The following is a 101,911-nucleotide window of genomic DNA, read 5'->3' as shown; positions in this document are numbered from 1 at the left end:
CAACCAGGGACAGGCTTTCTTCTGACTTACAAGAGTTTCTGGGTTTAAAAAAAATTATATAATGTTATATACCAGTGTTACTGCAATGAAAAACTTTTTTAATGTACTCAAGATCTTGGAGAATGGAGGCCTGACTTAGGAGAAAAGAAAGTTGGTGTTGCTTCTTATGCACATCCTCTTGAAATGATTTCAGATGCCCTTCACCTTGACCCCCACCTCCACCTTGACCCCCTGTCCCCCACCACCGCACCCCTCACAAACACTGGAGGCGGAGATGAAAGTGCCAGCTCTTGTGCAAGGGCCACTTGTGGTTTCCCTCCCCACTGGGGGCAGCATGTGGGAGGGTCTTTCAGTTACTCCTCAAAATGAAAATAACTTTGGCTTTGCTGCCACAGCATATGAGGAAAGAAGAGAGGTGTCATTCTTGTTCCCCAATCTGCCTTGGGATTATTCTGGTGCAATTCAGAAATCCGGGCCAGCTGGGCTGAGCAGGGGAGCAGCACAGCAGCAGAGCCAGCCCAGGGCGAAGCAGCAGTCTCCCTGGCTCCCCAGTCATGCCCCGGCAGATCTCTGCAGTGGTGATGGTCTTCATGTCCCTGGCTGGTGAGTGACACACATGAATTTGCATCGGGACCCTGCCATGTCTAGTCTCAACAAATTTAAATGCAGCTTGGTGCCACTGAGCAAGATGAGACAGGACAGACTGCAGACAGCTGTCGTCTCTCCAGCCACTCTGTGTGTGTGGTGTGAGAACAGCTCCATGTTACACAGGGGGAACTCCTTCAATTTCTCTAAGGGCTTTCGTAGTCTGGGCTCATTTTCTATGAGTTGGGCAGTGTAGGTGTTAACCCCAGAAGACAGTGACCCCATCCCTGCCTCCCTTATCAGGGAGGGTTTGGTAGACATCACTGTGATTTCACAGCTGGTGAAGGGAGGTAGCACCCAGACAAGGGACTCTGGCCACATGTGGGAAAAGCACATCATGTTTTACTTTTCTCAAGTGAAAGTGTTGTGTTTCTAGAAAGAGTAAATCATGATAATGCCTGAGATGTAGCCTGACAAACTGTGCCATTTCAGAAAGGGTTAAGCCTGGCCATCAAAGATTTTTCTAATTACCGTCATACTTAAAATAAAAGAGACTGGCTAGGATACTGTGATTTTAGTGATTATTTTATATCCTCACCTCCTGCTTTTTCCCTAAGACATTGAATCTTTTTATGTGCTGTTATCAATATTTTTGGTTAATTCACAATTCCTTCTAGAACCACTAAATCAAGCATGTGAGGGAATGGGTGCTGTCTTCCTTGTACCGCCAAGAGATGGTACAAGGGTGAGACGTGGGTGAGGGGGGTTGGCGGGGGTGGAAAACAGCAGTGCTGGAGCGGAACATGATTGTCCTGAAAGCTGGGCTAATAGGCCAGTGAGTTGCCCTAGTCCAGGTGGCTGTACCCCATGCCACACTTTCAGAATCTGAGTTTCATGTTCTTCTGTAGGAAAAGGGGAAGTCGTCGCTAGATTTAGCAGGGCAAGTTACTCAACAAGCAAAATCTCTCGGCCTTGCAGTGATCTCTAGTGAATGCGCAAGAGCTCTAATTCAATGGCCAGCAGATGACTGGTGATTCAGGAACACAGCTAGGACTCAATCACTACCAGGGCAGGTTGGGAGAAAATGCGTACCTTGCCCTTCCCTGTCTGAATTGCAACTTCTCAGAGGTGAACTGAATGAATAAAACCCCATTTTCAAGATAAGGGAAATGAGGCTGATTAAGGTATCATGCATGGCCACTCAGCCAGCAAGGGCTGCCCTGAGATTTGTATGCCCCAAGTCTTGCTTTGCACTCCCTGCTATGCTCTACTGCCCTTCACAGCCCTGCATGTGTAGGTTCAAGAAAGACATGTTGAATTAAAGATTAGCAAAAGCCAGTAGATGCTTTTCTAGAAGAGACAGAACTTCTAGGTAAACTAGTTAGGTAATCTTTATTCAATCATTTTGCTTTCCTTGTCTCAAATCCCTTCCCCATACAATGAGGAGGGGATTTAAGTTTCTATCAGTTAAGTTTCGGTTCGGCTGCACATGAAAGACAATCCCCAAATGGTAACAAATTAAACAAAATAAATGATTGCTTCTGTCATGTGCAAACAGATCCAGAGGGATGCAGATGACACCTGGCTTGGGGACTCATTATCAGGGACCCACCAGCCAAGGTGTGCCTTCTACTCTCAAGGTCACCTCATGGTTCAAAAGTCTGCAGGGTCTCCTGCTGTCACAAACCAGTGGGAGGAAGAAAACCAAAGGGCAATACAGAGGCACCCCCAGGTGACTGAGCTCATTGCAAGCAGCCTTCCCAGAAGGCCACGAACACAGTGCTTGTATTACTTTGGCTCAAACTCAGTCACCTGTCCCCTCTCAGCTGGAAAAGAGGCTTGGACATAGGATTCTTTATTCTGGGTAGCAAAAGCTAAGCTTAAACTCATGGTGCTATGATTAAGAAAAGAAAAAAGGACTGACTTTTAGGATAGTCAGCTGCAGTCTCTGTCACCAGGCTAGAGCCCCTGAGTTAGAAGGTTTGCTTGGACTCAAATCCCCCAGGGAGCTATCAAACGGAGGTAGGGTTCACATCTTTCTGCTGTAAGGTCTAAGATCAACACGTAAAACTGCGACCTGAACCCTACTAGGTGTCTGCCCAGGGCTCCCCACACATCTAGAAACCACCCTGCTGGGAATGCGTCTGTTGCCCAGGGAGGTATAGCAGAGAAGTACCCTGGGAAGGGGGAGGACAAACTAGTTCCTCTGCCCCTGGATGTACCATGGAGCCCCGTTGACACTTTTACTTCTGCAGACAAAGCATAGCATCCATGTCTGCTAGGCCTGCTCCCTGCTGGCCCCCTCATCACCCTCACTTCCCTATAATCTCTTGCTATGCCCATTAGGATGACCCCCTTGCTGTCTCCAAACATTCCAGTACCTGCAGCCTCCGTGTCTCTGTGTGTATGTAGGTATGTATGTACGTATGTATGTAACCTGCAGGGCAAGTCTCATTCACTTTCTCATATGGCTGAAGCATTTCTCTTTGTGTTGGATTCCCCACCCCATGGTCCTCAGAGTCTACTTGATAAATAATACTTGTCTCACTGTGTGCTCCATTCCTGTGTCTGTCTCACGATCAAAGTCCTACCCCCAGTGGCTGGTGTGGAACTCAGCTCAGAGGAGCCCCTACTATCTGTTGGACTAGGTGTGACAGGGAAACCAAACAGAGGCTGGCTGGTAGGGGCCGCTGTCCTGGAGAAAGCCTGTGTGTGATCACTGGCCACATACCTCTCACACTACTGCTAGTCATAGTCAGCTCCCCCAACCCCCCAACAGGCTGCAGGAGAAGCAAAGCCTTCTCATGCCTCTTGCTGTAGTTCACCATCTCAAGGAGGCTGAGCAATGGGTCCAGGTCCCAGAATCCTGTTTGCCGAGTCTCCTGGGGTGTGAGGGTCTTGGGGAGTCAGCATGTGGACTCCAGGGGTGTGTTTTGGAAAAGAGGGTGGGTAGAGAAAGATTCTGATCTATACCCTGCCCCTTATTCTGCCCACTGCCTTCTTTGTGGGTCTCCGAGAGACCTGAGAATTGACTAAACTATTTAGCCAAAAGTCCCTTTTGACAAAGATTTGTCATATGTGTTTTGTTATATACAGATTTTGTAAAACAGTATTTCGCAGAGTATTATTTTCATTGAATAAATAACATAAACTCTTCAGAACACAAGATATTCCTGGAAACCAGAGCTAGGTGATAGTAAATATCCAGTAATTAGAGTTCTTATTGTTATGACTATGAGAAAAATAACTATTTAGAAATGCATGAAATGTAAAAAAATGTAAAGGAGCTTATAGATAACTGACTGGATATGTACTTCAGGACTCTAAATACCAGCAGAGAGCAATCTCCTTTTCTTTCTCCCCAAGTTTCCCCAAGTTGTTCCCTAGCACCCAGGAGCTACAACTCAACTAGTGTCTGTGGATAAATAGAGCGAAACTACAGCTTTGAAGGGACAGGGTTGCCCTCAGTGTGCCTGGTTCCAAAGAACATCATTTGTCATTTGTCCACTTTCCAGGTTGTTATGCCTGGAAGGAGGAGGCAAGGATTTATAAACATATAATCAGGGTTGATAGTTTGCTGATACACACTGGCCAGATTACTGTTGGATATTTGATGCCATCCCTATATATAATTACCAGTTGTGATTAGCACAGTGGCAATGGATATAACACTGTGACAGCAAACTGGTGGTGGGGAGTTATTTTATATAAAATGGAGCCGGAAGACTGTCTGAGAAGCTGACATAAAGATAAAAATGGAAGAGAAATGGATCTCCCATCACTAGGAGTAATTAGGCACAGATGGAATGAACAGATGGCAAATAATCATGGGTTCACATTACATATTAGATTAGAGTTCGGACTGGATGATCTCTTTCAAATCAGGGATTATATAATTCCATGAGAAGTAAAAACTCTTAATCTTCATCACCATGATTCATGCTGCCCCAGATCCAGCAGGCCACCCCAGCAGTGCTCCACTCAGAAACACTACTAAGCAGTGTCTGCTTTCACATTTGAAAATGAGGAGTGAAGGGGTACAGGCAATTGGACAGCAAGCTCAGCATGATCACTTCATTGTGTTAGTACCACACCCCACAAAGACAAAGGGGATGGATTATCTACAGTGTGATCACAAGCGTGTAAAAACATGGGTGCTACAAAAGCATCACAATGGTGGGTTAGTGGTAGAAACTTGGGTGAGCCTCACTTCATAGCTCTATCCTTGTAAAGTCCCCCAAATCTAAGAATAGGCATTTTAATTTTTAATGAAGAAAGTCACAGTGGTGTGGAGGAGGGAGTCTGTGAAGTATTAATGTGTTAACACTTTGTTTCTAATTTGCAGTGATTTTGCAGTGTGGCAGTCCAATAAGAGCAACAGTTTTGACAGATGTCACAGACCACACTCCACCTACGACAGCAGCACAGGCCCCAGCAAAAGCTTCTGTCCTTCAAACAACTAACCAAGTGCCTCACAAAACTTTAGCAGCAAGATCAATGGATAATCACATCACCTCTCAGAGAGCTGCCACAGCCTCCAATTCTAAGAACACAAGAAAAGCTCAGGCAACAATATTCCTGGTAACTGCAAAGAGTACCCCATCCACCAGTTCAATAATGCACACCCTAGTCACAACCCAGGCTACACCCAACACCTCTCACACGGCTGCTCCAGTCAATGAAACTACAGTTGGCCCCAACACCTCAGACATGACTGCTCCAGTTGCTGAAAGTACAAGCAGCCCCAAAACCTCACATACGACTGTTCTAGTCACTGAAGCTACAATCAGCCCCAATACCTCACGCACCACCTCACACACAGCTGCTCCAATCACTGAAGCCACAATCGGCCACATTATCTCTCACACTACTGCTTCAGTCACTGATGCTACTACAGTCAACTTCAGCACAGCTCCTAGTTCATGGTCACCCACCGTCACCACACCAGACCATACAACCCAAACCAATCCATCAAATATCAGCCACACAACAGGGGAAACCACCCAGCCCAGTAACCGGACCATCCTTCCAGCAACTTTGTCTACATCATCACATAACAGCACAACCAGTAAGGAGCCTACCCAGCCCATCCACACCCTACAACCAGCCACAGCTGTACACAATGCCACCCAAACAGCCTCACCTACCACCAAGGCCCCTAGGCCCACCCTTTCACCTCAGCCATCATCAGCCAAGACTGGTATTTATCAAGTTTTTAATGGAAGCAGGCTCTGCATCAAAGCAGAGATGGGAATAGAGCTGATAGTTCAAGATACGGCATCGGTAAGTGGGGTTCACAAGGTTTTAACACTTTCTTCAAAAATTTTGAGTGAGTTTATGTTGCTAAGAATGGACATTCCCCTGCATCCTGTGTCTTTTAATGTAATAAAGAGCTGTGAGCTCCAAGCTCCATTAATAGGTAAATCTGTTTTTAAATAGATATAAAAATGGAGACTAATAGAGGCTGTTTAGAGAAACTACACACCCCAAATTTAAATATACATGCCCTTCACCTTCAGCCAAGACAGGCAGAGGGTTATGGGGATTTTCAGCCTGGCCCTAACTTTCTGGACAACTTCCAAGCCTCTGAACTTTCCTGTGAAGTGAGTGACTTCTAAGGTCCTAGTAAACTGTGACATTAATTAAAAACTCTAGATTAACTAAAAGAAAGGAAAGGGTGAGATAGAGTTAAGATAATTTGATTTAATAAAGAAATCACAGAGAAATAATACTTTCTTTTCTGTGGTTTTTATGAGCTCAAACAAAATTTCTACATTCAGATTTTCATTTGAAACAGAGGTTTATATTTAACAAAATAAATTTCACACAGCTTGGAAATCAGAGGTGTTGTCCGGAACCTTTGAGGTTTCCAATGAACACCCACTTGCCTTGAGTTTCAAGCTCACCGACTCCCCGTGCTTCCAGTTCCCGAGCTAGGGTTTTCCTCTACATCTCATTGAACTGATCTGTTTATTTGGTTTAGGTTTTTTCACCTAAGAGATACTTCAACATCGACCCTAATGCAACCCATGCCTCGGGGAATTGTGGCTCCCGAAAATCTGATCTTCTCTTGAATTTCCAGGGTGGATTTGTGAATTTCACATTTACCAAGGTGAGGTTTGAACTCCCTCATATTAACTAGTATTGACATTGCTTTCCTTTTCCCTCCCCTGGGGGCCCAATGGTGCAATCCCCCACTTCAGTTTAAGTTCTAGGGGAAATAGATCTTAGAGCCTTTTGAGATATTTTCTGATAAGAAAGAGGGCCCGGAGATGGAGAGGAGGGAAGTGTCAACATTTCATGTTTGCCTTCTTCCCCCTTCTGCCTTTTCTGTGTAGCCCAACAAGGGCTTTGATGCCTCTCAGGGAAGCCTTGGCCTTGGGGAACCTAGTCATAGTTGCCCTCTGCAAACCATGCAAAGGAGGAAGTTGTACAGAGGAACAGACCCATAGAAATTCCCAGGGGGCACCGGAGAAACTGGGTCACACTAAACCAAAATCAAATGTCAAAATGTGTTCTTTCCAGTCACGAGGGGTAAAATTCAGGGACTAACCAGGACCTGGGTTTTCCAAGCCTTATTTCTAGAAGGAGGAAAGCAATAGAGTGGAAAACACATGGGCATGGGGTCAGAACCCCTCGGCTGCAAATTTGACTTTGTTACTTGTTCTCCCTCTGACACCTGGCAGACAACTTAATTGGTCTGAGATTTATCATTTGAAAAATGAACAAAAGGAATTAGAGATCACTTCTATAAAGAGTGTTGTCCAATACATGGAAGGTAGATGCTCCTTAGCTGTCAGTTAGCATAGCAGTGACTGAAATCGTCAGTTGTCATGCCACCCTCAAAGGAGAGACTTGTTCCTGCCTGCCCAAAAGTGTCTTTCAAATAGGCTGAGTAAGAGCTGGGAAGGAGATATTCAAGGGACTCTTGCAGCTAAGATGTGGTATGTCTCCATACCTGTCAATGTTACCTGCCTGGACCCTGAGATTAGAGAGGTCTTGATGAGCAGATCTTGGAAAGGAATTTGGGGTCAGACAAATGAGGACTGACTCCCGGTCATAATATTTACTAGTTGTGTGATCTGTTTGTTGGGGCTTATCTCCTCATCTATAAAATGGAAATTACTATTACCCCTACCTAAGAGGGCCTTTGGGAGAATTAGAAGTGGTATCCAGAAACCATCTAGCATAATGCTTGGTACATAACAGTATTTTTTTTTTTATTTAGTTATTTTTAGGCACAGAAGCAAGGAGTTTATTGTCAGATAAGGAGAAGGACAGGAAAGCTCTCTGAGTAGAGAGGGGTCTAAGCAGGTAGCCCATAACAATATTTAATAAGGGAGGTTGTTATTGTTGCTACTGTTGTCATTAACTTGGTCTCAAAAACTTGATTCTCCTGGGGTGTATTTTTCCCCATAAGGAGATGTACTTGAGAAGTCAGTAGCTGACATTCAATACTGAATGGGAAATCCTCACACAAGAAGAATATTCAGGACAGAATTAAGTACTCTCTCCCTAGACAATTGAAATAACACTATAGAGCTGTCAACATCCCTTTGTCAGAGGGGCAGAGGGTGTAGGCATAGCATTTATGCTTTAGGTCAGAGCCCAGTTCTATCCACACGGTTACCATGTGAACAACTGCCTAAAAGAAGGCATCAGAAACCCACATGTTTGCCTGCAGCACAAGATGGCCACTGTTGCAGGAGAACCACAAGCAGGAGTTTCTTGGGGACCCTCAACTTCTCTTCTTGCCAGCTTTCTCTGTCTCCTGTTTCTCACGTCCCTGCCTGTCCAGTGCCTTCAGAGTGGACTCTGTTGACCAGCCCCATACAAGTGTTGAATCCCTGCCTTTTCAGAAGTTCTCTATTCTCTCACGTTGCCTCTACCTCCAGAGGCCAGGCAGGAAATGAGACCCAGGTAGAAAGACTAGCAGGGCCTCCCCAACTCCACCACTTTCAGGAAAGAGCAGGTAAGCCTCTCAATCCTGGGCCCAGAGTGTTACAGTAGATGCTTTATTTATTCATTGTTGCATTCCCTAGCACCAGCTTCCCAGTAGTTGACTTTAGCTTTGCAAAGAAGGTCACTGAATGTCCCCTCCAGCCTAGTCTTTCTGGGAAATTTCTGCATTTTAAAAGAGTACTTGGTTAAGCCACAATAACAACTACAAATTCAAAGAGTACAGGGCTAGGTATAGAACTTGAGTGGAGGCCTCCCTGGTGGCACAAGGGGGTAAGCACAGCGCTGTGAAGCTATCTGCAGCCTCCCCAGCTGGCCAGGGAGCTAACCACATGGTGCAGCAGACCTCTCCTGTCTTGCCTGCTGCTTCCCCTCAGCAGTGTATTTCAGTCACTCTGCCTATTCTGCTCCCCACTATGTCTCTGGTGAATCCTCTCACCCCCAACCCCACACCTCTGACCTACACCCCACTTCTTGTATGCATAAATAGGTAAAATAAATCTTTAAAAAAAAAAAGAATTGACTGAGCGTCTACTGTTTTCCCAATGCTAAGCTAGACATTACAGGAGAACATAAAAGACACAGACTATACTTCCATGTTTTAAATCATGTGTAATAATTTCAGTTAAAATTGAAATTATTTGAAATGCAGCCAGTGACAAAAAATGTAAAGAAAAATCTTTCTAAACCTCACTTGGCCTTGTGCTCAATAGAGATGTAAGTTATCTATATTTCAAGTTTGCTATTTCAGGCTGTTTCCCTCTTGCTTCTCTTGTGCCGGGAATGCCTCCCCGCCATCTCTCAGCCCTCTTTGCATAAGTGTATTTTTACCTCTGGCTCAATTATCATTACCTCTGAAGTCCCCTCACCACCCCCTCCCATCCTAGGTAAAAATGGGAGACTTTCTTATTTTGGTTCCTTGAGTCTGTATTTGCTGTTCCCCAAACTTCATAAATGTACTTAATTGCACATTTTGCCATCTTGAAAGTAAAATCTCTGACTTACTCACATTTCTGTCTCTAGTGTCCAGCCTTCACTTTATACATATGATATCTTTAGCAAACACTTGATGAACAAATATAGCAATAAAAGGGTGAGTCTAAATTTTAGAGAACTCAGAGTTCGGTTGCCCAAAAGGTAAGTGTGCAGCTCTAAAGAAGCCTCTCTGGCTTCTTCTTGTTATTTGTTGATTTAGTCACACAACACTGAATAAAAGAGGCCTGACTGATTTTAAGGATAAAACCACATCCTGAACATCTGTGACTCTGAAACACCAGTTATGTACTTTGCAGAAGTAAGGGCGACTTCAAGGACCATTGGCACACTACCTTCCTGAGTGAGCTTGACTGGCTTGCTCGGGACCTGTCCTCTGCTAGGGAGGATGTTAAGTTTCCTTGAGGAATTAAGATCTCTTTGAGGAGACATCCCAGGGCTCTCTTTAGATACCGTGTCCGCATATCATTGGTTAAACAGTGAGACGGGACTTTCATGAGTAGTTCTTTCACAGGGACATGCTGTAAATGCTAAGTGTCATATTGGGCTACTGAGTCCTCAGGTTGTTTTTGTCAGTGGTCACACACGCAGAATTTTCACTTCATCTTTGAGAAACCGGCATTGCAGATATTTGTCGTTCTCGGATGAATGAAAAACATCTGGTAGAGATAACACCACGGTTGTCAAAAGAGAAAGCAGATGCTAAGCTGGGTAATGTGTGACATGTAATTTCTTCTGGGCTTTGGTTAAATCTGACACCTGCCAGAGGCTCCCAACTGCCAGAACTTCCACTCCCTATCTGTCAGAACCCCGTCCTACAAAGCTGAGGTTTCAGGTTTGATCAGTAAATCTATCTAAGCTCACTCATGTACTTGTTTTCTCTTTGTATTTGTGGTGGATCTAAACTTTAGGATGTAGATCAAATTATTTTTTGAGCTCAATAGGGCAATTAACCATCGTTAACCAATGACCATTGTTAGTAACATCAGTTAAAACTTGAATGAAAATGCTGTTACAAGTTTTTCACAGGGATTCCTTCATTTAATCCTTACATCAACATAAAGGATATGTCATATTACTTTTCTCCCCATGCTTGCACTAAAGAAGTGAAAACTCAAATTTTTAAAATATGCACAAAAATTTGAACATTAGGTAGACTAACTTAGGAGTAAAGAGATGTTTTTTAAAGATAATATTAAAAAATCCTTAGTAGCACTTCATTATCTCAAATAGGAAGTTAACCACTCTCTAATATCTTTTCATGATTGACTGGTTAGTTCACCAACTGAGCTTCTCAATGATGATGGTATAGCACAGGAGTTAACAAATTTGGCTTCCTGAGCAGCTCACCACCAAACTTGCAGCGCAAGCTAAAATGGCTTTTACATTTTTAAGTGGCTGGGGGGAAAATGAAGAATATTCTGTAAAACATGAAAATTGCATGAAATTTCAATTCTGACATCCATAGTAGTTGTTTGGGAACATGGCCACACTCATTTGTTACGTTAGCTGTAGCTACTTTTGCCAGGGTTGAGTGGTTGCCACTGAGAACCACAAAACCTACATTATTTACCATTGGTTCATTACAGGAAAAAGTCGCCCATCCCTCAGAATAAACTTCAGCCCTATTCCTATTCAAATTATGCCAGATTCTGAATTGCCACATCTTAAACAAATACTTTGCTCTAGTTTACATAAAAGGCAACTTTATTTCCTTTAAGAGCATTCTATAACACCACAACTGTCAGAAAAGGTGGGTATAAGTCAGAATCATTGGATATCAGCAGCATCAATTATGTAGCACTTGGAATTTTAAGGAAACCAAACATCTTCTTGCCCTTTGGTTTGCTTTTCCTTTACCAGAAAGATAGACTTCAGCTTCAGCCCAGTCAACATTTGGCTAATTTTGACTCAGTCAAAACAGAAGGAAACTTGGAACTGGCTCTGGACCATGTCCTCTCGGGACACTGAGACAAGCTCTCTGCCACGGTCCTGTGGAAGCTTCGTCTTGGGCATTAGCCCTAGAAAGTGTGGTTTGTGTAGAGCACGATTGGCCCTTCCAAATGCGCCCGCTCTTGGGTGTGTGACCTGCTCAGTTGGAAGGGCCCAGGCATGGTTTAATAGTTTGTTGTCACATCTTGAAATTCTTGAGCAATTTTGAACAAGTGGTCCTGCATTTTCATTTTGTACCATAAATTTTGTTGCTAGTCCTGCTTCTAAATGATGGCTAGACATAGGCTACTGAATTTAAGGAAATGTTCAAGACAGTTCTTACACAGTGAGCTTTTATTTGTTCTCAGCGAGCCTCTCTGTTCTCAGCTGTAAAATGGGTTGATGATGTTTATTCTGTCTGGAGGATGCTGTGAGGAACAAAGGAGGCAGTGTAGGTGACAGCATGCACTTGTGAACTGTGACAGCCTTAGAGAAATTCAGAGCACCCTCTGTTCACTGTAAGGATAGAATAGGAGATACCACAGCAAAGGGAACATTGCCAGGAAGCCTCCCAGGAGCTCAGAGCTTGCCTCATCACTGCTAGCCAAGCAATTTCCAAAAACAAATCATGCCCCATGTAAAATACTTCATTGAATCATCTCTGCCTAAGGCTAAGGGAGGGCCTTGTAACACTGACTGTGGACCCTGAAGTACAGTCTCTCTTGTGCTAAAAAGGACACCAAATAAAGTAAAACTTGAATAAATGTTTTGTGAAAGCAACCAGCAAAGACCTGGACCACAGATGTTTCTATCTAAAATGAATGCAAGTCCAAATGCCTTGTTCAACATGCTGTGACACCTGAGATTCAGCTCCTGGAACGAGGCAGCCAGGTCTTATTCTTCTCCCAAGATCTGGAGTGGTCTGGAGTGGATAAAAATAGATGGGTTAAAGGTTAGGCTTGGATATGGGCAACCTGGGGTCATATCTTCCCTTGGCCCCTTATTAGAGCTATGACTTTGGGCCTTCACAAGTACTTGCTATGGTGTCCAGCACATGGTAGGATGCCAGCATGAGAAAGGTGTTAGTCAATAATTGGCAGTCAATGAATTACAGCATTTCAAGATTGGAGTGTGAATAGCAATGACTTTTAAAACAGTTTGCTATATTGTATAAGGATTGCTATATTGTGTAAGGATTGCTATATTGTGGAATGCTATATTGTGTAAGGATTCATCATCTGACCCCCATACAATGTACCAGTGAACAATAATGGGTCGAGGTTACTATTGTTAAATTTCTTCAATTACTAGATTAGAAACTACTAAAAGAAATTCAATTTCAGATTCTGATTTCAGTGATCTCTCATTTTTTTGCCCCTCTTACTGATGGATAGTTTTCTAATGAATGTTTAAAGTGATAACACTGTGAACCACGTACTCTAAGAAATAAAAACTCCCTTTTCAACTTATCCTATTGGATCTCAGTTCAATTCCCTTCAGTATGTGTATCCTCTGCTTTTCAAGAGGTTGCAGTTATTTTGTAATTTGTTTTGTTTCTCAAAAGGCCAATTTCTGAATAAAAGGTGGAGAATTGTTTTTTATTTCTGAACACAATCACCTAAAGTCCTCTTCGAGTGAACACCCAGTGATTTCAGAGTAAACCATTTCTTCCCAGAACCGCTCCTGGAGGCCCTGTTTAACCATTTTGGAGACATAAACGCATTAATCTGTTTAAAGTAATCAATACCTTATGCAGGAAAATGCAAGCACAATTTTACATACACTACTTTTCCCAGAGGTTTATGGATCCTACGTAGCCCATAAACCCATGTGTATGACCTCAGTTTGAATCTTTACCCTAAGATATATTTGCATTTTCATAGGAATAAATATGGTCCAATGAAGGGAATTAACTTGTTGGTGAAATCTGAATTTCAGGCTCTAGCTGCAAGTGTGCAACAGAGGAAATTTGAGCTGGGGAAGCTATTAGTTATTATTTATTGTGTGGTGTATTTAATCTTTTTGAAATTTTTAAACATAATTATGTTTGCTACTTAAACACCCCATATCAAGGATTTAAAGGTTGAAATCTTGACTAAGCTGTTTGGAAGCCAAGATCATAAACATAAAAACAGATTACCCGGGGCCTCCTTGGTGGCTCAGGCAGTTGAGTGCAGCGCTGTGAGGCTGTCTGAAGCCTCTGCGGTGCCGGTTCGATCCCCACCAGCCTCAGAACAACCCACGTGGTGAGCAGACCTCTCCTGTCTCACCCGGTGCTCCGCTCAGCAGTGTGTTTCGTCAGTCTGCCTGTTCCGTTCCCCACTCTGTCTCTGGTGAATCCTCTCATCCCCCCTGTGCATCTGGCCTGTACCCCAGTTCTTGTATAAATAAAACAAATCTTTAGGGAAAAAAAACTACAGAGATTACCCAATGGTTAACCCACTGTTGTTTTGCAGGATGAAAACTCATATTATATCAGTGAAGTGGAAGCCTATTTGATGGTCTCAAATCCAGGTGAGCACTTAGAAAAAGCTGTTCCACCTGTGACAACACTTTCTGATTAGCTTATTTTTCATCCCATTGAATCTGCTAATTTTTGATGTTGCCGTTGAGAAACAGACTGTGAGAGTAACTGACAGGATAACTTTGGAAGAACACATGACACTCTTTGTGTTGCTCATTTTGCTCATCTGCTCATGGAAGAGGTGGAACTAGAGGTGTCAGAGACCATTATCAACAATAGGTGTTTATTGTCTTTTTGGCAGATTTGCTGTTGAAATCACACCGCCATTCTAAAATATAGCCAGTGCTTGGTAAACACCAAGCTACTTTGTTAGGCACCAGGGATCTATAATTGTACAATTATAGAGTACCTGTCTCATGGAGCTTGTATTCTAGAAGTGGGGAGGGGACCATAAACAGACACATTAAATTGTAATGCAGAGTTAAATAGTGATAGATTCCATGTTCAAACATTAGTAGGGGGAGGCGGGTAGGAGTTGGAGGCTACTTCAGGTAGAGCCTTAGGGAAGCAGTTAGGGGAGGAAAGCTGCTCTGAGGTGGTGAGATTTGAGCAGAGAGATATTCCCATTTGGGAAATTCTGAGGCTGGAGAAGTTCTTTCAGGGCAGCAAGAAAATAGATGCACAAGCCCTGAGGAGTGAGCTCACTAGAGTATTCAGGGAGCAGTAGGGTCTAGTGTTTGCAAGAGAGCGAGCAAGGCCGCAGATGAAGTCTGAGGACAGCCAGGCCAGAGCATGTAGGGCCTGTGGGGAGGGCAAGGCCAGGACTTGGGATTTCACTCCAAAGTATAAAAGAATACCACTAGAATTTCAGTGTAAGGAAAGGAACATATCAGATTCGCATTCTAGAGTTTCACTTTGCTATAGGGAGACTTGCTAGTAGCAGGACAAGTTGAGAGAACTACTACAGCATTCACTTTTAGAGAGTAATGCTCCCGTTCAAGGGGCTGTTTCTCAAGGTCTCAGATGTTTCTCAAGGTCTCAGATGTTTCTCACAAAGTCAAGACTCGGATAACAAACTTTTCCTGGGTATCTCCTCTGTGTCAGATACTTAACTAAGGGATTTTTCATCTGTTTTTTCCTTTTCAAAAGTCTATCTTTCTGGCTTATTTTGCTGAGCATGATCCCTTCCAACTCCATCCATGTTGCTGCAAATTGCATGAGTTTATCTTTTTTGATTTCTGAGTAATATTCCATTGTGTATATGTCCACATCTTCTTGATCCAGTCAAAGAAAAACAATAATACCGGATAGTCTCACTCATAGCAGGAGTTTAGAAAACCTAAATAAGGGACTTTACTTTAAAAATCAAAATCAGGGCCTCCCCGGTGGCGCAGCGGTTGAGCGCTGGGTTGCGAAGCTGCCCGCAGCCTCTGCAGCGCCGGTTCGATCCCCGGCTGCTCCCCGGCCACCGGAGGAGGGTCCCACATGGCGCGCAGACCTCTCCTGCCGCCCGCTGCTCCCCTCAGCAGTGTACTTCGGTCCTTCTGCCTGCTCTGCTCCCTGCTTTGGCTCTGGTGAATTCTCTCACCCTCCCGCGCTTCTGACTGTACCCAGTGCATGTATAAACAAAACAAACAAATAAATAAATAAATAAAACATGCCTCTATTAAAAAAAAAAAAATCAAAATCAACAAGCAACTATAGACCAGAGACAAACTACAGTGGGGGGGCAGGGGGAGGAGAAGAGGGATTAGGGTCAGAAAAAGTGGGTGGGAATTGTATGGGGAATATAACCAAAATGAAAATGCATACATTATGCAAAAATGAAAAATTATGTAAGAATTATATAAAATAAAATAATTCAAAAAAAAGTCTATCTTTGGGCCTCCCTTAGTGGTGCAGCAGTTGAGCGCTGGGCTGTGAGGCTGCCCACAGCCTCTGCAGCACTGGTTTGTTCCCCGGCCAAGGGTCCCACAAAAAAAAAAGTCTATCTTTGACTTCAACTTGTTGTTTTATTGATTAAAGCACTTATACAAAAGAAACTTCTGGAAAAACATTAAAAAGTATTTTGATAGTCAAGAGGAAGTTGTTAATAATTGTTAGTTAAATGTAAGATGTCACAGATGACAACTCACTTTCACATACATTAAGTCATCTTGAAGAGTCTCTTCATATCGACTGGGGAGTAAATATTGTGGATGCTACCAGAAGTTACCTAATGTTATCACTAGGTATGGACCACATTTTAGCTAACAAGAGGGCACTAATCTCTTCAAGGGCAGGGAAAGGTCCCCATGATGACTCAGCGGTAGCTGTGGGAGCTATAGAAGTCACTGATGATTTTCATGTTGCTGACCTCTCCATTTCCTCCCCTGTAAAAGGAGTCTTAGTATCTTAGAACCTCAAAGGATTGTAATGAAGTTACAACCTTTCAGATGTGGCTCTCTGGAGCATGTAACATACTTGTACAAAGGGCCATCCTGGTGGCACGAGGGGTTAAGTCTCAGCACTGTGAAAGCATCCACAGCCTCTGCAGCAAGAGTTCCATCCCCTGCCAGGGAGCTGAACCACATGGCACAGCAGACCTCTCCTGTCTCGACTGCTGCTCCCCTCAGCAGTGTGCTTCAGTCAGTCTGCCTGTTCGCTTCTCACTCTGTCTCTGGTGAATCCTCTCATTCCACCCACACCTCTGGCCTACACCCCAGTTCTTGTATGCATAAATAAATAAATCTCAAAAAAAAATTTTGTACAATGCCCAGCAGACCCAGGTTGACATGCCCACAAAGGCAGGAAAGGAAGGAGACTTCTAGGTTTCTTCACTGACAACTTATGGACATTCCTCGGGGCCAGAACTTTGGTGAATTCCCTGAGATCCATAGTCTGGTCCTCAATCCATAAAATCAGAATGCCAGTTTTTTCATTTATAATGCAACTATTTCTTTTTTTTTTTAAGATTTATTTATTTATTTATTTTTAATTTATTTGTTTATTTATACAAGCACTGGGTACAGTCAGAAGCATGGGAGGGTGAGAGAATTCACCAGAGCCAGAGCAGGGAGCAGAGCAGGCAGAAGGACCGAAGTACACTGCTGAGGGGAGCAGCGGGCGGCAGGAGAGGTCTGCGCGCCATGTGGGACCCTCCTCCGGTGGCCGGGGAGCAGCCGGGGATCGAACCGGTGCTGCAGAGGCTGTAGGCAGCTTCTCAACCCAGTGCTCAACCGTTGCGCCACCAGGGGAGGCCCTCATGCAACTATTTCTTACTGCCAATGGGATCAGACAATTGGATCCTCGGGCTAGTGAATTTTCTCCTACTGAAGGAAAAAAAGTAGACTTAGAAGTATACTTAGAAGGGTACTAAGAAGGGCACTTAAAAGGGTGAACATGGAATTAGAACAAATGGCACTACCTATAAGACTAAATGTTTAACAGCACCTGCCTTGAAGCACCTGCTTCCTTGGTAAGGGTCTTCCTGTCAGAGCATAGGACCAGTCTTAGTGGTTCTCTCCACCCAGCACTCAGGCAAAGTTGGGCCCCCCACAACAGCAGGAGCACATGTAGATTTGCCAGGATTCTTTTATGTCTGTGTTTCATCTTTGGTTTGTAGAGAAAACTTATAAAGGAATGAAAAGTGCTGTGATGATGTTTGAGACGGTGGTCGGACATTCCTTCAAGTGTGTGAGTGAACAGAGCATCCAGCTGTCCGACCAGCTTCAACTGAAAACAGTGAACGTCCAACTTCAAGCCTTTGACTTTGAAGGAGTCACCTTCGGAAACGGTGAGTGGAGGGTTCATCCTGTTACAAGATAAACTTCAGAGACCCTGCTATAGTTTTCAAGTTCTTCTTTGTCTGAAGCCATCACAGGGACAAGAACATATGACTGCACAGAGATCTTAGGGCCAAGTGCTCTGGGTTTTCTCTCCCCAACCCACCTTCCTCTCAGTCAATATCAACCTCATAATCAGACAGCTCTGCCTGCTCAAGTCCACTGCCCTCCACAACTAATACAAAATCCTTGTCTTATCAAAACATATATTCTGACTCCTTTACACACACACACACACACACACACACACACACACACACACACACATTATCTTAGGTACATTTGGAGAATACTTTAAAGATCCAGAGTATTAGTGATGTCTAAAATTCAAGATTTCAAACTCAGTCTTTCCTACTTGGAGATGAAAAATAGAAAGTTGTAATAATTTGAGATAGAAATACACACTGTTGAATCCCTTCTCATATACAAGCTGTTCCACTCAAGTAATGCATCCTCATAATTAGTGTTGGTTCCCATCCAATTTTTGCTTTGGGTTTTTACCACCACAGAAGGAAGCAGGTCCTAGGAAGAGGGCCAGGTTGCCTTTCCAAGAAATCCCTAGAAACCCCTTGTTTTTCCTATCATAAAAACAGTATTATAAGGATTTCTATATATGACCAGAAATTGCACTTCAGTTTCTAAAACATTCTTCTCAAAGCAACAACAAAATCCTTCTCATAATTTCTCAATGACATAAATAACTCTCAGTGATCAAAAATTGATTTAGCTAATTTAGCCATTAGTTAAATGAAATCTTATTTCTCTTTAAGTTCCTTTATAAAATTAAAGAGGTGTCCAGTAGAAAAATTTTGATATGCTTGGTAGAAAGCACTTAGCATTAACAACTAAAGTGTTCCTGGCCTTGACTCCCCTGATTTCTGTAGGTTTTGTCTGAATCTTATGTTCTCAACCTTTAGTTGGCTCCTTACCACATTGCTAAAATTAAATATTAAAATTTTCTCATTGGGGAGGCCCCTAATTTGTCACTTGCTGCAAAACTTCCAATTTGAGGAAACTTGAAAAAATTCATTATAAAGGTTTGTAATTAGTTGTGTGATCTTAAAAATGAGACACTTGGTGTTTTTTTTTAAGAATTATTTATTTATACAAACAAGAACTGGGGTACAGGCCAGATGTGTAGGAGAGTGAGAGGATTCACTAGAGACAGAGTGGGGACAGAACAGGCAGATTGACCGAAATACACTGCTAAGGGGAGCAGCGGGCGAGTCAGGAGAGGTCTGCTGTGTCATGTGGGTTACTCCCTGGCCGGGGATCAAACTCGTGCTGCAGAGGCTGCCAACAGCTTCATGGGTTGTGTCTTAACCCCTTGTGCCACCAGGGAGGCCCCCACTTGGTTATTTTTAAAGGAGCTAACAAATAAGACACTTGCTGTTCTTCCTACTTGGAACATCTATGAAACAGAAAATGAGCCATTTAGTGACAGGGGTGAGAAATAAGGGATTGCAGGAGCACACAGCTGACCTATTAGCAGGGCCCAGAGAGAGATGCAGAAAAGTCAGCCTTCACTTTTCCTTCTCCTTCCCTCACCCTCTCAGACAAATAATAACGAAGTCCCAGCAACTTTACCTCCAGTTATTTCTCTTGTTCATTCCACTGCCATTGCTTCAACTTAACTCCAAACACCCCGTGTCTGTGCTTCCAATTTCACTAGAGACACTACAACATGGTATATGTATTCTGTAAATAACATTTCCTACCAGAGTAAGGGAAGAGGGGAAAAGGAGCAAGTTTAAAAAGCCACCATATAATATGGTATTCTAAAAGACATTTGGACAGATGCTTCGTGGCAGCACAGAGGAAGGTGTGACTAACACAGCGTGGCGCTGAGGTAGAGGGTGTCAGAGAAGCCCTCACCCATGGGTGACATTCTGACAGGGACCAAAAGAACTAGAAAAGGACCCAGCAAGTGTAAACTCTCAATCTGGTCAAAGAAAATGGTTGTCTCAAAGAGTAGGCTCTAGCTTCCCACATTCTCAACCCCTCCTCCCTAAAATCCCAGGATTCACCAAAGGGTGTCTCCAGTACCAGGTGTCCCAGTCATCAAAGAGCCTCTGTAAGAAGCACAGAGTTTGAATAGAGAAGTTTGACCATGTGATTTGGTGCAGGTTCCTGTTTCTGTGGTTCCTGGGCTTTCCCAGGAGAGTCAAGATACAATTCTGATCTTGACCTTCTAGACCAAAAACCAATATTTCTCAAAGTTGGATCTGCCTTCTAGATGCAACAGACTCCCCTGTGCTCCCCCTGCAGCCCACTGAATCATAATCTACTGGCTCTAACACAGCCCCACGCTGTGTTAGTCACACCTTCCTCACACCTGGAGATCTGCAATTTAATATATTTTGTTAGTGATCACTAACACTGCAAGTTTCAGATCACAGCAGTGACTCTTGTCCTCCTTGTGTTCACCTCTCTGTATATCTGAGGCGGCAGGCGGGAGGCCCAGCAGCTGCATCTCTCCCTTGGTTTCCTTCTCCGTGAAGCCAAGGCAGGCAGGAGTAGTGTCACGTCCCAGCATGTGGCCAGCCTATAACCTGTTGCTCTGACTTCAATTACAGCTGATGAATGCTTCAGTGACAGAAACAGGAGAGAAATCCCTGTGGCCGTGGGCCTGAGTATCGCAGGACTGCTTGTCGTTTTGCTAACAGCTTGCCTGGTGGCCAGAAAGAGGCCCAATAGAGGATATGAACGCATGTAAAGGCCCACCTTCTTCAAAATGTGCAAGGTTAAGGCTTTGGAAATTCTGACTTCACATTCAGCCTCAAGAGAAAGGATGGACTTTTCTAGTTGCCTGTCCTGTCTCCCCAAGCTAGGAAACCTACCTCTCCGCCTGAGGGCCATCCAAAAGCCAGCTAAAGGGTAGCCCCTACCGCACATCCTCCCATAGCTTAGGTACCCTGTGCCTGTGGGCTTGGATCCCATCTTCCTCATCTGATAATATGGCTGCAAGAATTAGGGGACAAGAAGGGAGACCTGAGCAGGGTACTTGTGAGGCGAAAGCAAATACCCAGAGAGAGAATTGTGGGGAAGATATTTTCAAATTGCATTGATCTTTATTGCACATTTAAAAATAGATTCTTATAAACACAGAGCCTGATTCTAATGGGGTTTTAGTCCTAGATTTTGCCCAAATCCTGATTTACTTAAAGATGGTCTTAATATACTATCATTTAAAAAAGATTTATTCTGTATTATTGTAATGTAGTATTAGTTTGTAAAAATCTAGAAAATATTTCACTTTTCAAATGTAAAACACAAACCAAAGATCTTTGCAACAAGAGACAACCAAAATGTCAGTTCTTCTATTCCTTTACCTTCTTTTATTTTCTGTCACCCTAGCCCTGTTTTTCTTCTTTGTCTCTAGTTTTCATTGATTCTAATCTATTCTGTAAATTTGTTAATGTGGATCATTCTGTGGAGGGGAGGAAGGCAAAACATCAAAACAATCAGAAATGGCATGGAGAAGAGGCAAAGGTACACAGATCATGATCCACTTCCCCTTTTTAGCAGACATTTACAAAAATAGATAAATCTGGAAATTCCTGATTGGCAATGTTTAAGATCTGGAAGTAAAAAAATTGTATAAAAATATGTCTTGGGATGTTATTCATGGTCTTCTATGACATTAATTATTTAAATATGGGAGAGTTTTTATTTCAGAGAAAGTGGAGAGTAATGGACTTAAGGGTGTTTTTAACTGCTTTTCCTCAGAGGAAGTTTTCTTGTTTTTCTACAATTTCCAGAAGTGCCATTCATGATTTTAACAGGAACTTTTTGAAAGTTGGCCACACTCTCCAACTACTGCTTATCACTTACTGGCTTTCCTCGAGGTGTTTATTGATAGCTCTTGACACTTCTCAGAAGTGAAGGGGTCGGGTGGGCACACAGAAGCTTGAGGCAAGCTTCAAGAGCCCCTGAAGATGTGGAGAGTGTCAGGAAATTACTGGGTCCTCCTCACAGTGGGAGCTGTGCTGGAAATCTGGGATTTGAGGACCCAGTGTTCTACTAAGTGACTCAGGTTACCAGCCTGGGCTTGGCTTTGGAGAGAAGTGACCTCTCTCCATGTCCTTCCACCTACACGCATCAAGTACTCAGTTTCCAGTTCTGCTTGAAGTGGGTTTGAAAATGTCTACACTGACAGAACACAGGTTTTTTAATTCACTGTGCCATGAATCTTCTTGTTAAAGGACTAAAGCAAGGTTAACCCTCCAGTATGTGGAAATATCTCCTACAGCAGATGGGGAAAGGGGTGAATTTAAAATCAAGAGGAGGACCTCCCAGTTGGGGTATGGGTTAAGTCTCACCGTGCTATCAACACGAAGGCCTCAGTTCCATCCCCAGCCAGGGAGCTAACCCACATAGTGCAGCAGACCTCTCCTGTCTTATCTGCTGCTCCCCTCAACAGTGTATTTCAGTCAGTCTGCCTGTTCTGTTCCTCACTCTGTCTCTGGTGAATTCTCTCACCCCGTCCTCCCCCCAGCTCTGGCCTAAACCACATTTCTTGTACGCATAAATAAATAAAAAAACTTTGAAAAAAAATAAAATAAAATCAAGAGGCAAGGAACAGGCAGCTCCTTTCCACCATCTTCAGTTCTTCAATGAGTTCTTTTGCTTTTTTTTTTTTAAGATTTATTTATTTACACAAGCACTGGGTACAGTCAGAAGCACGGGAGGGTGAGAGAATCCACCAGAGCCAGAGCGGGGAACAGAACAGGCAGACTGATGAAATACACTGCTGAGGGGAGCAGTGGGCGGCAGGAGAGGTCTGTTGCACCATGTGGGACCCTCGCCGGTGGCGGGAATCGAACCGGTGCTACAGAGGCAGCTTCGCAGCCCAGCTCTCAACCGCTGCGCCACTAGGGGAGGCCCTTCAATGAGTTCTTTAGGAGTGATGGCTGCTGTTTACACTCCTGTTATCTGCAACTTACTGCCCCACCCTTCCATCAATGCCATTTGGAATTAATTTGAATTAACATTCTACTCCAATTTTTAAAAAGCACAGGTTTCATTAGAGTGACTATTAAATAAATGCCTAGATGCATTATTAGGTCACAGTTCTATCCAATTTCTGGAGTGATGGCCTGGGAGGGTCTGCAATGGTAATGAGTTAGGATTGAGATGCATAATCCCCTCCACCTCTGGGGTTCTTGCTTTTGCTGGCTCTGCCCCTGTCTCCTCTGGCTGCAGCTGGGAGGCTTGTTACAGGAGCACCTCTTGTGCTGGGGATAGAGACACGAGGCTGCTGTGCATAACTCTGGACGTCTGCAAGAGCCTTGTCTGATTCTCTGGCATCTCTTACCCCCTTGCTGTCTGCCCATCCATCTGGACTCGACTCAGGTTTTTCCTTTCTGCCAGAGTAGAAAGTTCTGAATTTATCCCTCTCTCTGTCAACTCCCTTAGAGATTATAGAAATCCCAGTGGAGATAATAGAAGCCCTCCATAACACACACTTGGAGACACTGGTCATTGTTAAATTTGATGTATTTCCCTCTGATGAATATTATTTTACATATTTTGTGCTGGAAACACAAAATTTTGAACACAAATGATTAATCAAGGAGAGATTAAAAAACTATCATACCTCCCACAATGGAATACAGTCCCACAATTATTAAAAAAATTAGAATATCTGTTCTTATGTATGTATAAGGAAAGATAGCCATATAAAGAAACATATCGTTAGATGAAAAGAACATAATGCATAATAAGATAAAAAGGAGGAAATAAAAATATGTAATCATTTTTGTTGTACCTACATCAAAAAAACATTGGAAATTATCTAAGAAACTAAGCATTATCTAATGGGACCAAGGGGAATTAAGAAGATGGAGCAAGGATAGAAGTGGAACTTCTCAATATATCATGTTCTATATTATCTTGATTTTCTAAATCATAAGAATGTCATATATTTAAAAATCTTTAAACTGTAAGAATGGCACCTATCAAATAGAATTGAAAATGAGCAGTGTTAACAAATACCTATTCAAAATTTGGAGTTGGGGAGACAGAAGACAATCTATTAATGTTAATCTCTCAAAACAAAATCAAAATCTCATCTGGAAACACAGGTTTCAAAAACACAAAGTGAAACTAATTTATTTAGTAATTTCAAGGCATTGCAAAATCTTTAATGCATCTTTCTGAACTTTAAATAGATTTTTATGAAATACCATTTCCTGTGACAAAAATAGGAAATACAATCATTCCACCAATTTTATTTTAGTTTTTCCTTCTATTATATTCAAAATTAGAATGAACAATTTTGTTAATTTCATGATCTTATTTTAATAAAAATTCTTCTATTTATTTTTCTACACATTTATCATTATAGTTTCAAAGAAAAGCCTGAAATAATATTTGCCCATGGTAACAACGATAATTTCTGGATATGTGGTTACTTTTCATATTTTTATTTGTGCTTCTCTGAATCGTTTCAATTATTTATAATGAGCAAATATCAATAGGTATGTAATTAACATTTAAAAAAATTTTTTTCCAAATGATTTTAACTTTTTAACTGGTCAGTGTTCCTTTTTATTGAAGAAATATGCATATGTATATATTAAATGATATGTATAAATAACACAACTATCATATATTCAAAAAGGGTTTCTCATGAATAGCCACATTCTCCTGTCCTGCCTCCAAGAGACAAAGCACTTTCACCTACTTTTAACAATTTTTAAAGTAATTATCTTTGTAATTCTTTTAACAAGTAATTAAAAACATCCTACCATTCTTCATTGATTAGCTTTAAACTTCCTGCTATGGCAGATAAGGATTTAATACTCTTACACCATTCTTTTTATGGCTAGATTCCTATTTTTTTGTTGAGTCAGTAAGTTACACATTATTCTAATTGTATAAATATTGAACACTATAAACACAGTTCCTATCTTGTACAAAGTTTGTTTTTTACCAGGAGTCTTTATTTATTTATTTATTTTTTTGATGCTGCAGCAAGGCTATTTATTTTTAACACTTTTTGTATAGCTTCTGAAATTTTCTTTTTTTTTTTCCAGGGAATTTATATTTACATTTCAGAGTTGGGTAATTATGTGTATACACAGAGAGATATTCCATTGACTATAAATTCAAATGTGTACACTTTTCTACCATATTGTTTTTTTTTAATTAATAAATTTTATTTTTATATTCCCCATACAATTGCAATCCCCCCATTCTGACCCCAATCCCTCCCCTCCCGCCCCCCACCCCCCAAAAAGTGTCTCTGGTTCATAGTTTTTTGTTGATTTTGATTTTTCACTTTCTTATAGTTATTCATTTTGCTGGTCCCTTATTGAAGTTTTCTAGATTCCTGCTATGAGTGAGACCATCCGGTATTTTTCTTTTTCTTTTTGGCTTATTTCGCTGAGCATGATCCCTTCCAGCGTCATCCATGTTGCTGCAAATTGCATGTGTTTATCTTTTTTGAATGCTGAGTAATATTCCATGGTATATATGTACCACATCTTCTTGATCCAGTCATCTATTTTTGGGCATTTGGGCTGTTTCCAAAGCTTAGCTATTGTAAACAGTGCTGCTATAAACATAGGGGTGCAGGTGTTCTTTGGAATTGATGTTTCTGTGTCCTTTGGGTAAATACCTAGGAGTGGAATTGCTGGATCCTGTGGAAGCTCTATGTTTAGTAGGTCCAGAAATCTCCACACAGCTCTCCATAGTGGTTGGACCAGTTTGCACTTCCACCAACAGTGCAGGAGAGTTCCTTTTTCTCCACACCCTCGCCAACATTTGTTGTTGCTAGTTTTTTTAATATGTGCCATTCTCACTGGTGTAAGATGGTATCTCATGGTAGTTTTGATTTGCATTTCCCTGATGACAAGTGATGTTGAACATTTTTTCATATGCCTGTTGGCCATTCGCATTTCCTCTTCAGAGAAGTTTCTTTTTAGTTCCTCTGTCCATTTTTTGACTGGATTATTTTCTTTGTTGTTGTTGAGTCTCATCAGCTCTTTGCAGATTTTTGTGATTAGTCCTTTATCTTTAGTGTTGGGTGCAAAAATGTTCTCCCAGTTGGTGGGGTTTCTCTTTGTTTTTGTTATTGTCTCTTTTGCTGTGCAGAAGCTCTTTAATTTGATGTAGTCCCAGCTGTTTATCTTTGCCTTCACTATCACTGCTTTGGGTGATGTGTCTGTAAAGATGTCTTTGATGTGCAAATCCCGTAGTGTTTCGCCTATATTTCCTTCTATGTATTTTATGGTTTCAGGTCTTATGTCTAGTTCTTTAATCCATTTTGAGTTGATTTTTGTGTATGGTGTGAGGTAGTGGTCAAGCTTCATTCTTTTGCATGTAGTGACCCAGTTTTCCCAGCACCATTTATTGAACAAACTTTCTTTGCTCCAATGCATAGTATTTGCTCCTTTGTCAAAGATTAGTTGACGATAAATCTGTGGGTTTATTTCTGGATTTTCTATTCGATTCCATTGGTCTGTATGTCTGTTCTTGTTCCAATACCATGCTGTTTTGATGATTATGGCTTTGTAGTATAGTTTGAAGTCTGGGCATGTGATGCCTCCATTCCCTTTTTTTTTCAGGAGAGCTTTGGCTATTCGGGGTTTTTTGTGATTCCATATGAATTTCATCAATAATTGTTCTATTTCTTTGAAGAATGACATTGAAATTTTGATTGGAATAGCATTGAATCTGTATATTGCTTTTGGTAGGATGGCCATTTTAATAATGTTTATTCTCCCAATCCATGAGCAGGGGATGTCTTTCCATTTCTTTGTGTCTTCTTCTATTTCTTTTAACAGTGTTTTATAGTTTTCTTTGTATAGGTCCTTTACCTCTTTTGTTAGATTTATTCCCAAATATTTGATTTTTTTGTTTCAATAATAAAAGGGATGTTTTTTTGATTTCTTCTTCTTCAGATTTATTGTTTGTGTATAGGAAGGCTACTGACTTTTGCGTGTTGATTTTGTATCCTGCCACTTTACTGAACTGATTGATGTGTTGAATTAGTTTTTCTGTGGAGTTTTTGGGGTTCTCTATGTATATTATCATATCATCTGCAAATAGTGATAGTTTGACTTCTTCTTTTCCTGTTTGGATTCCTTGGATGTCTTTCTCTTGTCTTATTGCTCTGGCTAGGACTTTCAGTATTATATTGAAAAGCAGTGGTGAAAGTGGACATCCTTGTCTTGTTCCAGATCTTAATGGAATTGCTTTCAGCTTTTCACCATTGAGAATGATACTGGCTGTTGGCTTGTCATATATGGCCTTTATGATGTTGAGGTATGTTCCTTGTATCCCAAGAATTTCAAGGGCTTTTATCATGAATGGGTGTTGCACTTTGTCGAAAGCTTTCTCAGCGTCTATTGATATTATCATATGGATTTTATATTTCTTTTTGTTGATGTGTTGGATAACGTTGATTGATTTTTGGATGTTAAACCATCCTTGTGTCCCTTACCAGGAGTCTTTAATTACCATTCCCTCTCCCCTGGCTCTCCTAGATTCTTTTCTTGACCCTGCATGCTTAGAAATGGGATAATGGTGATCCCTGGTTCAGGACATGGTTTCAGTACTGGTTCATGCCAGGACCTCATGAATATATCCTCTTATATCCTTGAGTAAGGTGTGTGTGTGTGTATATGTTGATATATATCTATATATATTTCTTCATTTATTTGTATTCAATTGAGTTCCCTTTTTATCCCCAGTCCCCTCTGGATTATTTTCCAATCAGGTGTGATTACATTTTAAATGAACCCAATAAGTATTTTCTAATGGAATAAAAAAGAGCTTGACATATAAACTTTAATCTTTAAGCTTTAAGCTCTCATAAATAATTAGATTTATTTTCTAATATTTTTAGATCACTAAAAGCAATAAAGAAAAGTTTTATTGTGATAATGTTTTAAAAAGTAGATCAACATTACATGTTTTCAAGAGATCATTTGTAATCCCATGATAATCTCTTTCATATGAGCACATTCCTCTTTGCAGAGAACATGCCTGGGAGAAACAATTAGAGTTAATTCAATTAGAGTTAACAATTATTAAATATCTCTTAGTTTCTAAGATGATCGACTTATTCCATCCTTGACAATCTTATGATTTGCTTACTTTATAAGTGTGCAAATTGCAAGGTCAAATAACCCACACAAGGTCACACAGTTAGTTAGTGGTCAAAATCAAAATCAAGTCCAGATTTGACTCCAAAACTCACATTCATCACACTCTCGTTGACTTTCTGGTCTGTCATCACCAAACCTTACCTGCTATATTGTATTGTTTTTTCTCTTAGTGGACGAGTGTTCGTCTGACTACACAATTGTGCTTCCGGTGATTGGGGCCATCGTACTCGGTCTCTGCGCTGTAGGTTTGATTGTCTATGGAATCCGCCTAAGGCGTGAATCATCTGGATACCAGAGAATCTAATTGGTTCCCAAGGGAAAAGAAAATACTGGAGTTTAGAGGATTGTTTTATTGTTTCGGGGTTGTTGGGAATTTCTCTTAAGCGTGTGGGTCTTTCCAACACTGTAAACTGCTGGCAACAACCGAGTCATTTCTGATTTAAGTTGAAGCAGTATATTAATTTCTTAATGTTTTGTGTTCATTTTATAAAAGGCTTAGTGAGATGTTTAAGAGTATTTTCTATAGTTTCCTTCAAAATATTTTCGCTAGCATAAACATGTGAGATATATTAAATTAGCATAATGGATATTAAATGGACTATGCCTCCAAATTATAAACCAGAGCATCTATTGTAATTATCGCTCCTTGTGTTCACAAATGGAATTTTATTTTACCCTTGGGTAGTTTCCATTTTTAAAAAAAGGCTCTGCTTTGTCTACAGGATGGATTTCAGGTTTTTCCTATCCATGTTTTATATGGTGACCCACTTACCTCTTTTTTTCAACTTCAAATATTTTAAAAATATCATTGAAAAGAACAGGTTATCTAGGCTTTGATGTCACAACAACAAGAAAAATGAATCAGCTTATAGTTTTTATCTTGCTTACACCTGCTCCAAAATCACTAAGAAGTAGTTGCCTAGAGACCACAAACCCAAAAATAAACAAGAAATAATGGTAATAGTCCTTATTGAATGCATATGTGCCAAACAGGCAGTTTATATACATCTCATTTCATCCTCAAACCCTATAGATGAGTAAATTCAGACTTAAGGAAATTCGCCCCTTAAATGTTACCTACCTAACCAGTATCAGAGCCACCAGACCTCCTCTCAGTCTGAGGTGTCCTGTCTTTTCACTACACCAATTACCTACAAAACGCCATTAAGTATTGTCTGAAGCCTCCAATAGTGTATGCTCCATTTTTACAGAGGAAATGAATTTATTCAGAATCATGAGAGATTAGGACAGAGGAGGGGAGCAACTATTGACAATGAAATAACCTATTTTAATAAAATTCTCTATTCCCTTTAAGAAGACTGAGGGACTCTGTAGAAAATTAGTTTCTCATTTGTATGGGATTGTTTAGCTGTGGCTCTAAAGACAAAGGAATGAAGAAAACTTCTAAAGTTGTTTTGATTTGCTTTGGTTTGGTCTTTTACTTTGGAAACAATTTCTAACCACCAACTTTCCGTTATTGAATACAGAGCTCCCTCTTGTGGTATCTTGCTGCTTCTGCAATTTTTAGCCGCACCCATTCTACTTCACTTTCTTCGTTAGAGTAGCCTGCCAAGATTTTTCTTCTTCCTTGTTTTTACTACTACAGAAAGGAACTAAGTTAGGACATCGAAGGTAAGATCACATACTCCTAGCTTTCTTTAATAGAAGAATAATTCAAGTCACCCCAGAGTACATACTGACTTCCCGACTTGTTCTCTGTTGAATCAATAAAGTTGGCAAAATTTTGATTTTAGTCTTAAGAATACATTGAATTGTATTAAAAGTTTTTATAATAAAAGTTTATCTTTGTGATTCATTAATGTCATTCATTTCTTATACTTCAGTTTTCCTGCTATTGTTGTAGAGCTACCCCGATACAAAACGGGGTGCCTGACTGTGGGTCCTCACCCGCGCGCTTAAAAGGACTTATCAATGCTCTACTGCAGGCACACGTGAAAGGTTAATAAAAGGTTTATTTACAAGGGAAGGGGAAATGAGGAAATGGACAGCTCTGAGAGAAAAGTGGGAGACAAAGTTTTAAATGAGTCCTACCCGATCCGCAGATCAGGAATCCCAAAATGGCGCTCTGAGAGCTGGCCACCAGCCAGGAGCCGTGAAGCCAGGAGGCGAGCAATCGCAAGCCGGAGAGAGCCCAAGGCCCACGTGTTTGGTTTTTATATCCAACCTGGCTACCCAACTCCACCCTCAGGTCCCAGCCACCCTCCCTTGGTGGTGATGGGATTTGTCTTTCCCAAGGTCTTAATGGCTTTAGTCTGGAGTGGGGGTGGAGTCCACAAAGCCTGTATGGGATTAACTCAGGACATCATTTCCCCCTCACACTATAAAAATTTTTATGATTTTAGCAGTAGCCCTTTAATATTAAGGTTGTCATTTGAATCAATAAGTTAAATAATCTTGTGAATAATTTATTTTATCCTATTCTCCATTGTCAGAATATTACTAGGTAAGAAGACCCTATGTGAGAGAAACTAAAATTATAAGATGATTAATCACATTAAATTTACAAACTAAATCTTTCAACTCTACCTCAGAAAGACTCATTCAGATTACTTGTTTATGTGCTGCCACAATTCACTCATTCATTCATTCACTCACTCACCCATGCATTCAACTAATATTGACTAAGGACTTACTAAATGCCAAATACTCTGATAGGGATTAAAATAAATAACAAGAGGTCTTATATTAATTATCTTTAGCTGTATAACAAATTACCCCAAAACCTAGCAACTTTAAACAACAAACATTTATTATCTACACTTTATTATCTACATTTATTTCTGAGGTCCAAAAATCTGGGCACAGTTTAGGTGGGTGATTCTGGCTCAGAATTTCTCATCAGGTAGCACTTAAGCTTTGGCCAGGGCTGCAGTCATCTGAAAGTCCAATGGGGGCTAAAGTTCACAGCAAGTGGCATATCCATATGGATGCTTACAATATGACAGCTGGCTTTCTCCAGGGTGAGTAATTCAAGAGAGAGAGACAGACCACTTAATCACAGAAGTAGTTAGGTGACACACCATCATGACTATATATCTTATTGATTCATGGACTGCAGAAGGGTGTGATTACTAGTAGAAATTGAAGTCAATGGGCACCATCTTGGATAATGGCTACCCCAGGTCCATTGTCAAGGTGAACATTATTGAATCACTGGTTTACTTTTGGGGGAACTCAGGTAAATAAATTCCGGTTTGCACACCAAGAAAAGTGCCTTCATAAGAACTTATACAAAGGGTAATGGGAGCAGGGTCCTGTCCAACCTGCTTCCAACTTTGCCTCATTGTAACACATACTCAGGAGAGCAGCATCTCAAACCCTTGTGTTGATAGTCAGTTGACCAGTTGCTGCTTAGGCTGACTTGCCTTTCCATGCAGGCTGGTGGTTGTGCCATTGCTCTAGAGTAGTAAGGTCAGGACCCACCTTCCCAAAGGCAAGTAACCAGGATAACACCCACCACCTGCCCACCCTGCCCCCACTTTGTTTTTTCTTCTCAGACAAAACAACTCATCTGTGGGCTCTAATCCATCACACTCCAAAGTCTCTACTTCCTGCCACTCATCTGTTCTCTTTTGTCTTCTTTCCTGGTTTTTCTGCTTTCCTCTAATTCTCTAAATATAGCTAGGGTTCTCCAAATAAGAAGAACCATCAAGAGATATAAATTTTTATACTGCAGGTGTATGTACTTTATATGTATAATTATAAAATTAAATAACATACAGAATATGTTAAATTATATGTTGACATGTAACATAAAATGATAAGTGTATATTACATTAAATGTTATATTTTATTTTGTATCATATATGTGCATGAATATACATATATATAAAATTTTAAACCTGGAAACTAAGGAAGAAGTTAATAGCAGTCTTTAAACAGAATTGTTTTTTCTCTGGAAAGCTTCAGTGTTTCCTCCAAAGCTTTCAACCGATTGAATGAGGCTAACTCACATTATTGAGAGTTGAGGCTACTCTAAATTCAACTGATTGTAGATATTAAAATATTAACCACATGTGCAAAATATCTCCATAGCAATATCTAGACAGCTATTTGATGAAATGACAGGCAACTATAGCCCAAACAAGTTGACATATAAACTAAACATCACATAACTTTCCTCACAAAGTTCTCACTGCAGCCATCTTTTCCCTATGCTCTCCTTCCATGATTCACAAGACAGGGCAACAGGTATATCTCAAACCCAACCTACTGAAAGAAAACAAAAGTCTTGATCCCCACCTTTCACTCAATTCATCACCCATTTTCTCTTACTGGTCACCCAATTTTGATTCTAAAAACTTTGGAGGCTTCCTGCTCCCTTATCTTCTCTGTTCAGCCCACCAGCAAGACCTGGCAGCTATGGTAGTTACAAAGACATTACTTGGCAGAACACAGGTGAAAGCATCCCTACCTATATTAGTCACTGGGCATAGAAAGGGGACCTGGTTATGATTAACTTGTGCTGACCCCTCAGCAGGACAATGAGAGACCAGGGACTGTTAACAAGCATTTATTTGCTAAGTTGGAGAGTTGGGGAGCCTCTGTGAGCTTACCAAATACGCATTACCGCTCACTGAGGCAAGGTAAACACATTTCTGAGCAGCAGGTAAAACAAAAAACCCATTTGGGTGTGTGTAGCACTCCAGACCCAGTGAATGCCCCAGACTAGACAGTCTGATGTGCTAAGGGCAGGGTCCTGGTGGGAAAATCTTGGATACAGAGATGGACATTGACTGATGATACTAACTCTGCAAAACTCTGGAATCTCTGAGATTTCTGGTGTCCCCTTTCCTTCCTGGAAGATGCTGCTGAAACCCCCTTATTCACAAGGCAAGATGAAATTACTGCAGGAGTTGCCCCATCTCCTTTCCAGCTGCCAGGCTGAGAACTAGGGTAAAATCTCAGCTGAGGGCCTCCCTGGTGGCACAAGGGGTTGAGCACAACACTGTGAAGCTGTTTGTAGCCTCTGTAGTGCGAGTTTGATCCCCAGCAGGCCAAGGAGCTACACACATGGCACAGCTGACCTCTCCTGCCTCACCCACTGCTCCCCTCATCAGTGTATTTCAGTCACTCTGCCTGTTCTGTTCCCCGCTCTGTCTCTGGTGAATCCTCTCACCCCCTGCATCTCTGGCCTGTGCCCCAGTTCTTGTATGCATAAATAAATAAATATTTTTTAAAAATCTCAGCTGAAGACATGCTGGACCTAATAAGGCGGCAGATGCTATAGGTTAAGAGAATCTCAGGATGTAGCTGACATGTACAGGCAGGAGCCAATATTTTGGGATTGGATTTAAAAAAAAAAAAAGATTTATTTATGCATACAAGAGCTGAAGTACAGGCCAGAGATGCGGGGGTGAGGTGGGTGGGGTGGGTGGGGTGGGTGGGCTGTGAGAGGATTCACCAGAGGCAGTGGGGAACAGAACAGACAGATTGACCGAAGTACACTGCTGAGGGGAGCAGTGGGGTGAGTCAGGAGAGGTCTGCTGTGTCATGTGGGTTGCTCCCTGTAGGACTGGGGATCAAACTTTTGCTGCAGAGGCTGCAGATTGCTTCATAGTGCGGTGCTTAACCCCCTGCACCACCAGGGAGGCCCCCCTGGGATTGGATTTTTTTTTTTTTTTTTTTTGTGGGACCCTCGCTGCGGCCGGACCCAGCGCTCAACCGCTGCCCCACCAGCGGAGGTCCTGGGATTGGATTTTTAAATGCTTAACCAAATGGACCAGAGTGTGAGTCTGGATGAGCATGAATTCTTTGACTTGAATATAGATTCTTAAAATCTTGTACTTAACACCACAGGAAGGTGTTCTTCCCTGACTTGTAACTGTGGTGCATGTAACCATTTGAAAAAGGAGGAAAAATCAAAGTAGCTTATAGATCAGTTAGCCTGGGATATGGATACAAACTAAAACTGGAGAGTGGCTATATTGTAGCCACATTCAGAAGTGAACCTGACAGTGCGGAAAGAAAATTTTCCCAATGGTATGGCAGTAAGTTGATCATATGTGTGTGGGTTTATTCTGGGCTCTCCAGTGTGCTCCATTAGGTTCTTCATATTCATTGATTTTTCTCTTGAATTATAGAGGTTTTCTCTTGTTGATTGATTGGCGTTATTTATATATTAAGGAATGTAGCCTTTCATCTGTGGTAAGAATTCTGAAATTATTCCCAGTTTACTGGGTTTTTTCCTACATGTATATTTTGTTGTGTTTTTTTTTTTTTTTTTCAGTATATGGTTGAATTTGTGTGTGTGTGATCTAGACTTAATAGCATGGGAGTGAACTACTCTTTCACATTTTAGTGGAATTTTCTTGTGAGAGAAAGTGGGCCACAAGATTTGGGGGTGCAGTAAAGGTGAAAAGTGAGGATATTAGGAAAACTAGTTCTTTGATAATCACATTCTCTAGATTTGTTTTATTAGTTTTTTTTGTCTGTTTCATGAACTGTTTTGGTAAATTGCATTTTGTTCTAACATTATCCATTTCATCCAGGCTTACAAATATATTTGCTTAAAGTGGAGTAAAATTAGTCTCTTGCAAGTCTATAATTTGTTTTCTATGTCTGTAACTTTTCTTCTCTTATGCTTTTTTTTTTAGTTACCTTTTTTTTTAAATGAGGGTTTTTTTTTTTTAAGATTTATTTATACAAGCACTGGGTACAGTCAGAAGCGCAGGAGGGTGAGAGAATTCACCAGAGTCAGAGTGAGGAACAGAACATATAGACTAAGAAATGCGCTGCTGAGGGGAGCAGCAGGCAGCAGGGGAGGTCTGCACCCATGTGGGTCCCTCGCCGGTGGCCGGAGATGGAACTGGCGCTGCAGAAGCTGCGGGCAGCTTTGCAGGCCAGTGCTCAACCGCTGCGCCACCAGGGGAGGCCCCTTTTATGCTTTTTTATTGTGGCAAGTTTGTATTTCTCCCTTCTTATTCGATTAACTGTTTTTACTATTTCTTCCTGAGCCTCTGAATTTGTGAGGACTTTAATTTTCTTAATTCATTAATTTCTTATTTTACCTTTACTAATTCTTCCCTGATGCTTATTTTTTTCTAATGTTTCAACTGAATGATTAATTTGCTTTTATTGAATTTTCCTGTGAACCCCATTTTAGCTATACCAAATAAACATTTGTATGTAGTATTTCCCATGTCTTTATTTTCTAGATGTTCTGCAGTTTTAGTTTTTGACTTTCTCTTCTATCCAATGGTCAATTAAGACTATTTTGAAAGCTCAGGTAATTTTGGCTTTTGAATTTTTGTTTAGTTTTTATTTTTTTGGGAGAGCACCAATTTTATTTTAGGTTGCATATTCTAGAAAAAAGACTAGAAAGAGGGGCCTCCCTGGTGGCGCAGCGGTTGAGCGCTGGGTTGCGAAGCTGCCCGCAGTCTCTGCAGCACTGGTTCTATCCCCGACTGCTCCCCAGCCACCAGAGGAGGGTCCCACATGGCGCGCAGACCTCTCCTGCCGCCCGCTGCTCCCCTCAGCAGTGTACTTCGGTCCTTCTGCCTGCTCTGCTCCCCGCTCTGACTCTGGTGAATTCTCTCGCCCTCCCGCGCTTCTCACTGTACCCAGTGCTTGTATGAACAAACAAATAAATAAATAAAACATGCCTCTAAAAAAATAAATAAAAATAAAATAAAATAAAAAGACTAGAAATGTTATAGGACAGGGAGAGGGGCAGCCCAAACCCTGCAAACCTGCCTATTCTAAATGGGTTTTGCCATCCACCGCATCAACACAAAACATAGGAGACTTTAATGGGAAGGAACTTTAATAAAACTAGGAAACAATACAGGTAAGGCAAAGAGTCTAGTTTCTAAATGAAGCACCCAAAGTTACCCGTCCCCTCGTGGGTAAAAGTCCATCCATATGGGATTGGCCCAGAACAAGGCCCCAAATCCTGCCACAAGTCTAAAGCATCTTCCAGTGGGGACCCACAGAAAAGGGTCAGAAACAACCGGACAAGCCCGGAAGGAAAAGAGCAAAATCAACATCAAGATAAAAGCTGCCATTGTCACCTCCCCACGGGTCTCACCCACATCTGTGTCACCCAGTCCACGACCAAAAGACAAGCGCAGTTTCTTCACGTGTCTCTAGGCTCCATGCGCCTCCTCCAGGTCTCCTGGCTCCATCCTGCTTCCTTCCTCAGTCTCTTCTGCAGCTTCTCCTCTTCCTGCTCAGCTCCACCCTCCCTTGGGTGGGGCAGGGAACCTCCCCCTTTCCTGGGGCCCACCCTGTTACAGAAAGAGGATGTAGAATGTAGTGCAGGAATAAGTTGGAAGAAAAAAATGAGATAGTAGCAAAGATGTTAGTGTGGATCCAGCAAGTACCATTAATTTAAAAATTATAAATATTTGTCATTATGCTAAGACTTGCCATTTTCAGATGGAGTATTTTTATTTTTGAGGACACTGGAGAAATCTGCCTCTTATTCTCCAGCCTATTTGACCTTTTCCCCATGACTCCACCGCCTTCACGTCCTAGCCGCTTTGATGATGAATAAGGATCACGAAGAGGGTTCCTCCCCAAGAACCTGGACGACTAGGAAGCATCTCGCGTACCAAGAAATAAAGAGAGATCCGGAGCCACACTTGCTGGAAAAGAAGACTCAGGCCACCTCTCCCCCAGTAGGCGCCTTTTCCAAGAGGCGTGGGAGACCCGGGCCGCACCTCCGCGGGTCTGCGTCCCGCTCAGCCAATCACCGCTAGGAACGCCGTAATCTGCTCTTTGATTGGTCCTGGCGGCGACGCCCCCAACAGCACCAGGAAGGGCCTATTACTTTGCTTTGACCTGGACGGTGGCCGGCAGAGGACAATAGCCTCGCGAAGCGGAGGCAAGGCTTTGCAAGGTGTGGGACGCAGCTGGTGTGCGCTGGGCTTGGAGAGCGGCGGGGCTTCAGGCAAATGGCAGCGGCATCTGCAGCATCGGTGCTGCTGGTGGCGGCGGAGAGGAACCGGTGGCAGCGTGTCCCGAGCCTGCTGTTGACACCCAGGTAATGGTGGGAGCAGGGTGGTAGATCGATGTGCAGGGGCGGGGATGGAGGTGTGTGGGCGCGAGGTGAGAGGTACGGAGTCGGGAGAGATGTCAGAAGAAAAGGACCCCCCAATTCTTTTCGGAGGGTTCTGCTTCAGTTTCGGCTTTGAGGCGGAGACCAGCGCACACCCAGCCCTTCCTCTTCTGCCTCCTTTCAAATTTGCGTACAAGAGCTTGTGACAAAACAGCTTCACAACCCAGTAAAAGGTGAATTCACGTTTTGTTAACGTGATTCATTCCAACATTGAAATCCACCCTTCAGCCCTCCTTTTGCCTCGCTAATCAGTTATAGGAGGGGGGAAGAGGGAGGAAGGGTGTGGAGCTGGAACTGCCAACTCCAAGTTCCTTCACCTCCTCCCTTATCCCTCCTCATGCCACTGACATTTGCTTAGTTCCTAAGCCCCAGGGCAATCCCTGTGTGCGAGCAGTTTTAAGCCCAAAGGAGTCAACAACTTGCCTTTGTTAAACAAGTTGTAAGAGATGGAGCCAGGTCACCCTGAAACCTGTTCAGTTTCCCTATCCCCCAGTTCCTGAGAAAGACTCCTGGAATTCTTTTTCAATGTTGGAATGAATCAAGTTAACAAATGAATTCACCTTTTAGTGGGCTGTGAAGCTGTTTTGTCACAAGCTCTTGTATGCAAATTTGAAAGTTTGAGCAAAGCTATTGCTCACTCTCGATAACCTGACTCAGGAGCAGTTCAAATTTTGAGCTGTAAGCTTTGGTGACAGTGACTTTGAAGAAGCAGCCGTTTTACTGTTACACCTACCCAGGAATCTTATCAGAAACTTATCTGATAGAACAGATAATGAGCTAGAAAATGCCTTATAAAGTTCAGGGAAGATGATTTCCTCCTTGAAAATAAGAAAGTAAGGTCAGATGAATTGGAAAGGTGTAAGTAAGCAGCAGCCTTCTGATGAAATCATTTTGTTGGATTCAGGCGACAAAACTGTGGGTCTTCCCATCAACCCTTCATGACAGCAGCATCTACTTGAGTGTGTCAAGGCACTGAGTGTGTGGGGGTCTCTATGTAATCCTGCTGGCTGCATCTTTGCCCCAGAGAAATGCTAGTCTTGTTCAGTTAAATGCTTGTATACATAGTATTGATACCGGAATTGTCAGGCCTAGTCTCTCAGCCAGGAATGGATCCCAGGCTGCAGGGCAGCACTGAGCCCCGGCCACTAGACCCCCACGGGTTGGTGTCTCATGAAGCCGCAGCAGGGACTTCGCAGACGCTCAGGCAAGCAAGCAAGAAGAGGCAGGTCAGGTTTGTTTAGAAGAAAAAGTTTATTGAGAAGGAAAAGAGCAGAAATAAAGTGGGACTCCCAGGCCAGGGAACCAGGCCTGGGAGGGGCAAGGAAGCCAAAGTAGAGTCGTGTCTTAGGGAATATATACCTTTTTTTCCCCCTCATTATTCTAAAGCTGCCCCAGTCTCTTTGTGATTGGTTAGTTCTCGGCTGTCTCACTTAATTTGCTACTGAGTGGGGATCTTCATATTCCTTATCTAACAGCTTTCTCTTTCCCCATTTGTTGCATCTTTAAATTTATGGCCCAGTCTCCTGGATGGGCATCCCTGCATTGAAGTTAAACAGCTGCCCTTCTAATGTGACCATAAATTAAACCACTCTCCATTTCTCCAATCTCCGCCTCCCTTTACCACCTGAAGGAAACCAGGACCAGCATTAACAATGTTGTCCTTGGTCCTGGCATGTTTGTTTTTCCTAATGGAATGGGTTACTTTCCCTTGCTTGTCCTTATCTCTGAAGCCTCCCTAAATTTTTCAGAGGTCCCCTCCTGCACTATCCCTAAAACTGCCTAATAACCCTAGCTTGCCCTGTCTCAGTATGTACATATTATACATATATCATTACATAGTATCTAATCTGCATTGTGCTTTTTAGGGCTTGTTATTTAGAGGATCTAAAGTGGTTAGTCCTTTACAACCATAGTTTTGCCAAGTCTTCCAGATATGCATAGAAAAGACTCAGGTGAAATTGCTTCTACAGTTTGATAGTTGCTCAGCTTATTCTTAGCTGACATCTAATGAACATTGTGTTTTTTTCCCCCCACGAATCTGGCCTGCTCTCTGTCAGCTCTTGGTTAAAGTTTCAGTGTTAATTTATTGCATTAGTAAATAAGACAGAACTTAAACATTGTTTAGCTCTCCTCCCATAACTGCCTTAGGTGATCTCAAAATAGTTTCACTATTCTCTTGGCCCAGGAAACCCTACAAAATTATGCCAGGCTAAAGGTTCAAACCTTCATGTTCATTTTAAGAACACTTGTGAAACTGCCCATGCTCTCAGGGCATACACATACAAAAAGCCACCGAGTATCTGAAGGATGACGCTCCACAGAAGCAGTCTGTGCCATTCTGATGTTACCTTGGTGGCATCAGTAGGCCACACAGTGGTATTGAACAGAAAGGGTCAGTGGCCCAAAAAGAATACTGAATTTTGACTGCACCTGCTTTAAAATGCCAAATTCAGAAATGCTGAACTTAAGAGTTGAGATGTAGATTCTCTGGCTATTGAGCACATCCAGGTGAACAAAGCCCCCAAGATGCAGTACAGAATTTACAGAGTTCATGGTCAGGTTAACCCCTGCATGAGCTCTGCCTGCTACATCAAGACAATCCTTCCTGCAAAAAGAGCAGATTGTTCCTAAAATAGAAGAGGAGGTTGCACAGAAAAAAGAAATTGAAAAAGCAAAGAGTTATACCACAGAAATAATTTCAGAATAAAATAAATGCAAGTGAAAGTAAAAACAGAAAAAAAATTCTTAGTCCTTAATGAATTTCTATCTTAAGACAACTCTAGTGATTTAGTCTCTCTGTTTCTCTGTTACTTATTAATGCAAGAACTCAGACTAAACTTGTATGCTTTTAAAACTGAGAAGTAGGGCCTCCCCAGTGGCGCAGCAGGTTGAGCACAGTGCTGTGAAGCTGTCCACAGCCTCTGCAATGCGGGTTCAGTTCCCGGCCTGCTAGGGAGAGACCCTTGTGGTGCAGCAGACCTCTCCTCTCTTGCCCGCTGCTCCCCTCAGCAGTGTATTTTGGTCAGCCTGCCTGTTCTGTTCCCCACTCTGTCTCTGGTGAACTCTCTCACCCTCTCACGCCTCTGGCCTGTACCCCGGTTCTTGTATAAATAAAAAAATGAAAAAAAAAAACCTGACAAGTATGGCAAAATCTTATTTCTTAGTAAGTTTTCTCATTAAGAGGTAATAATGAAAAAAATATTGAGAAATACTGACATAAAGTGACTTTCTGGGGTTCCCAGCAGTCGGTGGGTAGGGACTCTTCTTGATCCCCACAGCCAACATTCTTCCTGCCATCCTTGTGTAGATATTTCCCTTTACTTCTCTGAGCTTCAGTGTTCAAACCTGATTTATCAAGGATTGATTCAATCAGTGCCTTTCAAAGTTTAGTTTGATCAGCATTTTAATAAAATGGAATCATATAGAAAGTATCCAAACATAAGAAAACCCTTGTGTGTGTACTTGGTTGTGAAGTCAAATATAGTTTTTACTTTGGGTTCTAGTCAAAAAAATTTGGGAAAAAATTAACTAGATGATCTTGAAATGCCTTGATTTTCTTTTTTTTTTTTTGAGAGAGATTTATTTTTATACAAGAACTGGGAGGTGCGGGAGGGTGAGAGGATTCACCAGAGATAGAATGGGGAGCAGAACAGGCAGACAGACCGAAAGCACTGGTGAGGGGAGCAGTGGGCGTGACAGGAGAGGTCTGCCGTGCCATGTGGGAATCTCCCTGGTGGGCTGGGAATCAAAACAGTGCCCAAAGGCTATGGACAGCTTCACAGTGCTGCACTCAACTTGCTGCACCACCCGGGAGGCCCCGAAATGCCTTGATTTTCTACACATCTCTGGCTTGTGGTCATATGCCAACTTCAGGAATAAGCAGTTTAAGTGATTTATCCAAGAACATGTTGTACCTGGGGGAACAGCCAGAGCTGTAACTTTTGACTTCTATTGTTTAACTAAGGTCATATCTGGATTTAGTTTCAATTTTTTTAAAAGATTTATTTATGCATACAAGAGCTGGGGTAGATGCCAGAGGTGTGGGAGGTGAGATGATTCACCAAAGACAGAGCTGGGAACTGAACAGGTAGACTGATTGAAATACACTGCTGAGGGGAGCAGTGGGTGAGACAGGAGAGGTCTGCCACGCCATGTGGGTTGCTCCCTGGCCAGCTGGGGATCGAACTCTTGCTGCAGAGTCTGCAGATTGCTTCATAGTGCGGTGCTTAATCCCTTGCACCACCAGGGAGGCTGAGGTTTCAGATTTTTTTTTTTTTAGTATAGTCTTTTGAAAGAACAACAGTGAATCTTACATATCCTGTTTAAATTATAATTCCATTTGGATTCATTTTTTAGGAGATGGACATGGAAGCAAAGAACCATGAAGTATGCAACAACCACAGGTACTAAGTCTTTGTTGCTACTTGGCTTTGCTTGTGAACTAAGTAACTACTAATTAATGTTTACTCCCTTAATTTGTGTATCTTAGATTGAATGCTTATATACTTTTGAATTTTGGTCTTTTCATGATAATTTGCTCAGTAAATACTGAGTTATAGTTTTCACCTCTTTTATGTTCTTGCTTTTGAGTTTAAAATGTATAGAGAAATAACTGAGACATTTTGATTTATGCCATCATCTCTGCCTATCTGACCCCATTAGTATTTTGACTTGGAAAAGCATGACAATGAATGGTGTCAGTGCTTTAAAACAGTCCTTTTAAGTAGCAGAATCTTTTTTTCAAATAAAATTTTACATGGAATTCCCAACTACAAAAACATATAAAAGTATAATTTTTAGTTGATTGTATGTAGCCTCTCCCCCCATACACATGCACGCATACTTATCCTAGTGACCCACGTCCTGTAACAACCCTTAGGCCTACAAATGTCAAAGAACATTTATATATGTGATGATGAAAGTATGTTTTATTATATAAATACAAAAGCATATCATGGCACCAATGCCAGGAACAGGCTCAATGCTTATTTATATTGCAAGAGCTGCATATCCCTATGTACTAAGTGATAGAGGCAGTGGGGCAGAGTTCTGGAGTGAAGCCAGTCTGGATTCAAATCCTGGATCCATTATGTCTTTTAACTGTGTACTTTCCAGAAAGTATTGTCTCTTTCAGTCTTAGTTTCTTATCTACTTTATAGGATTACTGTGAGGATTTAACTCCTCAGATTGAGTCTTTTTGAGGTCGTGGGGCATACAAATAACTCACTTTTGTGAGTTATTAGTAACTGGGATATTTGGGGGTTTTCTTTAGGTTTTATAATTTAATCTTTGGCATAACAGAGCATCTCTTCATTTTATTTTAAGTTGAAAACTGAGTAGTTTAAAGATTTTTGTTAATCAAAGTATCTTGAATTTCAGTGTGAAGAAAGCTGCAACTGTTTAATATTAATTAAAATGGTTATATTAGACTCTGCTATGCTGATGTTAGCAAAACAAGTGTTTATTAGTTGTTAACTGTCAGAGAATATTTTTTATTCTCATTCCTTGTCACCAGTAACATTTGTGTTTCATTTTCATGGTGTTTTAAACAGGACGAAACATCACTAAGGTCCTTATTGCAAACAGAGGTGAAATTGCCTGCAGGGTGATGCGAACAGCCAAGAAAATGGGTGTACAGTCTGTGGCTGTTTATAGTGAAGCTGACAGGAATTCCATGCATGTAGACATGGTACGTTGTTAAAACCTGGAAATCAAATGTTGTAAGTGATTGTATTTGTTTATTGTTAAGTCAGTTTTAGATCTTTATGTTGACATTTGTAGATGCTAATGTTATCAGTGTTTAAGTAGATAAGTTCAGAATCTCACTAGTACATTTTCCAGACATAATACCAGTTGAACTAAATAGTGTGCTTTGTTGTATAGTTGACTTATATCAAAGACTCTGTCTCATCATGGGTTGGTGAAAACTGTTCACAGAATGTAAATGATCCCAAGCTCTCTTTCAGTGACACATGTCCAAATCCCTGATATACCAAGAGAAGGGAGAGGGTTCCAGTCTTAGCAATACTATTTACTGGTCAAGGGATCTTAGACAAGTTATTTAATGTTTCCGAGCTTCAGCTTAACTGTGAAGTCATAACTGAAAGGGCCCTATTCCCCTGAGGTTGTGTTATCTATTAATACTAGTTACATATTTAAACACGAGACAGAGCCCAATTGTTGACCTTCTTAATGCCTGGAGCAATACTCCCAGCAACTGACATAAAATTCTTTGTGACCAGCTTCTCCTGGTTTTTCAGCACTGCCCAGCAAACCCATTGACTCTTACTTTTCTTTCTTATTCTGTTCCATGACTCAAACCTGTTTTACTCCATTCTCACCTTTAACTCTCCTTCTACCCACCTATTCTCAACATGTGATCTGATTTCACAGAAAAAGATAAAACTGAACTTCCTACCACAGAGTGTGCTTGCCTGTATTGTATCTTACGCTCGTCCTTTCTTAGGCCTATTGTATACCTGTGCTCTGACTCCTCTCACCTTTTAAAGAATCCTCCATATTTTCTTTTATCACTGTAGTCTCTCATTTCATCTACTCCTGTGACTTTGCTGAACTTCACCCTCCCATCTATCTGAGACTTTATTTTGGGGATGATACATCCAACTGCTCACTCAACATCTATCTATAACTGGATGTATCACAAGTACCAAGCTAATATGGCTGACTTGAACTCATGACCTGTCTTCTGTTCTAAACCTGCTTTTCTTACAGATTTACCCCACCTGGTAGATGGCAACACCATTGCTTATAAAAATAATGCCAGAGGTCTAGGAGACTTACGAGACTTTGAATATATCTTCCTCATTTTTCCCACTGTACAGCCTTTACCTCCCTCCATCTAGGTGAGCACCAAGTGCTAGTCCATTTCCCAAACACTTTTCATTCTTTCAGCTCTCTACCACTTGTACTTTAAGGTCAAAGTGAGTATCATTTCTTACCATTCAAATGCTATCTCCTCATACAAGGCCTTCCTCCTTCCACTCTTGACCCCTTCTCACATTTCCCCAAATGATAGTTTAAAATAAAAATTGTTACTCCTCTGCTTTAATGCTTTAAACTTTTTTTCTGATCCACCATACTAGTAATAGTTGAAAAAGACAAAAGGAAAGGTATTCAATATTGGTTAATGTGGTAAGAAATTAGTGTGTTGGTGGAAATGTGTTGGTGATATCATTTGAAGGAATAATTAATCAGGAATAACTAAAATTTCATGTCCTTTAATCCAGCTGTGCAAACATTCCTTTAGATCTCTCTCCAGAGACCTGTTTGTGCGTATGGATGTACAAGTAGAAGCATGTACTGAATTGCTGCCCACTTTAATATTTGCTCTTACAACCTAAATGACTATGAAGAACTTCATGATTAAATGAACTATGATATCTCCATATTGTAGGTATTATGCAATTGTTATAAAAAATGGGGCATACATGTTTATATAAATTTGTATCAATAAATAGAAATATGGATGTGTGAAAATATGCCCAGGTTGATCATAGAGGTTCTATCTGAAAGGGGCTTGTGATGAGGGAGGGGGCAGTGTCAAAATGCTCCTTTGCCTTGGAGTATTATTCACATTCTCTAGATGAAGAATGGATTTGTGCTTTGTGGAATTACAAATTAAAAAATTCACTTGAAAAAACTGATGTGTTCCCTTGGCGAAAAAATCCAAGCCTTTAACCAATCCCACAAGGTCTCTGAAATCTGTGCCCGCATCTGTCCAGCCAACACTGATCCCTGCCCTTTGCTTACTGTGCTCTAGTCACACAAACCTCCTTCATTTCTTCAAATGTACCAGGTTTCTTACCTCCTCAAGACCTTTTTTTCTGCCCCCTACCTCTATTCCCATTCCCAGCTCATCCCTCCCCCATTTGCCAGGCCAAGTCCTGATCATTCTGCAGGTATACCTTCCTTCCCAGTCTTTCCCTGACCACCTTCAGTCTTCCTCTTATGTGCAATATATTCTTTGTTTTTCCTTCCTGGCCTTTGTCACAGTTACCATTAAGTGTATGAATCTACATTTGGTGTCTGTATCTCTCTCTAGACAGGGACATTCATTTTGCTTATTGTGATGCAGACAGTTCCAAGCCTCAACACACAATACATAGCAAGCATTCAGTAAGTCTTTGAATGAAGTTTTCTGTCTTCTTCAAGGGATGCTTATGGTTGTGTGAAAGTTTAAAAGGAACAGTATAAGATCATCCACAAATGTATAAAAGGAACATTGTCACCATACTCTAATTATATAAACTTCAGTAAGCTTAATTTTATTTTTTGCTATACATATCTATTTCTTGTCAAATTGCAAATTTTTGATCTTAAACACATTTAAGGTTATTGTTGCTAATAATGATACCATGACTAATGCCTATTATTTTCTCTTAAGGCACTTCAGTTTCACTTAAGATTTATACATAAAAACAAGTATTGGCACTTTCTTCATGTAAATGATTCTAAGACTGACTTTGTAACATAGACGCTTCTCAATTCTTGAATTGTTTTTGGAGAGCCAGCATTTTATTTACACTAACAAAATGACCCTGAAGCAGTTCTATAGAGGATACTAGCTGTGTAGGTTTTTAATGTTTCTTAAACAGGCAGATGAAGCATATTCCATTGGCCCAGCTCCCTCACAGCAGAGTTACCTTTCTATGGAGAAAATCATTCAAGTGGCCAGAATATCTGCTGCACAGGTAAGAGTCATGTAGTTGCAGATCTGAGACACTAAGGAGGGGAGGAGGAGGGTAGAGAGCAAGGGGTGTTTGAGGTGGGAGGAGAACGTGATGGAGTGTGGTAGAGGACTGTGAGGACTTGGTGTTGGGAAAACTATGTTGACCTCACCTGAGGGGAGAAATATTGTGAAAAAATAAACAAGGATGTTTGAAAAAAAATCTATTTTAAAAAATAAAGAGGCCAAAGAGCTTAAAAAAAAAGTCATGATGAGATTTGTAATGCAAAAGGAAAAAGCTTTGTACAATTTAAGCAAAATTATTTCTTAGTTACAGAAATCTTTTTCTAACTTTAGCCCTTCCCAAGATTTTTACATTTGATTATTGGGTTGTCAGTGTAAATCTGTTTCTTCTTGACTTCCCAGTCTTACTCTAAGGCCCCACTCCCTGGTTTTCTAATATCCTAGGCTCAAAACTTTGATGTTATTACATTATGTCTTTATCCTTCAAAATAAAAGAGAAACCAACTTGTATGGAATTTTTCTTTGAAATGTCTCTACAAGTAATTTATTTTAGTCACACAGCCAGATACTTTGACCTCTTATCTGGATTTCTGACTCTCGACTGCTTCTAAACAGTTCTCTCTATCGCTGTGTTCCTAAAACACTAGTTTTGTTATTATCCTCTGACTTTCCCCTCAAGTAAATTTTTGGTGATTATAAGATAGAGTTCAAACTCTGAAGTCTGACGTTTAAAAACTTTCCAATACTTTTCAAAACATTTCATTTCTCATTGCTGGTTCTATATTATAGAGCCATAAACTTTTCTCCATCTCCTTATACCATGTATATTTCTTCTCCTAAGCATTTGCTTATATTGTTCCACCTGCCTGAAGTCCTCTTCCTCCTTCTCTTAGCATTCATACATTTACTCTCTCAGCAAGCATTTACTTGTCTCTTGTGTTGTGCCAGTTAAGCATAGAAACTGAGATGAACAGGATAGACACAGTTCCTACCCCCAAGTAGGTGAGACAGATAATATACCTCTAAATAAATATTTAATACAACTAAGAGTGTCATAAAGTTATAAGTGGTTGGAAGAAAGTAAAGCAGGATGGGGGATAAAGACTGGATAGGGTGGTGAATGGCTGCCTGCCCCCATTTGAATGTAGCTGGAGCCAGTCATGTGACTAAAGAGGAAGGATCACGCACAGGGGCTTGAAAACAAGCTTGGTGTTCAAGGAATAAAAGTGTTCAACGCGGAGGGAGGAAAGGCAGTAAGGGTCTGTCTCATTCTATATTCGGTCAGTAAAATTGAAATTCCATTAGATATTTCAATAGAGGGAATTTAATTTAGGAATTACTTCTACCAGCATTAGAGGGCTGGAGGAGGGACTTTTTGCAGCTGTTACTCAAATCTTTGTGAAGGGGCCTCCCCTGGCTGCAGGGGTATAATGAAGCTGATTCTGAGCATAACAAAAGAAGCGGAAGACTACATTGTGCTGTCTAGCCTGAAGAATAGGGAAGCTTTTCTTGTTTGCACTTTACCCACAGTGACTCCTGCTGGCGGAACCTAACAGGAAGCCAACCCCAGGAAAGGTATTTTGAAGATCACCATCACAAAGACCAGTATGGAAGGTTGGGCTGGGAGCTAAAACCAGCTGTCACAGGAAGAAAACGGTAGGGCATGGTGAAGCAAAGAGAAGTGAAGGCAACCTCATTAGGGGCTTTACGGACCTACATTATTCCCCTTTTTAGAATCAACATTTCTGATCTGAATACCCTAGGCATTAATTTATACATACAGATATTTAAAGCATTTCACACTAAGTAGCTAATGGATTTTAAGCTGGGGAGTGTGAGGTGATTAGATTTATATTTTAACAAGATCATCATGGCTGCTGGTGGCTATGGATAGTGGGGAGGGGCAAAGATGGGACTAAATCAAAGAAAGCTCGAAGAGTAATTAGGAGTTTACTACAGTAGACTTACCCTTCACTGCTACCTGCATTCTTGCTTCATAAAATCTTTCATGTCTCCTCCAGTTATGTTAAGGTCTCCCTTTAGCTATTGATTTGCTGTTCCAGTCATTTTTGTAGTTAGCTTTTGTCAGGGTACAATTTATTAAAGTTAAAAATTAAGCCCCCACTACTTGCCCAGCAGGCAGGTTTGGGAGGCTGAAATAGATAAGGGAATTGATAAGTCTGCCTTGGGGACAAGGCCATAAAACCCACCACTATGACCAGAAAAACCAACCCAGCTCTAGGAATGCAGAAGCAGAGGCTAGAACCTGTTCCTGTGTCAAGGACCTTCTCTTGCTGGGAAAAGGTAGTAGTAAACCCTGGCTGCAGATTGGAATGACCTGAGGAGCCTTGTAACGCTAATGAAATTAGTGGCTTAGGGCAAGGGCCTAGAATAACCTGAAAGGGAGCATAAAGGGATTTTCTGGAATGCAGTTGATGTTTTGTTTCTTTACCCTATTGCTGGCCACACAGGTGCATTCAGTTTATGAAAATTGTGTTGTCTGTAACAGTTATACACTTATGATGTGCAATTGTCTGTGTGTATATTATTCCTTAGTGAAAAGTTAAAAAAAAAAAGTTTGCCCAGGCCTCATCCCCTCAATTATCTGGATTAGCTAAAAGCATGAATATTGTATGAAAGTGATCCACTTTCTTTTAATGTGCCATCAGGAATGAATAACTTTATTGCAGCTATTTTGAAATCACTGACAAGTAACTTTAATGAGTATAGCAAGTTATTAACTAAATTCTGGTTATCCATATGGTTGACCAAAAGGAAATCCATTTGTCTCAAGTATCAAAGGTATGGTAGGAAAGTCTTGGTAGTAATACTTTAAGGATACCACTTGTTCATTCACCAAAGAAAGGAAGCATCTCATTTCTGTTTGAAGGCAGTCAACAAGAACTTTTGATCTCTTCATATGTGTAAAGAAGCACAGGGCAGACTAGGTACAAACTAATGGAAAAAATTATTTGGCAAAGAAGAGTAGGAGATAGCAGTTGTCTATCTTTACTCTTAAAAACATGTTAATACTGGGCCTCCCCGGTGGCGCAGCGGTAGAGCGCTGGGTTGCGAAGCTGCCCGCGGCCTCTGCAGCGCCGGTTCGATCCCCGGCTGCTCCCCGGCCACCGGAGGAGGGTCCCACATGGCGCGCAGACCTCTCCTGCCGCCCGCTGCTCCCCTCAGCAGTGTACTTCGGTCCTTCTGCCTGCTCTGCTCCCCGCTCTGGCTCTGGTGAATTCTCTCACCCTCCCGCACTTCTGACTGTACCGAGTGCATGTATAAACAAAACAAACAAACAAGCAAACAAACAAATAAAGAAAAACATACCTCTATAAAAAAAAAAAAAAAAAAAAACATGTTAATACTATGGCCTGAACCATCTAAATAGGCATGCGATCCTGTGACCCAACAAAGTGAATTGGTAGCTAAATATCAATATATGCTTGATGATAAGGAAATTAGCCTTCTAGTGATAGTAGAATTTTTTTTTTCCTTTTAACTCATTCATATGCTCAAGAGTGCTCTGATTAGGATATATCAAATTGTTCTTACAAAGAAAAATTAAACTTCTTGAGGCCATTCCTAGAATGTATGATTGAACTTTATTTTTATTAGAAGCTAGCTGCTTTTCTTTTTAGTTATGAATGGAGAGCATTTAATTTATCATAGTTTTAGTGAATGAAATGATACATTATTTATATGAATAGATATACATATATTTATATGAATATATAAATGCATAATGTATTTATATGAACATACTTAAATGTGAATATATATGAATAAATATAAATATTAAGAAGGGAGGCTAGCAACAAATACTTTGAAATTGAAATTAAGGAAACAGATACATTCAAGTAACATCAATAAAAATCTAATGCTTAATAGTAAAGCTGGCAAAAGCGGATCAAAACCTATGTATTGGAAACTAAAACAAGGAAAAAACCAAGAAAGGCATAAGCAAATTGATACATCTGTATCATTGGAAGAATCAATATTCTTAAGATGGCAGTTCTTTCCAAATCTATAGATTTAACAATGTGGTCTTTATCTAAATACCAATAGATTTTTTTTGTTGCTATTAACAACTTGATCCTAAAGTTGTTACAAGATATAGGGTACAATGCTCAGCAACCTGATTTAAAAATAGTTAACATTCATCAAACACTTAAACATTAAAGGACTCTGGAAAGATTTAAATTAAAAAATTCTATTCTGTGGTTTAATAAAATAAATTTAAAATAAATAAAAATTGAAGCAGTAAGCTTCAGATGTCGAAAAAGTTTGCCTTTTTACAGTCTCTTGCTTATGTACATACTGAACTATTATTCTAGCAGTACAGAAATTCTGTCAATGCTATTGAACTGGGAGCAAGAGTTGCTTCTTTCCTCTTTAAAATATCTACACCTAGTCTGCTTTTTGCTTTCCTCTCCCTTTTTCAGGTATTTTTTTCTTCATTTTATTATAAATAGTGCTATAATGAACATCTGTGTATATGAATATTTATATTTCTCTCTGACTTTTTTTTTTTTTTAAGATTTATTTATTTATTTATACAAGCACTGGGTACAGTCAGAAGCACGGGAGGGTGAGAGAATTCACCAGAGCCAGAGCGGGGAACAGAACAGGCAGACCTCTCCTGACTCACCCGCTGCTCCCCTTAGCAGTGTATTTCAGTCAATCCTCCTGTTCTGTTCCCCACTCTGTCTCTGGATCATCTCACCCCACCTCTGGTCTGTACTCCAGTTCTTGTACGTATAAATAAATCTTTTAAAATAATACTGAATGAAATAAGCTGACAAAAGGACAAGTATCATATAATTCCACTTATATCAGGTACTTGGATTAGGCGCGTTCATAGAGACAGAAAGTTAAATAGAGATTACCAGGAAATGAGGAATTACTATTTGATGAATACACCTTCTGTTTGTGATGATGAAAACATTCTGGAAATGAGTGACAGTGATGGTTGCACAACATTGTGAATGGACTTAATGCCACAAATTGTACACTTAACAGTGGATAAAGTGATACTATATATATATATTTATATATACGCACACATATATACACACACACATATATTACCATAGTGAAAGAAGTACAGATTCTTCTGGTTCAGGTAAGTCTTCAGAACTTAAATATAAATGTTTTAAACATCTCTTTGGAAACAGATTTTGATAGAAACAGAGTGCTTATTACCAGCTTAAAGAGAGGCAGAGGAAAATATTGCCTGCATTAGAGTTAGCCAGTGGACACTAGAGGAAGTTTATCCTTTCATTTCTTACTTCTAGGCTATCCATCCAGGTTATGGTTTCCTTTCAGAAAACATGGAATTTGCTGAACTATGTAAGCAGGAAGGCATTATTTTTATAGGTCCTCCTTCATCTGCTATTAGAGACATGGGGATAAAGAGGTGAGTTTACATCTTTTTAAATATAATCATATTAAAAAGATCAATTAAAATGATTTATTTTACCTATAATAGACAAAGTAATTATACCATCTTGTTATTTACCTAACACTTCAGTGGTTAACAAAAATACTCAACTATTTCTAGTAATTTATTAACTTTTTGGGATTAATTAGCTGTTTCTAATCAACATAATTAGCAAGGTGGAACGAACTACCACATGGAAAACTGGATGGAGGAATACTAACTAGTAGACATTTTTATATTAGTATTTGTTGTCTTAGACTGTAGTTCTTTATCTATGGGATGCTATATTTTGAAAGTTCTATTGTATTTTACAAAAACAATGGACTGTGTTTATGCTTCTCTTCTATGAAATAATTCATAGAATTGGGGCATCTTCTGGGTTTGTTTGTTTGTTTTTATTTTACAGCACCTCCAAATCCATAATGGCTGCTGCTGGGGTACCCATTGTGGAAGGTTATCATGGTGAAGACCAATCAGACCAATGCCTGAAAGAGCATGCTGGAAGGATTGGTTACCCAGTTATGATTAAAGCAGTCCGTGGTGGTGGAGGAAAAGTAAGCTTGGTATCCTCAGGTTTTCCTTTTAAGACTAATCTTTGTTCAATTTCTTTTTGTAAGACAATTCTCTTTCTATCTTAGGGTATGAGGATCGTTAGATCTGAAAATGAATTTCAAGAGCAGTTAGAAGCAGCTCGCAGAGAAGCTAAGAAGTCTTTCAATGATGATGCGATGCTGATTGAGAAGTTTGTGGATACACCCAGGTGGGTTTGGCTTTTTTTCTGACTCAGATTTTTAAAACTAAATTATGAAAGAAATGCGTGCACATTATATAGAATATGAATCCTAGGAGTATAGAAACACATTAAGTTTCCTAATCCCATCCCCTGATTATAGTATGGTAGACATTCTTCCAGGCATTTTCTTTCAGAACCTGGAGTCCCTGCTCTAATGTCGCCTGCCTTGCGGTAACTAAAAGATAAAGGACAGTTAGTGGAAATGGTAGAATTTCACAATTAGAATTTGAAAAACAAAACAGTTGGCTCTGGTATTCCAGTTTGAAAGTTGTGACTCACATTTGAAAAGCAAGTAAAGAGCTGAACAGAATGAAAGCCAATGACTTTTATATCCATCAGAGAAACAAGACTGCAGGGTGAACCACCACCCCGAAATCTGATGGGTATGTGAATACAGCAAATCATAGCTGAGATCAGTTCACCTGGAACAGAAGCTACAGATTGCATAAACTGATAGGAACATTTAGGAAATTTTCAGATTACTGCAGGTTAAGTGTTGACTAGCACAACAGTGAGAAACATCTTGGGGCCCAACATTAGGGAACTCCCCCCAAATTTTCATGGATTTTTATTTCCAGGAACCCTACCAGGTTCTCACAGAAAAGATCTGAGAAAAAAATTGGGACAGGAAGTGGAAAAAATAACTATTTCTAAAGTGTAGGGACCATGGATGGAGCTGGAAGGGATCATGCTCAGTGAAATAAGTCAGAAAGAAAAAGAAAAATACCGGATGGTCTCACTCATAGCAGGAATTCAGAAAACCTAAATAAGGGACCAGGTAAAAGACTAATTATAATAAAGTAGAAATCAAAATCAGCAAGTAACTATAAACCAGAAACACGCTACAGGGGTGGTGGTGGTGGTGGTGGTGGTGGTGGTGGTGATGGTGATGGAGGGAGTAGGATCAAAAGAAGGGGGGGTGGGAATTGTATGGGGTCTATAACCAAGATGAAAATGCATACATTGTGCAAAAATGAAAAATGATGTAAGAATTATATAAAATATAAAAATATAAATAAAAAGTTAAAAAAAATACAGGGTAATAGTTAAAAAAAGTTTCTTCTCTATTTGACAATGTTTATTTTTATTTTTTTTAAAGATTTATTTATTTATTTATACAAGAACTGGGGCCAGATTCGTGGGAGGGTAAGAGGATTCACCAGACACAGCATGGGGAACAGAACAAGCAGACTGACGGAACACACTGCTGAGGGGAGCAGCAGGCAAGACAGGAGAAGTTTGACACCATGTGGGACCCTCACCGGCTGGCCGGGATCGAACCGGTGCTGCAGAGGCTGCAGACAGTTTCACAGCGCGGTGCTCAACCGCCTGCGCCACCAGAGGAGGCCCCAATGTTTATTTTTAAAAATAAAGAGAAAAATTATTTGTTGATCACTGATTTCTAAAACACTCACATATGAACATATATATGGATATGTGAGTGTATAGTGTGAACCTGAGAAAGTATCCTTCGTGTTTACCAAATGATTTGTGTTAGTCTTATTTTCATGTTTTGTGCATTTACCCTTAATATGATTTCTCATAATTTTACTATCTATACTCAACATTAAAGTACCTTTTTAGGGCCTCTCTGGTGGCACAGGGGCTTAAGTCTCAGCAGTTATATCTCTATGAAGCTATCTGCAGTCATTGCAGCACGAGTTCGATCCCCAGCCAGGGAGCTACCCACATGCACTGCAGATCTCTCCTGTCTTGCCCACTGCTCCCCTCAGTGTATTTCAGTAGATACACCTGTTCTGCTCCCCACTCTCTCTGGTGAATCTTCTTATCCCCCAACCCCTCACACCTCTGGCCTACACCCCAGCTCTTGAAAGCATAAATAAATAAATCTTTAAAAAATAAATAAAAAATACTTTTTAAAATACTTTTTAAATTTATGATTAAAGATAATATATCCTTTTGAGTATATATAATTTTCTAACTGCAACAGTTTATAAAAACTGAATATAAGAGTTGATTTAAAAGAAATCTGCCAAAAGTTTTTATTGACTTTTTGAGCATATATGTGATGCAGCTGTAATTGACATTTTGGTGTTCTCAAATTTACATGCTTTCCGATGACAATTTGTACATTTTGTGACCTACCCCTATTTTGATGTCATAGTCTCATATTTTCTGTCTTTTCTCCCAGCCCATTCATATATAATTTTTCACTTTAGTGGTCAACCATAAATGGAAATTTTTCATTGATTTATTTTATCCGATTGACTCTAGTTCTATTTCTAAATTCATATCCTCTATTCTGAGGTCAAAATATCACTTCTTAGCTAAAATAAAAATAGAGGAATTCTGGCTACCTTGGCCAACAGTTTGGCTTCATGAATGTAATATTTGTCACCCTTAATGAAGTATATTAACATGTGCATTTGCTTTTAAATAGGCACGTAGAAGTTCAGGTGTTTGGTGACCACCATGGAAATGCTGTGTACTTGTTTGAAAGAGACTGTAGCGTACAGAGGAGACATCAGAAAATCATTGAGGAAGCCCCAGGGGTAAGGAAATTGTAAACAAATTTGTGGGTTTCTCTATAATATAAACCTTAGTCACTCTGATTTTCACATTAGAAATCTGTGACACTAGGGGCCTCCTTGGTAGTGCAAGGGGTTAAGCACCGCACTATGAAGCAATCCACAGCCTCTGCAGCTCGAGTTCGATCCCTGGCCAGCCAGAGAGAAACCCACTGGCGAAGCAGACCTCCTGTCTCGCCCGCTGCTCCCCTCAGCAGTGTATTTCAGTCAGTGTGCCTGTTCTGTTCCCCACTTTGTCTCTGGTGAATCCTCTCACCCCACTGCATCTCTGGCCTGTACCCCAGCTCTTGTATGCATAAATAAATAAATCTTAAAAAAAAATTTAAAAAAGAAATCTGTGAAACTAAATGTCTACCCCTAAGTCTGCTGGACAGACACTTCCCAATAGTAATATAATGTAAACATCCAATGCAGTGTTGGGGATGGGGGTGAGGGGGCTCCTGTTCTTAGACTACCATCCAGAGGACGCAACAGGGCCATGTTCCTTCTGCTTGGTATTGAGGAAAGTCTCCTCTTACCCAAGTATCAGGCTTATCGTGAGTACCTGTATAGTGTTTCCATGTAGATTTTAAATTGTAATTAACTAGAAAGTTTACGACACGGAATGGTTTGATTAATGGAATGTAATTTTTATGAAGAAGTTTCTCTCATTTTAACTGTAGTTTAAGATGTTTCCAAAATACAGTAGTCATCTTCCTATCTTAAAAGTTCTGTTGTGAAGAGAGATTTACTCCTGTTTGTTAACTTTTGCCCCCTTAGGATTATTTACATGCCTAGGAGCCTACCTCTTGATTGATTTAAGATGTTATCTAGGTCAAGGCCTACCCCTCAGATTAAAGATTTTAAGATTTACATTTCTTTGGAGCCTGTAATGCTATAGAAATCTTTCTTGTCTGAAGTTACATAATTGGTTTTTTTCAATATGTATTTCTAAAAGGTCAGGAATCTGAGGTTTCTGGTTAATCACTATTCAAAACTTAATTTCTGTTGCAGTATATATTAAATCATTTGAAGTTAATGTGAACAATAATTTCAGTAAAGTCTTATTTTCAAGCAGTGATGGCTTATATATATGTGTATATATATATATATATATATATATATATATATGTCTGTAGAGCAGTGTTTTAAAACGTTAGAAGCCTTGCCTACCTTTTTTTTTTTTTTTTTTTTTTTTTTTTTTAATTTTTTTTTAAGATTTATTTATTTATTTATACACACAAGCACTGGGTACAGTCAGAAGCGCGGGAGGGTGAGAGAATTCACCAGAGCCAGAGCGGGGAGCAGAGCAGGCAGAAGGACCGAAGTACACTGCTGAGGGGAGCAGCGGGCGGCAGGAGAGGTCTGTGCGCCATGTGGGACCCTCCTCCGGTGGCCGGGGAGCAGCCGGGGATCGAACCGGCGCTGCAGAGGCTGCGGGCAGCTTCGCAACCCAGCGCTCAACCGCTGCGCCACCGGGGAGGCCCACCTTTTTTTTTTTTAATTAACCTTTCTTGTTTACTTCAAATCTCAAGGTTTACCATTATTCCAAGATCATTCTTGGACACGTGACCCAGGGTATCAACTTGAAACAAAAGTTTCAAAGTTTTCATATTAATATATATAATTTCAAATGACTGTAATGCTTGAAAGCTGATATTGTAGATAGGGACAGAGATATGTCACTATACTGAGTTTTTTTCTGAAATGTGTAGAAATTATTAGAGCCATCAAACTTGGATACAGTCACAAACTGGTATATCTTGAAATGTATAACATTAGGTTTTTTTCTCTCTTTAATTATTTCTTTATGCAATATTTGATACATGGAAATGTAATATTCAATCTTAATGGAAAGTTTAATAGGGTAAGATAATAATGGGATTTACTTTAATTATTTTTTCTAGCCTGGTATTAAACCTGAAGTAAGAAAAAAACTCGGTGAAGCTGCAGTCAAAGCTGCCAAAGCAGTAAACTATGTTGGAGCAGGTATGTTGAGATTTGCTTTAATGGTGCACGGGTGCCTTGGGGAAGGGAATTCTATGGGGACTCAACTTGAGGGGGTGAGGGGAAGCAAATATTGTTTTAAAAAAAATTAAAAAAAAAAAAAAGATTCCCTTTAATGAAAGAAAGGAAATAATCATTTACTTGTGTTTCAGAAGTCAAAAGAACATAACTTTTGAATCATTGACTTTCAGTCTTTGACCAAATTCACTTTAAGAAATATATTTTTCATTGAAATTGACTATGTATGCATTAATGTTTGTGCTTATATACATTTGAAAAATACATTTCACTAAGTCCTAATTATGTGTAATGCTGTTTTGATATTTTCTATCCTATTTTAAAAATCACTGAAAATTTTTTTAACAAATTTATATACTTTCATTTTCTAGAGCAGTGTTAGATCACAGCAAAACAGCAGAAGTAGTTTCCACATACCCCAGCCCTTCACCCACACAGCCTCCTCTACTACAAACATCCCCAACAGAGTGTACATTTGTTACAATTGACAAACCTACACTAATATATATAATTATCACACAGAAAGCATAGTTCATATCTGGGCTCAATCTTGGTGTTGTACATGCTAGGAGCCTGGACAATGTAAATTATACATATCCACCATTATAGTATCATAAAGAGTACTTTGTCCTAAACATCCTCTGTGGCTTGCTCTTCATCCTTCCCTCTCCTCTTCATCCTTCAAGACAGTATATCAAAAAAAAAAAAAAAAAAAAAAAAAGACAGTATATCATGAAGGCATATGGTGTCAGTCTTCAGAAAGTTTTTCTTCAAAATTGAACTGGCTATTCTGGGTAATTTTGTCCCTCCACATAGACTTTACTGAGTCTTCCTACCCATGACTTTAGTCCTTAATATCTTTCCATTTATTTAATTCTTCTTTTACTTCCTTCATCAGGATTTTGTAGTTTCCATATATGGATTTATACCTACTTCATTTTTGGAGTGTTAATGTAAATGGTTTTGTGTTTTTAATTTCAAATTCCACCTGTTTCTCACTAGTATAGAGGAAAACGATTGACTCATATATTAACCTCATGTTTTGAGACCTTGATGTAACCATTTATTAGTTGCAGGGGGTGGTCGATTCTTTCAGGTGTTCTGAGCAAGTCATTTATGAGCAAGTCATTTATGACCACAGACAGTTTTATTTCTTTCTTTTATGTGTATATTCATGTCTTACTGCATTCACTAGGCTTTCCAACTGCTTTTTTTTTTTTTTGTGATTCTTGTATTGTCTTTAATCTATTGATCTAATGGATTGCATTAATTGTTTTTCAAATATTGGACCAGCCTTGTATACTTGGGATAAATCCCACTTGGTTATGGTGTATACTTCTTTTTATACATTGTTGGATTCAATTTGTAAATATTTTATTAAGGATTTTTTAAATCTTTGTTCATAAGGATTATTGGCCTGTAGTTGTCTTTTCTTCTATAATATTTATAAGGTAATGCCTTTGTTTGGGTGGGAGCAAGTCCTTCAAGCTGAAACAATACTTTGATAGAGAATTTTTTTTTTTTTCTAACACATACAAATATAATTGGCTAATATCAATCATATCAATCATAAAAAATAGAGTAGCAATTATAATGTGTAATTAGTTAATATTAGTGGTAATATTTGCAGCATAAGAAAATGCTGTCTATGAAAAAAGGAAAAAGAAATATCCTCAAGATAATTATTTTAGAAGTACTGAATGTAGGAAGAAGGAATAATAAAATGATATTATGATTAATTTTGATGCTGAGGTCAGAATCCATTCTAGAATATCTTCTGCCTGGCAGGGGAGATACCATAATCATGAAGGTGGTTTTCCCAGGGTGAGGCTTATCCATTGCACTCTGGATGTGCTGACCCCTGCGATTTCCCCAAATGTGAGAAACTCGACTGCATAATTTGTGGTAGTGGGGGACTGTGTTCGCACTCTCCCCCAATCCGCCGATCAGGAATCCCCAAATGGCGCTCTGAGAGCTGGCCGCCCGCCAGGAGCGGTGAAGCCAGGAGGCGCGCGATCACAAGCCAGATGATAGAGAATTTTATACTGTCTAATAGAATGCAAGTAGATAGGTATTCACATTAGCTTTAGTTACTATGCAATCTTTCAGTGGGTCACCAGTAAAATAATTTTTAAAGTAAGCTTCCAAAAGCCCACAGTTAGAGAGAGAGAGAGAGAGAGAGTGTGTGTGTGTGTGTGTGTGTGTGTGCTTGTGTGTATGGAAAGGGGTTGCATTTTTCACCACAGGGTTAGAGTGAGATGAGTGAGATGGGAAGTTGAAGTATGAGATTTCCAGGGATATTGGTGTGCTGAAGTATGACACAGGGTCCAAGTATGGTCTCAACTGCCACAACAGCTAAGACTGGTTTCATAACTTGGGCTTGCCATTTGCTTAAAATCGCAATTATCCTTTCTGTGTCTATTTCATGTGACTCCTTATTTTGACTAAGGCTCATTTGCTGCTGCAAAATGTGAAATGTCTTCATGAAATGCAAAGTGTTTACTATTGAATGAAGGCAGCAGAGATAAGTGATATGTCATGGAGGATTTTGATATGCTTCTGATTAAATGCCATTGAAATGTGATAATTGCATTTTACCTTTTAGGAACTGTGGAGTTTATTATGGACTCAAAGCACAATTTTTACTTCATGGAGATGAATACGAGACTGCAAGTGGAACATCCTATTACTGAGATGATCACAGGAACTGACTTGGTGGAGTGGCAACTTAGGGTAGGAATATATATATTTTGTTAAAGATCTGTCTTGAGAATATGTTACTTTCTTGCCTCTTAAAAGAAGACACTGTTTTGGACCTAGGTTGAATTCTAGGTGGTTGTGATGAGTCCAGGAAAAGGAGAGGTTAAAGTGACATTACATTTGATGCTATGACGGTATTGTCACTCTCTGGACATAGATTCCTAATTTGCCACTTGCTACCATTTCCCCTTAGACAGGGGCAGCCAGTGAGCATGTGAGCCACACTGAGGCTTCGTTGTGACCATATTGTCCCAGCACTAAAACCTTGTGATCTGCATGAGAACACCGCATTCTAGCCAGGCCATGATAGATTTTAGAGGCAGGATATTTACTTGCCAAGATGAAATACCCTAAGGTAGGACTGGGTATAAAGAACCAAGGAAATGGTCTTGATTAATAGAGTGGTCCAGATGCAAATGCTGACTTACAAACTGTTGCTGGTCCATAGGGAGATAGTATAGCCATTCAAAGTAATTGTTGGAAAATTTTCTGAGCTTTTTTGACATTGCAATGACATGTCTACTGTTCTTTTTCAAAAATATAAACCCATAACTGTTCCTTTATTTAGTTTGAGAAACTCTGACCTGAACCAGAGTTTCAGACAAAATATTTCTTCAAATATTAATAATAAAAGCTTAGTCTGTTTTTGTCCTTTATTGAAGCAATAGATTTTCACCTTAGCCTTTTTTGCTCTTTTAATACGAAAAAAAAATTAACTAGTGTGAACATTCTTGATCTTTGTAGAGTTCTTAGGGTTCTTTACATGTCCTGACTCTTTGTTGTTTTTTCCATGCTATGATACTAAAGTTTTGATTATCTTGATAGTTGTGTTTTTTCAGAACTTCTGTAATATGTAATACTACAGTTTATGTAATATATAATATGAAATATGTTTCTCTTGCTGATTCGTTGGGAGTGATTGGTGGTTTTCATTGAGTAAAAAAATTCTTCTGGACCGCTATATCTTTGGGTATAGGATACCCAATGAACCAGGCTAATGAACCAGCCATATCAAACTAGTAAGTGTTAGGAAAACTGTAGTAGATTTAGAAAGTTCTGGAAAGATTGCTTATGTTTCCAGAATTCAAGGAAAGACAGATTTTTTTTTTTCTGAAGCAGTAACCCAAGAGAATCCAGAGTCTTGAAATCATGGAGGATTAAGGATTCCTATGTATTAAGAGAAAGGTTTAGATACTAAGGGAACAGGCAGACATTTATTTCTGCAACTCAAGAAATTGTAAGAACTTTGATGGCTCTTTAGAAAGAGAAGTGGGCCTTTATACTTTGGGAAGGAATTCTGAGTTTAGGGACACTGCTGGCTTGGTTTATAGAGTTCAAGGCACTTTGGACCCTCTTTTTGAAGCAGGGGAAAAGAAGGGAACTTAACATTTGGTGATTCAAGAGTTCAAGTTTCAGCACTTGCCTCTATAGTCAAAGTTTTTCTAGAATGAGGATATAATGAATATATAATCCAGGCTGCAGATGCAGATGATGAGTAGTGTTCAGGGAGAAGTGATGAAAGAATCCAAAGTGAAGGGGTTCCAATGAGTCACTGTCTAAGCCGGATAGAAGTCAGATGGCATGGACTGCACACCCAGAGGCATGGTTGGGGCCAGTCATTTCTGGGCTTAGCCAACTTCAGAGGAAAATAGATAGGAAAGGTAAGCCAAGTAGAAATGGCTATCTAATCAGATACAAGATCACATTTTAGAATATGGAACTTAGAATATAAAACAAATATGGAATTCTTTATTAAAACATTAGAGTATTTTATAAAAGACAAGAATGAAATGATAATAGCTAACACTAATATAGTGCTTCTTATATGCCAGACACCCTTCTTTGAAGCATCCAGGGTTATAAACTTGCTCAGTACCCTATACAGAGTAAATATGGAGACAGAAAATTTGAACCCAGGCAATGTGGGTACAAAGTCTGAGTTTTGAAACAATATGCCATAAAGGCATTCGATTTAGTCCTTTGTCCTCTCATTCTTAACTGCTGTAGTTCCTGATACATTTAAAGTGACAAAACCTTAGTTTGTTTTATGTTAACCTGTTTACTTAATGTTGTTTTCCCTGTATCTTTTGCTTTCTCAGGTTGTAATTTTCTCATCTTGGAGGAAAATTTAAGGGGAGAGTAAAGAGAGAGAGAGAGAGAGAGTGGCAGCATGTCCTCCAATAGCCTTTTCCAAATCATACTAGCTGAAGAGAGAGGTTTGTTGTATTGGTACTTGATAGCAAGAATAATAATAGTAGTAGTAGTAATGATAAACAGCAGTGCAGTGATCACCTGTTTATAGTCTAGTATCATGCAATACACATAAACATAATAAAATTAAAAAATCATCTTACCCTTTCTTCACTCACTTGTTCATAAAGATTACAAAGATGACTAATGCCACACTTTAGCCAAAGCTGTGGATGTGTCCTATACACCAACTAATTTTTTGTGGTTGTAAAAGTTATTTATATATGCATACAAGAATGGGGGTATAAGCCAGAGGTGCAGGGGGTGAGAGGATTCACCAGAGAGAGCAGGGAGCAAAACAGGTGTATCTACTGAAATATACTGCTGAGGGGAGCAGCTGGTGAGGCAGGAGAGGTCTGCTGTGCCATGTGGGTTGCTTCTTGGCTGGGGATGGAACTTGTGCTGCAGTGTCTGGTGACAGTTTGATATTGCTGTCTTTAAAACCCCTGCGCCACCAGGGAGGCCCCACCAACTAATACATTTCTATTAAAAAAAAGATTGATTTAATGTTTTAAAGGAAAACTGAGTCTATCTTGCTGGTGAGAAATTTTAGTTTCAGTTACATTCCAAAAAACACTGGTTTTTATATTTATAATTTAGTTATCAGCTTGCCTACTCTCTCTCTTTAAAAACTATTGAAATCATACATCATTTCAAGCTGCATCTGCTTTTAAATCTGTTTCTGCTTTTGCTCAACACTCACGTGGGTAGATAAAACAATCGTTTTTATTTGGCTTTATCATAAGGTCCAAATATATATTTTATGTAGACAAGACAAGACCAGAGTCTCGTGGCTGTTATAAGGTGGATTTTCATAAGAAGCACATATTCTTTTACCAGATTGCAGCTGGAGAGAAGATTCCTCTGAGCCAGGATGAAATAACTTTGAAGGGTCATGCCTTTGAAGCTCGAATATATGCAGAAGATCCTGACAATAACTTCATGCCAGGGGCTGGACCATTAGTGCATCTCTCTACCCCTCCAGCAGACCTTTCCACTAGGATTGAAACTGGAGTACGGCAAGGTAGAGTGAAGGAAAACAAAAAGTCTCAGTATTTTTGAATTTTTAGTGCGTTCTTATTTTTGGACACGATCTTTTTCTTGTGTCTTGTGGAAATGTCGAGTTTGTTTTAACATAAAGACTTTAATTGATTTCTTGGTCATTTTTTTCCTTCTGGAATAATATTTTTTTTTTTTTTATAAATTTTATTGTTATATTCCCCATACAATTGCAGCCCCCCCATTCTGACCCCAATCCCTCCCCTCCCGCCCCCGCCCCCCTAAAAGTGTCTCTGGTTCATAGTTTTTTGTTGATTTTGATTTTCACTTTCTTATAGTTATTCATTTTCCTGGTCCCTTATTTAAGTTTTCTAGATTCCTGCTATGAGTGAGACCATCCGATATATTTCTTTTTTTTCTGCCTTATTTCGCTGAGCATGATCCCTTCCAGCGCCATCCATGTTGCTGCAAATTGCATGTGTTTATCTTTTTTGAATGCTGAGTAATGGAATAATATTTTTTTTTAAGAATAGCTTGTAATGGTCTCACTCATAGCAGGAATTTAGAAAACCTAAATAAGAGACCAGGAAAAAGACTAATCAATATACAGTAAAAATCAAAATCAACAAGCACTATAAACCAGAGACACACTATGGGGGTGGGAGGAGGGAGGGGCGGGGAAAGGAAGTACTAGAGTCAAAATAAGGGGGGAGATGCAATTGTATGGGGAATATAACCAAAATGAAAATGCATACATTGTGCAAAGATGAAAAAAGATGTAAGAATTACATAAAATAAAATAAATTAAATTAAAAAAAGAATAGCTTGTAATTTTAAACAATACATTCTTGTTTGAAATACAGTGGTACTTGGTCAAACCTAAAGAAAAACATTTCATGTGTACTGTTTTATTTTTTTATTTTGCCGGGTTAAAAAAATGATTTAAGGTGACTGATGTCTGCTATATCCAGGCATTCTACCTTCAAGTCAAACTGGAGAATTAGACATAAACTTGGTACAAAATAAACTGTAATAAAAGAAGGAAAAAAAAACCACCCAAAACTGTAGAAGAGCCATCACAGTTCAGCATATGATTAATAACAGTAGTCATAACTCATAACCCCACTTACTATATATAGGCCATGTTCTAGGTGTTGTGTCTATATGGACTCCTTTAACCTTGAGAACTACCCTATGGGTATTATGTAAGTTTTGGGTGTATATATTATGTATATACTTCATCATGATTCCCACCAAAAGTCTTATTTCTATCCACCACCATAGAATTTACTCCCTTTGCCTATTATACCCAGCCTATAACACTTTTCCCCTCTGGTAACCACCAGCCTGTTCTCTCTATCTATGTATTTGCTTATTTTCATTTGCTTTGCTTCTTTATATTCCAATGAGTGAAATCATATGGCATTTGTCTTTCTCAATCTGAATTATTTCAGTTAACATACTATCTTCAAGTTCCATCCATGTTCTCATAAATGGCAAGGATTTATCTTTTTTTAAATAGTCAAGTAGCATTCTGCTGTGTAAGTTTAGTGCATCTTTTCTCCCCATTCATCTGTTCCAGGACATTTAGATTATTTACATTTATCTTGGTTATTGTGAAAAATCCTGCAATGAAAACAGGGGTGCAAATATCTTTTCAAATTATTGTTTTCATGTTCTTCAGATAAATAACCAGAGGTGGAAGAGTTAAATCATATGGTATTTCTATTCTTAATTTTTTAAGGAATCTCCAAACTATTTTCCACAGTGGCTATTCCAGTTTGCATTCCCACCAGCAGTATATGAAGCTTCCCATTTCTCTGCATTTTTGCCAACACTTGTTTATCTTTTCCATAATGGCCATTCTAACAAGTTTGACCACCCTGATTTTTTTTAAATTTTTTTTTTTAAGATTTATTTATACAAGCACTGGGTACAGTCAGAAGCACGGGAGGGTGAGAGAATTCACCAGAGCCAGAGCAGGGAACAGAACAGGCAGACTGACGAAATACACTGCTGAGGGGAGCAGCAGGCGTGATAGGAGAGGTCTGCGCTCCATGTGGGACCCTCGCCGGTGGCTGGGGATCGAACCGGCGCTGCAGAGGCTGCAGGCAGTTTCGCAGCCCAGCGCTCAACTGCTGTGCCACCGGGAAGGCCCTGACCACCCTGATTTTTGATGAGGCAGTCAGGGCACAGAGAACTTAAGTGACTTGGTCAAGATTATCCTTGAAACCAAGGTTTAGATCCAGGCAGTCTGGCTCCAGAGTCAATGCTCTGAAACTATCTCTGTCTGCTACCATCGTAACTTTAGTTGCCAGAGAAATTATACAGGTGTTGAGTGATGGAATATAGCAGTTCTCAGAAATAAGAGGTTATGTTGGGCTCATGTAATTAGGACACAGTTTTTTTTCCTAAAGATTTATTTATTTATGCATACAAGAGCTGGGGTACAGGCCAGAGATGCGGGGGGGTGAAAGGATTCACCAGAGACAGAACGGGGAACAGAACAGGCAGAGTGACTGAAATACACTGCTGAGGGGAGCAGCAGGCGAGACAGGAGGGTTCTGCTGTGCCATGTGGGTAGCTCCCTGGCCGGCCGGGAATTGAACTCGTGCTGCAGAGGCTGCAAATTGCTTCATAGTGCTTAACCCCTTGTGCCACAAGGAAGGCCATAGGATACAGTTTTAAAAGGAAGTCTAGCATGAATAATTGGAGATGCAGCTGGAGACATAGGTTGAGAGCAAATCGCAGAGTCGTGAAGGCCAAAATGAGAACTGGAATTTCTTGATGATGTTGAATTGGCAGCATTTTGAGAGTTTTTTTTTTTTTTTTAAAGATTTATTTATTTTTATATAAGAACCGGGGTACAGGCCAGATGCGTGGGAGGGTGAGAGGATTCACCAGAGACAGAGCGGGGAGCAGAACAGGTGGACTGACGAAATACACTGCTGAGGGGAGCAGCGGGTGAGACAGGAGAGGTCTGCTGCACCATGTGGAATTCTCGCCGGCCGGCTGGGATTGAACCCGCGCTGCAGAGGATGCTGACAGCTTCACAGTGCAGCACTCAACCACCTGTGCCACCAGGGAGGCCCTTGAGGGTTCTTGCTAAATCATAGCAAGGTTTGGTAGACAGTGAACTTTCAACTTAGTAGTAGAAGATCTTAGAAAAGAGGGCACTTGTAATAGAAAAGAGTGTTCAGGGCCTCCCCTGGCGGCACAGTGGTTGTGTGCTGGGCTGTGAAGCTGCTGGCAGCCTCCGCAGTGCCGGTTCGATCCCCGGCTGCCAGGGAGGGTCCCACATGACGCGACAGACCTCTCCTGCCTCGCCCACTGCTCCCCTCAGCAGTGTATTTCACCAGTTTGCCTGTTCTATTCCCAGGTCTGGTTCTGGTGAATTCTCTTACCCTCCCGTGCTTCTGACTGTACCCAGTGCTTGTATAAATAAATAAATAAATCTTTAAAAAAGAAAAAGAAAAGAGTGTTCAATGTTCTGTGGGACAAGCAAAGCTTGCAATGTAGCTAAAAACTACTCCAAGGAAAATAGAGACAATTCTGAGGGTTCCCAGGTTCATATCTTGATATTAGGAAAGATAATCTAGTCCATGAAGCTTCCCCCAACCCTCTTCATTTGGGTTTCCTGAGTCCCTGTGCATTCCTCAAGTATTGTCCTAGTTATAGTATCTTACGGAAGACTTTTTTTCCTTATCTAGTTTCTCCATCAAATTATAAGATTCTTAAGGAAGAGACTATCTCTTCCATGTTATATTTGCAGCATCTTGCCCAAACCTAGTCCTAGAATATATTCCATATGTGTTAGTGAGTTGGGGGTGAGGGGGTTGTGGAGAATGGGGGGCTGGATGGATGAATAAAAGTAATGTAATGCCTTAATGCCTTGATTTTATAGAAAACCCTGAGGTTCAGAGAGGTCAAGTAGTCTACCAAAATAACAAAAAGCTCCTAGAATCATATTCTTTATAATATACCACAACCCTTTTGACTTGAATCATTTCTAACCAGTGAGATATGCATAGTTCAGATTCCTGGTCACTAAGATTATGGTAGTCTTACTACTATATGGTAGCTTACCATGCTAGCTCCCATTTATTTGTTGACTATGCCAGGTAAAGCACTTGGCACTTTATTGTCAATCCTTCCAACAACCCTACAGGATAGAGGAATTATCAGCTTTATTTAACTGATAAAGCTGGGGAGGTAATGGAAGAAGAATGCTTAGGGCAGAATGATTGTGATATGATTGGGTAGAGGAAGTTTGCACTGACTTCCAAAATGAAAATGGGAAAGAAAGTTCAGAAGAATGTGGGGTGGGAAGAACCACTCCCATATTAAGACTTGGTGCTCTTGGATGACCTCATCCTCCCTGGACTTTTTTCATCTTTTTAAATACCCATGAGCCTCAGTTCTTATGAATAAAATGATGGTAATGATACCTATTGTGTAAGGCTTTGTGAGGATTATCTGTGAAATATAAAGTCCCAGTACAATGTTTTGCTTGCCATAATTTATTCCTTTAAGTTTTGACTTTGGTTTCTGTGGTTTTTCAATTTCAGGAGATGAAGTTTCAGTGCATTATGACCCCATGATTGCAAAGCTGGTTGTATGGGCTGCAGACCGCCAGGCAGCCTTGACAAGACTGAGATACAGCCTTCAGCAATACCATGTGAGTGACCTGGGGTCACTTTAGTGACCCTGATGCTCTCTATATCTCTACAGCCAAGCATGTCTGTGTTGTGTCAGGCAACACCACACTGATAAAGGAACAGGAATCGTGGAGCAGGCTGCACAATGCAGGATGCTGCTTGAGAGCAAGATCCTGGCCATTTTTATTGATAGAATAATCATACAGCATCAGTTACGTGGGGTAGAAGGACAAGGAGAAAAAGATGGGTGAAACTAAATAATTTCATCTAGGGCTTGGGGGGACATGAGTCTGCTGACCAGATAATTGTTATCAGATTGATGATCAAGTGTTGTAATTGAAACCATACCTCAGACCCCCAGCCATGGTTCTAATCTTATCAACAAGGCATTCTGCTGATCAGCTTCTGGGGTCCCTTGTCATACATTGGGCCTCAGCCCCCCCGGGCATTCCCGGTCATACCTCATGATGTATGAGTCGGGAATAAGTTTATGCAACTGTCATCAGCCCCCCTGGTGTTCCCGGTCATACCTCTTGATGCATACCCTTCCCAGAGTGATCAAGCTTTCTGCTCTTGATTGATTTGAAAGGCACCTTGTAAGGTTTGGCTCCTCTGACTGATTGACTGGTTTCTGAAGGGCAGTTCTGACCTTGTATAGGAATGCAGAACTGTAGGTAATAATAGTGGTGGCCAAATAGGCCGCTTAAGTCTAGCAGACCCACATGGTCATTTTTTGTCCTTGTCAACTTGTTTCCGCCAATTGCCCATGTATCACAAACAACATAATTTAACATGGGGAAATTTCCCATCAGTCAGAGTAGGATTTTAGGACTCTTGATTTCAGTTAGAAAAGAAAAATTGCAGGACCAAAACTATTATTGTCAGTGTTATGTACTTCAGTAAAATCCAATATGAAATTTCTGTTCTTCCTGTTAACAAGGCCTGCTACACATTTGGACTATTTTTTTCTTCAAAGGAAAACACTTGTGTTTAGTTTCATCCTTTTGATAGTTTTTGCTCTTCTGCAACACATTAGTTCCCTTGGTGCAGTAAGTTCCATGCCACACTGATTTAGGCTCATAGATGATTTTTTATTAACCTGTGATATTCAAATTGTTGGTGTATATTATTAATTTGATTGAGCTTCTGATCTTTGTGGTTCTAACCACACTGGTTTCTTTGCCATTCCTTCGATACACCTAGCATGGAGCCAAGTCTTGCCAGGCTCTCTCCCAGAATGTTCTTCCTCCACATGATGACCAACTCCCTCCTAACCATCTTCAGTGCCTGTTCAGTGCCTCAGAGTCCTTCCTAGGCTGTCCCTTTTAAAATGGGACCTTTTGCTGTTCTCTAGCCCTTTAGCCTTTATTTTATTCATAGCATCTGATATTATATTTTTTTTTTAATTTTTTTTTTTAATACAAGTACTGGGTACAGTCAGAAGCTAGATACTTGTTTCTAGATATTTTTCTGTCCCTAAAATGTAAGTTCTGTGAGGGCGGGGACTTCTATTTTGTTCCTTACTATATCCCCAATACCTGAATCAGTATCTAAAAAGTGCTTAGTAAATGATTATTAAGTAAATGAGTGAATGAATAAATGAGTGAATGCATAACCCCATGGCTTGGGTAGTTGTTTTATCCTTGATCCCATTTACTGGGTAGATTTGGATTAATTTTAAACCTTTTCAATTTTGTAATCAATGTGTAAAATTTGGATATTAGAGTCGTTTAATCCTGTCCCCTCCTATGATTAGCAATCCTGCCCTAGTCTTTTATGTTGTGGGCGTGTTCTGAGCAGCAGGTCTTCAAAATTGTGCAAACAAATCTCATTTACTTTTCATACACTTATTGCTTTCCTAATTTGAATCAATTAAAAGCTTCCATATTATAGACTCTAACACCTTTTTTTATGTCCTGATAATTTTATATATATTTTTTTAAAGATTTATTTATTTATGCATACAAAAGCTGGGTTATAAGCCAGAGGTGTGGGGGGGAGAGGGGTGAGAGGATTCACCAGAGGCAGAGTGGGGGAGAGAACAGGCAGGTTGACCAAAGTACACTGCTGAGGGGAGCAGTGGGGTGAGTCAGAAGAGGTCTGCTGCGCCATGTGGTTTCTCCCTGGCTGGAGAACAAACTCATGCTGCAGTGGCTGCGGTTAGCTTCATAGGTTGCGTCTTAACCCTTGCGCCACCAGGGAGGACCTAATTTTAAATTTTAAATCCAAATAGATAGTGATGGTGAAGTGAGGGTGAGGGTGTGTGTGTGTGTGTATTTGTGTGTCTCCTGGGAGTTGTCCTATCACTACATGGATACCTTAAAAGGTTTTTTATTTTTTTCTGAGAGTTGTCAAGAGTAAAAAATACTTAGTAGAAAGAGCAGATGCCACGGTGATGTTTTTCTGATTAGACTGTTTTTTCCCCCATTCCTTTGGGGGTGTGGGTTTTATTCTCTTCCTAGATTGTCGGACTGCACACCAACATTGACTTCCTGCTCAGCCTAGCTGGCCACCCCGAGTTTGAAGCTGGAAATGTGCACACCGATTTCATCCCTCAACACCGAGATGCACTGTTACCCAGCCGGAAGGCCACAGCCAAAGAGTTTTTATGCCAGGCAGCACTGGGTCTCATCCTCAAGGAGAAAGCTATGACTGATGCTTTCAGAATTCAGACACAAGGTACAGAATGCTTTTTTCTTTTCTCTGCTTGTCAAGATTTTATGACTAAACCTTGGACATGCTTGCCTCTCTTTATACTACTCTTGCCTCCTTTTTCTTCTCAGCGATTATTGACACCATCCTTGGCTAATGTTTGTTGTTGTTTTTTAGTATGGGTTAGAGCTTTTCAGATGTCATAGATAAACACTTTTTAACCCATGAAACATAACTTGACAAATCACCTAACAATTTAGAGGTGAATCTGTTTTTAACCAAGCTCTGGTTCTTCCCAAATTCTGGGTGACTCTCTTCCAGGTTATTTTATTAGTCACTCTTCTTGGCCTCCTTTATTGTATCTTTGTATATGCGGCAACTTCCTTTATCGTGGAGACTAAAGACAAACTCTCAGATTCCCTTGGGTTGCCCATGATTTATTGTTGAGATACTTACTTTCACCTTTTCCATTATATGATCCAATTACTGACCACCTAGAGACCTACATACTTTTCTTTTCATGCCATAGGTTGCCAGTCTAGGAAGGAACATGGCAGAGGATCTTCCTGGCTGCCACATGCCTGGGTTCCTGCTTCAGCACCCCTACTGTGTTGTGCCCAACCTCTTACTAGCACCTTAGGAAACTGAAAATTCATTAATGTTTTGTAATTTCAGTCAGTTCTCCATTAGAAAACTCTTCCCTCTAAATTGCGCACTCCTGACCTTGCTCCATAATATTTACTCAGCCTAACTCTGACCTTTGGAATAAATAGAAAATAAAAAATTGAATTCATTTACGCTCTTCATTATTATTAGGATTATTATTTTATATAATTATAGGATATTATAATTATATAATAATTATATAATTGAATGGATTCATTCAAGAATGAATGGATTCATTCAAGAATGTTAGATTGAAAGCATAAAATGTGTCAGTACATCTTTAGGAAATTTGTGTTCTGTCTTTGTTTTGTTCTTTTACATTAAATGAAATGCATCAAAATGTGCGCAGTATGGTTTTCCTGAGCCTGAACTTAGCTTTTGGAAGGTAGTGTCCACTTACTCACCTTTTTTATTTTATTTTTTTTAAAGATTTATTTATTTATTTATTTATACAAGCACTTGGTACAGTCAGAAGCGTGGGAGGGTGAGAGAATTCACCAGAGCCAGAGTGGGGAACAGAACAGGGAGACTGATGAAATATGCTGCTGAGGGGAGCAGCTGGCACAGCAGGAGAGGTCTGCGTGCCATGTGGGACCCTCACCGATGGCCAGGGATTGAACCGGCGCTGCAGAGGCTGCAGGCAGCTTCGCAGCCCAGCGCTCAACCACTGTGCCACCAGGGGAGGCCCTCTTTTATTTTTATAAAGGCTTTTTTGTTCGTTTTTGTGTAGATGAACTGGGGTATAGGCCAGAGCAGGGGTGGAGTGGAGTGAGGGCTGAGAGGATTCACCAGAGACAGAGTGGGGAGCAGAACAGGCAGATCTACTGAAATATACTGCTAAGGGGTACAGTGGATGAGACAGGAGAGGTGTGCTGCACCATGTGGGTTAGTTCCCTGGCCCGGGATGGAACTCAGGCCTTAGCAGTGATAGTGCTGAAACTTAACCTCTAGGCCACCAGGGAGGCCCTACTCTGCTTTTTTAAATTTAGGTTTATAACTAGCACGTGTATTAACTTCAGAATAAATTTCTTCTATTCAGCTATTTAGTAGCTCCCAAACGTTGTGCAATAGAGGGTGTACACAGACCACTAACACAGAAGAATTAAAAAGGTCGGATGAAAGAAAAATAGTAAGTGGTAGAGATTCTGGTGACATGTAAGCCACCAAAGGATTAGGGTATTAGCTGCATATATTCTGATTTTTTGAGAGAAGCTGGTGTTTTTCATATGAAATTTCCCAGGACATAAATGTAAATCATATTTCCTTCACTGTTTAGAACTAAATAGTCCCATTTGGTATGATTTGATAAATTATGGGGGGGGGGGGCATGAGAACACTATTACCATTAACTTATAAAGGAAATATTTTGAGCATTCCCAGACCCCAAAAAAATCCTCTACCACATCATACCAAATAGGAATGTTTTGCTTTTGAATAGTGGTGGAAACTTGTGTCTAATAAAATTTAAAACAATTAAAGAAAACGTATTTGAGCTGTCAGTGTCTTACAATTTTTTTTGGTAAGGTATAAATTCTGAAGGCTTCATGTTCATAAATTTGTTGTTGATAACTTTTTTTTTTAGACCGATACTCTCCATTTGCTTTCAGCGGTGGAGGAAGATTGAATAGCTGTTACACCAGAAACCTGACTCTTAAGGATGGTAAAAACAGTAAGTAATGTTTTCTTGAAGGAGAAATGTGATTCATTTCACATTTACATGAAAATATATCACAATTGCATGGGGGAAAAAAAAGAATTCAGTCTGGTCACTATCAGTCAATTACATTTTTTTAAAAATCCCTAGCCTAAAAGATTGGAAAGAAGCATGCCAAAATAATAGAATTGATTGGTTCTCAGAAGGAGAGTTAATGATATTTCTTTTTCTTCTTGCCATTTTTTCCTGTATTTTATAAGCTAAAAATATGTCATAAAGCATATATAGCAAAACAACTGAAATAAAGTATGCTGAAATGTTAGTGAGGTTACCAAGGAGGCAATCTTCACCCCTTGCTTCTTTGTACTTTGCTTTGCAATTTCTCTTCAGTAAGAATATTTTACTTTTGAATAAGAAAAGCAATACCCAAAACTATATGGGAGGGAGGATTACCAGTGTTTCAGGTGAAATGGGCCACTAAAGAGCTGTGATTCATTAAGGGCCTTATCAACATGTAAATTTTTTTTCAACAACTTGTGGGGATGGGAGTGGGGGTTGCTGTTATACCCATGTGTATTGGGTGAATTGGAGACACAAAAGGTGAAGTAACTTCTTCAAGGCTAGTAAGTAGCAGTCTTTATGACCTTGATTCCCTTGCTATTTCTACCAACTTTCTAGTGGGAAGTTGATTTTGATTGCACACAAATTTGAGTAGGCTCAGAGTGGGGACTGATTTATTGTGATTGAAGTCAGGAGAGGCTGACACCCAAGCCAGAAGGCAACTTATAAATTTATGATTGTGACAGTGTAGCAAGGAGGTTGGAATCCTTGATAGCTGGTGACCATACCCCTTCTGCTACAGGAGTTTATATGGGAAATCAGATGAGCACTAAGTCAGAGCCAGGAGGGCTGGATAACCTTGAATGTGAGGTGTCTTGAACTGTGATGGCACCGTTGTGAAAACATGCTGTCTATCTAGAATCTTCCTCCAGCTCGTGACTGCATCCTCTTCCCTGGACAGAGTAGGCTCTTCTTCACCTCAACTCTGTGTAGACATCTACTTACATATTAACAAAACCCTGGCTCAGAGAAGTTTGATAGGGAGGAGTATTGCTCTAATTTCTTTATCCTGAGCCTACATGGCCATTACTTTATGAACACTGGGTACATCTCTAAGAGTTTATAAAGAAAGTATGCAAATAATCTTTGATACAGAAGCATTCTGCAAATGATAATCACATTCATTTTTTGTGGTGTGTTTATTTATCTCGTCATAAAAAGAAGCCTTCAAAATCAGGGAGTATCTTACTCTCTAGACTCCCATATATTGAATACAAATATCAGCAAGAGTAACATTTCAGAGGCTCCTTCAACCTTAATTAAATAGAAAAACCATGTGTAATTAAAATTCAGATGAGCCAACTGTGTCATTTGACATGGGATTTCACCAAGGCACTGAGCAGTGTTTTGAATTATACTGTATCTCTTGGCTTTTTTTAAATGAAAAAATTACAGAGTTCAAAAGCCAACAGGATTGCTATTCACTTTGCCCTTTTGGCATTATTTTTCAAAAATGATACAGGTCTAAATGTAACATTTTTCAGAAATGTTGTGGTGAGTCTCTAATAATGTTATACAGCAGTGGCAGTGGTTGAATAATAGGGCACCATACAGGAGGCTTAAGCCCTCAGAGTATTTATGAATATAAATATGGAAAAATATCCTTCAACATTGTTACTAATGACCATGTTTACAGAACCCTGCCCTACCCTCAATAGTAATAATAACAGCTGAGATTTACTGAGTGTTTGATATATGTCAGATACTGTGTCCAGTATTTTATGGATTATTTCATTTGCATTTCAAAACAATGAGTCAGTATACTGTCAACTTTATAAATGGGAATCCAAGACTTATATGAGAAATTAATAATTTTTTTAAGGTCACTCCCAAAGTAATTGATGGAGCCGAAATTGGAACCAACTCTCCAGGGTACTTGTGCTTACTTAACTCTGCAACTTGCTAAACTCCCATAGCTTATTAAATATGTGAAAAGGTTTAAGTCTGTGGAGGAGGGAAGAGCAAGTTCATTTCCCCTATAATATGTAAATGTTTAGAGTTTACCTGCCAGTAGCTTTACTATAATTTTGTTTGCCTTCATGTCAGTTAAATATGTAATTAGATGCATTCTCTCTTCAAAGGAGTAAATCTGTTGACTAAGGTGGAGAAATTTTATTCATTCAAACATTCAGTACAGGTTTATTTAAAGAATAGATACTCTGAGTGATGTGAAGAATAGAAAAAAAGGATGTCTTTGTTCCTTTTTTTTTTTAAGATTTATTTATCTATGCATACAAGAGCTGGGGCACAGGCCAGAGATGCGGGGGTAAGAGAATTCACCAGAGACAGAGTGGGGAACAGAAATGGCAGTTGACCAAAGTACATTGCTGAGGGGAGCAGTGGGCAAGTCAGGAGAGTTTTGTGGTTTGTGCGCCATGTGGTTTTCTCCCTGGCTGGCCGGGGATCGAACTTGTGCTGCAGAGGCTGTGGGTTGCGGTGCCTAACCCCTTGTGCCACCAGGAAAGCCCTGTTCCTATTGTTTTCCATTAAACAAATTTACCATTTGTCAAAGAAAAGTGTTGAGAAGATGCATGGCATGGGTGGAAGGGTTTGAATTCTGGCTCGCTTGGGCAAGTCACTCACACCCTCTAAGTCCTCAGCCATAAATGGGTATGGGAGTGGTCATTCTGTGGGTTGTTGTGGCTATTAAATGAGATGATTCATGTAAAGTATTTAGCTCCTGTGTAACATACAGCAGTTAATAAATATTAGCTGTTATCATCACTAAACTGTCCCCCTACAATTATTGAAGAGCAGAGTAGAGATGTATGTCACATGTTAATTTAAAAGCTGGTTAAAGAATGATACATATAACTATCCAATTTTTATAGAAAAAAATATGTATTTTCAAGGTATGAGGAGATTCACACATTAAAGTGTTAGTAGTAGTTATATCTTGACAAGAAAGAGGAATCACTTTTCACTTTATATATGTCAGCATTGGACTTTGGTGAACAATTTTATTTTTGCAATTTTTAAAACAACCATAGAGTAGAAAAATCACTCTAGCATACAACTTGGTAAGGAAGATCAGGGCTGGACACTGATTTGAGCTGGCTCCATCAAATGATGGCTGGCATCAGTAGGTGAAATGACTTTTGTCTACATTCTCTACCCCATAAAACTTTTGATTTCCACCTCCTAGAATAGTCTTCAGCCAATTCAGTATTCATGTGATCATATGGATATGTTGTATATTGTATTTGTATAATTTGTTGCCATATTTAAAGCACCTTCACATTTATTTGATCATTATTACTTTCTTATACCCATTGAATGTTTCAAACTGGATCAGCAAATTCAGACACAGAAATTTTAAATGATTTAGTCAAGATAAGAGGTGAGTGTGCCACATATGGCAGATTTGGCTCTTAAACCGGAATTTCTCTTTCCCAATTCATTGCATTTTCTACTATAACACTGCAGCCTTTCTTGTTGAAAGAAAAATATCTAAAATATTCTACAATCTTAAAAGAGCTAAAGCTCCATTTTTTTAAGAAAGAAAAATTTTAAATTCACCATATTGAAACCTGCTTGTAAGATACATGTATATTTTTTTAAATTTTTACTACCAAGGAGTTGAAAGATGCCTGATACCTCTTAATAGATTCAAAGTGAGATTTGAGGTATCTCTATTACTGAATAATGCTTCTAATTTTTCTTCAATTTTCCCTTTTTCCATAAAGATGTAGCCATAGCTGTAACATACAATCGTGATGGGTCCTATAGCATGCAGGTAAGCCTTGTTTTGTTTTACAGATCAGAGCTAACTCTCTTGGGTTGAATAGGGTCTTTAATACTCTCTGGTTTCTCTTAAACCACTGATTATGATGGCTGTAACAAGGAGAATGTCAGGTACTTTTATTTCAGAGCACTATGGTAAAATTCCCCTCTATACAGTTTCGGATTGTTTACTCAGTTTGACTCTGTTTCCTTAAGAATAAAAATTTGACAAAAAAAAATCTTTGAGTCAGACACCTGACATTATATTAGGTGATTATATTAGTGATTCCTCTTTAAATGTAAATACATTTAAAGTAGCTGTTTTCAAATTTTTTGGTTTTGGGAACCTTTCACACTCTTAAAATTATTGTGAATTCCCCAGAGAACTTTTGTTTGTGTGTTGCATCTTATTAACTGTTTCAAAAATTAAACTGAGAACATTTAAATCTTTTTATTATTTTGTTAATGTATATGTTTTCAAATATACACAACATAAAGTTTACCATTTTAACCATTTTAAATGTACAGTTCAGTGACATTAAATACATTCACATGGTTGTTGATACAACCATCACCACCATCCATCTCCAGAATATTTTTCCTCTCACAAAACTGAAAATATTTTAAACAAATAACACCTCAGTCCTTCCAACCTCCTCTTCTTTTTATCTCTAGGAATTTGACTGCTCTAAGTACTTCATGTAAGTGAAGCCATTAGTATTTGTCCTTTTGTGATTTCCTTATTTTACTTGGCACAATGCCTTTAAGGTTCATCCATGTTGTAGCATGTGTCCAAATTTCCTTCCTTTTTAAGACTGAATCATATTCCACTGTTTATATTTGCCACACTCTGTTTATTCATTTATCTACTCTGGGTGCTTGAGTTACTTTCTGTCTTTTGGCTATTATGAATAATGCTGCTATGAACAAATAGCTTGAAGACCCCTTTCAATTCTTTGGGACATATACCCAGATGTGATATTGCTGGGTCATATAAAAACTGTAGGTTTTTTTTTTTTTTGAAGAACTTCTATAATACATCAGTTTACATTTCCCCTAACAATATACCACATCCTTCCTAACACCTATTTTCTGTTGTTTTATCTTCTCTGGAGAAGTATCTATTTAGATACTCTTTTTTTTAACAAGTTTGTTTATTTGTTGTTGAGTTATAGGATAAATTGAGAAAAATTTAATACCTAAGATTGTATGAGCACAAGTGTAATTAATCGCCAGAACAATAGCATTATCACATGTCCTGCAGAAAAAGAATGAGGTTTTAAAAAAGTAGCATTAATATTATAAGGAAGAAGTTTGAAGAAGTGAAATCCCTAAAAAATCTTGTGGACCCCAAGGGACCCACAAGTAATACTTGGAGAATCTCTAGTCAAAAGTGATAATCCTCAGCAAAAAGAAATAACATTACGCTGCAAATGAAATGTGAAAAAGGTTTAAAAACAATGTGATAATTCAAAATCTTATACTAGGGCACACATTCAGAGTAGAATAAATTTATTTTATTATGAGCTAAGTGGTTTTAAGTAATTTATCATTGATATGCTTTAGATCTCCCAACACTTTAATAGATATTGGTTTTAATAGATATTGGGGTTTTTTTCTTTTTCTTGGTTATATCCAAAATGTTTAGATTTAGAGGAAAGAGAGAAGACACTTGCACAGACACAAGCCCACATTGGTTTTCCTTCTCTGAAATTGAGAAAAATTATGGGAAGCTTACCTACTTTAGTATATGAGTTGTAATTCATATTAGTACCTCTGGCTTGGCAATCCCTTCTTGTACCCTGGTAAACAGTAAAGTAAATTGCAGATTTATCCTAATGTGCTAAGGAACTACATTAATAAATTTAAATTGTGCCTTTGTAAATCTTTAAATAAAACTATTGCCAGTCTAACCTTTATGCCCTGAGAATTCCACAAACATTCAAATGGCTTTTTAGTAGGTTACAAAGCAGAGTAAAATGTCATATTTAACTTAGAGTAGATGAGAACCAGTGTATAAATACTGCCGTGTGACCAGTTTCACCATAGCTTACACAATATATTTGAAAATAATAAGCCAGAAGACTTTCACACTAATATCAAGGGAATTGAAATGAAAAGGAGAGAGACAAGATTTAAATGGATTTTCTGTGTGTAAGAAAAATGTTTTTCTTTAGCATATATGTGCAAAAACGTTCTTTGGAACAAAAAGGTTGCCTGGGAATAAATTTAATCAAAGAAGTGAAAGACTGTATACTGAAAACTAAGACACTGTTGAAAGAAATAGAACACACAAAGAGATGGAAGGGTGTTCTATATTCCTCATGGATTAGAAAAATTAGCATTGTTAAAATGGCTCTATTATGTAAAGCAATATACAGATTGAAAGCAATCCCTATCAAAATCCCAGCAGTATTCTTCACAGAAATAAAACAAAAAAAAGTCATGAAATTTATTTGGAACTAAAAAGGAACTCTAATAGCAAAAAAATCTCCTTACAAAGGAATAAAAATGGAAGTATCATCCTCCCCAACTTTAAGCTATATTAGAGAGCAATAGTAATCAAAACAGCTTGATATTGGAATAAAAACAGACCCAGAGATCAATAAATTGAATTGAAGGTCCAGAAATAAAACCACACAGATACAGAGAACTAATTTACAGCAAAGAAGACAAGAGTTTACAGTGGAGCAAGGAAAGCCTGTTCAATAAATGCTGTTGGGAAAACTGGGCACCACATACAAGGTTTGAAACTACTACTATCAAACACTAATCATGAAAATTAAATCGAAAAATGAATCACAGAGTTGAATGTAAGACCTGAAACCATAAAATACATGGAAGACATAGCTAGTGGATTTCTTAATATCAGCCTTAAAGAGGTGTTTAGAGACAAGCCTCTAATGACAAGGTAAGCAAAAGCAAAAGTAAACAAGTAGGACTACATCAAACTAAAAACCTTCTGCACAGCAAAAGATCTCTGCATCAAAATGAGAAGGCATCCAATAGAATAAGGATCTTTACACGTCATTCAACAAGGGGTTAATATCTGAAATATACAAAGAACTCATAAAAGTCAACAGTAAAAAAGCAAACAACCTGATTTTTAAATTGACAGAGGATATGATTTAAAGATGGTCACTAGGCACATGATAAGCTATTCATCATCTCTTATAAGAGAATGCAAATTAAAACAACGATGAGCTATCACCTCACACCTGTGAGAACAACTATTTTTCCAAAGAAGAAACAGGAAATGTTAGAGAAAATGTAAAGAGAAGAAAACTTAAACAATATTGTTGGCAATGTAAATTGGCGCAGCCATTATGGAAAGCAGTGTGGAAGTTCCCCCAGAAAACTTAAAAATAGAAATTCTATATGATCCTTTATCCCATTCTGGGTATTTACCAGAAAAATACAAAAACACTAATTTGAAGACATATGTGCCTCATATTTTTGGCAGCACTATTTTCAATAGCCAAGAGCAGGAAACAACCTAAGCAACCATTGACAGAAAAATGGATAAAGGTGTGTTATATACACACAATGGAACACTATTCAGCTATTTTAAAAAACAGCATTTGCAATAATATGAACCATCCTAGCAGGAATTACTCTTAGTGAAATGAGCCAGAGAGAGACAAACATTGTAGGATTTCACTCCTATGTAGTATATAGAGAAAAATAGATAAAACAAAAATAAACTTTTGTACTCTAAGTCCAAGTAGTGGTTACCAGAAGGAAGGAGAAAGAGGACATGTAAATCAGGTAAAAGGGAACAGTGGTATGGGAAAGGATAGATTTGGTCTTTCAGTGGTGAACTAAATGTAGTATATATACATGTTGATGCTCAATGATGAACACCTGAAACTTACATAATATTATAATGCAGTGTTATTTCAATTAGAAATGAAAAAATAGAAAGGTTTCATGTTCTTTTGTCTACTTCCTTGAAAGATTAAATGTGAAATCTATAATTTGGCACTCTGTCTTAGAGTGAGAAAATTATGGTCATTCTCCAGCTAACTTATCTTTGTAAATCATACCTGAAGCCCATAAATTGGGTCTGTGTGTTGGTGAGATTTTTTTAAAATACTATGTAATTATGTAGTTCTGCCATTTTTTTTTTATTACTGACGGTGGCACAGCAAAATCAGACTTTACTTTCTATAGTCAAAAATGAATACTAAATGTAATATGTAATCTACTCAACTGAATTTTAAATTATTTTGCTTTTAGTATTCTATTTCTCATTGTTATTGCTATTCTATTTTTTTTTAAGATTTATTTATTTATACAAGAACTGAGGTACAGGCCAGAGGCGCAGGAGGGTGAGAGAATTCACCAGAGACAGAGTGAGGAGCAGAACAGGCAGACGACTGAAGACACTGCTGAGGGGAGCAGCGGGTGAGGCAGGAGAGGTCTGCCGCGCCATGTGGGTTTCTCCCTGGCCAGCTGGGAATCGAACCTGCGCTGCAGAGGCTGCAGACAGCTTCACAGCATGGCGTTCCACCTGCTGCGCCACCAGGGAGGCCCGTTATTGCTATTCTTAAATTAACCTTTATCTGTGGCATTATGGTGCTATAGATATGTTATAGAATTTTTTCTTTTAATTATCTTATTATAGTTTCCTTTTTTTCTTTTGGTATCATTTTTTATTGCGATAACATTGGTTTACAGCTATACGATTTAGAGACGTAGGTTTATACCTCTTCAGGTATACTTTGCCACACCATACTTGCCCAGTGCACCCACAGTCCAACACCACAGTCCACTGGACCCTCTTCCCCAGCACCCATCCTCCCTTCCTCGTTGCCACAGTTCTGCAGTCAGACTTCTCATTACTGATCCCAACTAGAATATTTTGCTTATATATCTTAGGCAGAACGTTGCTACATGGCTTTTTTAAAAAAATTACCTATTACCTTCTGACACTATTAACAGTAAAGAACTGATTCTGATTTTATTAGTTCTATAGGGTTTTTCATTTATTTTAGGGATCTTATTTTCCTGTTTTTTTCAGATTGAAGATAAAACTTTCCAAGTCCTTGGTGATCTGTATACGGAGGATAACAGCACTTACCTGAAATGTTCTGTTAATGGAGTTGCTAGTAAAACTAAGCTAATTATCCTGGAAAACACTATTTACCTATTCTCTGCGGTAATGTCTCTTCTTTAAAACAACACCATTGGGGTTTGGGGAGAAGTTGTTTGGCCAGAGGCATTCCACTGAAAGACATTAGAAAGATCCCATTTCCCAATCACTGCTATGACCTTTTTTCTCTCCTCCACTCAATTTTCTTTGCTACCTTTTGCCTTCTCTTGTTTTCCACACACCCCTTTTGCTCACAGAATCTCACTGATAGACACATATCCATCTTCTTCCTTTAATTCTGAAAACTGTCCTTGCGCCCTTTTTGTCAGAGTTTCTTCCTGCTGGGTGGGTGTGTTCTCAGGTATTTGATACCTGAACCCCTTCCCCAACCACCACCCTCCTGGTACTGGGGATGGGAGGAGGTGGCCATTGGGGGAGGAGGTGGCCATTGGGAGAGGAGGTTGGATGGGATATTCATTTTGTGGGGAAGGCGGCAGTAGGAAGGTGGATGTGCTGTTAGTTCTGGTCTCTTGGCGGTGAAAGAGTGGTTAAGGCAAGCTTTGCATAGATTTAGTGAAGTGTTTGTTTCCTAACCCAGTGCTTTTAGCTAGGAGCTTTCTGCCCAATGAGCCATTAGCATTCTGCATGAGCAAAAGAAAGAGAATGTATTGTCAGATCTATTCTAGCCTCTTCAGTGTCTTCTCAACATTTGGAAACCATCTTATTGATCATAGTCCTTTATGGCAAGACGCCAGTAGTATTCTAGTAATTAAACTATTTTATGTGGAATTAAGGATGATCTCATTTTATCAGGCCCTCCTTTTCATATGCAGTTGTGCTGTAACAATCTGATGGTAGAGGTGTAGAATGGAGTGGTGATGAGCAGTTCGGGAGTGTGAAATTGCTTTGGGTCAAATCCTGGCCCTACCACTTAGTAGCTGTGCAACCTTGGGCAAGTTAGAGTTTCAGGCCCCCAAGCTATAAAACAGAATCGGGTTGCTCTCATAATTAATGACATGGTATATATAATTGTTAAAAACAGTTTCTGGCATCAACTAAGCACTTGATAGTAGGGATGTTACTGAAAATCACTTCTGTGCCATGGTTGTCTTCAGTTATATGCTGGTACAGTTGCTACAGGAATTTCTTTACTCCCCTGAAAAGTATGTGTACCATTTCTCCTTTATAATAGGAAACCAAGACTGAAAGGGGTTTAGTAATTTGTTCAAGGTCAGAAAGCTACTTGAGAACCCTAAAATTATTTTTTTTAAGATATTTATTTATTTTTTAGCTGGGGGGTAGCCCAGGGGGGGCAGGGGATGAGAGGACCCACTAGAGACAAAGTGGGGAGTAGAACAGATGGACCAACTGAAATAATACTGCTGCGGGGAGCAGCAGGTGAGATAGGAGAGGTCCACTGTACCATGTGGGCCAGCTCCCTGGCTGGGGATCAAACCAGTGCTGCAGTGGCTGCTGCTAGCTTCATACTGCTGAGACTTAACCCCTTGTGCCACCAGGGAGGCCCAGAACCCTAAAATTACTAAAGATGGCTAACATTTAACAAATGTCTTAAAAATAATCCTCACCATATATTAGTAAAAATACAGTGATAAGATCCTGATTTCATATTCCTTTGTCTTTTTTTATAGGGAGGAAATGTTCAGATTGGCATTCCAGTCCCCAAATACTTATCTTTGGAGAGCTCAGAAGGAATGCAAGGAGGCACCATAGCTCCAATGACGGGAACCATTGAAAAGGTAATGACATGAATGTGTAGAACAGCATTCAGCAAGGCCCGATAAATGTCTGTGTTGAACTTTGTCACAGATATCCTTTCTCCCTCTGTAAACCTTGCTCACTGGAAAACATCCATTTCAAGAAAACAAGAGGATCTATGATAGATTCAAATTAAATATTATAGTCTTCAATGAAATTGCCCATTTACTAATTTACAATAAAAATTGTTGATTTTGAAAGTGGGAATTTACATCAAAGTAGACTTAGGTTGTTTTTTTTTTTTTTAAGATTTATTTATTTATGTATACAAGAGCTGGGGTACCGGCCAGAGGCGCATAGGGTGAGAGGATTCACCAGAGACAGAGTGTGGAACAGAACAGGCGGATTGACCGAAATACACTGCTAAGGGGAGCAGCGGGCGAGTCAGGAGAGGTCTGCTGCACCATATGGGTAGCTCCCTGGCTGAGGATTGAACTTGTGCTTCAGGAGCTGTGGATAGCTTCATAGTGTTGACACTTAACCCCTTGCTCCACTAGGGTGGCCCAGTTTTCTTTTCTTTTTTTTTTAAGATTTATTTATTTATTTATACAAGCACTGGCTACAGTCAGAAGCGCGGGAGGGTGAGAGAATCACCAGAGCCAGAGCGGGGAGCAGAGTAGGCAGAAGGACCGAAGTACACTTGCTGAGGGGAGCAGTGGGGGGCAGGAGAGGTCTGTGCGCCATGTGGGACCCTCCTCTGGTGGCTGGGGAACAGCCGGGGATCAAATCGGCGCTGCAGAGGCTGCGGGCAGCTTTGCAACCCAGTGCTCAACCACTGCGCCACCAGGGAGGCCCCCAGTTTTCTTTTTATGATTAAAATGAAGCATTCACCAAATATTATCAAAAAAATGTTTGTTTTTTTTAATGTTAAATTTAACAGGAAACAATTTTATCATAAAACAGTAATATTTTCTCTAATGTACATAATTGTGTCTGTGTTAAAATAAAGTTTGAAAGGCAGTATTGGTGAAGGACAACATGGTTTGGTGTTGAATGCAGTATACATTCAGAGCTGAGATCTAGACTGACAACTTCAAATGATGATGGACCAGTAGACTCCTTTTATATGCTTGAATGTAGTAAAGTCCCCTCAAATTTATTTAAATCTTAAAGTAAATTCTCTATTTTTACTACCAAAAAAAGGGCAGAGGAAAATAAATTGTATAAGTATAATAAAACATTTCTCCTCTGAAATGTTTGCCCCAGGGGGTTTATGAGCTAGAAACTGGAGACTTCGGTCTGCCTTTAGCTTGTCACTCTGAGTTCCCCCAGACCTCTATATTATGGACATCCCTGCAAAGGGTCTTATATTTAATGATATACATTTTCCGCATAACTGTCCCCAGAGTTCATGAGCACTACTAAATTATCACCCAGCATTTCAGGGGTGTTTCTAAAGTTTTTCACAATTTTAATTCTACATGTTGACTTTAGAACCTGACTCTACTATATGATGTTTCAAAAAACTCCTTGATAACCATGTTAACCAAGAAAATACTGAGAGCTTATAGGATATATGTGTTCATTTATACATTAAAAAGGAAAAGAGGGGCCTCCCTTGTGGCACAAGGGGTTAAGTGTCAGCATTATGAAGCTATCAGCAGCCACTGCAGCATGAGTTTGATCCCCAGCCAGGGAGCTGACCCACATAGTGCAGCAGACCTCTCCTGACTCACCCACTGTTCCCCTCAGCAGTGTATTTCAGTCAGTCTGCCTGTTCTGCTCCCTACTCTGTCTCTGGTGAATCTTTTCACCCCTAGTATCTCTCATGTACACCCCAGCTCTGGTTGGCATAAATAAAATAAATCTTTAAAAAAATAATAAAAATAAAAAGGAAATTTTGTTTTTCTGAGGTTGTCAGTCAGGTTTCTTTCATATGATGTCACCTGTACTTTTACTACTCAGACCCTAAAGACTTGAAACACTATCCTGAGTATGGTGAAAATTTAGTGGTTCTTCCCTGTTGTTGGTATGTCTTATCTGTACTTTCATGGGGAAAAAGAAGATCCTAAGATATTTAAAACATATTGATCTGAATCAAGCAAGTCTATATGGTTTGGGGTTGGGGATGGGAAGCTAAGCAGCGCCTCTACTCCCCCTTCACCCCCGCCACTGTCAAAAGAGCCCACAATGCTAGATTAACCTTTGGGTCTCCAGTTTGCACCAGTACATTTACCTTTGGCAAACAACCACATGTAGGCTCTGTACATTTATATACCAACTCTATGAACCATGAAGGACCTTGTGTTTTTCAATATTAACCTGTCACTCTGAATCTCTAGGTGTTTGTAAAAGCTGGAGACAAAGTGAAAGCTGGAGATTCTCTAATGGTTATGATTGCCATGAAAATGGAGGTAAGTGAAATCACAGGTAAACTTTGGGAGCTATCAAACCTAATCATTAAGTTAATACCATTTAAAATATTAAGAACCATGGATTGATGAAGCATTAATGTCAGGAAACAATACAAAACCATCCTTCTCTTAAAATACTTTTTCACTTAGCTTAGATTTAGGCATTATCCCAGCTGAATGCTAACTATTGGTATTTTCTGATGTTGAACTTAGGATCCCACGTATTCTAGCCACCTGGGAGTTTTCTTTTAAAAAAAAAAAAATTGATTTATTTATGCATAGAAGAACTGGGGTGTAGGTAGGCCAGAGGTGCAGGAGGTGAGAGGATTCACCAGAGACAGAGTGGGGAGCAGAACATGTGGATATACTGAAATACACTGCTAAGGGGAGCAGCGGGAAAGGCAGGGGAGGTCTGTTGTGCCATATGTAAATTAGCTCGCTGGCTGGGGATGAAATCAGGCTGCAGCCATGATAGTGTGAAAGTGCTGAGACTTAACCCCTATGCCAACAAGGAGACCCAACCTGGGGAGTTTTTAAGATGTGCTTTTCCATACCAATTAAATTGACTCTCCCAGGTCCTCCTTGGTGGTGCAAGGGGTTAAGTCTCAACACTATGAAGCTATCTGCAGCCACTGCAGCATGAGTTAGATCCCAGGCCAGGGAGATGACCCCCCATGGCACAGCAGACCTCTCCTGGCTCACCCACTGCTCCCCTCAGCAGTGTGTTTCAGTCAGTCTGCCTGTTCTGCTGTCCACTCTGTCTCTGGTGAATCCTCTAAGCCCCCTGCCACCACACACACCCCTCTGGCCTACACCCCAACTCTTATATGCATAAATAAATAAAATAAATCTTTAAAAATAATAAGTTGAATCTCCCAGAGTGGGACCCAAAGGTCAGTAGTATTTTGAAAGTTTCCCAGTGAGCTTCTACTGTGGAGCTTGCATTGAGTTTTACCTGCTAGATCAGAGCTCCCCAATTAGAGACCTTGAGTGGGCTGTAGTTGTGTACATTAGTGAGGGTGACTCCTCCCAACCCCAGGCACACCGTAAAAATGTTAGTTTCTATGTGATGTGATTATGGATGGGATGATTATGCATTGGGATGACTGATAGATGACACGGCATCAAGACAGATGGCTTCATTTTTCATTTTTCATCTAACTTTCTTAACTGCTATATGCTCAGCACTCATTAATTTAACAACTATGTTTTGCCATGTTTTGTGTCTCTGCAGCATACTATAAAGGCTCCAAAGGATGGCACGATTAAGAAAGTGTTCTATCAAGAAGGTTCTCAGGCTAACAGACATGCTCCTTTAGTCCAGTTTGAGGAGGAGGAGTCTGGCAAAGGGGAAGAAAAATAAATTCCATCAAAGAAATGACAAGCTGAACTCTACTTTAAGTATGATATCTTTAGGGGCCTCCACTGGTGGCGCAGTGGTTGAGCGCTGGGTTGCGAGGCTGCCCGCAGCCTCTGCAGCGCCAGTTGAGATCCCTGGCCACCGGTGAGGGTCCCACAAAAAAAAAAAGTATGATATCTTTATACCAAAAAGAGAAAGTGCCTTTTTGTTTTTCTTGGGGTCTAATAAACAGCGGTTTTACTAAATGATTATATGGTTGTGCCAAAACCTTTCATATTTAAGAATCATGTACTTGGATCACAAATACAATAAACTCTCAAAAACGTTCCTATTAATAAAACTGAATTATACATTTTTATTGGAAGCTAATATGGTTTGTTTCTACCTTGAATTTTATGTAATGTAATGTCTTTAGGAAAGTGGGAAGCCACTTAATCAAAAGAGAATGATTAGAAGAGAAAAGGTGGTTTAACTAAATGAATTCTTTCCCATTTATAATTGTAATGAAAATTGGCATTAACATAGTTTGGAGACAGATGCCATAGAATTAAACTCAACCAAGGTTTTGCTTTCACCAAAGAGTAACTTATTAGGCAGTTTAAAGATTTAGATGTTACTTGTTTCTTATCTCTGTGTTTGGAAATTTCCTATCTAGACTGCTTCTGCTTTTATTTTACTTTCTAAGCTTGTACAAAATAGATATGTTTATACAGATACATATATATATATATACACACTTATGGTTTTATATGTATATATTTTATATATTTATATCATATTTTATTTAAACTAATTTTGTTAGGATGGTGTTTAATTTGGATAAATTTGAAAAAAAAAGTTACAGGAAATGGATAAGTATAGAAAACCTGACTGCTGAATACTTTTTCTAGGAGTACTCTGTAATATTTTCTTTAGGGGAAATAATCTTTCAATTTTATTTCTTTAGTTTTGTCTAGATTCTCTTTGTCACTACTATTAAGAGACATAGAACCCTCTGTATTTTCACATATCCACTGAAGTGTTGAATTATTTGTTGAATTCTTGATGAATACATAAGACTATGTTGACTGTTATGGAGAGTACAAAGGGATATAAAAGATGGTCTCTGTACTTTAAGATGCCTATGATTTGATTGGGAAAAAAGACATGATCATGTCAAAAGTTATACAGCAAAGTATTAAATCCAAAATTAATCTTTTCTCCTAGCTGCCAAGAAAGCAATTCCATTATCAAGAGAGTGGTGAGAAAGGTACCAAATACTAAAATTGGAAATGCTGAGTTCTCAAATAAATCTGATTACACAGCTTAGTCAGAATGTCCATTTTTCCAAGAAGGCAACATGAAACTCAATATCCTAAGGTTGGGAGGGGAGGGGCGATGCAGAGGCTGATGTCATGTGACTGATGCACAGAAAATTGATATTTTAGGAACTAAGGAGAGAATGCTGTGGGCAGATGAGATTGAGTTAAGTTTCATAAAGGAAGGAGAACCCAGGGGAAGTAGTGGAAGGCAGGAGTTAGAAACTAGAAATGAAGGAGCAAAACTTCATTGTTGAAATGACTAGACTGTGTTGTATATCCAGGAGCAGATCTGCTTAACTAGAGTAAGAGGTTGGGGGAGGGGCTAAAAGAAAAGGTGTGAAATTTGGGTTGGAGCCAGATTGTAATTGGCATGGAATAATAGGTTTGAATTTTACCTTGAAAGTAATGGTGACATTGAGTTGTTTTTTTTTTTACAAGGTTGGACATTTGTGTACGTTATGGCCTACCATCATGTTTCTAGAAATTCTCAAATACACTTTGTGCATCAAAAATCTTCACAGCCACATAACCCATAATAGTGAAGCATTGGAAAAACTCAGAGTTGGTTGGCAGAAGGAGTAAATAACTATGATAAACACTGGATGTATGATAAACACTGGAGTACTGTGTAACAACAAAATAAGCAGGTTAAGTGTATAAATATGGGGCTTTCCTGGTGGCGCGGGCATTAAAGTCTCAGCACTATCAAGCTATCACCAGCCACTGCAGCATGAGTTTGATCCTCGGCCAGGGAGCTAACCCACATGATGCAGCAGACCTCTCCAGTCTCACCTGCTGCTGTTCTCCTCACCAGTGTATTTCAGGAGATCTGCCTGTTCTGCTCCCCACTCTGTGTCTGGTGACTCCTCTCACTGGCACTCCCCATACCTCTGGCCTATACCCCAGTTCTTGTATGCATAAATAAATAAAAATAAATCTTTAAAAAAAATCAACATGGATGAAATCTTAGAATCATAATTTTTTTAAAAGATTTATTTATTGACTGAAATACACTGCCGAGGGGAGCAGTGGGCAAGGCAGGAGAGAACTGCTGTGCCATGTGGATTGCTCCCTAGCTAGCTGGGACTCGAACTCGTGCTGCACAGGCTGCGGATTGTTTCATAGTGCGGTGCTTAACCCCTTGCGCCACCAGAGAGGCCCAGAATCATAATATTGAGTGAAATAGCATGTCTCAGGATGCACACAGTAGGGTTCTACTTCTACAGACTTCCAAAATCAATAATACAGTGTGTATTTATGTATATATGGGTATATATGTATATATACATATACATGTAGTAAAACTATATTCTTAAAAATAATAGAATAAAAAGTTCAATGTTAAAAGTTAGCCCTGGGTGGTAGGCAAGGGGCTGAGATAGATGAGATATATTCAGGTAGGTGCAAGGTACTCTTAATGTTCAGATAATAGGGTTGGACGGTTAGTTGGCTTATATTTATTTTACAGTTATGTTTCATAACTTGTTACTTATAAACTTTATAATTCAAATATTTTTTTAAAATTTCATCTGTCAACAATATACAAGTTGAATGGAATAGGCTAGAGGTTAGAAAACTACTTAGGAAGAAGTTCTTATAGTTAAGCATGAGGTGACAAAGGCATATAGACCAGTGCCTTTTAAACTATATTTTTAGCAATAGACCCTTTTCACTTGTCCAAACAAAATATTCTTCATTTGCAAGGGGGAAAAGCAAAGGTGCTCTGGTGGAAATTTGGGGTAACCCTCTGTCCGCTCTCATATCCTTTGGTGGAGTAAGTGAGGTCTTCTCTACTTCATTGCTGATCACAGCAATGAATGTGTATAGAAGGAATTTGTATAGATGTGTATAGAAGGAATTTGAGGCCAGCTAAGCTCATTTACTCAAATCTTCGTAAAATTCTTCAAGAGCATTGGCAATTGTGGTGCTGTGTGAGCAGAGTTCCTTTGCATCTGTTTCCTCTATAAACAGAGCATTAGCTGAATACCAGGATCCCTGGGGGGTAAAGATGGTAAAAAATGCCCTAGTAGATGGGAAACGATTCAGCTGCATAGAAAAATATAATGTGGTTGGAAGTGAGTAGCACCTTTTACCTGTGTACTAGGTGCTGTGGGGGTTGGGTGAATGTAATAAATTCTACTCTGGGTCAGGAAGCTGAGGGAGAGGCAGGGACATATGAACTGGACTTTGGAGGATAGCCATTTGCCAGATGGAGAAAGAGGTAAGACAAGGCCATTGCAGGGAGAGGGACTAGCAAGGGCTAATAATAACAGGGAGGTGTGAAAGTGCACACAGGGTTCAGGCACAGAGCAATCCAGCAGGAGCTAGACCATAGGGCCTGTGGTAGAGAGCTGGAGAGCAGGCTGCCCAGCAGGGAAAGAACTTTATTCTGGAGGGAGTTGGAAGCCCTGGAGATTTTCAAACAGACAAGTTTTTCAAAGTTATTTCTGTCCACAGTCTGGAGTACAGATTGGAAAGTGGAAAGAGACTAGAGACAGAATCCAAAAGAGGCACCAAATACGGAAGGAAGCCTCTGCTGGGTGGGCCCCGTTAGAGAAGACCTTGGTTCACATCTCCTTGACTTAAAAGTAACTCTTCTTTTGGCAAAGATCCATTTGTAGAAAAGGATAAAAAACTGAGTAATACAGTTGGAAGAAAACTTTTTGCTACCATATTGTAGACAACCGTATTCCAGATGCTGTATGGTCAGGCCTATAATAACCAAGAAAACAAAATTTAAGAGCCCTGATTGTTGCTAGGGAAGTCACCTTGTCAAAGCAGCTTTGGACCTAAAATTTCTTTCATTCAGACCCTAACTCAGCTTCTTACTGTGGTGTCATGGGCATGTCTTTTAGCCTCAGCTTTATCTGTAAAATGGGAGAGGCACTGTTACCTCATAGGCTTGTTTGGAAATTAAATGAGAAAATGTAGAGGCTGCTTTCAGCGCTGTGCCTGGAAAATCATTTATATGCAGCTGGTAGTTATTATTAATTTCTAGCTCCAGCTATTGCTTGAGAGCATTTAAGAAACTGCACTAAATTCAACCCAGCTGGTTACTCTTGCCAGCAAAATCCCTAGGTCCTATGACGGCGGAAAAACCCAGCCTGGACATGCATTACCCTGTCCCCTCTTTTTGCTCCCTCCCCCAGCTCTAGCCTGCTCCAGTGTCACCCAGGCACCTGGCAACCACAGCAGATTGTGGTGCTGTCCCCATAGCTTCCATCACCCCTCCCTCTGTGACAGTCGGGCTGCCAGATTGGCAGGTCCTGGAGCCTGTGTGCTTGCAGGACAGCAGCATGCCCAGAAGCAGCCGAGTTTTGCTTAAAAGCTAGGCCTGGACTTGATTTATTTGTCCTATTAGCTGTCAGTGTCTGTGTGTGTGTGCGTGTGCGTGTGTTTGTGTGTAGCTGGCTCTGAAGGGGAAATGGTGTCTTGTCTCAGTTTCAGTGGGCATGGGCATTACCACCTTAGCTGGGCAGTAAAATAGGAGGTCTCTTATCCAAACTCAATGTCTTCTTTTCTTCCACTATTGGCTTCTCTTCTCACTCCTGCATATTTACTGTTCTTAACCTTCAAGCAATTCTCCTAAGCATATTAGAAGTTGAAATGTGCACCTATGTTCTACCTACTCATGGCACTGCTGCTATTGTTAAAATATTTACAGTGTTGGGCCTCCCTGATGGCACAGGTGTGAAAGTCTTAGTGCTATCACCAGCCACTGAGGCCTGAGTTAGATCCCTGGCCAGGGAGCTAACCCACATGTTGCAGCAGACCTCTCCTGTCTCATCTGCTGCTCCCCTCAGCAGTCAGTGTATTTCAGTAGATTTGCCCGGGCCCCACTCTGTCTCTGGTGAATCCTCTCACCGCCTTCCCGCCCCCCACCTCTGGCTTATACCCCAGTTCCTCTATGCATAAATAAAATAAATCTTAAAAAAAAATTATAGTGTTGATAGTAATACTTTGCACTTCTGTTGCACCTTTCATCAAAGGATCTTAAAAAGCACTCCTAAATATTCACACTAAGTTTCAAAATACCCAAGAAGAAAATGTGACTAAAACTCCATGGTGAGAAGGTAGAAAGTGAATGTGCCCAAATGTTTTGCTCCATGCCCAGAGCAGGGAACCTTGGTCAGTAGCCCCTTCCTGCTAATGTCACACTGCTCCTGAGGGCTGGCCCCAGGGAGAAGCAGCCTCCTGGTTAGTGGTTCTTCCCCCACAGACTCCAAGTACAGGCCATCCCAGAAGGCCCCGCCCAGGGAAGGCTGGGTGGGAGTCTTGTCTGTCTGCCCCCATCTGTCCTCAGGGTTCTGGGGACAACTTTCCTTCTGGACCAGAGGTGCCTGCCCACTAGCTGATCATAGCTGTGATAGCAGTGATTACCCTATCACCCTGACATTTGTCTTCCATCTGCAGGATCCCAAGAATCAGAATGGCTGGCTGCCTCTAACTGGCTTAGTCTCCTGCAGTGAGCTGCATGCATAGCCAGTGCACAGCCCCTTCAGCCTCCAAGTCACAGCCCTGATGTAACTCCCTCCCTCCTAAGAGGGCAACGTCATTCTCTGCACATACCACCCCTTATTAGCAGTGCGCCACATGCACCCTTTGACTAGATTAGAAATAAATGCTCTCTATTCTGGAGGCAGTTGAAAACATTCTCTTCTTGGCTGAGTACCTTCTCACTCTCAGATCTCCAGCTGGAGAACTTAATGGGACCACAGCCCAGTACTTGCTGGACCAGAGGATCACAACCATGCCACTTGCCAGACCTGTCGTCATCAAAAACTCAGTGCAGCTTAGGGTGGAATTGGAATCTCGGAAATAAAATAAAGATAAATACTCGATGGCTTCACTTACATGCAGAATATGGAGAAACCAAAGGGGGCAGAGGGGGCGGAGACAAAACTTGCATATGCGTATGCACACTTGCTGCTGGCATCAGAGGCTTACAGCAGGGGATGGGGAGCGGAAGGGGAGAGTGATAATGTGAGGGAAGAGCACAAGGGACTGTGGTGATGGAATAGGGTGCTACGGTGGTGGGATAGATACAGGGACTACACCAAGGGGAGAAATCAAATACTATCCCAAAATTAACAAAGATGTAAGAGAATAAATAAGGCACTTAAAAATAAAATGAATTCTTAATGATTATAAATTTTAAAAAATATATAGGGATTAACAGCAAAACATCCTTCAGATAAACTGATCTTCTGAACACCTAACTTCCAGAACAAGATTATTCACTTTGAAAACTTACTAACAATAGCATGTTTTTAACTTTGACAACCTATTGGCTCTCTCTCCATAGTGGGAATGCACGCCAGCAGCTACAGTGTCCCAAATAGTGGAAGACATGCTACCAATTTTCTCCCCTGGGGCTTCCAATTTTTCTGTTTCATTTGCTCATCCCCATTTTATTAACATAACTCCCTGTTTAGATTTTCTGTTGTTGCTGAGGTAATAGTGTATTTAATACCATATAGGTTTCGGGTGTGTGTCATTGAAAATCAACATATGTATGTATATATTAACTCCAATTTCATCCTTCACCAAACAATTATCCCCCTTTACCCACTTTACCCACCTCTCTTGCACTTTTCCTCTTGGTAACCACCAGTTGGTCTCATAGTCCAAAGTTTATTATTTTTGTATTATTTAGTTCATCTGTTGTTTTGTTTGCTCTATATACCATGTGTGCATGAAATCATACAGTGTTTGTCTTTCTCTGACTTATTTCATTAATCATAATACCCTCTAAGTCCATTCATGTTGCAAATGGCAGGATTTCATCTTTTTTATATATGCAACTGAATAGTATTCTTTTTTTTTTAACATTTTTTTAAACTTTTTTTTTTTATAGAGGCATGCTTTATTTATTTGTTTGCTGGTTTGTTTGTTTGTTTTGTTTATACATGCACTGGGTACAGTCAGAAGCGCGGGAGGGTGGGAGAATTCACCAGAGCCAGAGCGGGGAGCAGAGCAGGCAGAAGGACCGAAGTACACTGCTGAGGGGAGCAGCGGGCGGCAGGAGAGGTCTGCGCGCCATGCGGGACCCTCCTCCGGTGGCCGGGGAGCAGCCGGGGATCGAGCCGGCGCCATAGAGGCCGCGGGCAGCTTCGCAACCCAGCGCTCAACCGCTGGGCCACCGGGGAGGCCCACAACTGAATAGTATTCTGTTGAGTCCATCTTCTTTATCCGTTGTCAATTGATAGGGACTTTGGTTGTTTCCCAGCTCTTGGCTATTACAAATAATGCTGCAACAAACACAGGAGTACCTTATCTCTTCAATTTAGTGTTTTTGTATTTGAGGGATAAATACCCATAAGTGAAACAACAGGAATGTATGGAATTTCTGTTTTTAATTTTTTGAGGAATCTCCATATTACTCTTTAGGTTTATTAATCCACCAACTATTTTATTTTTCCCTAACCTTTCTCATTTTAAGAATCACTTGGGGGGGCCTCCCTGATGGTGCAAGGGGTTGAGTCTCAGCACTGTGAAGCAATCTGTAGCCACTACAGCACAATTTCGATCCTGGCCAGGGAGCTGACCCACATGGCGCAACAGACCTCTCCTGTCTTACCTGCTGCTCCCCTCAGCAGTTTATTTCAATGCATCTGACTTTTCTGCTCCCCACGCTGTCTCTGGTGAATCCTCTCACCCTCCTGCACCTCTGGCCTAAACCCTAGATCTTGCATGTATAAATTAATCTTTAAAAAAAAAAAATCACCTGGAGTGCTTGACAGAAACAGATTGCTGGGGCCTCCCTGGTGGTGCAAGGGGTTAAGCATCAGCACTTTGAAGCAATCCACAGCACCCCAGCTCTTGTATGCGTAAATAAATAAATATTTTAAAAAACAGATTGCTCCTAAGAATTTCTAAGGGAAAGACTTGGCATGCTGTATATTTTACAAATGTCCTAGGTGATTTTTACCAGATTGACTTGGGAACAACAAGTTAGTCCAGGGCATCTCAAAATCTAATGTTCCTACAAACCACCTATAGATCCTGATTTCACTGGTCTAGAGAAGAACCAAGATTTTCCCTTTCTAGCCAGGTGACCATATTTAGGTAGCATACATCACTGGTTCCCAAGAAGCAGGTCAGAGCCAGCAGCATAGACAATACTTAAGAACCTATTAGAAAAGCAAATTCTTAGCCCCTCCACCAACCAAATCAGAAAGTGGGGATGAACCCCAGCAATCAGTTTCAACAAAGTCTCTAGGAGAGATTTTGACACTTGCTAAAATTCAACAACTTCATATCTATAGTCATGCTTAGCTTGTTGCTACTTCTGGCTAGGAAGTTATTTCATTAGAGATCAACCTTTGCAGATTTCTAATTTTATGTATCAAACTGTACATTATTGTGCACTTAGATTGTTGAATGTCATTTGGTACCTCATGAGCGCCTTTACAGGAAATATTTCAAGAAAGTTATCTTGGCGCATTTGGGGAAACTTGTTCCTTGTTATCTTTAGCTTTAATTTTTAAAGATCACCAGAGAAACCGTTTTGTGCAACAGAGCCATTTTCAGTGTTTGCACATGTCCACAGTTACAAATCACCTGTAAGTAAAGTGACTGGGGGGCCTTGGTCCTCACAAAGCCCTGCTCGACCCGACAGGCTGGTGCCATGCCAGGCAGAAATGTGAGCCAAGTGGTCGCATCTTCCAACAATCTGAAATAAGCCAAAAAAGTTTTTGTGTGAAACCTCTTCATTTTTCAATGTTGGCAAATTATTCAGATTGTTGTAAATATTCTGTGTGCCTAACAAGTCAGCCTCCCATTAGTAATTTCCTTTTGGAGGGACTAGTCAGGGAGGTGATTCTCCGTGCCTTGTTCTATTCTGTGTGTCATTGTCTCAAAGGAGAGAAAGCCAACAGGTCTACCCCCAAGGCTGGTTGTCCCCTACTGTGAAATACAAGCACAAACAATTTACCACACTCCTGTGAAAGGCCAGTCAATTTTTTTAAGTAGCTCCCTAAGCAAGCAAGGGTTAGAACTCATGGAAATATTTGGGGCCTCCCCTGGTGGTGCAGCGGTTGAGCACTGGGCTGCGAAGCTGCCCGCAGCCTCTGTTGCCCGCAGCCTTGGCAGCGCTAGTTCCATCCCCAGCCACCAGGTGAGGGTCCCACATGGCGCCAGGTGCCACGCCCGCTGATCCCCTCAGCAGTATATTTCATCAGTCTGCCTGTTCTATTTCCCGCTCTGGCTCTGATGAATTCTCTTACCCTCCCGTGATTCTGTCTGTAACCAGTGCTTGTATAAATAAATAAATAAAAATCTTAAAAAAAAAAAAAAAAAAAAGCACTCATGGAAATATTTGGAAGATTTTTAATTGGGGACAGTTTCACATTGCATAACCCATCTGGAAGTAAAGAATACATAATAATCAGGATAGTGGTTCTAGTGGCAGGCCAGATTTTTGGGGTCCTGAAGCTTATATATTTAGGGGGGACTGTATTGAAGAGTAAGAATGTGAGATTATTAATGCAAAATTAGAAACGAATTAGAAAGCAGTCTTAATTGAATGTGGTAAAATGCTTAGTTTTGCACATTTTACAAAAATTAAATGACCAGGCCTTGGAAGGGGTCTACACAAGCTGGGAACTATGGGGCTTCCTGTGTGTCACCAAGTAACCTCTGTCCTGTTGATCACTAGAGTATAGGGAGGGGTCAGGTTCAGGAAAGAAGTGTTGCTCCTGAGGGTGTGTGTGGAAAGATGGTTACATGAGGAATCCATCTTATAATTTCTTTAGTCTGGCCTCCCTGGTGGCGCAAGGGGTTAAGCACCGCACTATGAAGCAATCCCCAGCCTCTGCAGCACAAGTTCGATAGCTGGCCAGCCAGGTAGCAACCCACATGGCGCAGCAGACCTCTCCTGACTCACCCCGCTGCTCCCCTCAGCAGTGTATTTCAGTCAGTCTGCCTGTTCTGTCCCCCACTCCATCTCTGGTGAATCCTCTCACCCCACCCCCACATCTCTGGCCTGTACCCCAGCTCTAGTATGCAAAAATAAATAAATCTTAAAAAAAAATTTCTTTAGTCATACACTTATATTTTTACAATTTCATGTTCATTAATAATATTTCATAATTTAATAAATCATTTGGTCCTTTTCTAAATCAGTGGTAATACTCATTTCATTGGATGAAGTAGGTCTTCAGTAAATATTTGTTGAATGAGTAAACAGAGAGTAAACAGATGAGTAATGATTTCAAATCTATTTGGTTGATAAATATCAAAGACCTAAATATGTAAGCATCTCTGTTAGGCATTATGCTATTAAATACATTATAGTACTTCCTGTTTAATATTCATTAAAAGAAATAAAATTTAATGAAAGAACTAAAGTAACATAATTTCATTTCACCATTTGCTATAAGTTAATCTTATTCTTTCATTATTGTTTTATATATATATAAAACTGTTGTGTCCCCCACTCTGTCTCTGGTGAGTCCTATTAGCCCCCGCATCTCTGGCCTGTAACCCAGCTCTTGTATGCAAAAATAAATAAATCTTTAAAAAAAATGCAGATATACAACTATAACATATAACATAGATACATATTATTTTTTATTAACAATAGCAGATAGTAAAAAAATTAAAATTATATGCATGCTGAAAATATACTTTATAAAAGAAAATGTTTAAATTTAAGTTATCCAAAGTTTTATTATTTTTAGTTTTCATCTTTTTAAATTTACAAACATACAGCTTTAAATAATGTTAAGTAAACAGGAAAGCAAAATAAATTGTTATTTATTTAATACCTATTAAATTCAGGGCCGCCCTGGTGGCGCAAGTAGTTAAGCACCGCACTATGAAGCAATCCACAGCCTCTGCAGCACGAGTTCGATCCCTCGCTGGCCAGGGAGCAACCCTCATGGCGCAGCAGACCTCTCCTGTCTCGCCCACTGCTCCTCTCAGCAGTGTACCTCGGTCAATCTGCTTGTTCTGTTCTATCTCTGGTAAATCCTCTCATCCCCCGCATCTCTGGCCTGTACCCCAGCTCTTGTATGCATAAATAAATAAATCTTTAAAATAAATAAATAAATAAAATTCATAGATGCATCTTTCTGCAATCAGGTATGTTCATTTTTTCTTTGGTGATTATGGAAGATGTTGTAGCAAAACTGACAGAGTAGGTCACTCTCTGGAGAATCCATTTTTCCAGCTGTCAGAAATTATGATAGCTCTTAAGATTCTTAGTAGCCAAATATTTCAGATTTGCGATTGCCTAATATGTGCCATTTTCTTTTTTCTTTTTTTTAAAGATTTATTTATTTATACATACAAGAGCTGGGGTACAGGATAGAGGTGTGGGGGTGAGAGGATTCACCAGAGACAGAGTGGGGAACAGAACAGGCAGTCTGACTGAAATACACTGCTGAGGGGAGCAGTGGGCAAATCAAGAGAGGTCTGCTGTGCCATGTGGGTAGCTCCCTGGCTGGGGATTGAACTAGTGCTGCAGTGGCTGCAGATAGTTTCATAGGTTGTGTCTTAACCCCTTGTGCCACCAGGGAGGCCCCAATGAGTAGGATATAGATGAGACAAGGCTGGCCTTGAGTGGATAATCGTAGAGGTTAGATAATAGGTACCTGGAGGATAATAATGTCATTTGATCTACTTTTGTATATATGTGAAAGCTGTTTTAATAAACAATTATTATACCTTTTTTAGTCTTCCTTTGATTGTGAAATCAAAACACTAAATTAGTATGATTGGAACCTTATTATCCTCCATTTGATGCTCTCTCCTCCTTCAATTCCCAACCAGCTAGCCCTTTCTTTCCTCCTGGACCATTATGGTCTGATCCCATTATTTTCCCAAGTTCACTTAGAGGCTTCTAACTGGAAGGGAGATATTGACAAAGAAGTTTGGTTAGTGAAAGACTATGCTTACTTGACTCCTGCCTGAACTTTAAAATCTAACCTTATTTGGGAATAGAACAGAAATGATTCATTTTATGTGTTTCCTCAGGAAACTGTAATTGAAACTTCAGCATAGAAATTGGTTAACTCCTCTCTGATATATTCTGTTAGAAACAGCAACATCTGCCAGCATCTCAAGTCCTGCCTTCCCAAACATTTGGTTGAATTAATCAATAGCATATATAGCTAACACCACTACCACCACCACAAGAAAACCCAAATCAAAATTCTTCCAGTAAAACAAATGGAAAATTATGAAATAAAAGCTTAATTTTCTGCAGTTTTTCCAAGTAAGGTGAAAAGAGTTCATTTTTCTTTGGATTGAGTTGATTCAAACTAAAATTGAACTTGATAGTCTAAGCCTGCAGTATGTTCAGAAGCCATGTCTTTTGTTGTGTTCCCTCTTCACTGAAATCGTTTCCCTAATTCATTGAATATCACTATAATGACTCAAGTAACTGTTTTTAAATAACAAATCTGATGTCCCCTTTATTGGATTTTTTAAAAAGATTTCATTTATTTATTTATTTATACAAGAACCGGGGTACAGGCAGAGGCGTGGGAGGGTGAGAGAATTCACCAGAGACAGAGCAGGGAATAGAACAGGCAGACTGATGAAATACACTGCTGAGGGGAGCAGCAGGCGGCAGGAGAGGTCTGCCGTGCCATGTGGGACCCTTGCAGGCGGCCGGGGATGGAAACTGTGCTGCAGAGGCTGCGGGCAGATTCGCAGACCAGCTGCGCCACCAGGGGAGGCCCCCCTTTATTGGATTTTAGATTAATACTATCCATGATGTTCCCACCAATGAGAAGGAAGTAAATTTTCAATATCTGGAAGGCTTAGTTTTGAATATCAATTCTACTATATATTAATATCTAGTTTAGTCACTCCCAATGGCTTTACCCTTTTAGATTCTCCTTAATTATTTCTATCAACAGAAACCTTTGGTGTTAAAACTTTCTCCTAAAAAAACAGCATGCATTTATTAAGAAGCCACAAAGTAATTTCTCCATTTTTCAAAAAGCAATCAAAGACAACATCCGATTCATCATGAGCTTGGAGTAACGTGTATTACCACATTGAATTAAAATAGACTCAGGGCCTCCCCGGTGGCGCAGCGGGTGAGCGCTGGGTTGCGAGGCTGCCCGTGGCTTCTGCGGCGCCGGTTCGATCCCCGGCTGCTCCCCGGCCACCAGGCGAGGGTCCCACATGGTGCGCAGACCTCTCCTGCCGCCCGCTGCTCCCCTCAGCAGTGTACTTCGGTCCTTCTGCCTGCTCTGCTCCCCGCTCTGGCTCTGGTGAATTCTCTCACCCTCCCGCACTTCTGACTGTGCCCAGTGCATGTATAAACAAAAACAAACAAACAAACAAATAAATGAATAAATAGATAAAGCATGCCTCTATTAAAAAAAAAAAAAATTCATCAAAAAAAAAAAAAATAGACTCAGCTGAAAGGAAAGAGTTCCAATCTGTTAGGGATAGAAAGCTTTTCTTTTTTCTGCAGCTAAACCATTTCCATTAGACTTTTCTACATATTAAAAATGGTCTGTATCCATATCACTACCTTTACAAACAGTAGCTGGGTGACAACTCTACGCAGTTTTATCACTCAGGGTCCCTAAAAAAGAGGATTGGCAGCAAAAACAATGAATGAATATTCTTTTTTTAAAAGATTTATTTATTTATTTTTTAAATTTATACAATAGCTGGGGTACAGGCCAGAGGTGCGGGAGGGTGAGAGGATTCACCAGAGATAGAGCAGGGAGCAGAACAGGCAGACAGAACAAAAGCACTGCTGAGGGGAGCAGTGGGTGAGGCAGGAGAGGTCTGCCTCACGCTGCAGAGGCTGCGGACAGCTTCACAGCGCTGTGCTCAACCCACTGCATCACCGGGGAGGCCCTTGAATGAACATTCTTGCAGATGATTTCCCCCTCCTCATTGACAGGCACCAGTACAAGTAAAATTGCATGAACTAGTAAACAGTTTTCACTGGTATGACTTCTTTCATTCCTCTTTTTCTGTGGTCTCTTGGTATAAGACCAATGTCTCCAGTTACTGCTGTAAAGAAGATGCATCCTAAGGCTCACATGTGGACATGCATGTGTTCAACTATGGAGGTGGTAAAACAAGTGACTTACTTAGGTTTGTTTTTTTTTTTTAAAGATTTATTTATTTACGCATACAAGAGCTGGGGTACAGGCCAGAGATGCGAGGGTAAGAGGATTCACCAGAGACAGAGTGGGGAACAGAACAGGCAGACTGACTAAAACACACTGCTGAGGGGAGAAGCAGGCGAGTCAGGAGAGGTCTGCTGTGCCATGTGGGTTGCTCCCTGGCCAGCCGAGGATTGAACTTGTGTTGCAGGGGCTGTGGATTGCTTCATAGTGCTGTGCTTAACCCCTAGCGCCACCAGGGAGGCCCTTATTTAGGTTTTTTAAGTGATTTGTGTTGATGCTCTTTATTTCCCTACCAATCCTCTCTTCTCCCCTTGAATATTCAGTTCACTTCCATTCAGTTCATTGCACAGAGTGCTAGGTCAGTAGAAAACACTCTAGGAGACTGAAAAATGTATGACACATGGTCCCTGCTCTTGGAGATCTAGTGTTAGGTAGAGGAAAGGTGACAAGTATATCTAAGAAGAAAGGCAAAAAGAGCTAAGTGCTCTAGGAATTTCAAACAGCCTTCTAGGGCTGTGTAACTACCTGTACGTATGGTGGGTATCCCGCCTGGCCTTAGGGTGTGGGCAGCTTATAGTGGAAGTTTGTGGGTGCTGAGAGAGGAGGAGATCTATGGAAGGTAAAGATGAGCAATGGGGACAATCAGTGGGTTCTTGACAGGGAAGCAGAAGCATGAGGACATATCTGTGGAACTGGCCTTCCACCTGGGGCTAAGCAATCTGTGTAAGGTTGCAGTCTTCATGTATAATGTTGGAACGTAATGTCTACGTCACAGGCAGTCAGCAACGGATGGTGAGTACAAAGGAGAGATCAAGAGAAGGTTGGAATCCACAAGTGTAAGCTGGAATCCCTATGGACTGAAAGCTACAGCAGTTTTGTTGCCTCCAATCTTGGTGTCCAGATATTATATAGAAGGTAGGGCCCTATGTCACAGAGCCAAAAACAAACACTTCACTTACAAGTGAGAGAAGCTGAAGG

The 101,911-nt window shown here is 40.1% G+C and overlaps 2 protein-coding genes and 1 non-coding gene across 3 annotated transcripts; all 3 read left to right on the top strand.

The window, feature by feature from the left end:
- Nucleotides 1–421: 421 nt before the first annotated feature.
- Nucleotides 422–28,378, top strand: LAMP3 (lysosomal associated membrane protein 3). The gene is made up of 6 exons (XM_037525169.2): nt 422–603; nt 4,931–5,868; nt 6,569–6,697; nt 13,926–13,983; nt 17,538–17,708; nt 28,046–28,378. Exons 1-6 carry the CDS (start codon nt 555–557, stop codon nt 28,177–28,179), a joined length of 1,479 nt encoding a protein of 492 aa, XP_037381066.1. The 5' UTR covers nt 422–554; the 3' UTR covers nt 28,180–28,378.
- Nucleotides 28,379–36,686: 8,308 nt separating this feature from the next.
- On the top strand, nt 36,687–87,212 carry MCCC1 (methylcrotonyl-CoA carboxylase subunit 1). The gene is made up of 19 exons (XM_037525168.2): nt 36,687–36,882; nt 41,314–41,360; nt 42,510–42,646; nt 45,573–45,668; nt 50,965–51,086; nt 51,517–51,664; nt 51,749–51,870; nt 54,305–54,416; nt 56,339–56,420; nt 59,062–59,189; nt 62,307–62,490; nt 67,034–67,143; nt 69,586–69,802; nt 72,024–72,110; nt 75,902–75,951; nt 80,962–81,099; nt 82,683–82,790; nt 85,092–85,163; nt 86,398–87,212. Exons 1-19 carry the CDS (start codon nt 36,794–36,796, stop codon nt 86,524–86,526), a joined length of 2,178 nt encoding a protein of 725 aa, XP_037381065.1. The 5' UTR covers nt 36,687–36,793; the 3' UTR covers nt 86,527–87,212.
- LOC119258331 (U1 spliceosomal RNA) lies at nt 58,230–58,393 on the top strand. The gene has a single exon (XR_005128199.1). It is a non-coding gene; the product is annotated as a U1 spliceosomal RNA (small nuclear RNA).
- Nucleotides 87,213–101,911: the final 14,699 nt, after the last annotated feature.

This window comes from Talpa occidentalis, unplaced genomic scaffold (genome assembly GCF_014898055.3).
Source record: "Talpa occidentalis isolate TD23 unplaced genomic scaffold, MPIMG_talOcc4v2.1 talOcc4.4, whole genome shotgun sequence".
Lineage (NCBI taxonomy): Eukaryota > Metazoa > Chordata > Mammalia > Eulipotyphla > Talpidae > Talpa > Talpa occidentalis.
The sequence above is the reverse complement of the archived record's forward strand: the minus strand, read 5'-3'. Positions and strand labels throughout refer to the sequence as shown.

Bases quoted from the DNA above. Each gene is read 5' to 3' on its own strand.
- MCCC1 (XM_037525168.2), top strand. From the start codon at position 36,794: ATGGCAGCGGCATCTGCAGCATCGGTGCTGCTGGTGGCGGCGGAGAGG. The intron at 51,871-54,304 runs GTGGGTTTGGCT...GCTTTTAAATAG, and splicing joins AAGTTTGTGGATACACCCAG to GCACGTAGAAGTTCAGGTGT. The intron at 67,144-69,585 runs GTGAGTGACCTG...TTCTCTTCCTAG, and splicing joins ACAGCCTTCAGCAATACCAT to ATTGTCGGACTGCACACCAA.
- LAMP3 (XM_037525169.2), top strand. From the start codon at position 555: ATGCCCCGGCAGATCTCTGCAGTGGTGATGGTCTTCATGTCCCTGGCT. The intron at 6,698-13,925 runs GTGAGGTTTGAA...GTTGTTTTGCAG, and splicing joins TGAATTTCACATTTACCAAG to GATGAAAACTCATATTATAT. The intron at 17,709-28,045 runs GTGAGTGGAGGG...TTTTTCTCTTAG, and splicing joins AGGAGTCACCTTCGGAAACG to TGGACGAGTGTTCGTCTGAC.